General features: G+C 48.1%; 6 protein-coding genes and 1 pseudogene across 8 annotated transcripts; 4 read left to right on the top strand and 3 right to left on the bottom strand.

The window, feature by feature from the left end:
* Positions 1 to 28265: 28265 nt before the first annotated feature.
* On the top strand, positions 28266 to 31393 carry EGR4 (early growth response 4). Its single transcript, XM_049650365.1, has 2 exons — positions 28266 to 28791; positions 29196 to 31393. The coding sequence occupies exons 1-2, from the start codon at positions 28656 to 28658 to the stop codon at positions 30512 to 30514; spliced, it is 1455 nt and encodes a 484-aa protein (XP_049506322.1). The 5' UTR covers positions 28266 to 28655; the 3' UTR covers positions 30515 to 31393.
* Positions 31394 to 51008: 19615 nt separating this feature from the next.
* Positions 51009 to 61183, top strand: FBXO41 (F-box protein 41). Its single transcript, XM_049651701.1, has 12 exons — positions 51009 to 51901; positions 53350 to 53575; positions 54071 to 54144; positions 54415 to 54773; positions 55604 to 55845; positions 56061 to 56176; positions 56299 to 56451; positions 56632 to 56727; positions 58068 to 58186; positions 58365 to 58523; positions 59966 to 60081; positions 60214 to 61183. Exons 1-12 carry the CDS (start codon positions 51009 to 51011, stop codon positions 60274 to 60276), a joined length of 2616 nt encoding a protein of 871 aa, XP_049507658.1. The 3' UTR covers positions 60277 to 61183.
* A 4856-nt stretch (positions 61184 to 66039) lies between these two features.
* On the bottom strand, positions 66040 to 83862 carry CCT7 (chaperonin containing TCP1 subunit 7). 2 transcript variants are annotated; one of them, XM_049651699.1, is made up of 12 exons: positions 83730 to 83862; positions 78435 to 78588; positions 77701 to 77807; positions 75368 to 75493; positions 74037 to 74089; positions 73512 to 73683; positions 70266 to 70430; positions 69233 to 69421; positions 68522 to 68619; positions 68008 to 68140; positions 67345 to 67551; positions 66040 to 66411 (listed from the first exon to the last, which is right to left on the bottom strand). In XM_049651699.1, exons 1-12 carry the CDS (start codon positions 83733 to 83735, stop codon positions 66190 to 66192), a joined length of 1632 nt encoding a protein of 543 aa, XP_049507656.1. In that variant the 5' UTR covers positions 83736 to 83862; the 3' UTR covers positions 66040 to 66189. The 2 variants fall into 2 exon arrangements, with proteins under 2 accessions (XP_049507656.1, XP_049507657.1); XM_049651700.1 differs by lacking the exon at positions 75368 to 75493.
* A 754-nt stretch (positions 83863 to 84616) lies between these two features.
* PRADC1 (protease associated domain containing 1) lies at positions 84617 to 94845 on the top strand. Of its 2 annotated transcripts, none has more exons than XM_049651698.1 (5): positions 84617 to 85040; positions 87206 to 87306; positions 87837 to 87946; positions 88228 to 88395; positions 94289 to 94845. In XM_049651698.1, the coding sequence occupies exons 1-5, from the start codon at positions 84974 to 84976 to the stop codon at positions 94347 to 94349; spliced, it is 507 nt and encodes a 168-aa protein (XP_049507655.1). In that variant the 5' UTR covers positions 84617 to 84973; the 3' UTR covers positions 94350 to 94845. The 2 variants fall into 2 exon arrangements, with proteins under 2 accessions (XP_049507655.1, XP_049507654.1); XM_049651697.1 differs by lacking the exon at positions 94289 to 94845 and adding an exon at positions 88646 to 89193 and having other exon boundaries at positions 84636 to 85040.
* SMYD5 (SMYD family member 5) lies at positions 89659 to 101713 on the bottom strand. Its single transcript, XM_049651696.1, has 13 exons — positions 101426 to 101713; positions 97481 to 97589; positions 96616 to 96755; positions 96026 to 96147; positions 95567 to 95636; positions 94840 to 94944; positions 94021 to 94083; positions 93733 to 93803; positions 93323 to 93429; positions 92874 to 92930; positions 91933 to 92027; positions 91214 to 91284; positions 89659 to 91117 (listed from the first exon to the last, which is right to left on the bottom strand). Exons 1-13 carry the CDS (start codon positions 101519 to 101521, stop codon positions 90973 to 90975), a joined length of 1251 nt encoding a protein of 416 aa, XP_049507653.1. The 5' UTR covers positions 101522 to 101713; the 3' UTR covers positions 89659 to 90972.
* A 1530-nt stretch (positions 101714 to 103243) lies between these two features.
* On the bottom strand, positions 103244 to 108252 carry NOTO (notochord homeobox). Its single transcript, XM_049651695.1, has 3 exons — positions 107901 to 108252; positions 106156 to 106370; positions 103244 to 103756 (listed from the first exon to the last, which is right to left on the bottom strand). Exons 1-3 carry the CDS (start codon positions 108250 to 108252, stop codon positions 103598 to 103600), a joined length of 726 nt encoding a protein of 241 aa, XP_049507652.1. The 3' UTR covers positions 103244 to 103597.
* A 12298-nt stretch (positions 108253 to 120550) lies between these two features.
* On the top strand, positions 120551 to 121919 carry LOC125936030 (peptidyl-prolyl cis-trans isomerase D-like; annotated as a pseudogene).
* Positions 121920 to 140916: the final 18997 nt, after the last annotated feature.

The following is a 140916-nucleotide window of genomic DNA, read 5'->3' as shown; positions in this document are numbered from 1 at the left end:
AGCCTGTTTCCGATTCTGTGTCTCCCTCTCTCTCTGCCCCTCCCCCGTTCATGCTCTGTCTCTCTCTGTCCCAAAAAAAATAAATAAAAACGTTGAAAAAAAAAAAAAAAAAAAAGAAATGATCTAGAAATGATATAACTGACAAAACTTCAGAGGGGAAGGGGGCACAAAGATAGGATAAGGTATAAACACATTGTGGCATAAATGTGTTTCTTCATCTTTAATAGCTTGGACTACATAGCTGCCAAATCAAGTGAAAGAAGTATACTTAATAATACCAAGGTTAGGGGCGCCCTAGTGGCTCAGTCGGTTAAAAGTCTGACTCTTGGTTTCAGCTCAGGCCATGATCTCATGGTTTGTGAGTTTGAGCCCCTTGTCGGGCTCTGCGTTGACACTGAGGAACAGGCTTAGGATTCTCTCTCTCCCTCTCTCTCTGCCCTTCCCTCCCTCTCTCTCTCCTAAAATAAATAAATAAACCGTTTTCAAAAAAAGTACAAAGTTTAACTCTAAGAAAATGAAAGTATCAATTAAAATTAAGTGGGGGTAAAGGAAAGGGGAAAGAAGTAGAAATATTCCAATTTTACCATTGCTCATAGTGGAAAATTAATAGACTCTACCTAAAGAAATACAAGATTAAGATAGTTACATAAATATAAAAAAAGACAAGAAATAACAACTGTTAGCCTGGATATGGAGAAAAGGAAACCCTTTTGTGTTGTCGGTGGCAATGTAAACTGATATAATCATTACGGAAAACAGTATGAGAGACAGAGTGTGAGCAGGGGAGGGCAGAGAGAGAAGGAGACACAGAATCTGAAGCAGGCTCTGAGCTCTCAGTTATCAGCGCAGAGCCCAATGCAGGGCTCAAACTCATAAACCGTGAACTGTGAGATCATGACCTGAGCCCAAGTCGGAGGCTTAACTGACTGAGCTACCCAGGTCCCCCAGTGCAAAAATATTTTAAAGCTAAAAAACAGTAAAAAAAACAAAATATTACAGTGGCGTTCATGAGTTTGAGCCCCACATTGGGCTCTGTGCTAACAACTCAGAGCCTGGAGCTTGCTTGGGATTCTGTGTCTCCCTCTCTCTCTGCCCCTCCTTCCCGCCCCTCTCTTTCAAAAATAAATAAACATTAAAAAATTATTAAAAAACAAAAACAAAATATTATAAAAACAGAGCTAAAGCCTCCTATTAATTAATGTAAATGAGCCAGATTTCAATTTTCAGACAAAAAAACTTTCAGATTGGCTCACAAAACAAAAGCCAACTGTGTTATAGTCTCGAGACAAACCTAAAACAAATTAGCACTGTTATACTTCCTCCAATTTCCTGACTTTTTAGTAGATGCTATTTTATTTTCCATTGTGAAGGTTTATAACATAGACATTTCATTCTATAACCTGAGTTTCTTTAGTGTTTATTCCTAGCTCTATGTTTAAATTGGTATTGCAAAAAACTTCCAAACATCATTTCTAGTTCTTTATTTTGATTCTCTTCTTGATTCTATTTCTATCATTAAAATATTTTTTTCAAGAAAGGCTTATATAACAACAGCAACAACAACAACAAAAATGACAGCAGTACAAAACATTTTAACATTGGTTCAGCCCTCGCTATGTGCTGAGAACTGTGCATTTCAATTTTATCTTCAAGAATGTAGAAGGTTTGGGACACCTGGGGGGCTCAGTCAGTTAAGCGTCTGACTTTGGCTCAGGTCATGATCTCGTGGTTTGTGGAGTCAAGCCCCACATCAGGCTCCATGCTGACAGCTCAGAGCCTGGAGCCTGCTTCGAATTCTGTATCTCTCTCTCTCTCTCTCTCTCTCTCTCTCTCTCTGCTCCTCCCCTGCTCATGCTCGGTCTGTCTTTCTCTCAAAAAATAAATAATAAGACATTTAAAAAATTTAAAAAAAGAATGTAGAAGCCTATTGTATGAAGGGCAATGTCTTCATTTGAACTTAGCCAACAAAAGGTCCCACCATCCTTAGAGGGCAGTGGGAGATTAAAGATAATAGCAATTTTTTTTCATAACAGCAAAATTTTGTTCTAGCACATTTGAGAGTTGCACCAAATAAGCCTTGAAAAATTGACTTTAGAGACCCTCCATTTACTGAAGCATGAAAGAGGGCTGAAAGCAAGGTGTTTTCTTTCATGGGTAGGATATAAGTGTAGCGAAAGGAAGATCATACCAGAACTTTAAAGTACTCAAGTCTGTGTGAGCCATGAACAAGGAATGCTTTATCTGAAGTCACAATTCTGAAGGCAAATGCTGAAAACATATTGCTTTACAAATTATCGGTAATTGGAATCATCCCCCAATCCTGGAGCTTACATACTTCCCGAGTTGTGGTAGTAAAGAAAAAGGCACAAAATTCATTTGTATGGATTACCATATTCTTAACTGTATCTTTCTCTACTGCTCCTGGGGTATATGAAGAGTGAATCATTACTTCTCCTTTTACTTTTCTTTAAAATACTAGTTACGGCAAAGTTCTTCCTCCTACTCATTCCCGCCTCTCACTATTGTAAGTGGGTGTGGAGGTGGTAGTTAAATTTATCATTCACTCCATAGGTCAAAGAATACTGGAATTATGATAGACTAGATGAGGAATGGCCAATCTCCAGGATTAACGATTCTAAAATGAAAACAGCAGAGAATAAGAACAATGGATTTGGGAGCCACAAGCTCGGGTTCAAATGCCGTCTCTGCCATACAACCTATGCGCCCCTGTGAGGATGAAAGTACTTAGAAAAATGCCTGCCACACAGTAGGTGCTAAAGAAAAAACATAATGGTCCCAAGATTTTATCTCAAGGGGCTGAAGATGACTTTATATTGGTTCCTGGGAAGCATTTCGTGTTTTCCAGTTAGTGGCATGGAGCAGACCCTCAAATAGAAGCATTGTAAGACTGCCTCCAACATTCACAGGTGTCCTTGAAACATTGGTTTTCTTCTTAGTGATGAGGCACCAGGTGAAACAACTTGCCTTTCATTCTGGATGGAGTATCCCAACATACCCCAGATCTTTTCATACTCCATCCATCCAAGAATTTCTGTAAAGTGGCAGACTCCTGTATTTCACAGGACAACCTCTTTGCTTTGCTCCCTTCCCATGAAATTTCACAAAGTACCCTATGTACTTGTGGCTTTTAGTTCTCCAGAGCCTTTGGTATGATGCCACCATTCTTGCAAAGTAGCATGCTGTCCTTTGGATGGAGATAGAGTCAGGGACACTGCAGAGTTCCGGAGCCCCATTTGGTGGTGGGGGCTCCCAGGCTCTGTTCCTGATTCATCAGTCACCTGACTTACTAGCCTCTGGTTTAGTTTTTTTCTGTTCGTGAAGTTGCTCAAGTCTGGTTTGTGGAAGGGGCCAGGAAAAAGGTGGGGAAAAGACCCAGAATGGGATATCCAGTGGTGGCAAAGAATGACAAAAGTCTTGGGTGACAGGTGCAGCACAATCAGGGTCCACGCTGTACATAAAACCCGGCGTTCCCGGAAGATTGGATCTGCTTATATTCAGTTTTAAAAAGTGGCAATGGGGGTGGGGGTGGTAAGGAACAAGCAAACAGACGAGAAACAAAACCATCTTATTCCCTTTTTTATGCAGCTTCTGGAACCCACTTAAGTGGTAAGACATCCTATTCCAAGGAAGAGAAATGCTTTTCATTACTTGGCAATAAGCTGGATTGGCGATTTATTAGCATCTATTTCAACATCCCAGGCATCTCATGTAATGAGAGGAGAGGTTGATCAACATTTATGGAAAAACATTTAGGAACTTCCATAAATTTGCGTTTCCTGTACAGAGCACTGACAATCCGGAGATGTAATGACGATTTTGAAATCTGGGTTTAGGAATTCCTTTGAAATCGGTCCAGGCTTGTCAGTGCCTTTGAAAAGCATATGGCTAAAGGCAGCAATGATAATAAAAACCCAAGGAAGCACAGCTCAATCACTCGGTTGCTTTTCCCCCCCAGCTGCCTTTGCAATCCGTCCATTATATGCTCTCCGGGCCATTGGCAGGAAATCTGTAAATGTCAATGTGAGGAGTTTCTGGTGCATTATTATAGCAGGCAACATTATTGTTTTTTTCTCCTTTAAAAAATATTTTGGCAAGATACCTGAGACTCTGGAATGGGCCGCCAAATCACAGTAGGATTCCAGATGGTTGAGATTCCGGCTCCTGATGCCCTGATGTCTCCCCCTCCCTCCCCTCTTAGATATTTTCATTTGTGTTCTCCTCAGAGATAAATATTTTTATGTCAAGCAGCCTCAATAGTGGTCATTATTGAACATTTCTGGGTTAACCTGGAGGTGAATGAGTTCAATCATGTACACTCGTGAGGTTCAGCCTTCATCTCTCCCCTTTCCAGGCTCCTCTTGCCCCTTTCAGCAGCCTCCCCCACTCTCTCTCCCACTGAGGTGTCCTGTGAGGACCTGACCTACTAATGCTCCCTCTTTCTTCCCCCATTTATCTGGCTGGCCCCTAATATGTGCTCAAGCATTGGCAGAGTGGTGTGTGAGCTTCTTTGTGATCCTGCCCTGACCTCTACAGTGTGGGTGACTGCCCTTCTCGAGGCTTGTGTGGCAAACCATGCTGTACTCCATTGCAGGAATAGAATGTAGTGATCACTCATGGAGGCTTCAGTCAGACTTGGTGCAGCTCCGGGCTCTGCCTCTTGCTCTGTGTGACCTTGGGCCAGGCACTTAGCCTCTCTAAGCCTCAGTCCCCTCATCTGAAAACTAATAATACTAAAGTTATCTTAGATTGGCTGTTGGAAGGACTAAAGATAAAACTTGTAACATGGTTGGGATAACACCTGTGCACAGTAATTGTTCTGTGGACATTTAGCCATTGTCATTGCTATTCTGACAGAACTTTATTTCAACCATCGGGTGGATGTCTGACTCCCATTCTGGATGGTAAGCTCCTTGAAAGCAGGGACTACAGCTTTGACATCTCTGACTCCCAGTTCCTAACTCAGTAGGTATTAATACATCCTGCTCAAAGGGTATTTGTATGTTTCAGTGAGGCTGTTGGAAGGACTGTGCCCTAAACAAAAGGTATGACTTAAATCAGGGATACCTCAGTTATATGGAAGGCAGGGATATTTCCACTACTTTGCTCCTATGTCCATTTTTGCCCCCAAGGAAGGAAATACCTCATTATTAGTCCTTTCTGAGAGTGTACGAGTTGCTCAAAGCCTAGGACATTCCTGAGCCATGTTTCACTGGTGGACAAAACTTGCAACAGGTGAGAGTTTGAGTTCCACTCTGTTACTCCCTGCCTCCATGCAGTGAGCAGAGCAGGCTTGGCTGTCCTTCTGGTCAACCCCCCTGTCCTATATTCTCTACCCGGACCTGTGGGAGGGAGGGGTGTGTGTAGACTCTGCAGTGTAGACTCTCAGTTATCCTCACTTCAGAAGAGACAGTATAGGAAGCACCTCCCAGGCTTTCAGAACTAAGCCACACACTCCAGCCCAGAGAAGCCCTGCTTTTGGTAGGTGACTTCTACTTGTGCACTATTAATAATGTGATGCTCTATTAACATAGATGCCCACCTCTATGTATAGCTGAGGGAACCCCAAAATAGATAAGGGACACATGGTATAATCCAGACACCAAAATCCCACCCCAAATTGAAATAGGGGATATGTGGGACAGAACTTGTTATGCTCATGAGAATTTTAAGAGTACATGACCCCTCCCAGGGACTACAGAAAGGATGGCAACACTAATCCAGGCACTTCTGAGACATTCAGAGAAAGTTTTGAGATGGGCCAGAGCAGGGGAGTTTTGCATGTAGCTATCCTTCTGTTCCGATTAAATCATTCATGATGAGCCTATGTGGCTTCGACAGTAAAAAGGAGGTGATTGAAAGAAAGGAGGCATTTTCTGGTTGGGCAGCAGTGAATAGGAGCCAGCACAGGGAAATCACCTCTTCTCTCCTTCTGAGTTGTACTTCAAAAGTCCTTCCTTCCACATTCTGCTTCTTTCTTTGAATCACACTACCTTCTCTCCCAAAACCCTCTCCGTTTGTAAATAAATAGCCCTTGACTGGAAGTCAAGTGCCTGGACTCTTGCCCAGCTCTGCTACTAATTCACCAGCCAGGGGGCCTTGAATCATTAACTTCTTTCAGAGTCAATTTCTCATCTGGAAATCAGATATAAATACTTAGCTCTCCGGGCGCCTGGGTGGCTCAGTCAGTTAAGCATCTGACTTTCGATTTCAGCTCAGGTCATGATCTCATGTTTCTCACATTGGGCTCTGTGCTGACGGCATGGAGCCTGCTCGGGATTCTCTCTCACCCTCTCTCTCTACTGCTCCCCTGCTCACTCGCTCTCTCTCTCTTTTTTTTTTTTAATTTTTTTTAATGTTTATTTATTTTTTGCAAGACAAAGTGTGAGAGGGGAAGGGGCAGAGGGAGAGGGAGACACAGAATCCGAAGCAGGCTCCAGGCTCTGAGCTGTCAGCACAGAGCCCGACGCGGGGCTCGAACCCACAAACTGCGAGATCGTGACCTGGGCCGAAGTTGGACGCTCAACCGACTAAGCCACCCAGGCGCCCCTCGCTCTCTCTCTTAAATTAAATAAACATATATAAAAAAATACTTAGCTCTTAGGAGACTGTCAGGTCATCAGTGTGAGCCTTAATCCAATTTGACTGTTGTCCTTATAAAAAGGGAAAATTTGGACAGACACATGTACAGAGGTAAGACAATATGAAGAGACACAGGGAGAATACAGCCACCTACAAGCCAAGGGATGCCTGAGGCTACCAGAAGCGAGGAGAGACACCTGGACAGATTCTTCCCTACTTCCTTCAGAAGGAGCATGGCCCTGCTGACACCTTGTTTTCAGACTCTGGCTTTTGTTATGGCAGCTCTAGGAAGCTAATATGGCATTAAATGTCCTCAAGATTTGCCACTGTGGCCGGGTGTTCTGTTACTGCCAGACACATTGCTAATTGATACACACGAGATACATATACATTAGTGTAATTTACTGCTGTATAAGAAAAAAAAACTCCCAAAACATGCAACTTAAAACAACAACAAAAAAACATTTATCTCATACAGTTTCTATGGATCAGGAATTCAGGCTCTGGTGAAAATTTCATGAGGTTAAAGTCAAGATGTTGCCCTGAAAGCCTGACTGAGCTTAGAGGATCCACTTCCCTCTAGAACATCATCATTGATTTGACTCCACTCTAGGGACTCCCAGTCCATTGTCTTTTGGTTCCATCTTCTAGATCCTCCTAGAAGACAGGATACAACTGGCCCAACCTGGGCCAGGTCTCCTCCTCTAGACTTAATCAGTCTTAGTTGAAAAGCCCGAAGACCTTCTTCCTCTGGCTCCCTTCTTCTCATCTTTTCTACTCTTCTGCTCACACTTACCCGCCCCCCCCCCATCCATGCCCTCACCCTACCCCAGGCTTCAGACTCTGGGTTCCATTGTGACAGAGGCCCTGGTGGTCATTATCTTAGAGAATATGTTGTCTTGGTGGCCAGTGGAGCCTTCTTATAGCACCTGAAGTGTAAATAACTTTAGGTCTTCCAGATTCTTCAAAGTAAAATACTTACAAGACAAACAGACCTTTGTTCTACCAATTCATATCACCTCCCACAAGTCATTTTGATTCTAAGGACCCACTCCCCAACAAGGGTAAAGATGTACTAAGGGGTTTCCACAGCACATATCACTCTTTTTATCCCCAAGTCTGGGCGAGTGTCTTATGACTCCGACTTGGTATCTATAACTGGGAAACACAGGTATAAACTCTTCTGAGAGGAGGGACTAATGGCAGCATGTGTCACTCCATGAAGCAGTCTCTAAATTGTGAGCCTAGAAGGAGAATGTCACTCAGCAGCCATTCTGCCCCATGGCAAAGGCTGAGGGAAAAACACTAATCAGTATTGGAGAGGAAGTGGGTCGGGAGTGTGGGGTGGGGATCTCTTAGTCAGCTGCCCTGATCCTATCCTAGAAGAAAGAATTTCTGGAATGTGACAAAGGAAGTTATATCCAAATTGGTGGGTGATGGCTTCAAGATGAATAATATCTCAGCTATATTTGAGCTCCTCTCAAACATAGAAAATTATGCTGCAAGAAATAGCATTTAATCTGAGCTTTAGTCCCTGCCAAGTGAGGCCATTTAAGGATTTTTTAAAAAATGTTAAGCCCGCCAGAGCAGATTTGTCCTATCAGTGACAATGAGGGCAGAGGAGAAAGTGAAATAACACGATGGGCTTCTAACGCCAAACCTGATTTGGGTACAGCATGGAAAGTCACCTTGGGTGTGGCAAGATGAGGAGGTGAGGGGGAGGACCACATAATTAGATTTGGGTTATTGCCAAGGGCCTCGTTTTATTTGAGTTCTGAGTTTGTGGGTGTTTATGACACTACTAAAAGCAACTAAATAAAAGTAAGTTATAAATGAGGATGAGGAATGGGACGGAAGAGTCACTAAGCCCTCAGCAACTCCATGTCCCTGTCTTTTAAATGGGATTGTCTTTCATGCCTAGAAAATACTAGACTTACAAAAGAGTAAATATCTCCATAATGCCATCATGTTTTGGGCATGGAGATTATAAATGTCTCCCTGCTATCCCTGCAAATCTGGGAGGTCTCAGTTTGGGACAGGCACTTCCTCAATTATAAAATAGCAATATAACAGGGAAACCTTCAGCTTCCTCAACTCTATTGATCCACTTGGTAAAAATATCCCTTTAAAATCTTTTTTGTTTTTAAGATTTTATTTTTTAAGTAATCCCTGTACCCAACGTGGGGCTCAAACCCTCAACCCTGAGATCAAGAGTTGCACACTCCACTGACTGAGCCAGCCAGGTGCCCTCCCTTTAAAGTCTTCAAAAATGTTTACACATATGTAGTTGCCATGGTATGAGTTTAAGTGATGATCAAAGTGAGGTGAATCTGGAACTCCCATGAGCTTGCAATTTAGGAATGATTGGGAAAGACTGGACCCCAGTTATCAAATAAATACACAAAGAAGTTCACTTTCATTTGGTTCAAGCAAAAAACAAAACAAAACACAAACAGGTAAAGGACATTTAATGGGTGGTGAGTAAACTGTGGAGCCAGACATAATCTGTACCCCACTGGCAGGTCATCTGGACAGACGTGGATTGTGTCTGATGTGCACCGAGCCCCAGACTGGGTGCTGAAATGGCTGCAGAGTGAGTAAGTGTCAGCGCCTGCCCTCAAGGAGATTGAGTCTCATAGGGGAGACAGATGTCTACGCCAATAGCTATTTTATGCAAAAACACAAAATCTGACTTAGACATCAAAAAAGGCAGGGGAAAGGGGTGGGTCAAGAACATAGATTAGAAAGGGAGGATTTGAATAGTTTGAGAATTTGTATCACCTTGTGCTGGGGCCTTGAGGAAGAGCCAGGCAGAGTGTCACTGGAGAAGTCGCTGAGTGACCCGCTTAGAGAAGACACAGGGACCCTGTAGGCTTGAAGACTTAGGAAGGGTGGGTGAGAAGGAGCAAGGACAAGGGGCATGAGGAAGGGCAGACTCTACATCTGAGTCACACTCCTGGGCTTTCCAGAAAGATGAAGCTCACGTGGCCAAAGTGATAGAAAGACCGGGCATGGACTCTCAGTCAGATGCTCCTAAGGAGAAAAGGAAAGGCTGCAGCAGCCCTGGGACCCGCCACCCGGAGAGGCTGTGTCTGGAGAGGCAGGTCTGGTGTAGGCAGGAGATTCTCTGGTTTGAGAACCAAGTCGGGGGCTGGGTCGGGAAACCGTAGGAAGGCGCTGCACGGGATATGAGAAAGTATAGACAGTAGTGTGCGGTGCTTAGGGACAAAGATCTGGAACCCAACTTTTGCATTCACGTCCCAGATTTCCCACTTCCTATCTCTCTGATCTTGGATGAAAATGCAAACTCTGTTCCTCAGATTGCTCATCTTTAAAGTGTGCAGAGTAAAATCACCCACCGCTTAGAACTGTGATGGGCAGGAAATGAGCTGACAAGTATAAAAGAATAGCACACAGCTGGTAGTCATCGGTGTTAGCTAGGATTATTCCCTAGTCATTTGATGTGAGTGCCCAGCCTATCTTCTCTATCCCCACTGATATTTTCAAAAATCCATTCCATTTTTTTAAAGTGTTTTTGTTTGTTTTATTTTGAGAGAGCACGTGAGCAGGGAAGGGGCAGAGAGAGGGGGTGGAGAGAGAATCCCAAGCAGGCTCCACACTGACAGTGTGGAGCCCGATGTGGGGCTAGAACTCACGAAACTGTGAGATCATGACCTGAGCCGGAACCAAGAGTCAGACACTTAACTGATTGAGCCATCTGGGCGCCTCCAAAAATCCATTCCATTTTAATTCAGGGTCAAGTCATTCGATTGGTCAATATGTGGACTCCTGGGATGCCATGGTGGCTCAGTTAAGTGTCTGACTATCGATTTTGGCTCAGGTCATGATCTCACGGTCATGGGATCAAGCTCTGCATTGGGCCCCGTGGTGACAGTGTGAAACTTGCTTGGGATTCTCTCTCTCAACCTCTCTCTCTGCCCCTCCTCCAATTGTGTGTGCATGCTCTCTCTCTCTCTCTCTCTCTCTCTCTCTCTCTCAAAATAAATAAATAAACATTAAAAAAAAAAAAGTGGACTCCTGAGGCCAGTGGACTGGGGCTCAGTCTCTCCATGGATCCATTACTGCTTCTTCGTTCTACATCAAAGATGAAGCACACCACAGGACAGACCCATGGGGGGGGGGGGGGGGTGAGCTTTTGGAAAGGGGGGGCCCCCCTTGGTCACGAGGGGCCCTGTAGGAAAAGCAGGAGCGGGCAGGGACCTTATCGCCCCATTGAACAATCACTTTGGACCCCACCACTCCCACCATTCTTAAGTTCTCTAAAATAGGAAGAGTCATGAAATACGTTCAATCACAGGTTTGAGTCCCTCTTCTTCCCACCCACCTTCCCATCTCCCCCAGCCCCTCCCTCAAAGCTGACACTCCAAAGAAGAGAGTCTTGACACTCCTACTGCTCTGGAGAAAGCTCGGCCTCCGATAACACAAGAGACACGTGGCTCTTTTTGAAGGCAGCAGACCCACCAGACAGCTTGGGAGCTCCGAGGCGAAGGGGCTGGCAGCAGGCAGCGCACAGCCTATATATGGAGCTGCCAGGGAAGTGACTGTTTCCAGGGTGAACTGACACAGCCGTTCAGGAAACGAGCAACTCAGAACTTAGCAACGTAATTGAAGCCTGCCAGGCTCACCTCTCACACCTCCACCCCCAGCTCCTGCTCTGCGTGGGGCTGCTTTGGAGGATTTGCTGCCGGCACCCAATAGCTGGGTGAATTCTGCTCACATGTGTTTCCCAAACAGCCCTGGTGGAAGCCTGGGTCTTGCACAGGGGTGGGACTTGGGGGCTCAACAAGAGGGCTTCCGTGGTGGAAGTAAAAGCCGCCAAGCGAAGACAGGGACATACGAGCAGAAGGAGACAGCACAAAGGCACCGTCCAGGGAAGGGAATCGGCCCAGACTGTCCCATTTAGAAATGGAAAATGTGTGGTTGGGGTGATGACTGGTTCTTCTCTTAATCACTGTCATTAAAACAAAGCAACCATAAGAGAAATGGCAGATTCAACAAGGGAAATGAAGGAAGAGAAATGAACTAACAGCATACATTTATGAAGATACAGTGGACTCCTGGGTCCTCATGAAAACTTGCCCACATCAATTCCCAGAATACTTTCTACCTTAATCCGCCTGATGGCAAAATGGCCCCCACATGAGGTAGCTCAATGGGGCTCTGTTCTCTTCTCTCCAGGATGATGACCCAGTGGCGATGGCCACAAGAACCAGGAAAGATCTGGATATAGGCAGCCAAGTCGAAAAAGATTTGCTTGGACAGAAGTCTAAAATTAGCATGGAGAAGAAATGGTCAAGAGAGGCCTATCAAGAGAGAAAGAGAGAGAGAGGGAGAGAGAGAGAGAGAGAGAGAGAGAGAGAGAGAGAGAGAGAGAGAGATTGGCCAAAGAGATGGGACCTCCAAAGCCAGGATGTATGGCAGAGTTCCCAGCACCAGCCCTGAAAGCCAATCCTGGCCACTCAGGGCCTTTGAAGAGAGACCCCTTCTGTCTAGGGCCAGAAGCCACATTGAACTGACCTCTAGTCCACCCCTTTCTTCTTGTTGTAACAAAGATATATTTGATTTAGTAGACTTTTGTGTCAGTGCTATTTAAACATTTCGTTGTCTTGATGTGGCCTATTTTAATTCTTCTTTTTCTATCCTTATCCTTAGTTTATTGCTTCTTTTTCTAATTTTCAGTCTTCTCATTCTACCTTCTATTATTTTCCCTCAACTTCACACCTTAGGTATTAAATTTTTTTTAACGTTTATTTATTTTTGAGACAGAGAGAGACAGAGCATGAACAGGGGAGGGGCAGAGAGAGAGGGAGACACAGAATCTGAAACATGCTCCAGGCTCTGGGCGGTCAGCACAGAGCCCGACGCGGGGCTCGAACTCACGGACCGTGAGATCATGACCTGAGCCGAAGTCAGACGCTTAACCGACCGAGCCACCCAGGCGCCCCAAGTATTAAACTTTATTCTTTAGAAAACTATTTGCTTCTATATGGTAGCCTTTCTATTTACACTTTTAAATCTTTTAAAAATCTGCTTTTTCTTTAATTTTCCTGTACATTCCTTTAAAAGATTACTTGTTTAGATATTTACAGATTTAATTTCTATTGCATTTAGTTTTAGCTCAATGTTTTATTCTTAAAGGGTTTTTTTTTTTTTTTACAAAAAGTTATTATTAACTGTATCAATTATGTTTCAGAGCAGGAATGTGGCAGATTGTACTTCCTAAAAAAGGCCACAATATTTTCATCCCACATGCTCTTCCAGAACTTTGCTGCTCCTCCATCAAGAGGAGGCATCTAAGTCCCCTTGCCTTGAACCTGGGTGAGTCTTTGTGACTGTCGCAACTACTACAGTATGGTAGAAGTAATGCTATGGCACTCCTGAAGGTAAATGATAAAGATGATCACACACACACACACACACACACACACACACACTCCACCTTGGATCGCAGCCACTATGCAGTGAGGAGAGGCCCACGTGACTAGGAAGCAAGCAACTCAGCTGACAGCCAGCACCACTTTGCCCTCCTGGAAGTAGATGGTCCAGCCTTCAGGAGAGCCCCTTCAATTTACAAGGTATGGAACAGAGCTGAGCTTTCCCCGACAAGCAAGCCCTGCCCAAGTCACAGGTTTGTGAGCAAAAGAAATAATTGTGGTCGTTAAAAAAAATTTTTTTAATGTTTATTTATTTTTGAGAAACAAAGAGAGATAGAGCACGAGTAGGGGAGGGAGACACAAAATCCAAAGCAGGCTCCAGGCTCTGGGATGTCAGCACAGAGCCCAGTGCAGGGCTCAAACTCACAAACCTCGAGATCATGACCTGAGCCAAAGTCTAACGCTTAACCAACTGAGCCACTCAGGGGCCTCACTTGTTGCCGTTTTAAATCACTAAGTGTTGGGTGCTGTATTATGTAGCAATAAAATAACCAAAACAAAGAAATAGAAACTACCTTAGGTATTTTAAAGAGGAAGAGGTTTACTAGAGAAGATTGGGTACTTACAAAATGTTTGGAAGGGCTGGAATGAACCCCAGAATGTAAATCATTGAGCTCAAAAACACTACAGAAGATATAATCTAGGAGTGAACTAGAAAGTTCCTACTGGCCAACACAACCACCTTTCAATGACTAAGAAGCCAGGGATTGGACACTGGACACTGTTGTGGGAAAACCTTGTGTCTCCTTGACGTGACTTGGCAGCAGAAAAACAACCCAAAGAGGCACAAAGATGACTTCGGCCCCACGCCCGCCTTCCAAATCTCACAACACTACTTGGCATTACCTAATTTGCATTCTGAATTCTAGCTGCAAAGGAGTCTGAGACCCATCGATTTCGGCTTCCTGGCCTCTGCAATACAGGGAAGCCCTTAAAGGCAGGGTGAAATAGAGATTGAGCGATCAGCCGAAAGTAGCCACAAACATAAAAACTATGCTTTTATTTCATTTTACATCTCCTTTTCTTCTCTTCTCCATCTCTATTACTTTGCTCTTCATGATTTGTTTTTATACGGGGCAGCAGCATTAATGGATGTAATCACGATCGCGCTGAGGAGAGTGAATCCTCCACACAGGGGCGATCAGAGTCTTCTGCACCCAGGGGCACCTGCAGGACCCATCTGGTCTCTCCTAATTAATAACATCAATATTTTTATACTCACAAAAATTTAATAGGCTGGACATCCATACTGTTCTGCAATTTTGTTATGATGTATCAAAACACCTTTCTAACAGTATATATGAGATACGTATTACATGTAACAGTATATATATGAGATATACTATCTCATTTTTAACAGCTACAAGTTTCTCAATGCCAAGAATTACTGTAATTATGTAATCTTCTGGTTGATATATAGCTTGCTTCAAATGTTTTTCTGCTACAATCAATGCTATCAGGAATCTTCATTCACATCTACATTGCGGGAAGTTTGGTTTGGAATAGATTCTGGAAGTGTAGCTATGTTTTTCTTTATGTTTAAATGCCCTCTTATTGTTTAAAAATTCTAACAAGGAGTTACATAAAGTGAAATACAGAAATCCCTCCATATATACTTCCCCAGAATTATACACTCAACAGTTTAATGTATGTCCTTCAAGATCTTGGTCTGTACATAGACAAACACACACTCCAGAAACATGTAAATATAATTGTTTGTTTTTCAAAAAATGGGATCATTTTATGTTTATTTCTAGGTTGCCTTTAAACCTAACAATATAATAAAATTAAATATATAGTAATAAATATTATCATAAATAACTTTCTGTTTAGATACACCTCACTCTTTTAATGCCAAATGCTGATTATTATTAACCTTTTCAACTCTTGCTTATCTGAAGGGTAAAAATCTTTATCTTGTATATCTTGTTGTTTGATTTGCATTTATTTTATCAGTAATGAGGTTGAACATCATTTTATCTCTTTATTATTTGTATTTTTCCTTCTTTAAGTTGCCTATCATAACTTCTGGCTATCTCTCTATGATTTGCCTTTTTTTTTTTTTTTTAACGTTTATTTATTTTTGAGACAGAGAGAGACAGAGCATGAACAGGGGAGGGGGCAGAGAGAGAGGGAGACACAGAATCTGAAATGGGCTCCAGGCTCTGAGCTGTCAGCACAGAGCCCGATGCGGGGCTCGAACTCACGGACCATGAGATCATGACCTGAGCCGAAGTCGGACGCTTAACTGACCAAGCCACCCAGGCGCCCCTGATTTGCCTTTTTAAGTTATTTGTAAGCACTCTTTCAATATTAAGCCATGTCTACTATATGCAGAGAGATTTTTTTTCCTCCAAAAGTGTACTTTGTTTTAGATTTTATTATGGCTTTTGTCAAAAAACATTAAAAATTTTCACATAGACAAAGTTGCCAGTCTTTCTAATGTGGCTTCTGAGTCTTATGCTTGCTAAGACCTTCCTCATGCCAAGATTATAAAAATATTCTCCTATACATATTATTACATTTTTATTCTTATTTTATTTTTATTTTTTAAAATGTTTATTTTTGTGAGAGAGAAAGCGAGAGAGCGTGTACACACACAAGCTGGAAAGGGGCAGAGAGAGGGACAGAGGATCCGAAGCGGGCTCCGTGCTGACAGCAGAGAGCCCGATGTGGAGCTTGAACTCATGAACCGGGAGATCATGACCTGAACCGAAGTTGGATGCTTAATCAACTGACCCACCCAGGTGCCCTTATTTTTATTTTTTTAATGTTTATTATTTATTTTTGAGATAGAGAGAGGTGGGGAGGGAGGGGCAGAAAGAGAGGGAGACAGAGAATCTGAAGCAGGCTTGGAGCAGTCAGCACAGAGCCCAACACAGGGCATGAACCCACAAACCATGAGATCATGACCTCAGCCAAAGTCAGGCAGTCAACCCACTGAGCCACCCAAGTGCACCTGTTGTTATGTTTTTAATACATCTTGAATTTACTTTTGAATATCTTACAAAATATGTACTCAACTTTTTCTTACAGGTCTACCCATTCTCTCAATGCCACTCATTCAATAATCAAAATTTTGCCATTCATGTGAAATTCTACTTTTATCACACTCTAAATTCCTTATATATGTGGGTTGGTTTCTTGACTATTCCATTAATCCATCTGAGTATCCCTCGCTCTAGCACTACATTATTTTAATAGATTTTTATGTTTAAAAAGCATTAGTCATAATAATAAAAATTATCTTATTATTCTTTCGTGTTCTTCCAAACATACTTCAGAACTAATTTGTCAAATTGCACCCCAATTCCTAAAAAATCCCACACCTTATTGGTTTTTTTCTTACATTCATGGGTACACTTTCAGACTCCCTGTTCTATTTCTCTAATACTTGTGATAATACACTATTTACCCTACATTTATAAGTTGTCTTGATATTTAACAGCATGATTCCCTCCCCAACCTTATTCTTTTCAAAAAGCATATTAACTGCTCTTTGTTCTTTGCACTTTCATAAATATCTCATAATCAACTTGTCAAGAACCACCATTAATTTGTTTACACTATCAATAAATATGCGTGGGTCAGTTCTCACAATTTCTTAATTTTCAGTACATGAAAATGATAGATCTCTCCATTTAATTAAAGCTTCATATAGTATCTTTCAATAAAATGTTATCAATTTATTTTTTAAAAATATTTTTTTTTATTTGAGAGAGAGAGAGAGAGAGAGAGAGAGAGAGAGAGAGTGCTAGTAGAGGAGGGGGCGGAAGGAGAAAGAGAGAAATTCTCAAGCAGACTCCATGCTCAGCACGGAGCCCCATAATGGGGCTTCGATCCCACGACCCAGGGATCATGACCTGAGCCAGAATCAAGAGTTGGATACTCAACCGACTGAGCCACTCAGGCGCCCCAGATATCAATTTCTTTATACAGATATTACATTTTTGTTATGTTATATGTCAGTATTTCATATTTTTGCTGTTCTTATGATAGAATTTTAAAATTCTGCTTCATTTTCTTTTCCTTTTACATTTCAATTTCTGGTTCATTGCTGCTGATATATAGAAAGAATAGATCTAAAAAAAATTTTTTTTAATGTTTATATTTGAAAGAGAGACAGACAGAGCATGAACCGGGGAGGGGCAGAGAGAGAGGGAGACACAGAATCTGAAGCAGGCTCCGGGTTCTGAGCTGTCAGCACAGAGCCTGGCTTGGGGCTCGAACCCACAAACTGTGAGATCATGACCTGAGCCAAAGTCAGATGCTTCACCTACTGAGCCACCCAGATGCCCCAGAAAGAATAGATTTTTGCATGTTGACTTCACACCAAGAGACTTATAAACTCTCATATGATTTCTCATAATTCATCTGTTTGTTCCTTTAGATTGTTTGCTGTATATAATCATATCATATGTGTGTTGTTACTGAAGTTGCAGTAAATGTACAGATTACTCTGGAGAGACCTGACTAGCAGCTGTGGAGTCCCCCTTCAGGAAAGGACATGGGACCCAGCTGCAAGGAGCAGAGGTGTAGCTGAGCTCCCAGCTGTTAGCACCTTTCAGGTTCACCTCAGCTTTCAAGCCAAGGCCATGCTTTTTCCAGGAAGGCCCTCCCCACTGACTGAGTACAGAGGGCAAACTACGGGAACAGGCCGATTCTTGTCAGTGCGAGGTTTTACTAACGGGCAAGTTTTGCTCTGAAATTCATCACTGGGTTTCCTGAGACTTTGTCAGATATGCAATGCAGGCTGAGGCTCTCCTCCCTGTGTATCACTCCCAAATAAGCCCCTTGTACTCCTGACTCCATCTCATTGTCTGCTTCACAGAGAACCCACTGACTTTGACACATTGACATATTTATAATGAGTCTTTCCATCCAAGAAAATATATCTCCCCACTTATTCTATTCTTAAATGCCCTTCAGGAAGATTTTATAGTTTTCTTCTTATTCATCTTGCACATTCTTCAGTTCATTACTAAATTTTTAATTTTTTTTTTTTTGCTTAAGTAAATGCTATCTCTCATTCATACCTTTTATTTACGTATTTTACTTTATTTGAAGTTTATTTATTATGAAAGAGCATGCACACATGTGTGAGTGGGGGGAGGAGCAGAGAGAAAGGGAGAGAGAATCCCAAGCAGGCTAGTGTGGGGCTCAACCCCACAAATCATGAGACTATGACCCAAGCCAAAATCAAGAGTCGATTGCTTAACTGACTGAGCCACCCAGGCATCCCTTATTTATATATTTTAAAACTACATTGTAGGTCATAAGGGTTTAAAACTGTTATATCTTTTCATTATCATTCATTTCTAAATCATTTTTCTTTTGGTTTCTTCAAACAAACAAACAAACAAACAAACAAACAAACATAAAGGCCAAAAACAGCAACAACAAAAACCTGCCTCCATCGGTAGGAGAATGGATAAGCAAACTGTGACATATTCAAACAATAGAATATTAGTCTGTGATTTATTTTTTTTTAACTTTTTTTACCGTTTATTTATTTTTGAGACAGAGAGAGACAGAGCATGAACGGGGGAGGGTCAGAGAGAGGGAGACACTGTGTGTGACACTGAGCGGTCAGCACAGAGCCCGACGCGGGGCTCGAACTCACGGACTGCGATATCATGACCTGAGCCGAAGTCAGCCGCTTAACCGACTGAGCCACCCAGGCGCCCCTAGTCTGTGATTTAAAAACAAAAACAACAAAGCACAAACTACTGATACACGCAAAACATGGAATGGATAAACTTACAGACTTTGTGTTGAGCAAAAGAAGCCAGATGCAAAACAACACAGACTAAATTATTCCATGTATATGAAGTTCAAAAACAGGCAAAACTAATCAATAGGGATAGCATGGAAAAAAGCAGTTACCTCAGAGAGGGATGTCTGTTAACTTGAAAAGGGCACAAGGGAACTTTCTGGGGCAAGTCACTGTTCTGTATCTTGATTTGGGTAAAAGGTCCTCAAACTGTACACTTAAGATTTGCTCCTTTCACTGTATGTAAGTTATAATTCCATAAATAAAACACAGTGCGATTGGTTGGAGGACTCTGCTTTTCCTGTTGGTTCTCCACCTAAATAAATGACTACCCCACTGTCAATTCCAGAACCTGAGACTCCCTCCTCTCCCTTCTGCCCCATGGAGTGGCTAATCACACATGTATGTCCATTATATCCTAGCTCCTAAATGACCATTGACGCTTCTCCTTTCCTGTTACTATCACCATGGCTCAGGTCTCAAGACCTCTGTCACCTGATTTGCTGCAGTGTCCTCTTAAGTGATTTCCCCTCCAGATCACCTTCCATACAGTAGGCAGACTGGTCTTTCTAAAATAAAAACTACATGTCCTACACAGCTTAACCCCCTTCAAAGGCATCTTATTGCCCCAAGGATACAGTCTTGATGCATAAATATGCTTTAAAAGATCCTCCGCGACCCTGAGCTTGCCCCTGTCTCCCACCTGGCCACACTTCTCCTTTCTGGCTTTTTTTACTCCTTGTGGTCCAGCCATTACAGACTTCCTTCAGTTCCCTGAATCCTCTCTCTGTCCTTCAATCCTCTCTCTCTCTCTCTCTCTCTCTCTCACTCACTTTTTGATCTTTTGCTTGGAACATTCTCCCCACTCAACCTGTCCTTTTCCCATGGCTAACTTTTACTCAACCTTCTGGTCTCAAATGAAATGTTGCTTCCTCAAGGGAAGCCTCCCCTGAAAGTCTTAACTAGATTATTATCTCCTGCCTCATGGTATGATCCCAAACCACCCTGTCACATGCATCACACCTTTCTGTAATAATTTGTTAAAGCAGCTGATACAGTAACTCCTCAATAAGTATTTAGATGAATGAATAAGTGAATGAATGAGAGCAAGGATTGGGTTGGGGGGAAGTTAGTCACAAAATCCTGGTCACGGTGACCAATCCCACCCCCATATGAGATGGTACCCAGGAAACCAGAAGCACATTTGGGGTGAGCAGGGTTATCTACTGTTTCTTAACTGGATATATTGCATCTCATCGCCTCTCAATTTTATAGCATGTGCTTGTCCTTCAACTGCCTGATTGGTTGATTCTTAATCGTCAGACTGTAGGTGAGCAAATAACACATATTCCCATTACGCAGGTGAGAAAAATGCAAGCGCAGAAAGCACTGGTAATTTGTTCAAAGCCACAGAACAAGTTAACAGTAGAGCTGGTTTGGAATGAGTTCCCTAGGCTCCAAGGCTGGGGGTCACTACTCCATAATGGGGTTCTCTGTGACCCTGTATGCCATGTGTCCCTAGACTGGCCTTTATGGGAACTGGTGTTTAGAAATCCTATTGAAGCTCCTTTCATTCCCTACGTACCCTGTACCAGAAACCCGCTGTACATCATTGACAAAGCCAGTTCTGTTCTGGGCCCCTGCTTGCTGCTGCCCGGGCAGGGGACCCCGGCAGCCCTGCCCCTCATACCCTGACTGAGTATAAGCCTCTGCTGGAGTCTTCACATGGCACCCCGCATGAATGTGTGGGACCCACTGGTTGCCAAGCTGAATATGGCTCCAGATTATTCTAGGAAATAAATACATTGTTTTGCTCTGGATTGCAGGAATTGCTAATTAGGGATTTTTATTTTGGGCAGTGTTCCTTGGAGCTGGCAGACAGAAGGAGTAGGCGACTTGCTCCAGGGGCACTGTTAAAGCAAAAGGAACTATCCATTTCTGCCCCTGTTATGAGAACATGCCAGAGCCATTGCTGCCTAGCTCCTGCCCGCAGAGCCCAAGGCAGAGGCCTCTTGGAAGTTTTCCTGGCTCCCAGTGGTTTCCTTTTCTTTGGGAAGGCCCTTGAAACACAAGCACAAGCCCCTCGTGGTCTCATCAGCTGTATATTACCCTCCCCCTAGCCAGATAATTGTCCTCAGGAGGATAGCACAGGTCTTTCTTGGTATTTCCTACCTGGAACTGAGAATGAGAATCCATTTATCACAGCAGGCTGATATGGAGAGCATCAGCCAGGTTTTCAGTCATCAGTGAGAGAAAAGAGGAAGAGCTGAGAGCATTTGAAAAACTCTTAGCCCCTGGTTCCACTAGCTCACGACACGCAGCTGTGTCCCTCCCCTCCCCTGTAGGTTGGTTGGTTGGTTGACACGCCTTTGGATTCTGTGAGCTGGTAAATTCCGTTTCGGGTGGCGGGGTGTGGGGGGAGGCGTAATTAATTTGTTTGGCCTAAACTAGTTCAGGCTGCATTTCTGCCACTTTCAACCAGAAGCCTGACCTTCTGATGGTTGTCAGGGTTTGAGGACACACAGAGGACTCAGGCTATGGCTCAGTGGCCCATCTGTGGATAAACTGCCTGGGTATTTTGGAGTTACGCTGTCTGGTTCTAGTACATTGGCCAATCTACTTTAAAGCAGTAGGGCACCTGGACGGCTTGCACTGACTCCTCTGTCTCCCCCTCTCACTGCCCCTCCCCTGCTAGTGCTCTCTCCCTCTCTCAAAAATAAATAAACATTTAAAGCAGTTTAAAGAGAACTATTGTGAGACAGGGCGGGGGAGGAGAGAGGATAGAAGACAGTGAGATGAAGTCAGGTCAGTGGAAGCGGGAGAGGCCAGGGGGGAGAGAAATACACCGGGGAGGAGAGGCGTAGCAGGCTTGTTTCTGATTCTAATTCTGTTCCAAAGCTAAAGCCTCTCAGGCCACTCTGTCAGCCTCTTTTTCACCTTCTCAACTCAAGAACTGAAACGCAATGCTCTGAACACCATTACCTAATCAAATAAAAACATCTGTCAAGGTTCAAGTCCATTATTGCCCACAAAGGAGGAACCAGACTTAGACACAAAGGGGTGGAAGAAGGTTGATTCCAAATCCCAGGGTGGGTAGCAGTGTGGAGAAGTCACTAAGTCCATCCCCCCAACACTGCCTCTGACCCTTCTGGAACCCATCCCAGTCACAGCTCTCCTGTGATCATCTACCTCTCAGTTCTGTCCAGTGTTGACTTTGCCCACGGGAGTAGAATGGAAGACGGGAGAAGGAATAACCTCCCTCTGTCCTGTGAGAGAACAACTAGAAGCTGCCTTGGAAGAGTCTAGGAAGCTTTTCCTAAATGGTTCACAGCCACCTTGTTCTCTTCTCTGCCTCCCCCATTACCCGGAACTAAAAATCACAAAAGGAAGAAGGGTACAGAAGCCCCCCACACCCCACAACCCACTCTAGTCAATGCCAGAACAGCCTGATCTCCAGTGCCCCTTGTGGGAATGTGAAGAGCATTAGGAAGCTTCCCCTGGATCACAGAAAAGGAAATACTAAGGCCCTGTGGAGAGATTCCTATAATGTTTACAATGCAAATTAACTTTACAATGCAAATTAAAATATCACCAGGATACCTCTTGGTGCTTACCAGTTGACTCTCATATGCTGCTGTCTGGCTCCAAAATTGTAACAATTTTCTTAGAGGAACATTTGACATTATATATTGTAATTCTGAATGTTTGCACCTTTGACCTAGGAATTCTACTCCTTGGACTCTAGCCTATAGTTTTACTGTAGGTTCAGATGCTGGCACCATCGTTTACTAACCCCGTAAGCTTGGGCAAGCTTCTTAACCTCCCCATGCCTCGATTTCCCCTTCTATGAAATAGAGATAATAATAGTACTCAACACATTGTGAGAATTAAATGGTGAGTGTATGTAAAACTCTCAATACCTGGTGAATAGTGCCCATAGTAAGTGGTATACAAATGTTAACTAGCATACTTAGTATTATTACCTCCATCAGTGAACCAAGTACACAAAAAAGACTATGCACAGCCAGATTCATTATATAATACTGAAAAACAGAAAACAATTGAGTTAAAAACTTATGTACATCTGCATGACGGAATACGCTGGAGCAGTTGTTAACAGCACTATCGATTAATCTGTATCACGATGGGGAAAAGAAAAACCATTTAAGGTACCATGTCTTGTAGCTGACAAGAGTATGTATAGTGTGACACCATTGGTATAAATAATGATGATGATGGTAGTGTTACAGTTGGATAGAGGAATGTTGAATGAATATGCATGAAGAAAAGGCTATAGGAATCAACTTGAAACTATTTAAATGTATTTATCTGGGTATAGAATTGGGGAAGATATTTTCATTTTAACATGTTTATCTTGGGGTGCCTGGGCGGCTCAGCTGGTTAAGAGTCTGACTCTTGGTTTTGGCTCAGGTCATGATCTCATGGTTTGTGAGCTCGAGTCCCACATCGGCTCCGTGCTGACAATGCAGAGCCTGCTTGGGATTCTCTCTCTCCTTCTCTCTTCCCCTCCCCCACTCACTCCCTCTGTGTCTTTCTTTAAAATAAATAAACTTAAACATAAAAAAATAGGGGCGCCTGGGTGGCGCAGTCGGTTAAGCGTCCGACTTCAGCCAGGTCACGATCTCGCGGTCCGTGAGTTCGAGCCCCGCGTCAGGCATCTGGGCTGATGGCTCGGAGCCTGGAGCCTGTTTCCGATTCTGTGTCTCCCTCTCTCTGCCCCTCCCCCGTTCATGCTCTGTCTCTCTCTGTCCCAAAAATAAATAAAAAAACGTTGAAAAAAAAAATTTAAAAAAAAAAACATAAAAAAATATTTTAAAAAACATGTTTATCATTTTCCAATGAGCATTAAAAATGGTAAAGACAGAAATTATAAACCAATGCCTGGCCATGGCCAGGGGAGGGGACAGAGAAGGACCCTGGCAGTGGGTCCCTTGCCTCGGGACAGATGATCAGACTGCATCCATCACAGTGGTCAGTGCAGCCTAAGGGGCGCTGCAGGGGTCTCCAGGATGGGACTTGTGTTCTGCAGAGGTGGCAGTTGGAGACATACTTCATCCCTGCTGTAGTCTCACTGGCCTTGTTCCTTGTTAGGCTGATGGCTGGATCCTGCCTCTGTCCCTGCTTTTAACTAAATCTTTTAAGAAGGGAAAAGAGAGGAAGTGGAGAGGGAAGGTGAGGAGAGAAGAAAGGAGAGGAAGGAGGGAGAGAGGAGGGGCAGAGAGGAAAGAGAAGGGTGAGAGATGCTATGTCCCTGCATCTCCATGGCCCCAGGAAGTGGGCCGAGAAGCTGCTCCTCAGCTCTGTCAGGAGTCACCATGGAGACTGAGTGCTGGCCTCTTCATGATTAATACTCTGAGGCAGCTGTCTTCTTGGAGTCTTTTTAAATATATACACTATTATTTGAACACAATGATATTTAGAGCAGAAAGATCAAGGTGGGGGGTGGAGGAGGGGGCAGTAGCATTACCAGAATGATGACAGGGGCTGGGCCCTTCTTAGAAGAGAGAAGAGGGAGGCTCACTCCTCCCCATTCTCCTCCTCCTCCCTCCTCCCACCCTGGATCCAGAGCTTCCAGTCTTATCCACCGCAGCATCAGTAACAGTGTCCCAGGAGCCTGCGCAGTGCCTGGCACAAGGCTGTACTCAATGAACATTTGATGAATGAATTTTTTCATTCATTAATTCATTCAGTAATTGTCTGTTCCATGCTTGTCCAGAAGGTAAACTCTGCTTCCCCAACCTTTTCCCATGGAAATCCCATGGAAATTTCCTCTCACCCTCCCCAAGGCCACACACACACACACACACACACACACACACACACACACTACCACCAATGACAACTTCCACACTGGTTCCCAAGGACCTTGCGTTGCTTCTCCTCAGCACATGTCTGATGTGACCCACAGTGCTCCTATCCATCCTATCCATGGCAGTCACTCCATGGAAACTTTGCAGGGATGGACACCAGCCAGATCAAGTTTGTACATCATACCCTACTTGAAAAGCTAGAGGGATGTCATCCATCTAGGCAATCCTAGAGTGAATCCTTTTGTAAAATGAATAATCTTTTCCTAAATTATCTTGTGGAGTAGGCTAGCTTGTCCATCCTATCACTGAATAGAAGTGTGGTCTTGAGCAAGTTATTTAACCTTATCTAGTCTGTTCCTTTTTTTAAAAAAAATGTTTATTTATTTATTTTGAGAGAGAGAGAGAGAAAGAGAAAGCACACCCAGGAGAGAGTGGGGGAGGGGCAGAGAGAAAGAGAGAGAGAGAGAGAGAGAGAGAGAGAGAGAGAGAGAGAATCTCAAGCAGGTTCCGGACTGTCAGTGCAGAGCCCACACAGGGCTCGATCTCATGAACCATGAGATCATGACCTGAGCTGAAATCAAGAGTCAGATGCTTAACCAACTGAGCCACCCAGGCACGCCTAGTCTGTTTCTTCATCTGTGAAATAGGTCTCCAATTCCTTATTCCATAGAGCTTTGGGATGATTAAATGATATAAGATGCTCAAAGTGTGTGATTTCCCTTTTTCCCTTCCAGTTTGTGTTTTTATATTTAAAGTGGTGAATTAAAGTAGAACTCATAGGTCTAAGCTCCTCTTTCTTCTCCTCTCAAAGACCTTTATTCTATCTAGGCCCCGAATCTCTTTTAGAGCTGTTAAAATTTAGAGGTAAGAGGGGCTGAGCTGGGAAGGGCTATAAAATGCCCATTCTCTTTATAGTCCCCCCTTCTTCTCCTCAAGGAACCAAATGCAGATGCAATTACCCTCCAGAGGTAACCATCCCATATGTGAGAGTGTGTGTATGTGTGTCCACTGAAGGTGAGTGGGTCAGAGATGGGTGTGTGGGCCAGCCCACACCCAGAGTGCAAGCTGTGTTCCTCATTTCCTCTCCTATTCAGTCTTCCCTCTGCAGCCCTACTCCCAGGCCTGGCCTGTAACAAGAAGTTGGGGTGACTTGGACCCTTATCAACACAGACCTAGCCCAACAGCCCTTGGCAGAGAGCAGCAAAGGTCTGAAAACTTGCCAAAGGAGTAGGGGAATTATCCATGACTAAGAAGGAGGAGGAATGCTGTGGCAGAGGGAAGAACAACAGAAGGGACGGGGAACCTGGGGCTGGCCAATCTGGCCCGACGGGGCAGCCTGGGGAGCCCTGGACACCGGCCTAGCCAAACCCCTCCATTCCTCCTCCCTCCCAGGCAGTAAGATGCCAGAATGGATTTGAGACATGTGTGCCCTGTGTGTCTGGTGTGGGCTCACCTGGCCTTGGCAATGCATTTGGATTACAATCAATCCCCCGGTCTGAAATAGTGTATAATGGAAGTAGTGATCTGTGTGTTTCATCCTTACAGATATGTGCCGGGTTTCTGCATTTCCGACATGCAAACATGTGTGTAGCTAACACGGAATTATATCTGTGGCATTTGTTAGGACATGCTGCTCATACATGACTCTTGAAAACCTTTGTATGATTTCCAGACATGGGGAGAAGATGAGTGCAAGTGTGTCAGCATAGATTTTGCAAGTGATTACGTGATGACATATTCTGTGACCATACTTGTGGGGTCATAGTAGAGTGGGGTTGGGGCAGTTAGGGATGGAGAAGGGTCTCAGGGTCCTGGTGGACTCAAAACCAAAATCTACCTCTGGCCCTTAGTAAGCACTTAAGGAAGGAATACTGTGTGAATGAACATTGAGAAAAAATGAACGCATGAATGAATGTTTGGATGATGGACATAGGGTGAAAGGCCTGAGAATTTGGTGAGGTTGGGGCATTTTTGGCATTCTCTCAAAAATGAGAATACCAGTGGGCGAGAGAGGCTGGGAGATACACTGCAAATCATTCTGTAGCCCATCACCCCTGAATGGCTTTGTTCCTATTCCTAGGAAAGCAGAGAAAGAAGAGGGAACCCCAGCCCTGCCCTCCCCACTTCCAACTCCTAGAGTCCCAAGAACAGATGCTCTTTGTAAGGAAAAACATGCTATCCTGTGTATTGATTTAATCTCCTAATTTGGTTCCAGAAAGGAGTTAAGTGAACTATACAACAAAATAAAACCACAACTATTTAAAGAAAATAAGACAGAGGGAAAACCACAGCGGAAGACAGAAGAGATCAGGAGAGTAGGCAGGCTTCTTTGCTGGAACTGACTGACCTTCTGCAGCCAAGATTCACAGCTACCTTAAGATGAGGGTTTTTGGTTTTTTTGTTTGTTTGTTTGTTTGTTTGTTTGTTTTTTCCCAGAAGAAAAAAATTCTTCTGGGGAAAAAAAATTTTTCCAATTAGTCCAGGTGCTGATTTCAGGGAAATATATCCTGTGGATTATCGGCGTGTTGCTGGGAACAGCATCCTTAGAGTAAAAGTCAAGGCAGAAAAAAAGTCTACAAAAGCATTTCATACCCCGTAGGTGAAGGAGGAGGGAGCAGGAATAGGCCCTACTTCTTTGGAGGACAATTTGCCAATTGTCTATCAAAATTCCACATACCCTTGACCCAGAATTACATTCATTGGAATTTATCCCACAGATATATTCGCATTTATATAGTCAAGAACGTTGGGTACAACAAGGTTGGTAAAAACCAAAGGTTGTAAGCTTCTACGCGCTCATGGATAGGGGACAAACTGACCTCCCTCATAATGGAGTACTAAGCAGCCCTAAGAATGACGAAGCTCTTTATGTTCAGACATGGAGCAATCTCTCAACTATTATAAATGGAAAAAAATTATATTGCAAGACAGTGAGTATGCCAGTATATGCATATTTTTTTCTGAAAGAATACACAAGACACTTAGATGTTGCTACCTCAGGAGGTATATGGGGAGGGAAGAGACTTTTACTTTTCAATTTAGAATATACCCTTTTGTACTAATTGATTTTTCCTCTCATCGGTAGCAAGCGTTATGGTCCTTTTTAATTGAATTGTTATTTTTCCTAGAACAAACTAAAGGGAAAAAAAACTATTAAGAAAATGAAAAAACACACAGGTGGAAGCAAATAATGAATACTGGCAAGCATCTCTGTAGTTTACTGTGTGCCCATGCGTAGCATTTAATATGCTCTAACCTAATTACTGTTTACAGTAAATTTATGAAGTAGGTACACATAGCTCCATTTCACAGGTGAGGAAACTGACATTCAGGGAGATTAAGTGACACAGGTTGTACGTAGCAGAGAGTGGATTCAAATCCCCAACTGTGGAATCCAAAGCCCACGCAGCTTTTCCTCGCCGACCCCCGGCCCCTGCCTGCAGGCGGGAAGTGCACTAACTGAACGCCGGGCCCCACGTGGCGCAGCGCCCCAGTCAGGCGTACCCGCGGCCCCGGCGCGCACGGGGCTCCACGCTCGGGGAGCGCGCGCGCACGCAGCGGCGCGGGCTCGGCGGCGGCGGCGGCGGCGACGTCACAGCCCGAGCTTTCCTTTTCGGGAGTCCCCGGCACACATCCTGTGTCCATGTTTGGGCATTTACGTCACGGCGGCAGGGCCGGGGCCTCCCGAAATGGCAGTGGCCCGGGGAGTCGGAAGCCCGGAGCCAGCGCGGCCGCTGCTATATAAGTGGGGGGGGCCGCGGATCGGGGGAGCCCGGCTGCGCTTTGGAGAGGCGAGGAGCCGCCGCCCGAGGCGGGTCCCGGCGAGCAAGGGAGCCTCGACCCCGGGACCTCTTTCCCAGAGGTGAGCGCCTGGAGCCAGGAGCCCGGCCGCCTGGGTCTGTGAGGCGCAGGGCACCCCAACTACTGGCCTCCCCGTCACCCGCGCGCCAAGCCCAGCGGGCGAGGCCCCCGGCGCCCCGCAGCCGCTGCCGCGCCATGCTCCACCTTAGCGAGTTTTCCGGCCCCGACGCGCTCCTGGTCAAGTCCACCGAGGGCTGTTGCGCGGAACCCAGTACCGACTTGTCCCGGTTGCCCGGCAGAGACGCGCCGGCGGCAGCCGGCTACCCCGGAGGTAAGGAGAACGGCCGAGGGTGCTCAGACGGCGGCGCAGCGCGGGGGCGCATGGTGCCTGAAAACGGGCAGGGACGGAAACGCTAGAGCTGTGGGGGTAGGGGTGCTAGGAGGCTCGGGGGTCCTGGGGTGCTCAACACCATTCCCTGCCCCACTGTGCCTCCAGCGCCTCCGCAGGAACCTGTGGGTGTATCAAGGCGTCCTTTTGCCCGTGCACGTGTGTTTTGCGTGTGCATGTTTGTGTGTGCGTCTTGGGGCGTATGCGGGCTCAGGCTGGATCACAATGTGGAAAAGGAACCTTTTATGTGTCAGTGCGCCCCAAGGGCCTAGTGGGTGGGGGCTTGCAGACTCCGGAGGCGCACCCTTTGATGTGCCCGGAGCTGATTCCTGCTCCCTCCTCAGCAGGCAGTGACTTCTTGAGCTGGGCTTTGAGCAGCTGCGGCGCCGGGGGGGACTTAGCCGATTCCTGCTTCCTGGAGGGGCCTGCACCCACGCCCCCTCCTGGCCTCAGCTACAGCGGTAGCTTCTTCATCCAAGCAGTACCCGAACACCCGCACGACCCGGAGGCACTCTTCAACCTCATGTCGGGCATCCTAGGTCTGGCACCTTTCCCCGGCCCTGAGGCGGCAGCATCTCGGTCTCCGCTGGACGCCTCTTTTCCCGCAGGCCCCGACGCCTTGCTCCCGGGTCCAGCGGACCTTTACTCCCCGGATCTGGGCGCTGCCACCTTCCCAGAGGCGTTCTGGGAGGTCTCTCCCTCAGCAGGCGCCCCCTCACAGTGCCTGTATGAGCCTCAGCTCTCCCCACCCGACGTCAAGCCAGGCCTTCGGGCGCCTCCGGCCTCTCCAGCGCTGGACACTGCCTCGGCCTTCAAAGGCCCCTATGCTCCCTGGGAGCTACTTTCAGCTGGAGCCCCAGGGAGCTGTGGGTCACAAGGAGGTTACCAGGCGGCCCCCGACGCCCGCTTCCCCTCGATGGGGGCCAAGATTGAAGACCTGCTATCGATCAGCTGCCCGGCGGAGCTGCCAGCTGGCCCCGCCAACAGACTCTACCCCACGGGGGCTTACGACGCTTTCCCGCTGGCCCCGGGTGACTTAGGGGAGGTGGCCGAAGGCCTCCCAGGTCTCCTGACCCCTCCTAGCGGGGAGGGAGGGAGTAGCGGTGACAGTGGAGAGTTTCTGACCGCTACTCAGCCTCAGGTTTCCCCCCTAGGCCTCCGCAGCGCCGCGGCGGACTTCCCGAAACCTCTGGTGGCAGACATCCCCGGGAGCAGTGGGGTGCCTGAGCCTCCTGGGCCACCGCCGTCGGTCCCATTCCCCCCTACCAAGGCGCGGCGTAAGGGGCGCAGGGGCGGCAAGTGCAGCGCGCGCTGCTTCTGCCCGCGGCCGCATGCCAAGGCCTTTGCTTGCCCAGTGGAGAGCTGTGTGCGCAGCTTTGCGCGCTCCGACGAGCTCAACCGCCACCTGCGCATCCACACGGGCCACAAGCCCTTCCAGTGCCGCATCTGCCTACGCAACTTCAGCAGAAGCGACCACCTTACCACACACGTGCGCACTCACACGGGTGAGAAGCCTTTCGCCTGCGACGTGTGCGGCCGCCGCTTCGCGCGCAGTGATGAGAAGAAACGGCACAGCAAGGTGCACCTCAAGCAGAAGGCGCGCGCCGAGGAACGGCTCAAGGGCCTTGGCTTTTACTCTTTGGGCCTCTCTTTCGCCGCCCTGTGAGGGAGAAATGGGTTTGTAGATTGGGGCGCCGCCTCCTGGCACGAAAGAGGCGACCTGGTCTGCCCCCCTCCCCTCTCCTCTTTCCGGCACGTCCCGGGGCCGGCCTCTGGTCCCCCTTCCAGTTCCCTTGAAGCGCCAGTCGTTCACGCCTCGTTCAGCACCAGCTCTGTGGACAGCTCCCGCGGTCCGGGCTCCAACTCCCGCGTTAGCCGCGCTATGAGGGAAGCCCTCTCGTGCACTGAGCGGGCACTTCCTTGGGACTTAAGACCGTGTTTTGTAACTGGCTTGGCGCACGCCCCACGCCCCCTATTAGACACCCCCCCACCAGAGGCAGGCTGGGGCAGCGCCGAGCCGGTCTCGCGCGGGATTTTGTACAGCAATGTCGTTTCCATCAGCCATTGGATGTAACGTTTTGCTTTGGGGTTATTTCCTTTTGTTGTTGTTAATTTTTGTAAAGCAGACGCTACTCTCGAGCAGTTGACAAAACTGTTTATTTTTGCAATTAAAATTATTGTGCTAAAAGCTTACTGAATCTGCCATCCAAGCTTCTGACCCATTCCCCAACCACTCCCCCAGGAGAATATGTGCCAGAAGAGGAGGGAGATATGACGCCAATGGAATCATTATGCAGCTTCTGTCAGGCACTGTGGAACACAGTAGGCATTCAATAAATATGTACTGAATTAACAGATGGATTTAATTACAACTGACCTAAGGGCTCAAGGTGTTTCTGAAACTTGAGAGTGATTGAGAGGCTTAGGTGTTAAACATTGATCATATATTATCCTTAATCCTCACAATCCTGAAATTCCATTTCAAAGATGAGGCAGGAAAGTAGGTAACTTTCTGGGTAACCCAGCTAGGAACAAACAAGGTCAAACTCAGATCTATCTGGCTCCAGAGCCAGTGCTTTTTTACCAACCCCAGAATGGTGGCACCTCAGCTTAAGAGCACTGTTTGGGAAAGGCTTCCTGCCAAGGAGTGAAATAGGTTCCGCAACTAGAGGGAGCCCCAAGCAGTAGCGACAGCAAGAGAAGACTGCAATATGTCAGTGCTGTTTGTGAACACCCAGAGTCTTGGGTATCACAGAGGCTCCAGCCAGTGCCTGTGCCTCTGTATGAGAAGCACATGCTGTCATGGCCAAAAGGGATTCAGCGTTCAGCTAGACCATGGATGGGCAGAGCCAAGCCCAGCAAAGAGAGGGTGCTTTCCAGATTCTCACAGGCTAGTTGCTCACAAAGGATCTTTTCCAGGTGGCAGCAGCCCATTTACCATCCAGCCATGCACCTGCCACAGTCCCTTTTCCCTAGCTCTTCTTCCAGGTGAATCCTTCATGGCTTGAGGAGGGGGTTTGGAGCAAGAAGAGAGGAAAACATGATTTTGTGATGGAGAAGATGGGGAATGGATGCAACTTGCTCCCCCTTTACTCCTTGAGCTTACAACTCAAAAGCTTTTATACTCTTTCTGGCCACCTTGGGCACAACCTGGAACATTAAAAGCCTGCTCTGCCACCCTATCTCTCCTCCCCAGTAACTCCTCTCTGCTAAGGAAAGGATAGGGCCTGTCTTCAGGCTTTATTCTTTTCTCTTTTGCACTGAGCTATTCCTGAGTCAAGAATGCCTTACAGCCCTCTGATGCCAGATCAAGCCGGCTTCTGATCCTTTGGCTTCTTTGTCTCTTCACTGTCAGACGTGCTCACCCTCCACCCCACAGTCAAGTGGACCAGAGACAAAATGATCAAGTCCGAGAATTCCACCCATTTGTTTCCCCAGGTATTAAGTACTTCCACATGGTTGAATATCTTGTATCTAATAGACCAATTTGTGGTAAAGGACTCCACTCCACATTACCTCTTCTAGAAGAGTTAGCATTTTTAAAAGTAGCCTGCAGAGGGCAATGTTTAACCCTGTAGAGAGGCTCAAATGGTGGACCATCAGGTATTGTAATAGGTAAGTGGCAGATTCGCAAAGACGTAAGATGATGATTTTCATTAGCTTACTATTGAAGTGACCATACCTTTCACTTATAGGTATGGACCACCTGACTTCATTTCCCACGCAATGTAAGGAAGAGCACAGAGGCTCAGATTTCAAGTAACTGATTGCAAACCATACAACCTAAGCAAAGAGAGAAGGGCAGACAGACTGTGGGTGGGTAGTGTCTAACCACCCCACCCTTACCCCCTTCGTAGCATTCTGCCAGGTACTGTCAGCTCTATTGTGCCCCTCTCTTGTCCTCACGCACACCTAGGCCTAAATATCACGGATGAGAAAATTGAACCCCCACAGAAGTGACTTGGTAGTGGTGCTGGTATCAGAGCCCTGCCTGACTCTAGAACTCCCAGCTGAAAAGCCCCTCCTGTCACTCCCAAGAGAAATTGTTCCATTTACTGGACCTTCCTCTAGGGATTCTGAGGGAAGAGAATATTAGGCCAGGCCCACACAGAACTAGGGACTAACAGAGAGCTCTTTCCTTACTTGAGCCTCTTTTTCATCTGGCCCTCAAAATATGGGTGTTTTTCCAGACTTGGTTCCTAGCTCTCACCTTCCCTATTTCAACACTGTTTTTGGAAAGCACATTCACTTCAAGGCCTTTAGCTATCACTGCTGCATAAATGACTTCTAAGCCAGCCAGCCTTGGTCTCTACCCCAGCTGTAACCACTTGGTTGGACTAATGAACACCTCCATATGGGTGTCCCACTGCCATTTCAAATACTATCTGTCTAAAACCAAATCATTCTTCCATATACCCAATTTCTGCTAATGGTGACTATCATTTGTTTGGGTCCCTGGTCTCATCCAAATAACTTAACAGTTCTGTGGGATTCACCTTTGATCCCTCCTCCTGTATCCAGGCTGTCACTCGGACCTGTTGGACCTTCCTGGAGTTCTTCAGGGTCTTATCTACTCTCATTTATGGTACATATTTCCTTTTGTCTATTGTAATTTTTAGCTTGTGAGTTCATCTTCAGTGGGGATTTACCTGGGCAAAAATACTCCGTGGCCTGGCTTGAGGGTATGTTTTTCCTGAGCAGTTTTGTGTGTGCTTGTGCCATGCATCCTAAGAGTACCAACTGATGGACATCAGTCTTTATGTTAATTTTCAGCCCACGGTTCCTATATCACACAGGAGTTGTGAGTTCAAAGTCTAACCCATATTGTTATACATTCTCATAGGCAACTCCCCCAGTCAGAGCCCAGGTCAGAGCACATAAGCAATAAGCCTCCCTCCCCATATCTCCTGGGGTTAGTCATAGCACATCCCTTGCTTACATTTCTTGGTCTCATTTCTCTTCCCAGTTTTGGTCCATATAGATTTTCTTTCCTTTACTACAATCTTGGTTAAGCGTTTCAGAGGTCTGTTATGTCTTGTGAATCAGTCCACATATTCTGTAGCAGGAGGGTCTTTGGCTTATCCATTCGACAATATTGATTAACACTGAAGCCAGAACACATTGGTTCCTCTATTAAAATGTTTCCCATGTTTATCTTCTTTTTGCCTGTTGCCAGTACCTCAGTCCATGCCACTCCCTGCACATACACAAACACTGTGGCTATGACAAGCACATAGAAGCACATGATAATAACATGTAGTTGGACGGAACTTAGAAGAACAGAATTTCTGACCTCTCAATGTGTAGAGAAAGAAACTGAGGCCCAAGAGATTTAGCGATTTTCTTCAGGGCACACAGATGGTGGGAGACTGAAATGGGCCTTGAACCTGGGCCATCCAGTTCCAAGACCAGTGTATATCCCTGTATCTACTCGTTCCACAAGTATTATTGAGTGCCTACCATAGGCCAGGCCAGTGGCCCCTAACTTGTTTCCTTTCCAGTATACTTGAAGAACTCAACACAGACATTAGTAACAGTGGTCACTCTAATCCCCATTTTCACCGTGGAGAGACAGGGAAGAGTAATGAGAATCTTGATGAGGTGGGATATGGGGAAAGAGAGTGACAAAGCAACCTAGAATGCCTGCTATTTCTTCCCTCATCCCCCCACCCCCTGTGCCCTGTTTGAGACAAGCCTGCACTGTACCAAACTGCTCCCTGTGGTCTCTCTTCCTCCATTCCACATTGCACATCACTACTGATGTAATTTCCCTAAACCATTGTTCATGGTGTTTTATCCCAACTGACCACAACTTCCCCCTTCCTACAAAAAATACACTGCAGTTAAAGCCTTACATGTCTGATCCAAATTCATCTTCTACCCTCCTCTGTCATCCCTACTTTTGCTCTTTCCTCCCCCCACCCCCCACCGACCATGAATTATCCAAATCCTCCCACCCTGAGCTCCTTCAAGAGCAGAGACCATGTCTGATCCACATGTGTGGGCTCCATATCACCATGCCTACCGCCCAGCACATTCAAGGGCCTAATTATTGTGTGGATTGGTTGGCCAAAAAAAGGCCTAAAGTGCTAAAAGGGGAAAGGAAAAGAGAAGGGGGAAAGAGCAAGGAAGGAAGGTGGTTGGAGAGCATGAAGCTGAGAAAAGATCAGGAGGGAGAGTTGGGCAGAAGCAGGACTGAGGTCCTGATCCAAGTCATGGGGGTCTTATGAGTGGGACCACACTTTTGGCTGCTCTGTGCCTGTCCAGGTCTTGCTAAGCCCATGATTCTCTACCTTAGCTCTGGGCCCCCAGATATGTCTGTCACTCAGCTCTTTCTCTTTTGGTTTTTCTGGCCCACATGGAGTGGGATTCAGTTTAACATTTTTAGAACTGTGGTTCCCATAACAACCAAGCAGGGATTGTTGTCTGTGAAATGTAGCACGAGCACACATGCGCACATGCACACATGCATACACACATATGCGCATGTGCACATACACGTGCACAGCCCCCCCATATATTCAAATGCATGCACACCCACATACATCCACATGAGCATTCACTAATAGATACATTCACAACATGCAATGTACACCCACATGTATGCACATGCACACACCTGTGCACGTACACACATGCACACATGTGCATATGCACAGATATATACCTGCATGCATACATATATGCACAAAAGTGCATGCATACATACACAAGCATGTCCTGTATTATTTTTGCATATTCATAAGAAACATAGAATGAGGACGAACAAACATGAGAACAAAGATAGAACCAGACAATATATGGACATTTTTGGTTCTCTGCAAAAGCAGGTGGATTTAGGGAATCTGTATTTTAGAAGAGGAGGGTTCAGTAAGCCTAATACAGCAAAAGGGTTGCAGGAGGGCACTGTGTTTAAGCACAGACATTGGAGTTTATTGACTTGAGTTCAAATCCTGACTGTGCCATTCGTTGGGCTCTGAATTTTAGCTCCCCTGTCTGTAAAGTAGGAATAATAATATGCATTTGATAGATTTGTTAGGACAATTGAATGATATGCATAAAAATGCTTAGTATGATGCTTGGCACTTGGCCAAGAGGAGCTGTTATCATTTAGGTCTTAGAGGAAGTGATTTCCCACTCACACTAAGAAGACTTTCTGAAGGAGGAAAAAAATTCAGCTAGGGGAAGGAAAAGTGGGGTGGGGTGGGGGGGGGGTGGTAGTTTGACCTGATTGGCCACTATTCAGCCTGTCTTTCTTAAATTTGCCTATCCCCAAAAGCCACCAGACAAGTTTACAAATTATCTTTCCTGATACTAAATGCCCAATGCCTTTGCCAGAGCAGGAGTAGGAGGGGGTCAAGGAAAGTCCCCATCAGCCTCTATTGGAGAATCCTGGGGCTATGCTGGATTCCTGCTGGCTGTTGCAGCCAGACTGCCCCTCTTAGCCCTGGTGCTCAACCCTGCCCAAGCTCGGCTCTGTGCCTTTGCCCAAGTACTGCCCCTAGCCTGAAATTCCATCTGTCCTTCTCCTCTTCTAAAGCCCAGCTCGCCCTGGGCTTGATAGCCCCAACACCATGTCTGATTTCTCAGGCCCCACTGCAGCCCTGTGGACTTCCTCCAAGCCTGGAACAGCCAGATTGTTTCTACTTCGGCTGGATAGGCCTTAAGCCAAGGGCCAGGCCCTCCAGATGCTCCAGGCCTAGGGAGTCGGGCTTCTCTCCTAACCAAGTTCGAAGCGGGGGTGGGAGGTGGGGGGTTAGGGGGATGGGGTGGAGTGGGTGGGAAGGAACCAGGGCTACAGACCACCGCCTCTTTTTTCCTCCTCTAGGTCCGGGATGGGATTTGTGATGGGGACAGGTGCTCCTCGATGGCATCCTCAAGGGCAAAATTGGGTCCTGGGAAAGCAGCCACTCGAAGCTTTCCTGGTTCCCTAGGGATGCCCAGAGGAGATTGGCTCAAGCAATCGCCGCCGAGACCACGCATCTGGCCGGAGGTCGCCGGGTGCACAACCTAGGGCGCGGCCCACGAGGCTGCTTAGTGACCGTGGCGCATATCCTAGGAGCATTGCAGCGTACCCGCCCTCTTCCTGACCCACAGAACCGCCCCCCTACGCCCGGGATCTGCCCCGGGTGGGAGCAGGCCCAAGCCGGAGTGGTAGGGCTAGGGCGGAGCGGTTTGAATTAAAGGTGGGCAGAAGAGGTGCCTGGGGCAGGGAGAGTGCACTGGGCGGTGCCGGGAGCCTGGAAGACCGGGACCAAGGAAGGGCTCGGCCAAGCGATCCCTGCACCCCCAGGGCGGCGCCGCGGACCCCTCCCCCATCGAAGCCACCTTCAGCGGAAAACGTGGGGTCCCGGCGCAGCCGCTTCTGGCGGCATCTGCCGCTCCCCATCTCGCAGGAGAGCCCGCCCCGAAGGAGGGGCCGACTCCGCCCCACCTCCTCGCTGCCTCCCTCCCCCTTCTGTTCCTTTCCTCCGGCCGCGAGCCCCCTCCTCCTCCCACCTCCTCCTCCATCCTTCCCCCACCCGGTTTGTGTGCCCCTCCCGCTGCGACTGGCTGGGAGGCTCGGCCGCCCCCGCCCCGGGAGGGAGGCGGGGGCGCAAGCCGCGGCGGCCACCCGAGGCTGCGGAGGGGAACGAGATCCGAGGCCCCAGGGCGGCCCTGCATCTGGACACGGCACGCGGGGGCTGCCTGTGCACCCCCAGCCGAGGGCCGCGGGGCCTGGCCTCGCCGCGGGGTGGAGGAGGTAAGGGCGAGTCATGGGCGCGCTGCGGGACCGCTCCTGGAGAGAGAAGGCAGGGAGGACCCCAGCCGCTGCCTCCTCCTCCTCTTCCTTCTCCCCCACAGCCCTCGGGAGGCCCCCGAGGCTGCCGGACAGGGAGGGATTCTGGGCAGGCCAGGCCAGAGGCAAGGAAGGGGTTAATTTAAGGAATTAAAATCAGAACGTTTTGAGACCAGGCTTCCCATCCCCCCGGCTTCTCGCCAGTTGCTCCCCGCGCCAGGTTGGGGGGCGGGGGCGGGCTCCAGACCCCTCTGGGACTCTGGACCTTGGAGAGCAGGGCCAGAGGGAGGGAGGAAGGGGAGCGCCCTCAAACCCAGCCCTCTTCACCTGCTTCTGAAAAAGGGTGGGGGAGGGGCTTGGTGTTGAGGCCTGGCTGGGCACCTGTGCGGGTGTCTGAGGGTGGGAGGCTTTGGGTGTCTGTGTGCGTGCCGGCGTGCACGTGTGATAGTCAGGATGATCTGGAGGTGTGCATGTGTGTGCACGCATGTTTCTGTCTCCTCATATCCCAGTGCCTCCGCTGGTGACTACCCACAGTGATCTGGATGTGCGCGCCCCACTGCATTGCTTTGCATGTGAGTGTGTGGCACGGCGCCTGTATGCACTTGCCATGGTGTGCCTGGGAGCGGGAGTGGGGCCTGCTCTCCTTAGGTCGAGTGTGCTGTGAGGGGCCCCGATGGTTTTCCAGGTGTGGGATCCAGGTGCTGGAGCCATGTGTGTGTGACCTTGGGAGGTGTGTGCATGTTTGCAGGAGCACAAGAGGGAAGGGGAGCTTAGAACAGAAAAGGCAGTGTCAGGGCTGCCGGGAAGCAGGGGACTGGATGCATTGACCCCTGTGGGTCTTCACTAGACTATAGTGATTGCCCTGGGAGGTACACAAGTGGGGACCACAGCCCCAGGTGTGGAGAGCCACAACCCCCTCCTTCTTGGGGATTTGGAGGGATTTGGAGGGGGGGGCATTCCTTTATTCTCCATTCACAGGGACACTTCCAGCTGCCTCCCCATCCTTAGAACACCTCCTCCACCTGCTGGCAGATGTCTCCTGAAAGCACTGAACTTAAGGCTTCATTTCTTTGGCCTGTAAAGCCATCTATTAACATCCAAATCCTCTTCCCCTCCTCTGCATGTGGATTTTAGATGGAAAGAGGGAGAAAGAGCTCTTGGGCCTAGAGGGCCAAGTGAGAGGGTAGAGGAGGTGCCAGAGACATGTTGGGGGAGTCGAGGGCAGGGTGGGTGACCATCAAAAATCAAACTCTGCTAACTTCTCAATTTTGCCTGATCTGAATTTAACAGAAAAAGAGACAGAGAGGAAGTTTGGTGATGTCCACACAAATGTTTCTAGATTTAGGGATGCCTAGTATATTTTTGTTTTTGGAATATTTGTAGCTGGCAGGGGGTGGTAGTTGTTGAAAGGTAATTGCCATCCTGCCTTTGAATTCCCTGGACTTTCCTGCCTCTATGGAAGTGCCCCCACTCCCTTCATTCAATCAACAAATATTTACCGTGAATATTGTAGAGTTGGTGCAACATTCCCCTCCCAATTAGAAGTAACATATGTTGCTATACTCTTAGTACGGGTTTTGAAATCAGGTAGTACTTGATCAGGTAGACTTACAAGTCAGATCCTGACTTGTAACTGTTTCAATTATTCAGTGGTGCAACAAACCACCTCAAAATGTAGGGGCTTAAAACAATAATGCTTTATTATTTTTCATGGTCTGTGTGTTGGCCATGACTATGGCCGTGGCTGTGGGTTCACTTGGCACCTCTCAGCAGCATTCAGTTGAGGGACTGGCTGGAAAGGAACATCAAGGTGGTCTTTCATCCTTCAGGGTCTCTCTACATACGATAATCTAATCATTCAGTAATTCAGCCAGAGTTTTTTTTTTTGTTGTTGTTTGTTTGTTTGTTTTTTATGGCAGCTGTATCCCTAGAGGAAATACTGTAAGAGGTTATAAGCTCTAAGGTACAATTGCTTATCAAACCTCTGCTACTACATGGCCAACTTTTGAGTCAGTGTGGGAGGGCACAACATAAGGGCAAGAATCCTGGAAGCATGGTTCCAGGGAGGCCATCAGAGCAAAGTCTATTACAGTCACTTCCCGGCCTTGGGCAAGTGATTTGGCCACTCTGAGCCTCATTTTCCTCCTAAAATAGAGACAATACCACCTATGTGGCAGCACTGTCATGAAGACTAAATGAGAAGCATGGTATCTGATCAGAATAGTTAGTAGGTAAATGTTCACTGTTTAGATTATTAGACTGTAAGCATCTTGAGGGCTTGACTGTCTTATTCATCCCTGTGTCTCCCAGTGGCTGGCATGGCCCTTGTGTTTGATATCTTTTTGTCGGGTGGATAAAACAGAATGAAGCACAGAAGCCCTAAGCCTTGGAGCTCTGTTAGAGTGACAGAGGCAAGAAGACACAGCAAGTTCTTACTTCCCAGTGGGTGGGACGTAAGCCGAACCAGGGAAGCACTTGTAATTCCAGGTGATTCTTAGATGGACTTAATTATAACCAGATTCATCCAGTTCCATGATAATGAGTGATAGAAATCACTTTGGTTACATGAAATCAATCAGTTCATCCATTATTCAGTGTGATTCCTCCAAGAATGATATACTGATGTCTGCTGTGGGTGAGAAAGGTGTGAGAGTGAATCATTTGCATTGTCCTTGCCTTCCACTGTACGAGTAGGGTGGGATCTGATGTGCAAACAAGTCCATGACCATCCAGCATGTGACACCTGTTACCGTATGTGAAGAGCTGTGGTAAGGAGTGATTCACGCTGTGATGTGATTTGAGCTGAAGGAGGGGGTCAAGGAAGGCTTCATGGAAGGGGTAGCATTTGACGTGGCCCTGCAGAATTCACCATTTGGTGCAGGGAGTCCCAGGAAGAGGGACCAGCATGAGCCAAGATTTGAGGGTGTGACAGCACATGGCACTTCTCAGTGAAACTGAGCCCTGCAGGGCTCATTAAGGATGCACATGGGAAGCAGGACACAAAAGCTAGGCTGGCAAGGCTGTCTGGTGGTCTGGTCCTGGCCAGGCTTGAGGGCAGTCAAAGCAGGGTGGACTTTACCTCCCAGAAAATGGCCTGCCCTCAGAGATTTATTTTGGAAGAGTGACACGACTGGATTGGTATTTTCAGAAAAAGCAGGAGGAGTTAGAGACTTCAGTTAGAAACAGTATCAACAGACCAGATAGAAGCGGATAATTATGGTCTGGGGGAGGGACTAGAGGAAATAAGAATCAAATATCTAGAAGGCAGTAGGACAAAAACCGGTGACTGATGAGGTCTGAAGAGGACTTTGAGAATGCAGAGGTGCCTTGGGGGTTGCATCCAGGGTGCTGAGTAGATAATGAAGATGTTGGTCAAGATGGGAAACAGGAGAAAGATGTGGGCTTGAAGGAATCATGTATTGTGAGTACACTATTAGCCACATTAAGCTCTGAGCCACCTACATTAAAATACCACCCTTTCATCGTCTCCCTCTCTACAGGCTGCTTCTAAGGAGCACTTAAAAAAAAAAAAAAGATTGCTATAAATGTCAGGTCTAAGGCATGGGTTATGTATGCCTCATGCTAGTGGAAGTGATAGTAGAGATTAGAATTAGGTTATCTCTAAGAAGCATTTAAATATGTTCTGGTGTCTCTCATCTTAAAAATTTCTTCTGGAATCTCCCATGCTGCTTCTTCCCCTTCATAGTTGAGCTTCCTGTATGTACTCACTGTCTCCACCTCACTCTCCCCTCAGCCCCCATCAGCTGGGCTCATCAAAGAGGTCTTCCCTGAAGTCCCCAGTGGACCCTTGCCACCTCTGCTCTGACTTGTGTCATCAACTCCTGTTGTTTACACTGTCATTTACACTACTGCCCACTTCTTCCCTCCTTGACATCCTCTCTTCCAAAAGGTTTCCTACCAGAATTCCCATTGCTGCTTCTGGTTCTTAGAAACTTCTTGGTTCTTCTCCCTCCCCTGCTTTTCTGAGGGTCCACCTTTATTACCCTGCTCTCCTCTCTCTGCACCCTCTCCCTGGTCCTACACTCATCCACTTTTATGCTTAAGTTGCCAGACCTATATTTTTGGCTCCATATCGCAAACTGTGTATCAATGACTATCTCTATTTCCAAGGCCTTCTGGAACCTCAAACTCATGGAATTTACAACCAGGCTCGTCTCTCCCCCAAACCTGCTTTCCTTCACTTTCCCTCCTACCTTAACCACAGCCCCATTTATCTACATGCTCAAAACCCAAACCTGAGCTTGATCTTTGACTCTTCCCTTTAGTATGAGCCACAATCATTCTGTCACCAAGCCTTCTTGACTCTCCTTCCTGTGTTGCTCCTGTATCCATCCTTGTCCTCATTGCACTCCTGCTACCTTGGCTAACAATTTCTGCCTCCAACAGCCTTCTGCTTGACCTTGGCCCTCAGTAGTCCATTTTCTAAACTGTATATCTGATTAAGTCCTTGCCCTTCCTTCATTCCACAAACACTTACCCAAGCACCTGCCCCATGCCAGGCAGTGTTGGAAGTGCTGGGGAAGTAGCAGTGATTGAGACAGAGCTTAGGGTTTAGTTCCCAGAGAGAGATGTTCTTTTTTGCCTTTGCGCATCCTGTTTCCACTGCTCAGAATGCCTTCCTTCTCCTCCCCCAATCTCATAATTACACTTCCTCACCTGACTCGACTCTTCCAGTCATTTCGATGCTACTGCCTCTGGGGGTTCCCCAATTCCTCAAGCTAAGTTGAGTGTAGAATCCCATGCTAGCCTCTTGCACAGCATTTATTTTATTGCTGTATCATCTAATACCTTACTTAGTCTGTCCCAGGGAACCCCAAGCTGTTTGAAGGCAAGATCTCAAGATGTCCTCAGCATACCTAGCACAGCACCTGATAAAATTCATGGCCCAGAGCAGGTATTCAGTAAACATACACTGAATGAATTCATGTTTTAATAGAGCTCAGGAGAGAATGCCAGGCTAGAAATACAGATCTGCGAGATTATTAGGACTTTTGATTACAAGTGACAGAAATCCCACTCAAATTATTTTTTTGCAAAAAGGGATATGTACCAACTCATGTAACTGGAAAGAAGGGGGATGGGTGTGTTTGGGGTATGACTGTACCTGGGTTCTCAAAAATGTGGTGAGGACTCTTTCTAGCTTTTAGCTCAGCTGCGCTCTGAGTGTGGCCATATTTTTCCCCCGCCATGCATGGGCTTTCTCCATGTAGTAGGTGGGGGTTACACAAGGCCATAGATAGCTTTAGCATCCTAATATGTAATTCCAGAGGAATAAGAGACTCCTCAGTCTTTCATTTATATTCCCAGTGAATGGCTCTGTTGGCTCAGCTTGAGGAATGTGTCCATTCCTGGGTCGTTCATTGTGGCCAAGGAGATGGGGGCACCATGGTTGACATGATTGGCTAGGCCTGGGTCATGCAGCCCTGTCAGAACCACATGGAATGGGGAGGGCCAGCTTACCAAAGAAAGAATGAGATGTATTACCGGAAGGTGAAGAAGACTTGCTGAGCAGATAAAAATACTAATATCCACTGCAAGAATTCTCAATGATTACATGGTAGTGGAAGCCATGAAAATGCAAGATAATCTGTGTTTCTGTCAGAGTCAGTGAGAATGTGACAGTAGACAGGAGCCAGAGAAGACACACATCTTGAAATGGTTGGTCTTGTTTGAGGAGATGAGATTCACACACCTGAAAGCCTTAAAAAAAAAAAAAAGATCCTGTGGTTCATCCTGTAGAATCCTTCTACCTAATGCAAACCTTCAGCTGGATTTGAAAGAAAGTAGACTTGAGATAGGCATTTCAGAAAGATGGCAGGAGCATAACAGGTCCTGGGAATGGGGGCAAGGGGCAGGGCCAGGCTGAAAAAGGAGGCAGGTCTTAGGAACGCAGAGGTTGCTGATTTGAGGAGACTAGAATGCAAAGGAAAATCTCCAACTGTTCTGTCATGATACTCCTAATACAGGACTGTGATACAATTTGAACAGGCAACACTTCTATTTTTCTTTTTCTTCCTCTTCTACCTCCCCCTGCCTCCATCACCTTCTTGCCTGCATCCAGGCAAAGCTTATGCTCATGCTGAGGGAGTACATACATCTAGGCAAAAATATTCCTAAGAATGATTCATAGTCCTTCCTCAGCTCCAGCATATGGAGGGAAACTGTGGGGCAGGCTGGCCTCAGGGGAAGAGCCACCTGGACCCAAGAAGTCCCTTCCTACTTCTACCTTGCACGTCCACACATAGGCCTGCACCCCCAGACTTTCCCCTTTGTCAGAGCCTGGCTAGCAGGGTGCTGTGTAGGAAAAGGATGCTTCAAAAGTATATGGGGAGGGGACGGAACAGGTTGGCCAGTTCTGATCTCTGAAAGTGCCCCCACTGGAGGGCTCAGCACTTAGTTGGGATGGGCAGGTACCCATGGGTGCCCTGATACCAAGCTGACCATACATCACGGAATAACCCTGTTCCTGAACAGTTGTGTGTGTGTGTGTGAACTGAATTCTATTTATAACATCTCTGGTCACTTTGCCAACTTCTTCAATTTTATCTATAGTTATTAATCCATTCAGGTTTTCTACTTCTTCTTGAGTCAATTTTGATAATTTATATTTTCCTAGAAAAATATTCAGTTCATCCAGATTTTCAACAATTTGGGCCAAGAATTGTACCTGGTGGCATTTTAGTAATTGAAAAAAAATCTCTGTGTCAGTGGTTATATCCCTTTTCTCATTCACAGTGTTATGTATTTGTTTTCTTTCTTTCTTTTTTGCACTTTGAATAGATTTGCCACAAGACTATTTATTTTGTTGGTCTGTTCAGAAAACTCTCTTCTGGATTTCCCTCTCAAGGCTACTTTTTTGGTGTTAATATACCTAATGATAACGGTGATGGATGATAATGATTTTGATGTTAATATACCTAAACGATGGTGATGTTAGAACAGTGACTAAGTATTTAAAAAAAAAATTTTTTGTTTATTTATTTTTAAGAGAGAGAGAGAGAGACAGAGACAGAGCGTGAGTGGGGGAGGGGCAGAGAGAGAGAGGGAGACACAGAATCTGAAGCAGGCTCCAGGCTTTGAGCCGTCAGCACAGAGCCTGATGCAGGGCTCGAACCTGTGAACCATAAGATCATGACCTGAGCCGAAGTAGGATGCTTAACTGACTGAGCCACCCAGGCACCTGCTAAGTTTTTTTTTTTTTTTTAATTTAAGTCCTTGGCTTATAGATAACTAAGTTGTTTTTGGGTAAAATAAAATTTGGATTTGCTCAAAATTATCTAGTGGTGGGGGTGGGGGAAGTACAAAGCAGGGGAGCAGGTATACAGATAAAACAGAAGCGTCATGAGTTGGTAACTGTTGAAGTTGGTTGATGGGTATATAACATAGTTTATCTTCATATTGTATTTTTGAATATATGTGAAGATGTCCATAACAAAAAGTTGTGTCTTTTAAAAATTTTTTAATGTTTTATTTATTTTTTGAGAGAAAGACAGAGTACAAGCTGGGGAGGGGCAGAGAGAGAGGGAGTGTTTTGTTTTGTTTTGTTTTAATCCTTGTCTCACCATGCATACCGAAAATTTTTAGATGGATTTAAAACTCCATTGTATAAAAGGAAACCATACAGCCTGAAGTATGTGTATGCTACCAAGTCATTGTCAGTTTATGGATGATTATTTGTTTAAGGCCCTTAATTAAAAACAATTTTTTTTAACATTTTTTATTTATTTTTGAGAGAGACAGAGACAGAGTGTGAGCGGGGGAGGGGCAGAGAGTGAGGGAGTCACAGAATTTGAAGCAGGCTCCAGGTTCCAAGCTGTCAGCACAGAGCCCGATGTGGGGCTCGAACTCACGAGCCGTGAGATCGTGACCTGAGCTGAAGTCGGACGCTTAACCGACAGAGCCACCCAGGCGCCCCTAAGGCCCTTAATTTTAAAAAATTGTTCTAGACTTTTAAGAAAAAGGTAATTACACAAAGTATGAAAGGAAAACATATATAACTGTTTATAAAATCTTCAGTAAGGCTGGACTTCCTAAGCATGATAACAAAATCAGAAATGCTAAGGATTTTTACTGAAGCCAACTATAAGCTTTATTATATCAGTAAAGACTGTAAACGAGCCAATTGACAGACTTGAGTAAAACATTCGTAGTATATAAATGACAAGGGATCAACATTATAAAAAGCCTTTGCAAATCAGTAAGAAAATATGAACGTTCAGTATAAAAATGAGCAAAGAATAGTACATAAGCAAGTCACCAAAGAAATATAAATGACTGCTCAATATGTGGGAAAAAAAATATCCAGCCATAATAATCAGAGAAATGCAAGCAAAACAGCCAGGCCACTTTTCGCTCTCAAATTGGCAAGAGTAAAGTGAGGCCAGGGGGCGCCTGGGTGGCTCAGTAGGTTAAACCTCTGACTCTTGATTTCTGCTCAGGTCACGATCTCGTGGTTCGTGAGTTCGAACCCCATATCGGGCTCCGCAGTGCGGAGCCTGCTTTGGATTCTCTCTCTCCCCCTCTCTCCCTCAAAATGAATAAATAAACTTAAAAAAGAGAGAGTACAGCGAGGCCAAAGGTGAAGCTGAGTTTGGCTGCAGTTGGTAGATGCTGGGAGCCATTGAAGGAGCATGAGTTCTCGGTAGACAGAGGAATCTGGTGCCTAATATGGGACGAGATAGAGCTCTGAGCTGAAGCCTGGGCCAGCAGTCTGGGTGTGAGGAAGAGCACAGGGCAGAAGAGAACTGATGGAGAAAATGAGCAGGTCTTGATGGTTAGCAGAGAGCAAAGTCAAGATGGCCAGTGGTGTGGTATGACTGGGAGGACAGTGGCACTGTTGAAGAGAACAGGGATGGACGCTGGGGAGTGGGTGAGGGGAAGTCCAAGGTTTGCTTTTTACACTGTGGGTCACTGTGTTAATCTAGAGCTTCATTACTAGTGACTGGCCACTGACTCAGATGATTTAGGCTACAAAAAAATTTGTTGCCTCACACAATTGACAAGTCCCGGATTAAAGTTTTAGGCAGATCTGGATCTGGATGCTCAAGGGAGGTCATCAGGAGCCTTGTTGTTCTTCTTGCCCAAGGAGGATAGAAGTGGCCACAAGCAGGGGCACCTGGGTGGTTCAGTCAGTTAAGCATCCAAGTTCGGCTCAGGTCATGATCTCACAGTGTGTGGGTTTGAGCCTCGTGTCAGGCCCTGTGCTGACAGCTCAGCACAGCTTTGAATTCTGTGTGTGTCTCTCTGTCTGCCCCTTCCCCCGCTCACACTCTGTCTCTCTCTAAAAATAAATAAACATTAAAAAATTAAAAAAAAAAAAAAAAAAAAAAAGAAGTGGCCACAAGCAGCTCCAGGCTCACATTCTACCAGCTGAGCACAGGTCCTGGAGTGGCTATATTGGCCTGAAGTTGGGCACTGTGCCCAGGATGAATAATCGCTGTGACTGATGAACAGGCTAAGGTCATATGTGCTCCCCCTGAGCCCCACCCAAAGTGGGGGCAATGGTTCTCAAGGGAAAACTGGGGGTCCATCCACAAAGCAGGGCTGGAGCTGAACCGCAAAAACAATAAATGTCCTCTACATTCCACGTCTGAACAAGATCTACACAGACCCCCCCCTACTTGTACAATTTTTTAAAATGTTTCTGTTTATGATAATGCAACTATCCCTCACAAAACGTCAAACACACTTGTCCCATCTCTAGAAGGAGATGTTCCAAGTTCTCATCCACTTACCACATCTAGACCCAATTCAAGATCTTGGTGATGGGCTGTTTGGCAAGGTACTGAGCTAGCCACTCATGGTCTTTCAATTTATGGCCAGACTATGATGGAGGAAAGATCGGATAGCTGAAAGAACAAAACCCTCCCAGCTCAAGAGGGGAGATGAGGAAAAATGCTCAGTGGTCACAGACCCATAGCATGGTCCACATGCTTGACCAGTTGGCAAGGATGAGGTTCCCTGACTCATCTATTTGGCTGCTATGGTTCTGCCATCTCGAGGAGCCTTCATTGTTCTTCATGCTCTGTGCCACACACAAAAAGGGGCATTGCGGCGGGGGGGGGGGGGGGGGAGTCACCTCCCACTGACGGCAAGTTTAAGGGGTGAGGAACATTAGTAGCTGAGTAATCCCTGGCCTTTGTTTTCCAGGTTTGTGGGTTTTTCTGGCAATACAATCCCCTTAATCATTAGGAAGCTTTCAGTCAGTTTGCATTCAGTTGTCCCCAGAGCCATTAACCAAACTAGAGACCTCATTGGAAGTTGTAATTCTTGAATCAAGTCCCTGGTGATAGTGTTGGGGGAGGAGCAGGAGTTGTCTCTTAGCAACAGTTCTTGGTGCTCTGCCCATCCCAGGAGCCATGGCTCTGTTGCCTCTAGCTAGGCCTCTGCAAAGGGCAATGCAAACCCCTAGTCTAGAGTTCATTTGTCCTCTCTCACTCAAGCTGTATCCCAGTGGAAGGCTCTTTTGATGAAAGCAACGATAACCTCTGTTGAGCTGGGAGGGCACAGCAGGAGGGGTTCTTGGAGAGCCTGAGGAGTCAAGAGCCTGTGAGGGCCCAGGTTTGTCTCTGTCTGTGTGTCCAGCCTCCCTGTCTTTGCTTGAGTTGACTTTAGCTGGAAGCAGAGAACTGGCTCTTAATTATCTGACTCTCAGCCATATTGGATTACTGGCCTCAGGCAGAAAGGGCCTCTCTAGGCAAAGCGGCATTTTCTTCCTGTCTGCTTTCAGATGTGCCCCTTTCAGCCAGAGTGTGTCTCTTCCTTGTCGGACCTTACTGAGGCCATGGGAAAGGCCACACCCCATATGGTGACATTTTTCTACAGGTCCCCTAAAGTTCCAGGTAGGAACATCAGCTGAGCTCGGGAGATAGTGCAAGAGTTTAATTAGCTGCTTTGCTGCTATGTAGCAGGGTTCACCAACTTCTGAGGAGGGATCTGGTACTATCTTACTTCCCCACTTAATTCAGCTAATTCTTCCTTAGGGCCTATTCCTTTAAAACATTCAATTTCTCACTCTAATTTCTGGCTTCGGACTTCTTTCTAGTGCAAGTGCCACAGACCCAACTCCAAATGGTCAAGAAAAAAGGGGAACTGATTGGCTCACCCAACTGAACAGACCAGAATCTCAAACAGTATCTGTGAGAAACCTGTCCATCTCAGCTCTGCTTCTCTGTATTGGCTTCATTCCCAGGAGGTTCCTCCCCAAAGAGGCAAAGATAGCCCTTGCAGCTCTAGCCTTCCCCATCAGCTTAGAAACCTGAATGCAAAGAGGATGCTTTTCCCCAGTAGTTCCAGAAAAGTCCTGGAGGAATGACTCATTGACTCAACTTGGGCGATCTCTGCCCATCCCAGGACTCTGTTTGGCCAGGTCTATATTACTTTCTTACCCCTGGAGTCGGGGGTGGACCATCAACCCCCACTCAGACCACAGGGACTGAGAAAGTGGGGAAGGAAGGATGGTTCCCCAAGGGCAAAGCAGAATGATTTTACCAGGAGGACTGGGTTCTGGGCTGGTAAAGGGAATAGATGTTCACCCATCTATCCATGTGGAAATGCCTGAAGGCAAAGGGAAGTCAAGAGCAAGTCAGGATAGAGAGGCAGAGCTGAGAGTTAGTGGCTTAAAGCTGGGAGTGAATGGGAGCAAACCAGACTGCTGGGGAGAGGGTAGATATGAAGGTGGACCTCCCATCATGAGACAGGAAGATTCAGAAGGCAGTAGGAAGAGGAGGTCAGAGAACCTTCATGGCAGCCTGTAAAGACAGACTGGTCATTAGTATGAGCGGTGGGACTAGTGGGGGAAGATCCTTGATGACAACTGGATTGATAAGCAGTGGTCTGTGACCCGGAGGAGCACAGGGACAGCAGAGGGTGGTTGAAGGCAGTTAGGAAGAGGAGAGCAGTGACAAATAGGGTAGAGATTCCACAAGGCAGGAGTGGTGTGACCAGAAGCCAGAGATGAGGGAGGATGGGCAGCAGGAGTTGAGAGTGAGCAGGGTTAGGATGCCAGGAAGGGTGGTGTCTTGTGCTAGAAGCCTGAAGAGGACAAATACGGTGGCCCTTGGAGTAAAGGGCAGGGCAGGGGCACTTACTGGAGACCAACCTAGCAAAGAAATTTGAAAAAGGAGCTACGTGCCTAGCATGGCAGGAATGGGAGTATGTGGTACAGAAACAGGACAGGAACAAACAGGGACACACACACAGGTATCATCAGGTGAGGTGACAATTTGGTCACTGCAACATGGTACCAATAGTTTGTCTTGATGGGTATTTCCATCAAGGTGGAAATAACACCTTCTTTTGCGGATTTCTTAAAGTATATTTATTTATTTGGAGAGACAGAGAGCGAGAGAGCAGTGTGTGTGCGTGAGCAGGGGAGGAACAGAGAGAGAGAGGGAAGGGAGAGAGAGAATCCCAAGCAGGCTGTGTGCTGTCAGCACTGAGCCCGATGTGGGGTTTGACCTCAAGAACCAGGAGATCATGACCTGAGCCGAAATCAAGAGTTGGGATGCTCAACCAACTGAGCCACCCAGATGCCCCAAAGATTTGTTTTCAGAGGTAACATACATACAGCCAAATACATATAGTACACTAACCTTACGTATACAGCTTGATTGTTTACGTATACACGTACTCACATGTAAAACCACCACTCATATCAAGATCTAGAGCATTTTCAGCATCACATGTGGTTCCCTCCTGCCCCTTCTCAGTTTATCGTCCCCAGGAGTAACTTCTATTCTGACTTCTGTCATGATCAATTTAGTCTGTTCTTGAATTCCATATGTATGGAATCCTCCAGTATGCACGCCCTCTGGCTCCTTTCATGCAACATAATATTGAATGGATTCATCCACGTCGTTGAATGTACCAGTGCTTCCTTTTCTTATTGCTGGATAAAATTCCATTATGCATATATTACAATTTATCCATTCTACCGGTGTTGGGCATTTGGGTTGTTTAAGTTGGAATACAGCTTGGAAGTGTTATACATAATATTAATGCCTTTCTCCCCCCCCCCCCCCCCCTTAAAGAATCCTCATTCTTCTTCACTCTCATACATGTACAGGCCCTCCCACCAGTACCAGAGCAGGCCAGCCTCCTCCGGGAGGTCAAGCCATTGGTATCCCCTCGCCCCTCCATTATGGGCATGGGTTTCCTGGGGAAGTACGTTTCCTTACGGGTGGGGATACCACCCTCCTAAGTCTTACTCCCTCTCTTCTAGCCTCCTCTCCCCTGGCCGTGAGCGCCCTGGGCCTTCCTGACCCCGCAGGGGGGCTTGCCCGCAGCCCCCCATGAGCGCGCCCGGCTGACCGGCGGGCCGGCCGCGGTGGAGCCCAGGCGCCGCGGGGGCGGCGGGGCCATGGCCTCGCTGGACCTGCCGTACCGCTGCCCCCGCTGCGGGGAGCACAAGCGCTTCCGGAGCCTGTCGTCGCTGCGCGCGCACCTGGAGTACAGCCACACGTACGAGACGCTCTACATCCTCTCCAAGACCAACAGCATCTGCGACGGCGCCGCGGCCGCTGCCGCCGCCGCTGCCGCCGCCTCGGGCTTCCCGCTGACGCCCGAGCCCGCCGCCCTGCTGGCGGTGCCCGGCGCCCGACGCGAGGTCTTCGAGAGCACGTCCTTCCAGGGCAAGGAGCAGGCGGCCGGGCCGTCGCCCGCTACGCCGCACCTGCTGCACCACCATCACCACCACGCGCCCCTCGCCCACTTCGCCGGCGACCTGGTTCCCGCCAGCCTGCCCTGCGAGGAGCTGGCTGAGCCCGGCCTCGTGCCCGCAGCCGCCGCGCGGTACGCACTGCGCGAGATCGAAATCCCGCTGGGGGAGCTGTTCGCCCGCAAGTCCGTGGCCTCCTCGGCTTGCTCGACGCCGCCGCCCGGGCCGGGACCCGGGCCCGCCTCCGCCTCCCCCGCGTCCCCCTCCCCCGCTGATGTGGCTTACGAGGAGGGCCTGGCGCGCCTCAAGATCCGTGCGCTGGAGAAGCTGGAGGTCGACCGGCGGCTGGAGCGGCTGAGCGAAGAGGTGGAGCAGAAGATCGCAGGCCAGGTGGGTCGGCTGCAAGCCGAGCTGGAACGCAAGGCGGCAGAGCTGGAGACGGCGCGACAGGAGAGTGCGCGGCTGGGGCGCGAGAAGGAGGAGCTGGAGGAGCGTGCTTCCGAGCTCTCGCGCCAGGTGGACGTGAGTGTGGAGCTGCTCGCCTCACTCAAGCAGGACCTGGTGCACAAGGAACAGGAGCTGAGCCGCAAGCAGCAGTGAGTGGCCCGCGGGGCCCTGTGGGCGGGTGTGCCCGTGTGTGTCACTGCCGCTGCCACCACCGTGACTGGGCCTGAGTGTGTCTGTGTTTGTGTCTGTGTGGCCATGGCTTTGTAATATGGCATCTATGGCCACAAGCCTGTAATGACGGTGTGGGTGGGGCCAAGAGTGTCATGAAGGTATGTGTTTGGGACTGTGAGTACATGCAAGTGTGACCACAGGCCTGCTGTGAAAATTGTTTCTCTCCCTTTCTCTCTCTCTAGCGAAGGCCAGCTCCTACATTGTGGCACCAGACCCTCTTCCTACTTTTGCCTACTCAAAGACATAGCGCAGTTCTGCTCTCCCCCTTTGCCATCACCAGACTTTCCTCGTCAACTGTATCATTCCTAAAAGCATCCAGACATAAGATCATTACTCCCATCTGCCCTAACCCCACTGCCCCCCGTAGGCTACAGCCCCTTTTCTCTCCTTCCAGAACAACTCCTTGAAAGTATTGTTTATATTCCTTGTCTCCAGTTTCCTTCCCCACTTTCCGTCTTCAATGCACTCTGATCAGATGTCCACCTCCACCACTGTCCTCTGTGTCACCAACGACCTTCACGTTGCCAAGGCCACTAGTCATCATCTCAGCGTCTCAGCCGCGTTGACACAGTGATAACCTTGAAACCCCTTTTTCACTTGGCATCCAGGACACTCTCCTGGAATGTCCTTCTTTTTTCCTGTCTGCTCCTCCTCGGTTTTCTTTGCTGGCTTCTCCTTATTTCCCTGGTCTTTAAATGTAGAATTTCGAAGTAGATGGATGTTATTTATCTGTCCCCATTGTGACGTAAGCTCCACAGGGGCAGGGATTTTTCTCAGGCTTGTCCACTGCTGTGTCCCTAATACAGTGCCAGACACCTAGAAGGTGCCCAGTAAATGTTGAGTGGATGCATGACCAACTGTGAATCCTGAAGTCACTCTGAAGCATGCTGTGTGTACATGCACTTCCCGGAGGCTTCTGCATCTGAGAATGGTTCTGAAAATGTGTGTGTGTGTTGGAATGTGTCGTTGGGACTGTGCCTGCCTCAGACTGTGTGTGTGCCTGCAAGTGAACTTGACACGAGCGGATGTACATGAGTGTGTGTGGCTGTGTGCCCGTGAGCATTGCTGGAGGGAGGGGGTGGCTCTGAGTGTCACTGAGTGTGACTGACTGTTTCAGTGGGGAGGAGGGGTGTCTGGCAGGAGTGTTGGGGCTGGGTCAGCGGGGTGTGAGTGTGTGACTCGGGGTGGATGTTCGCATTTCTGTGTGTGCTGTCCTATGGGGCATTGTGCCTGGGCCTGTTCCGCGTGCACCCGCGTGACCACAGGCAGCTGTGCCCGTGTCTCTCCCCACTGCTCAGGGTCCCCTCCGGAGGGTGGGTGGGCGGCCAGGCCGAGGCACGGGGGTAAGAGACTGCTCCGGGCCCAGGGAGGTGGTACAGATCGACCAGTTCCTGAAGGAGACGGCGGCGCGGGAGGCCAGCGCCAAGCTGCGCCTGCAGCAGTTCATCGAGGAGCTGCTCGAGCGGGCTGACCGGGCCGAGCGGCAGCTGCAGGTCATCAGCAGCAGCTGTGGCAGCACGCCCAGCGCCAGCCTGGGCCGCGGAGCGGGGGGAAGCGGTGCCGGGCCCGGGCCCCGGGGTCCAGGCAGAATGGTGAGTGCCTGCCTGCCTTCCCCCCTCCGCTTGCGCCCCTGCCCCGTGCAGCCTCACCTCACACACTGCCTGGCATCACCCCCCCCCCCCGCCCCCGTCATGCCCCATGCTTCCCTTCTTTGGCTCTTCCCCACGAGCAGACTCGAGGCCTGAAGTAGGGGCCCCTCTGATTGGGCAGACGTGCCGGCCCCTGAGGCTGCGATCCAGTGAGGTGTGATCCAGCCGCTCCGGTTCTCAGGGGCCCGTCTCCACTCAAATGAGAGCCCGGGAGCCACAAGTCGGGGTCTGGGGTGCTGGGTGGGTGTGGGGAGGGGGCTGGGGAGCCTGCCTCTCTGGGCTGTCTGTCTGTCTATTTGTCCATCTTTCCCAACTTTTTTCCTTCTCTCTCCTCTCCCTCCTCTCTTCTCTCCATCTTGTGCCCTGTTTCTCCCGTTCCTTCTCACCCTTTTACCTCCTCTGCCCCCTGCCTCTCCCTCCCGCTCTGGGGGCCCACAGCGAGAACACCACGCGGGCCCGGCCATGCCTAGCACATACGCCGTGTCAAGGCATGGCTCCTCTCCCAGCACAGGGTAAGCCTCGGGCCTGGCCCGCCCCACAGCCCACCCTCACCCTGGAAAGATCCACTGGCCCACTGGATGGCTGGCCCATCTGAGGCCTTGGCTCCTTGTCCTTTCCCCATATTCCTTGGGTCACCTATGTCTGCCTTTGCACACTGTTGGAAGGGGGCTCTTGGAAAGTAGGGGGAGTGGGTTGCCCTTGGCCGGTGGTAGGGGTGGCATGGGGAGTTCGGGCAGTCCTGGTGCCCCTCGCTCCTCACCGTCTGGTCCACCCCACCCCAGGGCCTCCAGCCGTGTCCCTGCTGCATCCCAGAGCTCAGGCTGCTATGACAGTGACAGTCTGGAGCTACCCCGGCCAGAAGAGGGGGCCCCCGAGGACAGTGGCCCTGGGGGCTTGAGCACACGGGCCCAGGCTGCCAACGGCGGCTCGGAGCGTACCCAGCCCCCTCGCAGCTCAGGCCTGCGGCGCCAGGCCATCCAGAACTGGCAGCGCAGACCCCGCCGACACAGCACGGAGGGGGAGGAGGGTGATGTCTCGGACGTGGGCTCCCGAACCACGGAGTCAGAGGCTGAGGGCCCCTCAGATGCCCCCCGCTCTGGGCCTGCTATGGCCGGGCCACTGAGCAGCTGCCGGCTCTCAGGTGAGTCCTGGGGAGGGTAGGCCAGAGAGGCCAGTCTTTCCTTGGTGCTGGGCCCTCTCAGGGGACACAGGGCTGAGGCGGTAAATCCCTTGGGCTCCCACACCTGTTTTCCCCCCTGTCCCAGACTCCCCACAGTGAGAATGACAAACTTCCCTACAAGTGCCCTGTGAGCTTGGGCAAGGAACTCACGTGACAGAGCAGGGCTGCAGCACAGGGGCGCTCAGGTTGGGTATTGCACAAGGATGCCACATCTCAGGGGTCCATTCACGTGGTGGGCTTGTTGACATTTACAGGAGAGTAGTTGAGTGTTAACTGCAGGCTGAAGTCCTGGAGCAGCAGGGAGAGCCCCCTTCTGTATACGGACAAGGCCATGTGCATATGTGGGTGGGTCAGGGTCAGGAGGTTAGAGGGCTTAGTGATCAGATGCGTGACTGCTGTGTAGAGGGAGTGCTCTGGGCAGCCTCACCCTGGCCTTCTGTTCACAGAGGCTGGGTTTCTAACCATCTGTACCCTCACCCTCCAAACCCTTCCCCACTCTTGACTCAGTTGATTCATCTAAGGGGTGAGTTTGGACTCTGTGATGATATATGATCTTAAAAAGACAGTTTGCTTGAGGAAGGGTCACCTTTTTCTAATTTGTACAGAGATAGGGTGTGGCAGAGGAGGGGGAAGCAGAGGCCCCTTGTCCTTCCTCCAAGTCACTGGCCCTCCAGCATGAGTCTTTCGTGACTGTTCCTTCGGCAGCTCCTAGCCCCCCCATCTCCCCACCCGCACCTCCACACTGGCCTTTGACCCTCCACACTGACTTTTGACCCTCTGGTACTGTGCAGCCCGCCCCGAGGGAGGCAGTGGGCGGGGTCGGCGAGCTGAGAGGGGCAGCCCCTCACGCTCCAACGAGGTCATCAGCCCAGAGATCCTCAAGATGCGAGCCGCCCTGTTCTGCATCTTCACCTATCTGGACACACGCACGCTGCTGCACGCTGCCGAGGTCTGCCGGGACTGGCGCTTTGTGGCTCGTCACCCCGCGGTCTGGACACGGGTGCTGCTGGAGAATGCCCGCGTCTGTTCCAAGGTGCCTGTCCCTGTCCACTGCCCCTGCCGTGAACCCACCTTTCCCCCAGCAGAATCTGGCCCCTCAAGGTCAGGTCCTTGCAACGCTTACAATACCCCGGCTTCAGCCTGACTCCCCACAATGCTCTCATGGGGCCTCCTGTCTTGGGGCTGGTCTGCCTCTAGGCAGGCAAGCACAGACCCCTTCATCCCCAGGTAACCCTTGTCTCCCTGCAGTTCCTGGCGATGCTGGCTCAGTGGTGCACCCAGGCCCACTCGCTGACGCTGCAGAACCTGAAGCCCCGGCAGCGGGGCAAGAAGGAGAGCAAGGAAGAATACGCCCGGAGCACCCGGTGAGGCCATGGCGGGTGGGCGGGTGGGTGTTGCAGGCTGCAGACCCAGAATTCCATTGGGGGTTGCTTCCCAGAGGGGGAGGTGGCCACAGGCAGTGCCCTGACCTCTTGGCCATCCCCAGAGGCTGCCTGGAAGCAGGGCTGGAGTCCCTGTTGAAGGCCGCTGGGGGGAACCTGTTGATCCTGCGCATCTCCCACTGTCCCAACATCCTCACTGACCGCTCACTCTGGCTGGCCAGCTGCTACTGCCGTGCCCTGCAGGCCGTCACCTACAGGTAGGTGCACACCACTAGACTCAAGGTCCACACCCTCTTGGCCTCGGGCCAAAGGGATCCCTGGGGTCTGCATACTCTTTCCCCAAGGGTCTTAGGCAAAGGGACTCAAGAGTTCTATGGTCCAAGGGAAGGGAGCAAAGGCCACTAGGGTGGGTGGTCTCACCTTTGTCTTTTAAACAGGAGTGCCACAGACCCCGTGGGCCACGAGGTCATTTGGGCTCTGGGTGCAGGCTGCAGAGAGATTGTCTCCCTCCAGGTGGCGCCACTTCACCCTTGGTGAGCCCTGGCAGGGGTCAGGTGGGGACAGGGTGGGGCTGGGGCTGGGGCTGAGGACTGAGCAGATCTGAGCCATTCCAAAAGCTGACTGGGGAGACAGATTCACATTCATTAGTCGGTGTAAGTAAGTGTTGGGAGCAGGGCTTCCAAATCAGACATGGGGTGATGCCCTGGCTTACTGGCAGTGAGACTTTGGGCAATCCAGTCATGTCTTAGTTTCTCAAGTGCAGAGTGAAGACGGTATTAGAGATCTTTCAGTTTTGGGAGGACTGTAGCTGGCTCCAGTGAGATGTCTACATAAGGCCTGCAGGGGCCACAGTAGGTGTTCAGGCAACGCTAGCTAGAAATAGCCACATTTGTTTGAGCTGGTTTTTAGAGAATCCAGATCATTCACCGCTCTACTTGGAGTTCCTCAGACCAGGCGTTTTTGTCCCTGCGCTTTGTCCCCCAAGCCCTCTCTCCACAGAACTCCTCCCAGGGCATCCAGTGTCCTTCGTGAACACCTGGCAGAACTTGGCACTGCTCCCCCGCCTCCAGTCCTACTGCACCCTGTCCCAACCCCTGCTGTCATTTGCTTTGCAATAATTTCTCTATGTTTCAGTCCACGCTGTACTCGCAGTTCTGAGTAGGGGCTATGAATGCCCATTTCCATATCTCTGGTTCCAAGTGCAAGCAGACGCCAGAGAACCTGCTGCCAGGGCGAATATTGAGGGATGAAGTGTTCAGGGAAATAGAGAGTTTGATGTGGGTGGTGGGCAGAGGGGAGCAATGAGTGTGGAAAGGAAGGTTGGGGCAAGGTTAGGCAGGTCTGGCCTAAGGGGTTTAGATTTTTGCATTTCATCTAGAAAGTGCTTGGGAAGCCATTGGGGTATCTTAGATCTTAAAAACAGGATTATATCAGATTGGTTACCTTCTGTGTCCCTCCCTCCCCCAACTCCTTGAGGGAAGGGACCATGTTTATATTGTCACTGATGTATCCCCAGGGGCTAGTTCAGTTGTTGGCTGTAGTGGACACTTGAGGCCCATTTGTTGAATGACTGAGAGAATGTAGGAATGAATGACTCACTGTCAGCAGTGTGTAGGATTCTTCTAGATGAATCCAGATGAATATGGATGGTGGCCTGAATTGAGAGGTCAAAGAGTTATCCAGGAATCAAAATCTGTAGGTCTTGGCAGGAGGTGAGGGAGGAAGAGTCAGGGATGATTCCAGGTTTCTAACTGGAGCAGCTGGGTGGTTGGCGGGGGCCCCAGCCTAAGGCGGGGCATGAAAGAGGAGCCGGCTTGGGGTGTCATGCAACCAGAAACTTCCTTGACAGCCTTCTCTCCGCCCCATTCTCCAGCCAGCAGCCCACGCGCTTCAGTAACCGCTGCCTGCAGATGATCGGCCGCTGTTGGCCCCACCTTCGGGCCCTGGGGGTTGGGGGCGCTGGCTGTGGGGTACAGGGCCTGGCATCACTCGGTGAGTCCTTCCTCGGGACTGGGGTGGAGGGTGGTGGGAAGCAGGTGTGGGTGCAACACTGAAATCCCAGGGGGTTTGGGGCTGCAGCCGGGGTGGTGGCAGGAACACCAAGGCACTGGGCGGGAGGCAGCCTGGGGAGTTTGTCAGCAGGACCTCCCCTCTTCCTCCCCCTTCCTAGCAAGAAACTGCATGCGGCTGCAGGTCCTGGAGCTGGACCACGTGTCAGAGATCACCCAGGAGGTGGCAGCTGAGGTCTGCCGGGAAGGCCTGAAGGGACTGGAGATGTTGGTGCTCACGGCCACCCCCGTCACCCCCAAGGCCCTGCTGCATTTCAACAGTGAGCGATGGGGATGCAGGAGGGGGGCTACCACTGTCACCACTTACTGTGCCACGTCAGCAAGTAGCATAGCCAGCTCCCTGTCTGTCGCTCCTAGTCAGCAAGCCAGCACTGGGGGCAGACCAACCAGGACGCTAATCCTGGCTTTGCCACAAGTGTCTTCTGCGGGCAGTGTGGCGTTCAAGTCTTGCCAGCATCTGGTCCAAATGGTTCGGTTCAACATTTATTACCCTATGCTCTACGTACGTTGGAGACACGAGCTGTACAATGCCATCTGCCCCACATGAGCCTCTGGCCAAGGGCAGAGGCAGAACAGACAGGTTAGGAGCACAGGTTCTGGAGCTGAACTGACCTAGGTCTCAATTTTGGCTCTACTGCTTATTAGCTGTGTGACTGGGCAAGTTACTGTACTTCTCTGGATTCTGTATCCCCTTCTTCTAAGCTGACCCTCTGGAGTGGGTGGGAGGGTGAGGACCATTCTCAGGGTGAAGACTCCTTTCTCCATGGTGTAGACTCCATGCCTCCTCTGAGCCCACCTCCCTCTAGCCACCTACTTCACTCCTGGCCACTCCTCCACCTTCACTGAGGACATGGGTGTCCAGCTCAGGCTGCTCACACTCCTTCAGGGCAATGTCTTGGACAGGAGCTGCCCTCCGACCCCCACTCCCCCCCACAACTGGAGCAGCCTTCTGGGCACAGCCAGCACAATTGAGTCACCACCGGCACCCAGTGTCATCGCCCCGAGGATCTGCAGTAACCACCGAGTGGCTCCTCAGCTCCTCAGGCTGCTGGGGCAGGCCTCCCCTTCCTGAGGCCCTGGTCACACCTACATCGTCAGCACTGAAGGCTCCCTGACTTTCTTATTATTTCTAGGATCCTCTTCTTCCTTCCCCATCAGCCTCATGGCCTGGCCCTGGACTGACCACCAGAACTGCTCAACCTCTAAAATCATGACCTCCAGAACTTTCTCAGCCACCTGATTTTCTTCTTCCTCCTCCACTGACTTCATGGCAACATCTAGTCCCTTAAGCCCTCTGCTCCCAACTTGTTTGCTGCCTGTCTCCTCCTCCATGCTCCAGAGAAGAGCCACCAGCCTCACCTCAGCCACTCTGTCCTTTTAATTCATTTCCAGATGCCCAGGCCATGGCACAGCTGTCCCCTCTGCCAGGGAAGTTCCTAGAGCCCCTGCACAATTGGCTGCTTCCCACTCATCATCCCAGAGTTCACTGCAGCCTCTGCTCTGTGACCTTGCCCTCCTCCTCCCCTGCATTCTGTGTGGTTGATCCCCTGGGTGCCACCAGTGTGCTCTCCTCTAGGTGGTTCCCAATGCCTGGCACGTGACCATCTCCGTAGGGTTCTGATTTCATGAATTAGCGATAGAAGAGCAGCCCCATTGTCCAAGCCAAACATGAGCCAGCACCTTATTACCCACCTTTTCCCAGGCATTTGCCGGAACCTCAAGTCCATCGTGGTCCAGATTGGGATTGCTGATTATTTCAAAGAGCCCAGCAGTCCTGAGGCCCAGAAGCTGTTTGAGGACATGGTGACAAAACTCCAGGTAAGGAGTTGGCTCTTAGGCCAACCAAAACCCCAGGTGGCATCCCTGGGCTGGGGTTGGTGACCTGGGTGTGTGATGGGAGGGCCCCACTTGCCTCAACCTGAGGGGAACTAACCAGGGTTCGGTCTACAGGCCCTACGACGGAGGCCCGGCTTCTCTAAGATCCTGCACATCAAGGTGGACGGCGGCTGCTAACCCGGGGTGGGGGGCGGCAGGGCCCCTGCCGGCCCCACACCAGGGCACTCTCTTTGGACCTCCAGAGGGACCCTGATTTGGACTAGACCTTCGGAGGCCTTGTGTTTTCCCTAGCTTCCAGGGAGGGGTTGACAGTTTCCTGTCCTCCTCTTGGGACAGCGGAGCAACGGGCCTGACGTCAGGCACTGGCTCTTCAGGGCAGGGGCTTGGACAGAAGCTGCCCTCCGACCCCCACTCCACCCCCAACTGGAGCAGCCTTCTGGGCACAGCCAGGAAGGAGCTGAGTCACCACCAGCACCCGGTGTCATCGCCTCGAGGACGTGCCATAATCACTGAGTGGCTCCTCGGCTGCTTGGGTTGCTGGGGCAGGCCTCCCCTTGTCAGGGGCCTCTGCTAGTCCCCAGGCCAGACGGGGCTCCCCAAAGCAGCTCAGACTTGGCAAGAAGGGCTCTTTTCCTCCCCCTGCCCTGTTCCAGCCCTCTGTGGGGCATCCCCATCAGACAGCCTGCCAAGGCTCTGGGTCCACATTCTCCAGGGATAACAGACAGGCCTTGGGCGTCTGGGAATGTGGTCAGCCAAAAGTGGGGGGCAGGGGGCAGTGAGGTAGCGGAATGGGCTTGGAATGGCAAAACATTCATCTAGAACTTTTCCCCAGGATACTGAAACTACCACTCCCAAAGTGGGGAAATTGCCAAGTAGAGAAAACTTAGTTTTTATTGCTGTAGAAACAAGACCCCTCCTCCCAACAACCACATACCCCCATGGCACACCAGAGCTAAATTCAGAGCTAAAAGGTGCATGTTTCTATACCTTCCACCAATCCTGAGCCTCTGGCGAGGCAAGGAACCAGCTCTGGAAATTTTATCAGCAGTGAGAAGCAGTTCCTGTCCTCAAGAAACAACTTCTATTCCAGGTGCTTGGGCAGCAATGTAATGGCCTCTGGGTCTCCAGTGCTGTGGTGGGAGGGAGTCACTGGGCTGCCTTCTGTGCTGGGGTCTGGAGGAGGCCAGGAGGGTGGTTTGGGCTGCTTCCTTGTCTGGCTAGCTTGCTTGAAGATGTAGCCTTGGTAGGGAACCAGATGCATGAGGCCAAGAATGAGGAAGAGCACCCTCATCAGACTTGCCTCCCTCCCCAGTCTCCACTGGCCCTATGGACTGTGGGCTATGCTGGAGTTCTTTAGCCTAGGGGCAGTGCTGGGGCCTGAGCCACAGCCGTTTGGCTTAGAAGTCACAGAACGCAAGTAGGTTTTCACAGACTTGCACGGTTCCAGCAAGACCAGGTTCTGGCACTAAGGCTCCAAAGACTCAGGTCTCCCCAGTTCCTACTCTCAGAACCCTCACGGTGGTGTAGAGGCTATGGGTCCTGCCAACATTCATTTGGAAAGTTCTTTCAAACATTAACCTCAATCCATCTTAGGGTTTCCTTCTCTCCTATACAGGATCAGCTTTGCCCTAACCATTAGGTTGCTGGTCCTGGCTGGGGCTGGACTCCTCTAGTTTCTCAGCCCTTTGCAGTGACCCAACTTTCTGCCACAGCCTGGCTTAGACATCAAGACCCAGCCTGGGTTACCCTGTAATGAGTCCTCCAGAGCAGGGACCCCACAGGCTCAGCGTCCAGCTCCCCTGGCTCCACACCCAGCTCTGTCCCAGCTCTTGTTGATGACTTTTCCTCCCGTGGCTTATTCTGGCCTTGCCCTTTGAAGACCCCAAATACCAAGGGTGTCATGTTGGCAATTCCCTGTCCAGTCGTGCACAAAGCCTTGGCTGTGTGGCATCCCCCACTCCAGAGCGGCTGGCTCCACTGGCTCCCACCTCCCCAGCCTTGTCCCCCGGAGTCACAGGAAGAAGCACAACTTTTCTCTGTCCTCCAGGGACCTGGAAAAGATATGAGGGTATCCTGGGTGCATCTGTCCTGCCTTGCCAACTGCACCCTTTACAGCTCCCGCTTGAGACCTTAGGACCGGAGGTGCTGCCCACCCCTGCCCCCGTCCCCCCACCCCCCCCATCTCCTGGACAAAGCACAAAGGGATGCCCTGCTTGGCCTGAGCCTGCCTTACTGAGGGATTTTTCTGCCCCAGGAAGCTTCCATCTCTGAATAGAAGGCTTTGGGTAATTTCTCCCTGGGTGGGCACCCACTGGGATGTCAGGAAAGGAGGTCAGGGTGCATGGGCAGTGAGCTAGAGTGGGAGAAAGTGCTGAAAGAACTGATCCCTGGAGTAGGTTCATTCACCCACTCCACCCACCCATCCACACATCCTTGCAACAGTCCTGACCACCACCAGCACTGGGGGCAGAAGAGTGAACAGGGCCTCCCCTCTCCTGGCTGGCAGGAAGTTTGGCCAGCAAGTCCCCACCTTGTATTTGCCAGCTTAGTGTGTGTGTAAAGGATGTGTGGGAGTACATATTGCACAGGCCCCTGCCGACGGGAACGATGGGTCACAGCGTGTTCTACCGCACAGCTGCCCCTGGGGCTGACAGACTCCTGCACCCTGGACTTCACGTGTGCTGAGAACTGGAAAGTTGCAGGCCCCCTGTCCCCCAACTCAAAGTTATTCAAAGCACAGCCTGCTGCTGTGCGGGGAGCTCGTCTGCAGGCCTGTTCCATTTGTTCACTTCTTTGGCAACCACACAGCAGGCTGAGGATGGAAAACAGGGACGGAGGGCCTGGCCATCCCTGAGGCACCTTATCCCTCACTCAAAGGAGAATCCTCCTCCTCCATCTCACACCTAATAAGATGCAAGGGAGAGGAGTACCTGAGAGACCCAATCAAGGCAGGCCCTGCTCGGGGGTCCTGGGCACATGCAGAGGTCCCATGGGCCCCAGCACTTGGTGTCCCTACCACCTCTCCCTGTTATATAGCCTGCAATGGTAGGCTGATTCATCAGGCTTTGCTTGGGCTTCCTCCCCATGGCACCAGCAGGGAACAAAGGAGATGCTGTGTATGTCTGACCCCCCCGGGGAGAGGAAATGTGCTGCCCAGAACCATGGCTTTTCACTGGCTGAGAAACCACCTAAGGAGCAAGGCAGTCCAGGATTTCCTGGTCCTGTGAGTGGTTTGAGCTGGCCTCTTATGGGAAGTCCTTCAACAACGAAAAAGCCACCTCCTTCCCAACGCCTGCTGCTCCAAGGTTTGGCTCCATCCTTTCCCTTTGGGTTCTACTTGTTCCCCTGGTCCTTTGGGCCATGGGTGGGAAGCTGCCCAGTCCCTAAGTCCCTCTAAGGCACTAAGCTGAAGACCTCTCCAGAGTGACTATTGGTGCCAAAGACCCAATTCCTGGTGGACTTGGGTTGAAGACGGGAGATGGTGAGCAGGTGCAGGGCCCATGTGCCCAGAGGAGTTAACTCAAACTGATGGGATCTGTCTAGCCCATCAGTCCTTGAGGAGTAGAATTCCCTCCCCCAGGGGCCTGGCGGCACTTCTCCTTAACCCTGGTGGTCATGCTTTCTCACCCAGCCTTGTTCCAGGCCCGCATTTCTGTATATACTGCTGTGTATCATGTGTATGTATTTATTCCTGGACAAGTGTATTCATCTGCAGCCTTTGCCTGAGGATAAGGTTTAGGACTGGGTGAAGACCAGAATACCAGGGCCGACTAAGGCAACCAGCTCCTATTTCTTCCCCAATCCCCCGGGACCCTGGCCAGTCCCAAGACTGCCCTGACAATCAGGCAGGCTTCCCCACCATGAGCCCAAGCCTTGTCTGCCATTGCTGGCATGGCTCTAGGAGGCTTGGCCTCGGGCTTCCTGGCCTCAGTCCTGCCCTAGCAGGGGTCCTGCATTTAGGCGCAGAGGCCTGAGGTGACCTAGGCTTGCCTCATGACTGGCACCGGTAGGCCTGGCTCTAGTGGGCACCGCTAGCGGGGACCTCCACAAGTGGCCCCCGGGCCTGCCTTCCCCGCACAGCCAGGCTGCAATGCGCCTGAGCCGTGAGAGGGTAGCTCCCCCCACCCCCAGCAAATGAGGTGGAGGGGTGGAGAGCATTTTTTGGTTTTGTTTCTGAAGTGGTGCCTGTACCTCCAGCCCCCAGGGGGCCTTCCCTGGCCCCACTTCTCTGCCCCACCCAGGCATCACCATCCCAGCACTTTGCTCCACATTATCCACAGATGCCCTGTGCCGAATGTACCTGAGTGTATGTATTTAAAAGGACTCACATGGGCATCAGAGAATTTATGACTTTGTATCCAATAAAAAGGTGGTGAAACTGGAATATCTGCCAGGGAAGTAAATGGTAGGTGGCCATATTTGTCCATCTGCGTCACCAAGCCTTTCTGCAGCTAAACTGCACTGAGGCAGGAAGTGGTTGGATGACCTGAATGGCATCAACAGAGTGAATAAAGCATTAGGAAGACCTGTCAGGACTGCAGACGTCGCTGAAAGCCATGCAGGTCACTATCCATCCCTGTCCCAGTTCACTCTTTCAGCGTCTGCATGCAGACAAAAAACCTTGGGGTGTCGTTTCTGATTCAGCTGGGAGACGCCATCTTTAAGGACAACCCCTGCACAAGGACGAAAGGAGCAGTGGGCACTGTCCAGTCCCTCAATGGCTTGGCCACCTCTGCTGGAAGTTAGAGCCAGCCAATAAGGCTTTTAGCCTGGGAGAGACCAAACTGTCCGTCACTGGCCTCGACTACCCCAGTTTGCAAAATGAAGTCGCGCCACTGATTATTACTCAGGTCTTGAAAGATTTAAAGCCAGTAAAAAGACCAGGTGCTTAGGCTTAAATTGTGAGTGGCTCTAGCATCAAACAGGTAGATGAGCATAACTCTGAGCCAGCTACTTTTATGTTCATAACAAAGGTAGAGCAGCTGAGGCTCAGAAAAATTAGTTTACCCAGAGACTATCAAGTTAGAAGGGATGGGGGGGGGGGGGTAAAAAAAAAAAAAAAAAAAAAAAAAAAAGAAGGGAGGTCAGACTCCACAGTCGGGACCTGATCACCACCCCATCCCTGCTTTTGAGTCCATCTAACCAAGAGGGGATCAGACTCAAGAGACTTTCTTTCTAATCACCTCCCAGTTGCAGGCAGCAAAAGCTTCCATGGCTCAAAGTGACATAGTTACTCACCTCTACCTTCAACAGTTACTAACTACAGCTAGCTGCAGGCCAGCTCTGAGGACTAGTATAAACGAGAACGCAGTCAAACCCTGCTGGTTTCTAGTTGATCTGTGGTGGCCACTGCAAACCTCCATTGGTCAGAAGAAAGCAAAAGGAACCCCCAAGACCACTGGTGGTCAAACAGAGAAGACCACGTGGGTGCTCCTTCAGCCACCTCTCCTCAATGGACTTTTAAGATAATCACTACAGAATTTAAAGGGAATGTGGCCTCTTTACACATTCCTCCGAGAGATCTTGAGTAAGAGAGACCAGGACACTGAGCCAAAAAGAATATACAAGTGGAAGGAGCAAGCAAGGTAATAGAATGCATTGACTCAAACCCACAGAAGTCCTTGGAGCACTGCCTGGCAAGGCCAGGGCTAAACAAGATGACGTCAGAAGAAAAGGAAGGGACTCCACATCTCCTAACTACTTCTGGGACTAAGAGAGCGCTCCGAGTGAAACTTCTGGACGGAGGCCCCTCAGGTGGAGCTCTCTGCTGGCAGAGTGGACCCTCTGCCTTAAAAACCAGACGCTGTTGAGGACTCAGTCCGATAGGAGAGAAGAAAACTTTTCCGTCTGTCAGGTGAGTACATACGAAAGTAAAATCCTGAGCTGGAGTCAAGACATTTATCAGTAAAAGTCCGGTGCCCAAATAATTTGCAAAGTGAATTCTAAGTCTTAGCTTTATTTAAATAACCTCAGTGAGAACAGAGTGGGCCAATTACGACCCCTTCCTTGTAATACCAACTAACCAAGACGGGGAGAGTAAGCATACCCTGCAGCCAGCCCGCCGGCCACTCATGAGGGACGGGGTGCCTCTCAGTGGGGGCGGCCCCGGCCCCGGCCCCGGCCCGCAGCTGGGGGAGCGTCCACCGTTGAGCGAGGGTTTTTGATGGTTTCATCTACCGACACGATAAGGCAGGCAGCCTCAGAGGCTGCGGTCAGGGCATTGATGCGCACCATAGCTGGCTCCCACACGAAGGCCTCAAAGTTGTCAGCAATGTCCTCGTTGTTGATGTCCACTCCATACCACATGCCCCCCTGAAAGAGCAGGAGAGGAGGGGAGGTTAATAAGGAACTGCTCTCAAGTTTCTTCTTGCAAATCCTCCCAAAGACAAGGTCGTTAGGAAACCTCATACTCTGAACTTGCCAGCATTTCCCTAAGAAAGACGGCATCTGTCTGGCATCACACAAAGAACCTGAAAGTGCAGGTCTTCTCTTCCCACTCGTGCCCCCAACGACCACCCCCTTCAAACCCTAGACATGCTGCTCACACAAGAGCTCTGGGCCCTCCTCTAGGCAACGTGCCGTGTTTTGGGGAGGTCCAGTCCTCAGGTCACCCGAGGACTGTGTATATCACACCACAGTTCTCAAGAGGAACACTTTCCAATCCCTTATCTCGCTGCTTCCACCAGTCCCCACTTCGGATGAGGGAATGGAGATGCAAAGAAGTGAAGGGACTCTCTTAAAATCCTAACAAAGGCAGAAGCAAGGTCACGGAGCGCTGCTGTCACAGTACTGAGCACTTAACAAATATCTCTAAACAAATGTTTGCTAAATAGCAAACGAACACATTTAAGTTCTCACAGAGATCACAACTTAAGAGATGGTAGCACCATGGCTGGACTGCCCAGCAGCAGGGCTCTGGCATGCCTCGCCACCACTGGGAAACCCAGTAACGTGCTCAGCGTGTGCTTCCAGGAAGGAGGCTGCAGGGTGCCCCTGGTTCCTTTGATGGCACCACAAGGAGCTATGATTATACTCTTGGTAGAAGCACTGAAGAAACTCTGGAGGCTCCAGTCCTGGCACTGTGGCTTTCCCTCTGCCCTCAGAGGAGACACAGTCGAGTCGGTACTGGGTTTAGTTCCAGCCCTGTCATGGGCCTGAACACTCTATGGAGCTTGAGTAAGCATAGCACACACTCAAAATTTAGCCCCATGCACCCAATCCCTGGACTCAAGGAGACGGACCCACCTGGGCATGCCGAGCTCGCAGCTTGTTGAGGATGTTTGTGGCATCAAAGCCAGCATTGTCACACAGCTGGCGTGGGATAATTTCCAAGGCCTTGGCATATGCCCCAATTAACAGCTGCTGTTTTCCTGGAACGGTCCTTGAGTAATCCCGCAGGTACTTGGAGAGCTCCATCTCAATGGCCCCGCCACCAGCCACCACTGAATCGTTCTGCAGAGACCAGACCCACCTCTTAATGCTAACAGGCCCCTGGCTCAAGGTCCAGCCACAGCGGAGTTGGACCAGCTAGTCAAAAGGTCCTCCCAGTACAGAAAGGGAGTAGTTCCTCATTCCTCCCTCATCCCAAACCCCAGGAAGCCTAGATGTGGCTCTTATCTAGCACATTCCAACCTCCATCTGGTGGACCTTATGGTTTCTGACCATCTCCAAGGTCACTTTGGACCTCGAGAGCATTGGTGCAATCACTGGGATGGCTAAGGACAGTAGCTCCACTGTTTGTTTACGAGAACAAGTCTTAGCCTTTAAGGCAGCATGACCTATTTTGAGAGACTGAAGCTGTTTGTCTATGATTTGTGAGGCAATCAGGGCTAACAGGCCACCCAGGGAAGGATAAGTTATATATGGTAGAAATCACCACAAAGATCCAGGAAACCCCCAGTCTAGTACCTTGATGGCCCTCCTGACAATCATGATGGCGTCGTGCAGGGACCGCTCTGTCTCCTCCATGAACTGCTCAGCACCACCACGGAGGATGATAGTACAAGTCTTGGCCTTGGGGCAGCCAGTGAAGAAATTATACCTACACCCAGGATCAAATCATACATGTAAACTTCTTTCTGCTGCCAACCTGTTGTGTATGACCTCACCACGTTCGCCCAACACTCAACAGCTGCTCTTTTGTTCCTCACTAGGGTTTCCAATCCTACTCTTGAAGAGTTTTGGGGAAGGTCTGGGGCTGTAACCCTAGGGGAGAAGATACTGTAGAGTCAGACTTTAGACCCAACTTGATCTTCTGCTCTCCTGAAATACTTTATATCTGAGTTCTTTATGTCCCAAAAGGTGAGACCTCAAAAAAGAGCGGCACATGTTGTATACCACACCCAAAAGATGGCAGAAGGCCAGACCCAGGCAGGTCTCATGAGCTCTGCCAGCAGGCAGCCCAGGCCTATGGCTTGCTTACCTCTCGCCCCCAATCTGGGTCTCTTCAAAGACCTGGCAGCGGCCCAGCACATCTGCTGACAGAGCATTCACACTGGTCTGGATGGAGCCTCCACAGGCCTGAGAAGCACAAGAGATCAGATCACCTTCACATGAAGCCAGAAGAGAGCTTCCTGCCACCTAGTCTCAAAAGCCAATTCCCATGCTAGACCCTGCCACAGTGCCCAGGACTCCCTGCACTGGACAACCTCCCACTTACCTCCCTAAAAGAGGAGAAAACAAAACAGAACAAAGACCTACGAAGGACAAGCAGGCCTGGTCAAAAGGAGATGGAGACCTTTTACTTCACCCAACACCCACGCCTCCAAACTAGTGTGCCTTGGGCCCAACAACTAAAGTTAGGATCAGTGCTTTAGACCTAACATATCTTGTGGAGATGCTCAAAAAGAAAAAGGAGAAATGTGGCTGAAAACATCAGTACTTGAACTGATCTAGCTGATCAGAGCATCACTGCTAGGTTCCCTCACCAATCAGATTTCCTGACTTGCTCTGGTTACACCGAGCACATGCACATGGGATTGGAGTGCTTCACGGCAAAAAAAAAAAAAAAAAAAAAAAAAAAACAAGGTTTAGACAGGCCTAGTCACAGGCCAACACTCCAGTATACCCGTAGTAAATTAAAACCCCTCCAGGACCACAAAAGCCAAGAAGCAGTCTGTGAATGTTTAGTTACCATCATTGTCCTCTTCAGATCCTCCTCTGGCACACGGCCAGCACAGAACATGTCCCTGTCGGCAAAGTACTGGGTGGCCACATCCCCGATGGGGAGTTTGGACAAGACGACTTTGGCTCCGGAGTGATGGATCCTCTCTAACTTGTCATAGAGAATGTTCCACTCAGCATCAACAATTGCCTGATAATCCTGAAGAGAGACCCAGAAAAGGATAAGGATGCTTGGGGAGGGGTGGGGCATGAAGGGCAGGGGGGAGATTAGCATATATGGTAGGCTAAAATATACTCCCCAAAATAAAACGTGCTGATGTATTTGGGAATTAAAAAGGGTAAACAAAATAGCCTCTCCTCAGTCCAAGTAACAAGAACCCTACATGAGAAATCAGGAATCACCTAAAACTTTCAGACACCAAAGTAGAAAGAAACCCCAGGACTGGGAGTTACTCCACAGCTGGTATGCCAAGGTGTGAGAAATAGTTTAGCTTCGCAGAGTTGTAGATTCCTCTAAGATGCTGTACCCATGGAGTTCCCAATAACAAGATCCCTTCCCTCCAGAGGCCACTGTGTTTTGGCGACACATTACCCAACAGCACCTACTTATAGCTGGATGACACTGCTACTCGAGATAGCCTTGGTATTATCAGTGATGGGAGCACACCTGTCCCTACAGTGTGGGACCCAGTATAGGAGGTGAGGGGCCCTCAACTGCCCAGGTAAGAGGAATCAAAACACTGGGCTCAGTGTATGGGTGGAGGGCAGCTGCCAGCCCCTTCCCTGGGGCCAGAGAATATTTCAGCAGGTCTCCCCTATCCAAGTCTCCTCAGGTCCCTATCCAAGTCTCTTTACTCACAGAGAGAAGAGTGAGGAAAGAAGTGGGCCTAGTATTTGGACATCAACATATTCAGGGGGACAAGAGGAGAATGGGGCTCATAAGGAGCCTGAGAAACAGCTGGACCCAAGAGAGCCACAAAGACCCAAGACTTTGGCCCAGAACGCTGACAACTCCATGCCTCTAGCCAGCTGGTAGGGCCTACCTCAACTGTGTGGACTCTGATTTCAGCATTATCTTTCTCAGCTTTCAGCTCAAGCTCAACATTTAAAAGGGCAATCATTGGATTATTGTACTTTTTGGGTTGCATTTCAAACCCAGCGTAAGAGAAAGTCTTCTTGAACGCGACGCCGGCTACTAGCTGGGACTCCTGTTTAAAAAAACAAACAGTTAACAGTTCAGTCACTACTGGCATGAAATGAAATCAAGCTAGTGCTGTGCTAGACTAACATGTGTCCATTTCTGCAAACATGAAAGAGTTAACCACGTCTTTATTTCACTGTTACAACAAAGCCTTTCCACTTTCATAAAAGCTAGGAAAAATACAAAACATATTTTGGTTATCCCTTCAGTATAAAGAAAATCAATCATTCAGCTTACAGGGACTAAGCATGGGAAAGGCCTGTTTGGGCTATTTTCTAAGACTGGCCTTCAAAGCAGGAGCCAAGGGCTAACACTGAATGTATTTACCGACAGTGCCAGGCAAGGAACCAGGCATTTATGAATAAGGCACAGGCCTCTTCAATCCCAACTCACCCCCCAGTCTTCTACTGGACACACCTACACACGCTCCTACTGCACGCGCACACACATACTCCTGTGTACAGCATCCTAGGTCCTTCCTCTTCCCAGGAGATGAAGCCAAAAGATCTTAAGAGTCAGAAATTCCCTGTACAGTTCCCAAGCCACCATTGTGGCTTCCCATGGGTTGGATTTAACAGCAGGGCATACATAGTAAGAAAGCATGTTGCACTTGGGACTGACTTTAGGACTATCTAAAGACCTGGGTTCAAATCTCAGATCTCTTTCTTGCTAAATGACCAAGTCATTTCCCACACGATAAAAAAGGGTATTTCCGTTCAATACCTCTATGTTCTCTGGCCTTCTCACTAGATAAATTAGTTTTATTTATTTTATGAGAGAAAGGGAGAGGGAAGGGGGTGGGAGAGACAGCGCACGCGAGCCCATGCGTGAATGAAAGGGGCAGAGTGCAAGAGAATGTTAAAAAGCCTCCATGCTCAGTGCAGAGCCTGACACGGGATTTGATCCGATGACCCTGGGATCATGACCTGACTGAAATCAAGAGTCAGATGTTCTACTGACTGAGCCACCTAGATATCCCAAATTATTGTTATTTAAAAAAAAATTTTTTTTAATTCATTTTTGAGAAACAGAGAGCGCAAGTGGGAGAGGGGCAGAGAGGGGCAGAGAGAGAGAGACAGAGACAGAGACAGAGAGACAGAATCTGAAGCCAGGCTCCAGGCTCTGAGCTGTCAGCACAGAGCCCGATGCAGGGCTTGAACTCATGAACCTCAAGATTATGACCTGAGCCGAAGTCGGATGCTTAACCAACTCAGCCACCCAGGCGCCCCCACCAAATTATTATTTTTGATCCCTAGTTGAGTGAATTGGCCAATCTAATCTCAAGAGTCCAGGGAAATAGGAAGGCCCAGGAGAAGATGGATGACTGCTACCAAAGTAGTGGGTAAAGACAAAGTCAGTAAGCCATGATGGGCCAAGAAAGCACTGGTACCTGGGGCCAAAGACAGGGAAGTAACTCAGATGACCTCCAAATTCCTCACAAGTTTTATTACAGAAAGAGAACCTGAGTCCACTGACATGTGCCATGACAGGAGGAAGGACAACAGAGTGGGAGTGCAACTCAGAAGGGTAAAAGTCAAAGAACAGAAAAGTGAAGGGCCACGCCAGGCTATAATATTTGAAGCAGGTCTCGCCCCATCCAAATCCCTTCAAGCTGGGTCACCAAGATAGAGAAAATTAAGAAGTAGGGCAGGCCAGAGTGGAGAAAGGCCAAAGCAGCATAGAGATACCAACAGGATGCTTCCAGACAGATACTACTGTGTTAAAAAAAGAACAAGTTACAGTTAGGTTGTGCAATGCACTAGCCATGAACCACATGTTGCTATTTAAATTTATTTTTTCAACGTTTTTTTTTTTTTTTTTTTTTTTTGGGACAGAGAGAAACAGAGCATGAACGGGGGAGGGGCAGAGAGAGAGGGAGACACAGAATCGGAAACAGGCTCCAGGCTCCGAGCCATCAGCCCAGAGCCTGACGCGGGGCTCGAACTCACGGACCGTGAGATCGTGACCTGGCTGAAGTCGGACTCTTAACCGACTGCGCCACCCAGGCGCCCCGTTGCTATTTAAATTTAAATAAATAAAAATTAAATTAAAAATTTAGTTCTTCAGTTGTATTAACTGCATTTCAAGTGCTTGGTAGCCACACATGGCCAGTGGCTGCCATAAAATGGACAGCACAGACATGTAACAGTTCTACCGTGACAGGAAGTTCCATTGGACAGCAATGAATTAAAAGCCCCACATGCTGATATGGATCAAATTCTAAAATAAGTTGTTAGTGGCGCCTGGGTGGCTCTGTCAGCTGAGTGTCCAATATTGGCTAAGGTCATGATCTCATGGTTCACGAGTTTGAGCCCCATGTGGGCTCTGTGCTGTCAGCTCAGAGCCTGGAGCCTGTTTCAGATTTTGTGTGTGTCTCTCTCTCTGGCCCTCCACTGCTTATCCTCTGTCTTAAATAAACATTAAAAAAATTAAGTTGTTAAACGGACAAAAGTGAGTTATAGAACACTATGTATTATAAATAAGCACTTGTGTTTAGGAAAGCAGTATTTACATATGTATTTACAGATGCATAAAACAATTCTGGAGGCACCTGCTCTCACACACACACACACACACACACACACACACACACACACACTCACTCACTTATTAGTGGTTGTATCTGGGGCAGGAGTGGTGAATGGGACGTTTACTTTTTTCCTTTAGGATTCTTTTTACGTTTAGAACTATGTATCATCTATCCAAAATAAATGAATAAAAGAAGGGAGAGCTTGGGCATGTCACTTGGAGAATGGACTGAGAAGTACTTCTCAGGCTTATTAACTGAGAGGGTCATAGGTAATTTATTAGATGGAGCTAGTCCCATCCCCTCCCACATTACACTAAGATTCTAACAGTCAACTAGTTAGATCTGCTGTTCTGCTGACAAGTAAATATAGGTCCACAGAAATTACAAAATATATCTACAGTCACAGCCTGCAGTGACAGTATGGGGAATACAACTCCAGTCTGACTTCTAGCTCAACACGCATTCTATTCCTGTAACATGTGTTCATCTCCTGTACCAACCTATGTGAAGGGTCAATATGAAAGCAGAAGCCTCCCAGGGAGGCTGTAGCAGGCTTACCTCTAGGGCACCACCCTGCACCTTTTTGATTCCAATCATTTTAAGCTGCAACAGATCATCGAGCATCATCACCGCATCCACCACCATCTTAGCGAAGAAGGCTTTCTGCTGGGAAATCAGCTTGGAGCTCAGAGCGGTCATGGCACACTTCTCCAGCAGCTTCCTCTGCTCCCTGGGACACAAGGATAGGTGGGGCTTGTGTCAGGTCTGGAAAGCCCCTTGTCTGAGTCTATTGCAATGTGTAGGGGGCTTCTGTTCTAGCCTCTAAACTCAGCCCACATCAACTTCATCTTGTACAATCTTTAGGGCAAATTATCATTGACAGATGGTGACTGCGGTCAAAGACCTCGTATGTGACAGCTTTAAAATTACAGTCTACAGCCTCTTTTGTGCTGTGAGCTGGGGCACAGCCAAGGGTCTAGCAAGAGCCAAATAGCCCCAGGCCCATATAGGGTGGCAACACGCTTCTACATCCAATTTGGCCACAAAAAGTCAAGACTCTGACAAAGCCCACTGCAAACTTACACTTTGTCTTCCTTCTTCACCGTCACAGCAATCTCTTTGATCTTGTTAACTGCCTGCCAAGAACAGAAGCCGAGTGAGTCCCTGGTGCCAAAGGCAAACTGGAGAGGTGGGTCCCAGTCTCTCTTGCCACTCTCCAATCTGTTTACTCCCAAATTGTAAGCATTTCCACTCTGCAGCTGAAACACACTTCTGAGTCTTGGTGCTGCCCGGAAACACACAGCTCTATGGTTTAGAAAACTCCCAGTGACAAATATACAGTAGGTATAGTTCTGAAGAATCATCAGGGTATTTCCAAGACTTAATTCTGAATATGCAAGGAACACTAAAACAGATGAGTGGAAACAAGCTAGGACACTTGATTGGGCCAAACCTTCTGGCTTAAGAAAAACACTCATCGGGGCGCCTGGGTGGCTCGGTCGGTTAAGTATCCGACTTCGGCTCAGGTCATGATCTCGCGGTCCGTGAGTTCGAGCCCCGTGTCGGGCTCTGTGCTGACAGCTCAGAGCCTGGAGCCTGTTTCAGATTCTGTGTCTCCCTCTCTCTGACCCTCCCCCGTTCATGCTCTGTCTCTCTCTGTCTCAAAAATAAAATTAAAAAACGTTAAAAAAAAAAATTAAAAAAAAAAAAAAGAAAAAGAAAAACACTCATGACAACTGCTAGCACTTTATATATTATTAGACACCTTATGTATGGCATACATATCTGTATGTTAAACTTAGTATCTTTTCTTTTTTTTAAGTTTTATTTATTTTTGAGACAGGGAGAGACAGAGCATGAACAGGGGACGGTCAGAGAGAGGGAGACAGAATCTGAAACAGGCTCCAGGCTCTGAGCTGTCAGCACAGAGCCCGACGCGGGGCTCGAACTCACAGACCGCGAGATCATGACCTGAGCCGAAGTCGGCCGCCCAACCGACTGAGCCACCCAGGTGCCCCAAACTTAGTATCTTTTCAAAAGCACTTCTCATATGTGATCTCATGTTACCACCCTGAACCAGAGATATTTAAGGGAGAAAGTAAAGAAAGCCTAGAGGGACCGACTTGCCTAAGATCACACAATGAAGGTCAAAGGTCAATAAAAGCAGGGTCTCAAGATACGTGTCATGAGGAACTTTAGATAAAACAAAAAACCTCTCACTTACTGAGTCAGTCAGGAAACCTGAGGCTTAAAGAGATTAAGGAAATATCTAGTCAAATAGCTACTGGATGGCAGAACAGAGATTCATAGGGAGAATTGAGAAAATGTCCAGGGAACCCTGTTACCTCTCTCTATACTCCGCTAAAGGTATTATCCTGAGAAACACAAGGCTAAGGTAGCCAGTATTCCCATACCAACTGGGTGGCAGTGCGGAAAGCTCGGATGATGATCTGTGGGTGCAAACCTTCCTCCACATAGGGTTTCACCTGCTTCAGAAACTCTGCAGCCAGCAGGGTCACTGAGGTGGTGCCGTCACCGACCTGGAAGAGGATGACAGGAAATTCACATTTCTCACAGTGAGGAATAAGGCCTGAGACTCCATTTTTAGGCAACCTACCCATTTAAACTACGGACTGTTTAAATGGGTGTGAAATGTTTTTTCTGGAAGCGTAGGTGATTGCAATGAGTACAAGGAAGGTGACGATAGTTAGGTATCCATCCCATCAAATGGCTCTGGGCTACAAAATGAATTCCTCAGCCAGGCCCATTCTCCAAAGAGGGCTGATTTTGCAAAGTTCTTCAGGATATGAAATCATATACACAGACTAACCAACAATTTATTTATTACATACAGGCACTATGATGATTAAGACAATCCCAGTCATGCTTATAATACAATACTTATGTGTCTGGTAACAAGAGGCATGAGACAAATATTCTTCAAGGAGCACAAAGTACTATAGGAGTTTACATAAAGATAATTTACAGCCAAATCCTACTAAAACAAACCTTCCAGGACCAGCCAAAGTCCTTTATATTTTAAATACTGTTTGGAATTGACAGATCACTAGTCTGCTAACCTTTCTAATGTAGTAATATTCCACAATGGGATCTAAACCCTTTATTTATTTATTTAAGCATTTTATTTATTTCTGAGAAAGGGAGACAGAATGCGAACTGGGGAGAGGCAGAGAGAGAGAGGCACAGAATCCAAAGGAGGCTTCAGGCTCCGAGCTGTTAGCATAGAGCCGGATGCGGGGCTCGAACTCACAAACCGTGAGATCAGGACCTGAGCCAGAGTCTGACACTTAACCGACTAAACCAATCAGGCGCCCCTCTAAACCCTATTTTTTTTTTTTTTTAAATTTTTTTTTCAACGTTTTTTATTTATTTTTTGGGACAGAGAGAGACAGAGCATGAACGGGGAGGGGCAGAGAGAGAGGGAGACACAGAATCGGAAACAGGCTCCAGGCTCCGAGCCATCAGCCCAGAGCCTGACGCGGGGCTCGAACTCACAGACCGCGAGATCGTGACCTGGCTGAAGTCGGACGCTTAACCGACTGCGCCACCCAGGCGCCCCTCTAAACCCTATTTTTAATCAGGGAGAAGAAGAACTAAAACTAGTTTACCTCTGATTTGGCAGAAATTTATGTTCAGCTCACTTATGTCCATTGTGTAATGTGAGGGACTCTCAAAGGGGGTTAAAAGTGTTACTGCGGTAAAGGGTATAAGCTGCCAAATTCCTGGCCAGAAAGGTTTTAGTCAGTAACAGGTCAAATTCAGACTCTTCCCACTTTAATTTCATATAAGCCATACTGTTTTGTAGGCTACTGGGTCCTAATACACCTTTTTATATAACTTCAGAACCTATCTGTAATACTATAAAATGCAAATCTGTTTCTGTCAACATTTAGTATCAAGACTCCAGTGTTAGAAATGTTTTAAAAGATAGACTGGTCAATGCCACAGTATTGTACACTTAAAAATGGCTAAAGTGAGGGACGCCTGGGTGGCTCAGAAGATTAAGCAGCCGACTCTTGATCTCAGCTCAGGTCTTGGTATCAGGGTTGTGAGTTCAAGCCCTGCATTGGGTTCCATGCTGGATGTGAAGCCTACTAAAAAAAAACAAAACAAAAAAACCTGAAGTGGTAAATTTTGTTATCTATATTTTACCAATATTAAAAAAAAAAAAAAAAGATAAACTGGAAACCTTAAAGTTTCCAGCCCCATCTTAAATGGTGACTAACACATGAGAGCTTAAACTATTTACCAGGTAACTGAAAGGAGCCTGGTTCTAAGATCTCAGCTACATGTAGGTTCTAAGATCTCAGCTACATGTAGTAAAAGAGTATGAATTAAAAAAAAATTTTTTTTAACATTTATTTATTTTTGAGAGACAGAGTATGAGCAGGGGAGGGGCAGAGAGAGAGGGAGACACAGAACTCAAAGCAGGCTGCAGACCCCGAGCTGTCAGCACAGAGCCCAACGTGGGGCCCAAACTCACAAACCGCGAGATCGTGATCTGAGCCAAAGTCGGATGCTTAACCAACTGAGCCACCCAGGCGCCCCAAGAGTATGAATTTAGAAGATTAACTTCATCTAAATACTTTACAATTTATAAGCACGTACTACTTATGACATCATAACTTTAGATATATAATCAAAAAACTTTTAAGACAGAAGAGCAAAGGAGCAAGCAGGCATGTGTTTCAACCTTCACTTAAACACATATGCTTGATCTTCCCACCTCAGCATCTTGGGACTTGGCAATGTCCACTAACGTCTTTGCTGCAGGATGGACAACATCAAGGAGTTTCAGAATTGTGGCCCCATCATTAGAAATCGTTGCTTTGCCTTAAAAGGAACAAACACAAAGTAAAAATTTAAAGACCTTTTCTCCAGTTGGACTTGGAGCCCAAGCACACTTTACTGGGATGGGACAGAGGAGATCATGGCATAAATAAACTGATCTTTTTATAGATTTAGCTCTGTGCACAAAGGGCCACCTAAAATCACAAACTTCTGAAGACCATGAGCTCCCGATTTTCTCTGAACAGCATTTAGCATACATTGGACTGGATGTAGAAAATACTAAATGGGAATGAGAAACCATTTAGATATTCTTAACATAGCTGATGCCTACTATTGTCTCACGTCAGTTAATATACTAAAACACGAGGGGGAATTCTGTCTTGGTAATATGATACAATGGGAATGACCAAAGTTAACTTAGATAGTTCTCTTTCATGTTTCCAGGCTGCATCTCTCTATGAGGCAACATGTTCCTGAGCCCAACTTCTTCCATATATCCCTGTAGGGTTCAGCATTCAGGACAATGTATGAAATGGAACCATCTCCTAGCAAGCAATCCTTCAGAGACCTTAAAAGCAGTAGAATTTCTGATACCAACTTCTGCTAGCCCCAGCACTCCCCAGGAGTCTCCTCTTCTGCACACTGGCCTGAGGAACCCTGCAGACTTACCTCGGCCGTCTACGATCAGCTTGTCCATGCCACGAGGGCCCAGGGTGGTTCTTACAGCTTCTGCAATCACCTGGCAGGCACTGATGTTACTTACAAGCTGGGGGATGCCTTGGGAGCTATCAGTCCCCTCTTTCAACAGGATAACTGGTGTGGGCTACAGAAGAAAGCAATTGACTGCTTTTAATAATCATCTACTACAATGAAATTCAAGGAGGGAGGGGAAAAGAAAAATGTTTTCATCTCTCTCATAACAGAAATACCTGGAGACCTTTTGTTATTTTTTTATTTGACAGAGAAAGCACATGCGCGCACAAGTGCAGGAGCAGGCTCCACGCTCAGCGCAGAGCTTGACTCAGGATTTGATCCCACAGCCTTGGGACCATGACCTGAGCTGAAATCGAGAGTCGGACGCTCAACCAACTGAGCCACCCAGGCACCCCTCTGGAGGCCTTTAAAACCATATTCCCACTGTCCACCACATAGACTTCTTAACCAGCCTCTACATCCAGAGATACTGCCAGGACTACAACATACCCTACAGGCGTGCTAGAAAATGGTCATGGCAAGCACGATTTGGTCTAAAAGAACAAATCAAATACTGTGTTCTCCAGCGCTCGGCTGGACGAGCACAGCCTTTTCAACTTCTGACACTATTCCCTGTGTTGAAGAATTAGGTCAGAGCACAGGAGGAAGAAGCCCAGTGTTCACCCTCTGGCAAAGCAACCACTTATCTGCATTACAGCTTAATCCTAGGGAAGTTGATGGGGCACTGATGCAAAACACGAGGCGCCAGCAGCTTCAGGTGGTGTCCTGGAGATGCCCAGGCAGGCAGCTTTACCACGACGCTCAGCTGGAGAGCAGGGAAGCAGCATGTTGTCCCGCCTCACAAAACAAGTCTAATTCATACAGCAGTGTTTCCATTCTCATGCTGGTACCACAGAGCTTCCTTGTGACCAATCTCCAACCAAATGTCCCACATAAGTTTTTCTCTATTCTGCATGCCAGTCTTTTTTTGTTTTGTTTATTTATTTTTGAGACAGAGAGAGACAGAACATGAACGGGGGGAGGGTCAGAGAGAGGGAGGGAGACACAGAATCTGAAACAGGCTCCAGGCTCTGAGCTGTCAGCACAGAGCCCGATGCGGGGCTTGAACTCACGAACTGCAAGATCATGACCTGCGCCGAAGTCGGACGCCTAACCGACTGAGCCACCCAGGCGCCCCTGCATGCCAGTCTTGAGAACAATCACTATCCCCAAAGGGGCTTAATTGGCAGACCTGCAGAAACTCTGGGAAGACAGGGATACCCGCGTAAAGGCCTGCTTAGCTACCTCTGCTCCAGTGACCATTAGCACTGACAGTAATTCCTCAGCTTAGCAAACTAGAGTCTGTATCAAAACCTGTGCCTTCAGAGATGAGCTCATAAACCAGACTCAGTCTTCCCTGTGTTTGTGACTAATTTTGTATGCGTGAAACAAAACAGTAAAGATAAAAACTGTTTTAAAACTTGTTATGCTATGTGTGTGCTATTAGGCTGCAAGTTAAAATTTACTTCTTACCACAAATTGCCATAACAAGTTTGAAAGCCACTGCCCAGGCCCACCCCTGTGGGTGCTTCAGGTATCTGAGCAGGAAAGGAAAGCACAAGGTTGTGTCAACTCAACAATAAGAAGTCAGGGATTCACACACCAGAAAGTCTAGTGACCCATGAGGCTGACTCCGTATTCACTGGCCAATTCCTGAAAAAGTTCAACTCCTCTGGCTAGTGTAGCAGGAGGGCAGTGGGTAGACAGAAAAGGGCTGAAGAGGCAGGTGAGAACCAGATGGCATACTCAATTGTAGATCATGGTAAGGAGTGTAGATTTTATTCCTACAAAAGGAAGGCCTGGAAAACCTTTTAGCAGAGGAATGGCATGTTCTTTTTTTAATGTTAATTTTGAGACAGAAAAGAAAGCGGAAGCACATGCGCCTGAGTGAGCAGGGTAGGGGCAGAGAAAGAGAGAGAGAGATTCCCAAGCAGGCTCAGCTCTGTTAGCGAAGAGCCCCTGTGCTGATGCGGGCATTCACCTCACATACAGAGAGATCATGACCTGAGCCAAAACCAAGAATAGGACACTTAACCAACCAAGCCACCCAAGGCGCCCCACGAATGGCATGTTCTGATTTACATTTATCTACATAAAACACAAAGAGAGAGAAAGCAGGAGGCAAGATGTAATATGTAAGTGCATAAAAGGGGGCTGGAAAGATGTGCATCGAATGCTAATGAGTAAGAGTGGAGGTAAAGAGGGTTCTGACACTTTGTATTATATGTTTTGTTTTAATTTTTTTCTAATGAACAAACTTTTTTTTTTTTAAGAAACACCTGAGACAGGATGCCTAGGTGGCTTGGTTGGTTAAGTGTCCAACTCTAGATTTTGGCTCACTCAGGTCATGATCTCACAGTTTGTGAGATAAAGCCCCACATCAGGCTCCACTCTGACAGCACAGAGCCTGCCTGCTTGGGATTCTCTCTCTCTGCCCCTCCCCTGCTAACAGGCATGTTCTCTCTCTCAAAATACTAAACTTAAAAAAAAACCAAAACAAAACAAACAAACAAAAAAAAACAATAAACAACTTTAGTAAGAATGCCTGTCAGATAACCCCTAAATCTGGGGTCAGGCATGGGCTGGAGGTAAAATTCCTTCCCTTTCACCAGTGTCCCAGGTCTGGAGGCAAGAAATGGCTTTTTTGGCCAAACTTCTTTCAAGCCTCTTCCACCTTTTGTAAGGAAAAAGGTGTCCCCACCTTCTCCTAGTCCTGCTAAATTATGCCTCATGGCAGCCCCCAAGCTTCCTTGCTTCATCTTTGCCCCAGATAGTCTTACATTTCAAAACAAAAACTAACTTGGATCTCAAGTTCATCTTATTGCCTTCAACAAATTTTCACCTCTCCAACAGGCTAACATCAATGCATGTAAAGATTTTTTTCTCAACACCCCCCCCAAACTGTACCCCTATTTACAAGAGCTACCCTGGTACCTTCTGCCAAAACCACTTTCGTGGGGCACCTGGCTGGCTTGGTTGGTAGAGCATGTGACTCTTGATCTCGAGATCATGAGTTTGAGCCCCATGTTGGCTGTAGAGTTTACTTACTTAAAAAAAAAAAAAAAAAATATATATATATATATATATACACACACACACACACACGTATGTATACACGTATATATACATATGTGTGTACATACATATGCGTGTGTATGTATATGTACACACATATATATATATAAAGACATTAAAAAAAAAAAAGTTTCTCATCAACAGGCAAGTGATTCACCAGAGCCCCAATTCTTCTAACATATTTTCTCAACAGCAGCCAATAGGGGCACCCCGAACAGAGGATCCCATAATTCCCTCTTTGCTTCCTCTTGGCGTAATTTTTATATCACCATCAATCTTAAAGCATGACCTTCCCAAAGGTAAGGACTATAGGAATCTCAATTTGTGGAGCGCCTAGATTTGGCCACATAGAAAGCAATATACAGCAGCTTATGGTGTTAAAAATTCAACTTTACATATACTTGCACATGTTTCATTCAAACTATGAACTAAGATAGCACCAGCTTCTAATTTTTGGAAAAGCACTGGCAGTGTGGTGACACCAAATCCACAGAGAGTTCTTAAATACAAAGCAAGGAGCAGCTGCCCACAGTCCCTTTGTTCCCTATGCTTTGTAGGCCCTACAGAAGTCTCACATTCCAAAAGGAGAAATATAAACAGCTAATACCACAAGGAAAAAGAGCAGGGGTCAGTTCAGGAAAAACCCAAGTGTGGTGGAGCATCCCAGTAAAGGGTTTTATCACCAGACTGAAGAACCTTGGTTCTGATCCTCAGTTCTTTCAATGCCAACCAAAACTCTTATGGTAGCCTTGTCAGCAAGATAGATTACAGGGAGGAAAGGAAGCAAACCACTACCTAGCAGAATAGCTAACATTTGCCAATTGCTTATTGATGCTGGGCACTTCAGTGCGGCTCCAGAGCCCTTACTCTCAAGGGCTCTGCTGACTCTGCACAGAAGATGAACCCGACTTCAAAAAAGGTAATGCTGAAGAGGGACTGAAAAAGGGCAGTACTGGAGGTATAAAGGGGAGAAACTACTGATAAATCCTAGGTTCCTTCTCTCTGTGGGTACAACTGGATTCACAGGGCATTCCCTAACAGAACACTTCATATGTATCAGCTTGACATCTACCAGGACAGGAAAAAGCAGCAGAAGCCCAGAAAAGAACAGAGAACTTCCTCTGACTGATAGAAATGAGTTAATTGCCAAGTGCACTACAGGGAGCAGTAAGTATCCCAGTCATCGTTTTGCCTCAAACACCTTCTTAAACGCTGGCCGTGTTCAACAGCAACTCAAGAGATAGCAGGAGGCTTGGGAATCCATGGAAGTTATCTACAACTGAGATGGCACAAAAAAATGATGCAGAAGTGGGGCGGGGGGGGGGGGGCTGCAGGATTCATCAAGACCCCCAACTCAAGAAAACGAAACCCAGAGTTAGATGGCCAACTAAGAAAAGCCTAGCCCGATGCCAAATCCGGAAGGGCAAGAGAGGGTTGGAGTCAGAGCCCGGGTCCTTCCACCTCTGATGTGCTGTCCCCATCTGCCCTCTCCATTCTCCCGGCTGAGGAGCTGTACCCGCAACAACCAGCTGGGTACGGTATATTCAGCAGGCGCTCAATAGGCGTTTACTTAAGCAATGAACGAGTGTTAAAGTACAAACCAAGTCTGTTTCCATTTATGTGGCAGCAGGCGGGCTGACCGACCGGCAAGCAACCCTAGTTGAGCCCTTCCGCTCAGCCCAACACAAGGTCCCCACGCTGCCTCTGCCCTGTTCTAGGAAGCACACGTTTTTACATCCTACATTTCCCCAGGTACCAGTGCTTCCCAGTCGGCCCGCCGACCGCGTATGCACGCTCAAGTCGGGACTCATTTAACACAGGTTACAATTGCGGGGGGCTCCAAAAACCGGGTCCCCTCAGCCGGCTTGCGGCCCCGAAGCAGCTTGGGACTTGTAGTCCCCAGTCGGCCACACCAGAACCTTCCCTCCAGCCCCACGAAGTCCTCGCCCAGGGCCCATGCTCCGTGCTCCGGCCGAAACAGGCCGCGGAGAGCCGGGGTCGCCCACAGACAAGGGGTGGGGGCAAAGACAGAGTTAGTAGGCAGCGGAGGGCTCTATGGAACTGACCCCGGCCGGGCGGTGCCACCCAGGGGCCAGATGGCAGCGGATGGCGACAGATAGGCGAAACGCCACTCACCATCATTTTGGAAGCTCGTTTAGTGGCCCGCTACCCCTTCTCTCTTCTCCGCGTCGGGGCCGCCCAGCAACCCCACAATCCCCCGCGCCAGAGAAATCCCCAGAAGCTTCTCCGAGCCGTTGGCTCGGGAGAGGAAGGGGACGGGCCACTTCCGCTACTCTATGGTTTGCTACCACAGAGTCAGTACGGCTAGAAAGGCCAGAGGCTGGGCCTCGGGGGGGGAGAGGCGTTGGTTACCGAAGGGTCGCAGGATTGTGGTTATGCATTTCTCTTTGAGTATGTAGACTCCTTGCTCGGCTCGCATTACCCACTAAACCCTCATTCCTTCCCCCACCTCCGAAAGCCAGACCAAGGAACACAGTAAGCACATTTATTGAACGCTATGGGACAGGCTTATGGTAAATAAGCAAATAAGCACCTGGTGAGAGATCTCATAAGCCCTTCCAATCCTGTGATGTTGGTACTGTTATGTCTATTTTTTAGATGAAGGAACTGAAGCTGAGAAGTTATGAAAGGTGTCCACGGTCACAGTTGTACACTAAATGGTAGAGAAGCAGGCGTGGGCACCAGGCACCTGGCCCCAAATCCCGTTTTCTGGCTCTTCACTGACCAGAGCCTCCTCGAGGGTGGGGATCATCAAGCCGCGACCCCAGCGCGTAAGCGCTGGTGGAACTTGTCAGAGGACGAGCGGAGGGGAGGTCGCGGGAGACCACCTGGGCGCTAGACGAATGCCTTCCCAAGGAGGGAGGTGAGGAGGAGGAAAGCACAGCTGGGAGACGCAAATCGTCATCTTGCGAGGCGGCCGCAGGGAGGATCCAGCCAAGACCGCAAAGCTGACGGCCACGACTTTCCTGGGCTGAAGTGAGTCCAGCGGGGCGCCCACCTCCAGTGCTCTTTCCTCCCCGCCCGCCCGCCAGCCCGCGCAATCCTGCAGTCGAATCCAAACTAAGAAACGCTGGGGAGCGGGTTGGGAGGGGTGGCAGTTGCTGTTAAGAGTTTAGACCAATCAGTCCTAGGCCCCACTTCTCTCGACCAATAGGAAGTGGGCTAAGGCGCAGAGGCGGAAAGTGTAGCTACAGGAACAGGCATCAGAGCCAATCAGCCGTCGGCCTCGTTCCTGTCCGCCAACCAGCGGCAAGAGCGGGTCTGGGGGCGGGAGGCCGGAGCAGCTGTCAGGCTGAAGTCCAGCGAGCTAGCACGGTGGGGCGGCTGGAAGAAGCGCGGCGCCGGGCCGGGCCCTGGAGATGGTCCCCGGCGCCGCGGGCTGGTGTTGTCTCGTGCTCTGGCTCCCCGCATACGTCGCGGCCCACGGTGAGCGGCAACGGGCGGGGCTGCGGGGCGGGGCTGGCCGTCTAGCTTGCTCGCGTCTCGGGCCGGGAGTCACGGGTCACCTTGGGACCCCGCGAGTTCGAGGCAGGGCAGGTCTAGGGACGGGCGACTGGAGTGGTGGGTGCTGGCCCCCAGGGACGTGAGCAGGGCGCGGCCTGAGGCTGGGTTCTGAGTCCTCAGCTCCCCACGTCGAAGCAAGACTCCTCTCCACGCCCCCAGTAGTGCCGGCCCAGATGGCTGAAGGGGCGACCAGGAGAAGGAACAAGGGACAGTTAGAGATATTCCAAGCTGGAGATAGTATGTGAGCCCTCACATACATATACAGGAACACACATTCTTACACGTGGGCCCCCACGTACAAGCACACACGTACACACACAACCTGTTTGCACCTAAAGGAGCACATAAGTATATACACTCATACACTACGTGAGCACATACATATACCACACTTGATTTACACAGATCAGCAGATGCAAAGGCCAGGCAAGATGTGTGTGGTAAGGAGGAGGGGTTTAGTGTTAAAGAAGGCTCATTGGAAATATATCTGTATCTCATGGGAAGTCCCCACCCTCAGGATGAAAGGCTGTAAAGCCCAATGCCAAGCCAATGGAACTCTATCTGGTCTCTGTGATTTGGGCAGTAGAGGACAGCTAAAGCCACAATCAGTCCTAACCCCCTGACACACAGTAGTGGGTTCATAGTTTGTTGACTATTTGACCAGCTTCCACACTTCCACATTCCTCTATCTCTCTGGGCTAAGGCAACCAAGGATTCAAGTCCAGGCAACACATCAAACTTTAGTGCTGTAGAGAGGATCCCACACCCCAGAAAAATCTGGTTGTTCTGGAAATTCTCTCCCTCAGTGCGACTGAGCTGAAAATAGTTGTTCACTCCTTCAACAACCTTTATTGAGCACCCACATATCCTAGCCACTGTTACATAATGTGGATACAGCATTGAACTAAGCTACAAAACTGTGGGTTTTGCCTTAGTGGAAGAGACAGACATTAAACAATTCTGAATAGTGTATAATTACAAATTATGTTGAAAGTGTCAATGGAGAAAAAGTACATTTTGAATGGGCATAGGGAAAGGGCAGTGATAGGGCAGAGGGGTTTCTCTAGAAAGTGACATTTAAGCTATGCCCTAACCAAAGAGCAGAAGTGAGCCAGGTGAAGAGGTAGAGCTGGGTTGGGGGCAAGGGTAGGAAGGCTCCAGATAGAGGGAACAGTTGCAAGAAGACACAGAGGTGAAGAAATTGAAAGGAGGCCAGAAAGGAGTAGATAAGGTTGTAGTAGTAGCCAAGGGCAGATGGAACAGGACCCTGCAAAGGGTAGTCGTTGAAGGGTACTGAAGCCATAAGAGTGGTGACTTGATCATATTTGCTATAAGATATTTCAAGAAGACCCCTGGCTGTTGTTTGGGGAATGGATGGTAGAGAGCAAGAATGGAGGCAGATAAACCAATTAAGAAGCTGGACCAGTCAGGACAAGAAATGATAGTGGCTGGACTAAGAGGATGGCAATGGGACCAGAGTCAACTTTTAAGTTTTAGTACAAATTGTTTTATACCTAGGCTACCACATCGCCACCTTGAAACTCTCAGGTCCACTTCAGAACAAAGAGGGATAGGGGCGCCTGGGTGGCTCAGTCGGTTGAGCGTCCGACTTCAGCCCGGGTCACGATCTCGCGGTCCATGAGTTCGAGCCCCGCGTCAGGCTCTGGGCTGATGGCTCAGAGCCTAGAGCCTGCTTCCGATTCTGTGTCTCCCTCTCTCTCTGCCCCTCCCCCATTCATGCTCTATCTCTCTCTGTCTCAAAAATAAATAAACGTTAAAAAAAAATTAAAAAAAAAAAAAAAAGAACAAAGAGGGATAGATCCTCGGAACACAAGAGCTCTCACTCTTCCTGGCTCATCAGTGCAGCAGCAGCAGCTGTTATCTCTGGGGTTACTAACACTATCTGCATCAGTTCTATCCTCCCCAGGACAGAGATCATCTATCTCACCCACCTGGAGGACTCACTTGGCTGAATCTGGGTCCCTGAGCCCAGATTATAGCCAGCGCAGTTGTACACAAGTGTTCCATGACCTGAACCTGAACCAGCTTGTTCCCTGGAAGTTTCTTACCTGTACTCTATCTTTCAGGCTTACGCATCCATGATTATTTGTACTTCCAAGTGCTGAGTCCTGGAGACATTCGATACATCTTCACGGCCACACCTGCCAAGGACTTTGGTGGTATCTTTGTAAGTTCAGGGAGACCCTTTTGTCTCTGCTCCTGTCTCCACCCCACTAAGTCAAGGTGACCGTCTCATCCCTTCAACCAATACCTGACTGCTAGGACAGGGAAGGGTGCACAATCCAGGCCTGCCCTCCAGGGGCTGCTGTGCAGGAGGGAAGGGCTTCCAGCTAGCTATTCCCCGGGGTGTAATACAGACTTGGGCACCAGACAGGGAGAAGCTGTCTTCTCTGGGGACATGAAATAGTGAAAAACCAAGGGCTCTGCTAGCTGTCTCTGCACTATGTGGCTTACGGCAAATTACTTCCCCTTTCTGGATCCTACCAACTCCCCTACATATCTCATGAAAAGGCACCGTGGAGTAGGACAACTAGATAAGCCTTTGTGAGAATTTAGTAAAAATACTCCAGTGCCCAGCACACAGAAACCACTCCATGTTTCCTTCAACTTTGTGAGGAACCGATAGAATGGGATGGTCAGCCTGGTCCTACAACAGGCATGTCTCCTCACGCTCTGACCTGTCTAAATGTCTTTCAGCACACAAGGTATGAGCAGATTCATCTTGTCCCTGCGGAACCTTCAGAGGCCTGTGGAGAACTCAGCAACGGTTTCTTCATCCAGGACCAGATCGCTCTGGTGGAGAGAGGGTAAGGAGCGGACAGACACAGGCACAAGAGGAGGCCAGGTGTAGGTTAGATTCTGAGATCAGTGTTGGGAGTGGTGCTTTGAAATAGCGGTTCTTAAATAATTCATGTTTTTAATGGTCTTTAAGAGATGTCTTAAGATTACCCATGCCTTTTGGCCATTTACGTATGAGCCTTTACAAAAAATTTTCCACAGTCCTTCTCTCATCCTTCTGGTGTGACAGTCTGGAGGAGGGGTAGCTAGGACCCTGCCTTTCCTTTGGTCTCATCACCACCTCTTCCAGGGGCTGCTCCTTCCTCTCCAAGACACGGGTGGTGCAGGAGCACGGCGGGCGGGCAGTGATCATCTCTGACAACGCAGTTGACAATGACAGCTTCTACGTGGAGATGATCCAGGACAGTACCCAGCGCACAGCTGACATCCCTGCCCTCTTCCTGCTCGGCCGAGATGGGTGAGGGCTCCTTGTCTCTGGCTGTGTCAGCACCAGGCTGGGTGCCATGACTTGGGGAGGTCAAGGGCAATCACCAGTCCCTTCCCACAAGCCTCTGTTGGAGGGCCGAGTCCTTGGGCCAAAAATGTTGGAGGGCCCCAGTTGAAGGGCCAAGTCCTTGGGCTCTGGAACTCCCAGAGTGATGGGGACAATGGGGCATGATGGGGTGCTGAGAAAGTGACCATCGCCACCTTTCTTCATGCCCTCCCAGCTACATGATCCGCCGTTCCCTGGAACAGCATGGGCTGCCATGGGCCATCATTTCCATCCCAGTCAATGTCACCAGCATCCCCACCTTTGAGCTGCTGCAACCGCCCTGGACCTTCTGGTAGAAGAGTTGGTCCCACACACCAGCCATAAACAACTCTGGGCTGGGAAGGGGAAATCCAGGAATTCTGCTATTTGGGATTTGGGGATAGCATTTGAGGACAGGTGGAGCCGGGTAGGGGAAAAAGGCTTTGGCCTTGGCTATGCTAAGAAAAGCTGTGTCACTGGCCTTCCCTTCCTCGGGGTCCCCAAATGTCTCATGCTATGGGAATAGACAAGAGCCAGGCCCCAGAGCTTCTGGACTAGAATCTGGAACACAGGGGCTAAAGGTAGGTGGCCTGAGAGCCATCTGTGACCTGTCACATCCCACCTGGCTCTCGCCTCCCCTTCCCAGGGTCTCTTCAGTGTACTTCACAGCAGCTGCTGGAGTGGTGTTTGAGGAATTAATAAACCCTCACTGACTTTTTAGCAATAAAGCCTCTCATCAGGGTTGCAACTGTGTCCTAGAATAAGAGCATACAGGGGTGGGAGGGGCCTTCACTCTCTCATCTGGTCCCATGCCCCTGCTTTGAAGGGAGGAAACTGAGGCTCACAGAGGGTAAATGACTCACTCAAGGTCCTTTAGAACCAGTGCTTAGGCTGCTAATCTTGGATCCCAGCACACTCTACCTCCTGCTCAAGAACTCAGGAAGCTGTAGTTCAGTTCCCTGAGAAGACTCCTCTGATAGCCTGGTCCTGGGGACCCACTCTGGACCTCAGAGGAGGTCCTTGCTCTTGGCGTTTAGAAACCTTTGCACAGCATTGTAGATGTGACCAGGGAGGAGCCTGCTGGGGGGCTGCAGCTCCCATCTCCTGCCATTGCCTGGTCTAAACCTATGTGCCTCTGTGCCACCTATGTGATTACTGCATGCCTCAGACAGCTTGTCAAGTCATTCTACACAAAGCATTCCTGCAGAGGCCTGTCACCACTCACACTTTATTGAGAACAGTGGGCAGGTGGGGGCATGAGGGGTGCTGGCTGCTGTGAAGAACCCAATAGGCCAGACAGGTGAGCTCCACCTGGCTCATGATATAGGATAGAGCCTATGGGGTGGGCACCTGCCCTCTCAGAGATCCCTCAGCAGGTGGTTGTGGCAGCCCCCGCCCAGGGAAAGTAGGCAAAGAAATCGCAAGTGATAGGCTATAGTTCCCACAGCATCCAACCCAAGAGTGAGGGGTAGTACTAATCTGGGGGTGGAGGGGCGGGTGACACAGACAGGGCTTATCTCAGAATATCTAGCCTAGCTCCTGTAGTTTTCTGGAAGACTTCAGTGTTCCTCTGTGGAGACCCTAACGATGGAGATTGAGGCCGGGAGAGCTCCTCACTGACCCATGTTAAACTGATCCCAGGGAAGCCTCTTGAGCATCTGAAATTAAGGAGCACAGGCCTGTCATCACTCAGTCTCAGCCATGCTGCTAGAGTCCTCAGTGGGAAAGGAGTGTGAGGAAGGGGTGATCTCCCCACATACTCCTCTTGAGAGAGGCAGAGGCCTCTTACACACCCCACGTGGCCAGCTACTGTGCCAGGGCCTGAGAGGCAAGGCACAAGGTACAGAGATTCTGGAATCTGGGGAAGGGGTTATACTCTCCACTCTCTTGGATGTCCAAATAGTGGGGGTGGGGAGAGGAAGGTATCCCCCTGGTTCAGTGTTCCCAGCACAGAGCCTTAGGGAAGGTGCTCTGGAGGCCCAGTTGCTCCTTCCTGCCTCTCCTAGCTGTGCCAGCAGGAGGCAGTTGCCTTAGCAGCCAGAAAGGTGGGAGTGGGGAAGAAGGTGAAGGCATCTCACCACTCCCCTTTCTTCTTCAGTGCCGTCAGGCCGATCTCTTGTTACCCCCGTCTGTAGTAGGTAGAAAGCGGTGAAGCCTCAGGTGGACAGGGAAGCATGGCCATGGGGCCAAGTGGAAGAAACACTGTTTCTGACCTCTGTTGGAGTTGCTCGCCGACTGGAGTGGATACCTCAGTGTGTGTGTGTTTTGAGGGGGCAGCACTGAGAGGCTCAGTGACCACGCAGAGCCTGAGCCACTCAGCAGCAGTGTCCAGGGCATGAGGTCTAGTGGGGGGTGGCGTGCCTAAGGTCCAGCTTCTGTACTACTCTCTGGCAGAAACAGAGCTGGAATGGAGGGGGGGAAGCAGGCAACGGGAGTGGGGGAGTTCCTTCCAAGCCTCCTCTCTGGAGGAAGTCCCCCTTTTCCTGCAGGGTCTGGGGCAGGCCCCTTCCAGGCAGGGTGACATCACACATCGGTCATCTCATCCCCCAGCTCTGCATCCTCTGGCTCTCCTTCCTCCTCTTCATCCTCCTCCTCCTCCGAGGTCACGTTGGGTTCATCAGCCTCTGCCAGGCATTTGGGGCAGGAACAGACAAACAGATAGTTCTCCCTGCAGGAGATGGGGGATGGTGGTGAGGGTGAAGTCAGGCAGTAACCAGGATGGAGCCTCCCAGAGCCCAGCCACCCACCACATCCCAGCTGGCACCTGAGGATCTTGTGGCGGCTGTGGCGGCTGCGCTCCCGCTGACAGCAGTCTAAGTAGCTGATACAGATTTCCTGGAGGGCAGAGAAGAGGTGGAGTCTGACAGTCTGTGCTGTCTCTTAGATGGGATCAGGGCCTCCCCAACCACTGTCCCATCTCCCAGGAGCTAGGCCCTCATTCACTTCCCTGTGCTCTCAGAAGGCCACCAAGAAGCTCAAACAACCTGTGTCTGAGACAGAGAGGGGACAGTGGTTAGCCTCAGGCCACGACTATAGGCAGCCAATGGCTAAGGTCTGTGGCCATTGTCAGAGGTTATCTTGACATGGTGCTACTAGCTCTGGAAGAAGATTCAACCAGGCTCTGCGCACTGTGCTAACAGCCAGGACTCCAAACCCCAAACCCACACATGCACCCATAGCCCACGCGACGAAGAGCCATCTCTTGTTTTCTTGGAAGCTGTGGATTTGTTGATCAAAAGGTGGCTGGGGACAAGAATCTGGGCATACACTTGTCTCTGAATCACTGCTCTGAGGTTTTCTGGTTATTTTTTTGAAGAATTGGGGGTACTGTGGGTTTGAGCATAACCATGGGTAAAAAGACTCCTGCCCTGGGTCATGTGGGGATCAGCTGAACAGCCTGAACTTGGGGCTCTAGCCACTGTTGCTTCCAATCCCTGGAGAGAACTTACAAGGCCCACCCCCCACAGCTCCTAGCCCTCTCACCTCTCCTGGCTTGATATCCTCCAAGGCCGTGACATGCAAAAGGAAGTTGTTTTCTGGGAAGGAGGTCTCTGCATTGGGGACACAGCTGTGGTTACCTGGGTCACAAGAGGCAAGAAATAAGGACTGCTGACTAATAAAAATAACAGCCTCAACTTGCAAAGCACTGGGTCCCATCCTTCCTTGTTTTCTGATCCTTGCTAGGGCTACATAGGTCCTGGAACCCAAATTTCCTGACTCCCTCTGTCCAGTGCTCTTTCCTAAAGACCACAGAGCACAGGCACAAATGTACTTCCTCTTGCCACCCCCTCCCACCTGCCATCACTGCCCTTGCTGTCCTCAGCACTGGGCAACTTGTTCTCAATTGTGTTCCTAGTGTCCCACAAAGGGAAGGACAGGGCCGTGAAAGGGACCCCATGCCAGACACTTAACTCAGTCGGCAACTGGATGTCTGGTAACAGCTGAGCCAGTCCCCCTGCGAGCCTAGTTTGGGAGGGGTAGCATGCCCCAGACATTGGGAGGGCTGACAGTGAGGAAACCAGAGTGGGGAGGCTGAGATCTGGAAAAGACAGTTGTGTGATTGGCTCTGCTCCTCCCTGTTAGGTGCTGATGAGACCAGCCTTCTAGCCTAAACTCCCTCTTCCCAGGAGCCTGATGGCAGTGGTTGTGCAAGGCCAATGCTTCTCTTTGCAAGGAACAGAGCTCTGCGTCCTGCCTTAGCACAGGACCTGGCCCACTGGAAGGTTTTATATATAAACATATGTTAAGGCACAAGCAATCCAATGAATGAATGAATGAATGAATGAATGAATGAAAAACTGATGCAACAAAAAGTCCCGGGAGAATCCCCAAGGAAGCCCAGACCTAATCCTGCTCCCAGACTCTTCCCCACGAGCCTAAAAGGGGCTGAGAGAGATGTACCCCTCCTCAATGCCGGGACTCACAGCAGCTCTGAAGCACAAAGAGGCCAGATCCTTCACAGTTAAGAAACTCTCCAGTTGCTGTAAGACAGTAACATTGTAGATGTTATTCTATCCATTTTACAGGTGGAAAAAGAAAACTAGACTTACAAGGATAGGCACTGGTTCCACTGTCTTGCCACCCAGTTGCTACCATTTCATCTAAACTTGCTTCCAGGAGGCATAAACCTTGCTTTTCTATAAATGACATCACCTTACTTGTCCAGCACCCCCCTCCCCCAGCATCCAGACTCTATATGGATCTCAGGGTCATGTCTTATCTTATTTGTCCTGTGGATAGATGTAAAGCTTCCTATAGGCACATAGGGATTACCTTCCCCAACCATTAGCTCAGAACCCCCTCGGGGAAAGACTGTGTGTCTGGCTAGGGGGGCATTCAAGGTTGGGTGAGACTAAGGCTCCATCTCACCAACCTGCCTCGATGTCCTTGTACAGCTGGTCAATGAAGGCGTCCAGCTGCTCTCGGTCCTGAGGCTTCAACTCCAGAGCGTCACAGGCATGGACCCACTGGCTCAGGGAGCTGGGGGTCCCAGGCATCCATGGTTGGAGAGAAGGAGGCCCAGCTCCCAGGGCTCTCCACCTCCAGACAGGTTAAGCCCATTTCTTTCTCCAGGGCAGGGGCCCATCTTCCCCAAAAGACCAAGGCTCCCAGGAGCAAACTACCACCTCAGTCTTTCTGACTCCCACCACTGCATCCAGTCCAGCTCTCCTGCCACAGAATCAAACCCTAATCTTGAAAGGAAGTGTGGCTACCTTCCTCTGTCAATCTCCCGCCCAAGCCCTGACAGACAAGTGCAATAGCTTTGGAACATTCTCTCCTAACCTGGTCCCAATTCCTTGGCCATTGGTCCCAACAAGAGCAAAGAGAGACCGGAATCCATCTGGTGTGAACCACTGTGGGGAGAAAGAAAAATGAGTGCTCAGATTACAGCCACTCGCTTTTCCTCCTGAAACAACTCTCTGTTCAGGAAGTCTTCTGTGAGTCAATCCCATCCCAACTTCACACCAAGTCAGTCTTGGCTTAACTCTCTGAGTAGGAGATGCTGACCCGGTTGCTCCTGGAGAGCTGGAATGACTAGGAGGTCACTGGTCCCACCTTCCCCATGCTCACCTGGCTGAGCGCCTCTTCATAAAGGGCCTCTGTGAAGAGTCTCCGCAGAAGTTCCAGCTGGCCCTGGTTTAGGGGAAGCAGGGAGAGACCTGTATCCTGGGGATTTCCCACTAGCACCCAGGCAGGGCTCAGAAGACCAGGTAAGGAAAAGAAAAGGGGCCAGCTCTGTAGAATGAACTTGCCCTGAAGGCAAAGGAAGGCCACAACCTTGGCAGTCTGTTGGCCTGTTCCAAGCCAGAGTGGGGAACCCCAAATTCCTATTTTCCAGGAGGGCCGAGGCAACCTGGCTTCAGATGACTGTCCTCGCGACCACCTTCCAGGCTCCCTGACCTGGCCTCCAGACAAGCTTGACGACCCCCTCCTCTCCTCAGAATAAATGCAGGAAGGCCCACCCCAGCTGCCCTTGAAACCCTGCCTGCACCTTCGGGCAGCTCCTGCGTGGAAGTCTGCTGTCCTCAGTGAGAATGTGTAATCTTTGGGTGGGAGTGGGCACTCAGCACATTGGCAGCTAAAATGCTATTTCACGCCTGCTCCCTGACCCTCCACTTTCCATTATACTGACTTACTCACCACTATCCTATCATGAGATTCTGCCTTACCATGTCAGGGCACCCGACCCTTCCTTCCTGTTCACCCCACTTCTCAACTTTCGGTCCCTGTTAGGCCACAAAGTTAAATAGTGGCAAGAAGATAGGTTCTCTGAATAGATTTTTGGCTCCAGGCTCTGTGGCTGGCAAAGGACCAAATGTGGAGCTCCCCTCAGGTAGCCACAGAACATCCAAGGCTATTGGGATGAGGGGATCATGGGGGAAGACTAACCTTGAATTTGTCCCCCAGGAGTTTGTGGACAATCTCCTCCTCCTCATTGGCTGTTTTATTACAGAACTGGGAAAAGAGCCTGATCCAACGATCTTTATCCTTAGCCTGCAGGGAACAAATATACTTCAGGGTCACATTCACATATGCCCGGGGGGTGCACGCGTGTGCACGCACGGACTCAGGGACAACCATCTCCTTGCTGTCCCTCATACCCAGGCGGGAGAGTAGACTGTGATTCTAAAGCCTCTGCCATCAGCGAAACACCATCACACATGAGATTCTAGGTAGACCCTTCCTTGGCCTGGGGACTTCCTTCCCATCCTGCCCACACCCAACCATCTCCCCAACTGGGCCAGGCTGGCCAGTTCAACAACACTTGGAAAAAGAGGAGAATGGGGTTGTGGAGCTCCAATACTAACAGAATGGGTTGGAGTGGCTTCTCTCACTTTACATATGAGGCAATCCTGAGAAAGTGGCACCTGTAAATTGAATGCGTGAACTGTTGCTGCACAGGAGGTCCTCTCCTAGATCAGAGGCTGCAGGAAAGATGAGTCTCCTGCCAGATTTATGGTTAGCGGCTCCTGAGTTTACACAGCAAGCAGCTCTCCTTTGGAAAGCGCAGAGGGAACTCTGCATCCAAGCCAGGGACTTGAGGTGAGGAGGAGACTGAGGCCAAGGGGCACATGAGGCCAGAAGGGGCTTCCGTGGGAGGTCTGGGTGGGCTTACCTGCTTCACTGTGGCCACCATCCGGGCCATCAACATGATGCTTGCAGTCTCGGGGGGGTAGTGAACACTCCTGGGGAGAAAGAAAAAGATTTGGCCTGGAAATCCCCTCCCCAGTAGCTGTGTTCAGGGAAGCCCAGTCTGATCACTACAGAGAATCCTTCCTATCAACTCTATTTATAACCAAAGAGAGATGTCATTGGCAAGGATGAGGGCAGGCCTTTACCGCCCCATGGGCTTAATGGGGCTCTTCCTGGGAGTGTGTAAAATGCTGAGGGTAGTGGGACTGGCGGCTCACACTGAAGGCAGGGGGTTGGGTGATGTGACTTCTGTTTAACCCTAAGACTGGAGGAAAGATCTGGGGGAGGGCAGTTTAAGAAAGATGACTGCATCTGCTGATCTCAGGCGGGCAGGCAGGTCGAGAGGGAGGATAAAGGGAAGAAGAGATGAAATGCTACCCACCTCCAGGCCTCCTGTAGCTTATTGAGAGGATGCAGGGGGTCGTCCTGGGAAGGCCCTGGGCACAGGACCTGATGGTACTGCTCGGCGGCCGCCAGCCGACACTCCGCACTGCAGTACATCACCTGGTGGAGTGGGTGGAGGTCAACACCCTAGGATCTGGCCATGGGGTGAGGCACAGACCTTCCTTAGTGGTACTCACCTCCTCTGACTGCACTCCTTCTACGAACAGCCCCTGAGCAGTAGCTCAGTGACATCGTCAGATGAGAAAGCACACACCGCCCGGGGGCATGTGAGAGGGGCACCCAGGCTTGTCGAACTATGGGAAGGAGAGAGCTTTCAAGTAGAGGGAAGAGCCCCTGCCAGGCTCCTGGGAAGAGGGCAAGTTCCCACTGAACCAGTTTTCTAGATAGCGGGACCGGGACAGGGAGAACACAACTGGAATAGTTACAGTCTTTTGAATGTCTTACCCTACGTTATGGCTCTCAGGGCCCACGAGCAGGTCTGTTGTCATTCCTGTCTCCCCAAAGAGGACTTCGGCTAAGGCTTCTCCCACCAGCTCCCTTTCAGGTGCACTCCCCAGGGATGCTCACCTGGCAGTGGGGACAGTGCTGGTGGAGGTCCTTGCGAACGGCACACAGCTCAGGGTGAGGCAGAACCTGGCCCGGTTTCCCAGTCAGCCTCTGGGCATTCTCCTCTGCCTTCTCCAGTGCCCGAAGGCAGTGGTCACAGGCTGAGGGAGAGAGCCCCATGTGACAATGTAAGTGTCTTTAGAGCAGGGGCCACATTTTGTCTTTTTCACAGAAGCATCCCTAGGGCTAAAGATAGTGCCTGACACTTGATAGGTGCTCAACAAATGTTTGGGAAGTAAGTGAATGAACAACTGTGTTAAAGAACAGAATGGGTGCATGATTTCACATGCATTCAAAAGCAGATTGGGATTTAGTCTATAGGGCTCCCCTCCTAACCCCCAGACTGAGCTTTCCCCACATTCTGGAGCCAACTGACCCTCCTTTCATGTTTGTCTCTAGCCTAAGAAAAGTGTGAAAAAAGCATGTGTCTGGAAAAGCTAAGGGCATCCTACTTGCTTCTGACCCCTAACTCAGCCTGTTTTGACCAAGGGGCGAGTGGCCTCCTCTTGGTGGAGAGCTGCCCTTTGGCACGGAGCCCTTCCACATGATATCCAGTCCCTGATACTGCAGGTCACACTGAGTTCTGCCTGCCTGACAGTCCTCTCCCAGGAAGCAGGCTGGAAGAGCCCGTCCCTCGCTCACTCCCAGCCCCAAATGGCCTAAGACTAGAGACAAGCATGATTCTCAGGCACGGTTCTCCAGGATGAGCTTTTCTCCCAACACCTGAATTCCCAGAGACATCAGCTAGTGGGAATGTATGTAGCTCTCTTCCATGCGTACAGGCAGCTGGCCCAGCAGCCATGAGGAGTGGACGAGATGTGCTCACCTCGGTAGCGATAAAGTGCATTCCAGAGAAACTGTGCAGCTACCAGGGGCTGTTCTACAAAGATGGTCTCCCCTTTCCGGATCAGCTGTGTGGCAAATAGGCCCTTTCCCTAACAGGGAGAGAAGGAATAGGATGGCCATAAGGAGAGAAAGAGGGCATAGCTCCCAGAGGGCTTCCCAGCATCACCCCCCGCCACGCCTCCCTCTCAGGAGAGGCCTCTGCCTTGGGAGGGTTCATGGAGCATGGTCACCCCCCCCACCCCCAACTGCCAACCAACTGCCTCCTCTGGAAATGTAGCTCTGACCTACTTTCAGTCACACCTCTTTCAGCCTGCTCAGAGCAGAGGGCCTGGGATGGGGAGGGAGCCACACTGTCAGCCAGAGGAGAATTTTTGGAATGGCCAGAGCAGGGCCAACTCTCATGGCAGGCTGGAGACTCCTGTACTAGCAGCCGGTAACGACAGGGCAGTTTTCTTCGAGTTACCCATGTGTCCCTCCAGGATCCTGGCGGTGACACCGCTGCTCAGGGTTACAAAGGATTCCTATGCCACAGGAGAGAGGGAGGCCTCGCCTGGGGGAGAATGTGCCCTATTTCCCTGGTCGGTGGGGAACTCACCAAGTTCTCAGCGTTAATGCTGAAAGGAAGGGTGAATCCTAGCACCAACCCTAACACTACTTGCTGTGAACCTTGGAGCCAACTGCTTCACTTCTTTTTCTTTCTTTTTTTTTTTTTAAGTTCATTTATTGAAGTAACCTCTACACCCAATGTGGAGCTCAAACCCATGACCCCGAGACCATGAGCCACACACTCCACCGACTGAGCCAGCCAGGCACCCCAGGTGCTTCACTTCTTGGCAACGGTTTCACATATGAAAAGCATCACAATGATACCTCCCAGGTAGTTTCCAGGATGCCATGATATAGCACAAGTGAATGTACCTTATGAGCTTTAGCTCCTTACTACTCTAAGTGAGATGATAAGTGGGCAGCATGGGCATCATTTGGACACCTGTTAGAAATCCAGAATCTCAGGCCATGCCCTAGACCTGCTGCATGAGAATGTGCATTTTAACAAGATGCCCAGGTGATTCAAATGCACGTTAAAGTCTGAGGAACTCTGGTCTAAAGCACCATAAACATCATGTAAGGCATGAAGGATGAGAAAACAACTGCTGAATTGCTATTTCTCAGATGTGCAAAGGGACTCAGGAGACAGCTTCAGAACCCTGGCAGTTGCTGGCTCTGCCGGGCACTTGTTCCCACTGTTCACTTAGAGAAGAGGGGTGGTGCCCCTGCCAGCACTGAACTGTCACAAGAAGAGAAAGAAATTAAAAAAAAGATTTGACATAGCAGTAAAACGTCCTGTCATGTGGCCTCTCAGGTAGCTCCCTGTTTCCTTCTAGCATTGGCACTGTGGCTAGATAGCAGCACCTCCCAAAGTTAGAGAGGCAGGGATGTGTAGACCAGGAGAGCCCTGAGCAGAGGGGGACAGCTGGAACAAAACCTCTGGCTAAAGCTGTTGATGCACCCTTGGTTGTCTTCTTAGAATCCCACCTCCATGCCTTTTAGCCCTGGACCCAATCTGGCAAAATGAAAACATGGCCTTATTTTATGGGACAAAGGAGTATGAACATGGACCCACATTATCGCTGACAATCTCAAATCTCAACATTGGGCAAATACCAATGTCTTTCTCTCTCTTTCTGGAGGATCAAATGCAGAAAATATTTGGTAATCAAAATAAAGGGAACAGAATCAGAGCTGTTCCTTTATGAAACCACTCATCCCCCAAACATAAGACAGGGTTCCAAGAAAGCCACTCTCATTAAATATTAATTACCAAGAGGCTTGGAGAAAGCTTATGCCTTGAGTGGAAAGGGCATAAACTTGCAAAGATATTTCCAATTTGAAAAATAAATTTTAGAAAAAAGATTGTGCAAAACTCTAAGACCATGTAGTAAACTTTAAGAGTTTTACTAAATGGATACTTTTCTAGAAAAACACAAATTACCAGAACTGAATTCAAAAGGAAGGAAAGCTAGAGAAAGAAGCAGTGCTGGTATCTGGCTGACCCACACCAGTATGGCATTCTGGTTGGCATCCACTGTCTTTGGTCAGACACTATCATGTTCTGATTGGTTCTGTCCCTGGCAGAGTAGTTGGTAAATCTTTGAAAGGTCATTCCTGCCAATATCGATAGAAGCAATACAGAAAATAGTCAAAAACAACCCCCATGTGAAGCCCCTAGTCCATATGGTTCATGAGCCAGCTCCCTCAAACCAAAGAATAAGTAACTCTCATGCTATTTAAAAACTATTTAGTAACAGAGAAAAAATGGAAAGCTTCTCCATTTTACCAAAAAACAAGCATAACTGTGATGCAGTAACCTGAGGAAGATAGCACAAAGAAAAAAACGTCACAAACCAATCTGGCTTGATGAACATAGATGCAAAAAGCCTGGAGTAAACCATCTTGTCAGCATGTCTGGGGTGTGTATGTGATTTTCTCCAGCAGAAGATCGTGTGTGGGAATAGAGAGCAGCCAGCTCATTCTTCCAGAGGTGGGGTTTGACAGAAGGCTGGGACAGGACAGCTGGGCAAGCAAAGTGGCTGAAGTGATGAGGTCAGAGGAAGAAATAAAGAAGAGAGGGGCTGAGAGATAGGGGACTTAGTGAAGGGAAAGGTCAGTATCTCTGCCTGCAAGGAGTGATGGAACTGGGATACCATCAAACTGAGCCAATCAAGAACAGAGGTGGAGACAGAGATGTGAGCAGCTGAAGAGGCCAAGGATATTGGGGAGCTGCTTTACCACAGAAGGAAAGGAATGCTCCAGATGCACCGGAGAGGAAAGAAGGCAATGGAAGGTTGGGGTGGGGAGAGCAGGAAGCAGATGACTAGAAGGCTGACATCTTGGGCAAGGACCAGGTATATGCACTGCTGGTATACATGATAAATTATTCAACCTCATCAGTAAACACAGACTTGTAAATTAAAACAAAGTGATACCATTTTGCACGTATCAACTGGCAAAGTTAACTAGTAAAGAAAATACTCTGATGAAGAGAACAAAAGGATGTGTGCACAGAAACTGAGCTCCAGGACCTTTGCCCTCAGGGATGAAAAAATACAACGCAAAAGTGCATAAATAAGTAGGTGGCTGAATGAACTGTGGCAATCCCTTGAAACAGACTATTACTCAGCTCTTAAAAATATGTAGAAATAGGTTTATTGATGTTGATTTACTGCTGCATCAAACAGAGGTTCCTAAAATTGTGACTTTGGTATCCGTATATTTGCACAAGTATAGGATTACGAGTGATTTTTATCTTCTCTTTCCTTACATGCATTTAGAGTATTTTTCTACAATTAACTTTTAAGACACGATAATATAACCACAAAACCATATTGCTTTCCTGTTTCAATGCTTCAAATGCTCCCACGGGCTTCGAGCTCTAGTCCAAATTCCTTAGCATCCCAACGCCTTTGTGAAGGGTCCTGGCCCCTCTCCCCACCCCATTCCCAAATCTCACTCAGAAAGTTCCCCGAGGGCCCACTCTTTTTCATACCTCAGTACCCTCTGCTCAGCCAGTCCCCGCCCACCACCCCCACGGCCCAGCAGCAGAGTACTCCAGCCTGGACCAAAAGGCCCGGCGCCCACCCGGCCCCGCCTGGAGCAGCAGGAGCAGGGCAGCCGGAGGGCGCACCGGGTCCCGAAGGGAGGGGGCGCGCACGGAGACTACGGAGACTTCGGGGCCCCCGATTCACCGCGTGACCGCCCCGGAAGCCTGCGCGCGGGGACAGACGGGGAGCCCCCGGGCCGCGAGGAGGGGCTGAGCCGCAGAGTCGGAACGGCTCAGGAGCTTCTAGGCTCCGGGCCTAGGGTCCCGCGGGGCTCTCTCCAAGGCCGGACACGGTAGGTGCCCGTGGCGGGTCTGTCTCGGCCTCACCTTAGCGCTGCTTACGAATCGGACTTCCACGGCGACCGGAGCCCGACCCGACACGCCCACGCAGAAGGAGAACACGTCGCACATGGAGGCCGCCATCTTGGGCGCGCCTCCGCCTTCTGACCCTTGACCTCGCCTCGACCCGGGGGGGCCCCGCCCCTCTCTGGCCCCGCCCCCGACGAGTGAGTCTCCAGGCTGCTAGGGTTTGCGCGCTAGCAAGTCCGAATTGGGAAATTGGGATCCCTTTAATCTGTGTGTTTAGGTCGATTGGTTCGATGGCTGGATGTCGCTGGGTCCGCGTTTTTTACATCTGTGCAGTTTTGCGTCTGTGTCTTCGTACGTACCTATGTATCATAGCCGGTGGGTGTGTGTATAGTTTTGATGTATCTGTGTCCAGTTCGTGTTTTGGGGTCTGTTGTCTCTGTCCACCCAGTGCCCCGTCGAGAGTCAGGCACTCTGGATCCAGCCATGGGGTGGGACAGCGGCCGGCCAACTTATACCCTCTCTGACCTTCTACCTGAAAGGAAGGACTACCTTGGGGAGCTTGTAGATGGGGAGCTTGCCCTACCTCCCCATCTACAAAGTCGGGCGCAAGAATTCCCTTCTCCTTGGGCCTTCTGGCAGCGGGCAGACAGCCCTTCGACAGATCAAGCTGGACTTGTGCTTCTCTCAGACCCTTCAGGGGCTTAAGGGACTTTGCAGCCTAGGGGTGGTAGAAGGGGGTAGATGGTGGAGCTCAGGTCTGAGGACCCCTGAAATTGTGTGAAGTGAGTGTACATATACATATTGTCCTGGGAACAGCAGAAGGCCCTGTTCTCATTCAGGACCCCAAAAAGCTGGAACCACTGACTTACAGCATCTGTCCCCACAGCCAAGTCTGACAACGATGCGTCGTTTCCTTGTCCTCCAATTGATTCTGTGCTCCTTGAAAAAGGATGTGTCTGCTTCTGTTATGGTCTCATGGTCATATTGGGGGATTGGGTAGGCCCTAGTAACTGTTGAATAGGTTAACTGTTGATTTTTTTTTTTAATTATTTTTAAAAGGTGAGTCAATTGAGGAGGCAGGTGGTGGAAGTGGTAGATGCAGGTAGATTCCTTTGATTAACAGAGTGGACTTTGGGTCCAGCATTAGGAAGGATTTCCCTGAAGACAGGGGGAGAGAAGAGTTCTTGAAGCTGGACCCTGGCCTCAAGCCTGTGGCCTAGTGTCTAGGAGAAGATGGTCTACCACCACTTGGAGGGATGTGGTTTTTCACCTCTGCTCCCTGCCCTTCCTGTCTCCCTCAGAACGCTGCAGACAGCAGTGGGGACCGTGCCTTCTGTCACCGGCAGGTGGCAGGGCAGGCCTCCTTTCACCAGCTCCCCTCTACCCAGAAGCCATTGGAGATTCTAAATCAATACTCTGAACAGAGGCCTGCCCAGGAATGTAGAGCACTAGAGAAATGAGCTCTGGAATTGCTGGTGGCTGGCCTCACAGGGGTAGGCTATCAGCAGGCTTCTTAGAAACGGAGCAGATTCCTGGGAAGGAAAGGGAACCATGAGTTAGGGGCTTGAAGGGGAAAAATTATAACTGTCTCATGGAAATACAGCAGAGTTTGTGAAAAAATGCCTGCTTTGGTAAAGGCAGAGCCAAATTTCTCTGTACAATGATGGAGAGGGGTCAAAGTGGGTAGCTAGAGGGAAAAAGATGGGGTCAGGGAAGCATGTCTGTGCCTAAGCAGACAGTTGGGGCTGAGCTCCTAAAAGTGGTAGCAGTTCAGACAAAACAAGAAAACTTTGGGAAACTCTGAAGTAGGCTAAATGGTTTACCTTTCCCTCCTCTTTACTCTCATATCCATCATCTCTGGTGGGGAAGAGGCTTCTAGGCCCAAATACTGATTCAAGGAAGCCCCTTCTCCACAGGCAAGCCAGGAAAAGATTAATCCCTGGAGGGGCCAGTTCTGGTGCAAGCACCACACCCCCAGGTGGAGGGAACTTATAAACCTTAACACTTGCTGAACACTTAGCACTGGGCCTGGCACCCCATAACAGCTTTACAGACATCCTGTCAGCTCTGGGAAGAGTAAATTGTCAATGCACCCATTATACAGATGAAGAAGAAAGGCTCAGAAGTTCCCGTGGGTATCCCCAGGAAGAACTAGCCCAGACAGCCTGGGTTGAGCCTTTGTCCCAGTCCTCAGCTGTCCACTCCTGACTCAGTGTCTTCTCTCTGGATGCTGGTGTCAGAGCTGCTGGAGGGCTCATCCTGGGAGGCAGCCATGGCAGACACAGCTGGTAGCTTCAGCCTTTGCTGCTTCTGATACTTGACCCTGCGGTTTTGGAACCAGACCCTCACCTATAATTGGAGGCAATGGTCAGAAATTAGAATGTGACCAGCAGTTCCCACTGCTTCCCCCATTCCCACAGTGGCCCCTGATCTCTGGTCCACATTTGATCTTCCTTCTAAAGGAAGCATCTCCTTCAAAACACCCTTCCCTATAATTTTAGACACATTCATTCATCCAACAAGTATTTATGGAGCTCCTACTATGTACTAGGCACCATCCTAGGTGATGGTGATACAGTGGTGAGCAAGAGAGGTATGGTCCCTGACCTCATGGAACTCACAGTCCAGAGAGAGAGAGAGAGAGAGAGAGAGAGAGAGAAATAAATATGGAAACAAATCCATAAACACAAATGCGAGTATGAACAGGGGTCTGGCCCTCCCTGAGGAAGCAGCACTTAAGCTAAGGTTCACCAGATCAGAGGCCAGTTTAATGGGAACAGAGAAAAGCAGGCTGGGGCAGGGGACAACCTGCAGGAAGGCTCCGTGGTAGAACCAAGCTTGGTGTGTTGGAGGACCAAAAAGAAAGAGTGTGGCTGAAATAGCTGAGAGTGAGATGGGGAAGTGAAGGAAGGGAAAATGGAGAGGTCAGCAGAGCCCAGATCACCTAGGACTATGGAGGCTATGGATAAGGAGTGTCAGCTTTCAGGCTACTAAATGGGATGTGATATAGTCCTGTTTGCATCTCAAGTGAATTGCACATCTGGCTGCTCTGTGAAGAAAGGATGAAAGGAGATGCAGGGAGACAGCTGGGGGCTATTGCAATGATCCAGAAAGAGCTGGGACTGGTGTGAACTACGGGCAATGGAAAAAAAATGAAGCGATTCCAGCTGTACTTTGGGGGTAGAGGTGACAAGGCTTGCCGATGCAATGGAAGTGGGAGAGAAGGAAGAATGTAGGATGACTTGGTATTTTGAGCAACTGGATGGATGGTGGGGCCATGAGTAGGGAAAGGAACAGATCTGGAGAGAAAAAGGTCACAAATTGAAGTTTAGACTTAAGTTGAAATGCATACCCAGGAAACATCCAAGTGGAGACCTCAAGAGGGTAGATAGAGGGATGCCTGGGTGGCTCAGTTGGTTAAGCGTCTGACTCTTGATCTCACCTCGGGTCATGATCTCACGGTTGGTGGGATCAAACCTGCGTATGCTGTATACTGACAGGGTGGAGCCTGCTTGGGAGTCTCTGTCTCCGCCCCTCCCCCACAAACGTGTATGTGTGCTCTCTCAAAATTAACAAACTTAAAAAAAAAAAAGAAGGTAGGGGTGCCTGACTGACTCAGTCAGAAGAGCATGCAACTCATGATCTTGGGGTTGTGAGTTTGAGCCCCATGTTGGGTGTAGAGATTACTTAAATAAAACAAATAAAATTAAAAAAAAGAAGGTAGATAAATGTACAAGTTAGGAAAAAAAGGAGTGAGCTAAGATACAAATCTGGGAGTTGTTGGCTTATAGATGGTATTTAAAAGCATGGGAATAAATGATGGGGCACCTGGGTGGCTCAGTTGGTTGAGCATCCAACTTCAGCTCAGGTCATGATCTCACCGTTGGTGAGTTCGAACCCCGTGTCCGGCTCAGCCTGGAGTCTACTTTGGATTCTGTGTCTCCCTCTCTCTGCCCCTCCCCTGCTCATGCTCAGTTTCTCTCTCTCTCTCTCAAAAATGAATAAACATTAAAAAAATAATAAAATAAAATAAAATAAAATCATGGGAATAAATGAGATCAGCTACAGAGACAATTTGAGGTCACAAAGAGTACCCTACAAAGTTGACACAGAGGAAGTGGCCAGAGAGCTGGAAAACCAAGAATGTGGTGTCCAAAAGCCAAGAGAAGAATGTGTTCACATAAGAGGAGAGGTCAACTGTACTGAGTGGGGAGTAAGACGAGGAAAGCATCTGTTGACTTTGGCAACATGGAGGTCATTAAGAGACCTGGAGGAGAAGTTTTGATGGAATGGTAGGGAAAGAATTCATATCAGAATGAGTTAAGTAGATGGGAAGTGAGGACATGGAGTGACTATAACAAATTCATGGGAAGTTTCCCTATGAAAAGAGCAGAAAAGTGGTGTAGTAGCTCAAGTGAAGTATAGGGTTCTAGTGAATATTTATTATTATTTTTAATATTTAGTCCCTTGAACACACTTAACTTCATGGTCAGCTCCCTTTTTAACATAGAAACATAAGTTCTAGGTTAATATCTAGATTAACATAGTTGTTCCCATTATGTGATTTCAAACGGGACTACTTCCTCATTCATGTAGGAAGTGTGCCAGTGATTAGGGCCTGTCTCCCTCAGTGACCTGGCACAGAGGAAGAAGGCCCATGTCTTCCCCTCTACCTCACCCAGGGCCTTCTGGAGAGCAGTGTCTGCCCCCAGGCACAGCCCTGACCCCACAGGGGTCCCTGCTCCCACCTGGTTCTCCGTAAGGTTGAGCTGGGCTGCCAGCTGGGCTCTCTTCTTCCCCACTAGATTGTGCTGTTTTGTAAACACTTTCTCCAACTCTTCCAGCTGCTTCAAGTTAAACATGGTCCGAACCCTCTTTTGAGGTCTCTCAGTGTCCTGAAGTTCCTCGGCTGGAGCCCAGTCTGGAGTGCCCCAGAGGCCTGAGCAGTGAGCCAGCTCTAAGCCTAAAAAGCAAACACACACACACACACACACACACGTGTATTTAGGTATTTAGGTATTAAATATGCATAAAATACCCCTGGAAGAATAAAGAGACTGGTGTCATTGGCTGCTTGTGGGGTGGAGTTAACCAGCTGACTGGGGGACAGGAATATAAGGGGAAACTCTTCTCCATCTGTCTTAGGAAACATTGTGGAGTTTGAACTGTAGGAATGGATTACCTATGCAAAAACTAACTTGAAAATGAGGGGCACCTGGGTGGCTCAGTCAGTTGAGCATCCAACTCTTGGTTTTGGCTCAGGTCACGATCTCACAGTTTGTGGGATTTGTGCTGAGTCAGGCTCTGTGCTGACAGCCTGGAACCTGCTTGGGATTTGGGATTCTCTCCTCTCTCTCTCTCTCTCTCTCTCTCTCTCTCTCTGCCCCATACCTGCTCAAGCACACACTCTCAAACAAACATACATTAAAAAAAAAAAAAAACTAATTTGAAAATGAGATTAACTAATACAAAGCAGTAAGCTGCAATTCAGACCTCAGCTGTGTGAGGCAGTTAGGGAAAGTTGTTTTGGAAACTTGGGCATGTCGCTCAGATGCAGTGGCACGAATCTGGATGGGGTTGAGAGCCTAGGCTTTCTCTGAAGGGAAGGGTGGAGAAATGCCCAGCTGAAAGGGGTGGAAATGCAGAATGGAGAGAACCCAGGGAATAGGCACCAGGTAAGATTGTGTTACATGGATCTTGGTATGGGTTGACAAGGCTTGCGTTAATCTTGTTCCTGTTTTCCTCAAGGGGAGGTGGGGAACCGTGAATCAGATTGCCAAAAATGGCAAAAGCTCCTGTGGGTGGATGTAAATGCTAGAGGAGAACGTTAGGTACACAGTTAAATTCTCGTTGGGGTTTAAGTGCCTGAGCCCCAGAGCCCGAGGTTCCTCTTTTAAGAGCGCGATACACAAGCAGGCTCAGAGAGCAGTTAAGTGTGGGGCTTTATGCTCACCCGGACTGGGCGTGAGCGGTGGAGGCGGTACTGGGGTCCCGGCATTTGCCAGCTAACAGCTCCTCCATGAACCTCACCACCGCAGCAGCCGCTTCTCCCTGCTAACTGGGCCGCGCGTTCCAGAAGAGAGCTACTTTGGGGAAGAGTCTAAGCTAACAGTCGTTATTCAAAGGGGCTGTGGAAGGAGCGAGAGACTAATTCTCCAGAAGGGACGCTCTGCAGCCCCAGGGCTGGCCTTGTCCCAGTCTTCCGAGGCCCCCTCTGACCTTCCCCGCACCTTCTGCTCTGCACCCGCGCGCTCACACACACCTCCTCCCACCTCAGCAGCGTGCGTGCGGGGGAAGCCTCGTGCAGTGGTCTGTTCTCGGCCAGTCCCTCTCTTGGGCTTCGGGTTCAAGGCAAGGTGAAGGGTCATTGGGCCCCTTCCCACCGACCGTGCGTGGTTCTCAAAACTCAGGGACGTCTCTATCCTGTGCCCGCTGTCGCGGCTGCCACGCTTCGGCCGCCCGCCCGGTTCCCAGGCGCCCGAGCAGCTCGTACCTGTGACGCCGAGGCCCTGGAGGCCGTAGAGGTGAGCCACGCGGAGGCCCGTCCGGGGCAGCTGGGGGCACGGCTGGTAGAGACTCACGCTCAGGTAGGCCGGCAGCCACGTCGCGGGAAACCGGGAGGGAGCCGAGCCGAGGTCCGCGGCGACGCCGGACATTGGGGCGTTGGCGGGGGGCGCGCGGCGGGCAGGCCTGGCCAGGATGGCCTCGACGGAGAAGGAAGACTCGAGGCGCCCGGGAGCGCGGGGCCTGCCTGGACCCGCGGGGCGGCGCTGGAGCTCCGAGGTCTCGTCTCCTGCGCCCGGGGGAGCGGGCGGCCGGCTGCCTCGCGGCACTGGGCTGGGCATGGCGCGGCCCCTGCCCTGTCGGGCACAGGGAGTGAAGCCACGGCCTGTGGGCAGCCGTGCAGGGAGCGCGAGGGACGAGGGGGAGCACCACGCAAAAGGGAGAGAGACTTATTGGCCAGGAGCATTCCCGGCGGTGGACGAGGGCTCTTAAATTTGGCGAGGCGGGGCGGGGCCCGGGGTCGGCCTTTTCTTCCAGCCGCCTAGGCGGGGCCACCAGCGCGCTGCGAAGCCCCCACCCTCCAAAGCCGGTCAAGCCGCCAAGTCAAGGTGGGCACTCCCTCCCTTACTCCGTATTTAAAAATGCCCTCCTTGGTGCGGTCGGAAAAGGGCCCTAGCTCGCTGCAGCTTCACCTGGGGCTAAGCAGACTTTAAATACATACATACATACATACATACATACATACATACATAAAATTTAATTTAAATATATTGATAAATACAGTGAAAAGTAAATTTCCCATCCTGTCCCCCAGCCACTCAGTTTCCTTGAGTGGAGACACCTCCATGGTTACCAGTTTCTTTTGGATTTTTCCAGGAACTTTCCTCTGTCTAAAAAGGTGGAAGGGGAAAAAACTGTAACAGTTCCAGGTTAAGAAATACTCTTTATTACCAATACATAGGAGTTACTACAAAACTCCTTGAGTTCTGTAGGTGTAGGGCCGGCATTTGTATCCCTGGTTTACAGATGAATAATGAGTACTTCTAGCTGTTGTCCTTGGGCAAATTACAAGTTACTGTTTGTGTTTCCTTACCTGTAACGTGGATGGTAATAGTAGCTATCTCGCGGAGTTGCTGTGCGGATTACCTAAGCTAATGCATGTAAAGCATTTAGAACTGGCCTGGTGCTTGGTGATCGTTGTGCTGGGATTGTGGAGCTCCGAGGACTTCTTGCTTCCCGGGCTCCTACTGCATTCTGCCTCCTCAAATCAATGCCTAACATTGAAACTACTCAATCGAAGGCAGTTCCATGTCATTGTCAACAGGCATCAGCTATTTAGGACACAAATATGCCTCTGTCTGCTCTGCCAGGTGGGGGACCAGGGGAACGTTGCTGGAGTGAGCAGCTACCTGTCCTCTGTCGTTTCCACTCAGCGAATACTGGCCCCACCTTCTGGACAGTACCCCAAGCAGCCTGGAAGCTGAGACTGTGGGTGAAATCATCAGTGGGTGGTCCAGATAGTCCCAGTGTAGCCTTACTGTGGTGGGTGGGTGGGGGGGCTAAGTCAGAGATGAGGGAACACAGTGACAGCTCTGGGGAAGGATGGGTGAGATGCAAACTCAGAAGACAGTGTCTAACTTACCTGAGGTCAGACTTACTGGGGCAATCAAGTGAAAGTTCTGGAGGACCCCTTCCCCCCATAACTCCCAAATCCTACACACACCACTCCATTTCTCAACATATTTGTTTTTAAGGAGATTTTTCTCTAAGAGGGAGGGGCTATGTCACCCCCCCAGGACTCCCCCCCCCCCCCCACGCCAATAGCAGTATCAAGGTACCAACAACATGCCTATGAGGAGGGACATGGGCACCCACTTCTTCAGACCCATAAAGACAATAACAGCTCATGCTGTTAGGGGTCAGTGGAGCACAGGGATAGAAAATGTGGATTTGGGGGGGGCACCTGGGGGGCTCAGTTGGTTGGGCATCTGACTCTTGATTTTGGCTCAGGTCATGATCTCATGGTCTGTAGGATCAAGTTCCATGTCGGGCTCTGTGCTGACAATGGAGCCTGCTTGGGATTTGGGGCTTCTTTCTCTCCTGTGTGTGCACACACTCTCTCTCTCTCTCTTAAATAGATAAACTTTAAAAAAAATGTGGATTTTGGAGTTGGATAAACCTATATTTACATCTCCATCATTTCTATTATTGGCATAGTGGAGACTGGTTTCTAGCAAATCTTTGTTTTGATCCATACTCTCAAGTCACCTCCTAAATTTCCTCACCTGGGAGACTAGAGTGATGATTTAGGGCAGTGCTTCTCATGCATCAGGATCACCTCCAACATTCATAACACAGATTACTGGGCACCATGCTGAGAGTTTCTGATTCAGTAACGTAGGTGCTGCTTAAAAATATTAATTTTAAACAGTTTCTTAGGTGATGCTGATGCTGTTGATCTCGGAACTGTACATTGAGAACCAATGACCAAGGTGATGGTATTTATGAAGTCTTATCTTGGTATCTTTGGTAGCTGGCATAGTGACTGAAAAATAATAAGTGAAAAATTGCATTTTTTTTTAAATATTAAAAAAATCTATCTAATGTTCAGTAAATCTTAGCTTTTCTCTAGGTCTAGATTACAATTATAAATTTCATTCTTCATCCTAATTAAAAATTTACTGTTGTCTACATCCCCTGATTGCGTATATACTAAAAAAATAATGTAACATTAATTTTTTAAAAATCTGTCATTTCTGTGACTTTGGATAAGTGGATTATTCACTCCAAGCCTCTAATTTCTTGTAAAATGGGACCGATTTATTAAGTGAGAAAATAATACTCACCTGATGGGATTGGTACACGAATTAAATGAGATGGTGTTTTTAGTTAAATGGTAACTATTATGGGGAGGAGAGAGGCTATTTACATTGGTAGATGTGTTGGGCTAAACTTCTTAAAAGTGTTCAGTGAGAGATAGGATGAGGACAGATTTATAGGGCCAAGGGTCTGGTTTGTGTCACTTTATGCACTGAGACTCTCAATGGGCTAATCTGCGGCAGCAGGCATCCTGGAATTAGGGGGAGTTGACAAAGAACAAGAAAAAACTTGTTGGAAAAAGATGGAAGGCTTAAGAACATTTTAAGTCTATTTGTGCTGATTTTTTGGTAAAGAATGTACTCACTGTGTCTCTAGCTCTGGAGTTAGTACACAATTCACTGTTCAGTACATAGTTATCTGTTTTCTGTTATTTCACTTAGGCTATAAATTCCTCTAAGGACAGGTATTAATATTCTCAATTTAAATATTAGTAAAAAGAGCAAGAGAGGCTAACAGACTGTCTACATTTAAATCTCTTAGCTATGTGTCATTTAGCAAAATGTGGTTTTAATTTGCAATTATTTCCCTGAAGATGTTTATGTTCAGCATCTTTTCATAAGTTTATCAACCACTTGGATATCCTTTTTTGTGTGAAGTGCCTGTTAAGTGCTTTGCTTATTTTTACATTGGGTTACTATCTTTTCTTTATTAATTTGTAAGATGGTTTACATATAGATAGATATTTTGGGATCAAGTTCTTTGTTGCACTGTAAAGAGAAGAAAATATCTTCTCCCATTCTGGGGTCTGCCTTTTCATTCTTTTATTGTTGGTCTTTTTATGAACAAAAATTACCAATTTTAATAAAGTTTAATTATCTGCTTTTGTGTCCTTTAAAAGAAACCTTTCCCTGCCCCTAGTCATGAAGATACTCTCCTGTTATTTTTTTTTTTCCTTGTTATTTTAGCTTTTACATTTAGGTCTGAATTTTTTTTTTTTTAACGTTTTATTTATTTTTGAGACAGGGAGAGACAGAGCATGAACAGGGGAGGGTCAGAGAGAGGGAGACACAGAATCTGAAACAGACTCCAGGCTCTGAGCTGTCAGCACAGAGCCCGACTCGGGGCTCGAACTCACAGACCGCGAGATCATGACCTGAGCCGAAGTCGGCCGCTTAACCGACTGAGCCACCCAGGCGCCCCAAGATTCACAAATTCCCTTTATATAATGGTCTATCAATGTGCTGTACTTCGTGTATGAACATAAAAATATCAAAGGTGAACTTTGGAATTAATCTAGTTATGTCCTCCAAAGAGAACAGAAATAGGTTAAAGAGAGATAATTACGTAGAAGTGGTTTAATAAACAGTTTAGTATCATACCTGATTCACTCTTACTCAGGTCATGGAAGTGACTTTCTGAAGATGGGGCTGAATGAAATATGGCCAATCAATTTATTCACAAAGATCAGACCTTGACCTTGGTTTAGTTGAAGTCATATGCATATGTCCATCCATATTGTATACCAATGGAGTTGAATCTTAGTTTTAACATGACTTAAATGTAAGCCTTGAAACAGTGCAGCCTTGGAAAGGGCAGTATATCAACCAATAGTCAAGACACCTGGGTTCCAGTACCAGCTCTGCCAACAGGTTTTGTGACTTTGGGTAAGATCATAATAATTATTGAGCAGTTGTTAGGCTTTGAGAAACTGAACTAGGTATTTTATCATATTAAATCTTAATAGCCACTTTGTAAATAAAATAATACCTTTACTTTGTACAGGTGAGGAAATTAAAACTCTGAGAAGCTGATTAACAATAGCCAAGATCACTCAGCTGGTAAATGACAAAACTAGGGTTTGACACAAGCTTTTCTCTACACTAAAGTATTTCCATCATTTAATCTTTTGAGTCTTAGTTTATTTCTTTGTAGATGTGAAGCTCTGTATCCTTTGTAAATTTGATGTTTTTTGATTTCAGTGTAAATATTTAAATGTAATATTCTGTTCTTTTTTTATTAGTAGTATCCATTTTATGACTGTTGGTAGATCTTTTTCTTAGTTTGTATTATCTCTATTGAAAATTTACTTCAGTCAGATTTATCAAATTATGAAATCCTTATTTGGGTTGGCTTAACATTCCGTAGCATCATGGTTTAATTTTACATTTGTTATATTTGTAAAAGAAAGTTAAATATTACAGAATTTGACTCCTGCAGTCAAAAACTACAAGTACCTTTTGCTGAAAGTAGAGATGAAAGCAACTTCTATCCCCTCCAGCGGGAGATACCTAGTTATGTCCTCCAGAGAGGATGTTCCTCAGAAGGATGTTCCTCATATTTGTTCGCCCAAAGGGTAGGGGAATAGAAGCACCTACAATCATTTGCCAAACTCCTCCTCACTTTCGCTATCACTTTGGTCTGGTGCCTAAAGATAAAATTGTTATTGTGTATATGGGGACAAAAAGGGCATATTTATAGATAGATAAAAACAAATGCTCCAAATCTATTATATCAACACTATATCTCACTGGAGATCCAAAGACACAAGGAAATTGAAAGTGGGACAATAGAATATGATATTATATGCAAATAGTAACCAAAAAAGAGCAGGTGTGGATATACTAATATCAGGCAAAATAGATTATAAACCAAAAAATGTTATAGGAGACAAATAAGGACATTATATATTACATAAAGTTCAACATAGCAAGAAGTTTAATGCAAATAGTTACGTACTTTGTGACGGACCAAAATATATGAAGCAAAAACTGATAGAATTGAAGGGACAAATGCATAGTTTTACAGTAAAAGCCGGAGGGTTCTATAACCTACTCACAATAACGTATAGAACAACCAGACAGAAGATAAGTAGGGAAATAGAAGACTTAACACAATAAAACTATTAAATCTAACAGACATATATAGACCACTCTACCTAACAACAGAATTCACATTTTTTTTCTCAAGTGCACATGGAACATTTTCTAGGATAGACTATATATTAGGTCACAAATTAAGTCTCAATAGATTTTAAAATATAGATTTTAAAAGTATCTCCTCCAACAGCAATGAGATGAAGTTAGACGTGAATAAAAAAAGGAAAGCTGGAAAATTCACAAAAAAACTAAGCCACACACTTTTAAACAAACAATAAATAAAAACAAAAATCATGAGGGATATGAGAAAATCTTAGAGATGAACAAAAATGAAACATAACATACCAAAACTCATAGGATTCAATGAAAGTGCTACCAAGGGGGGAATTTATAATTATAAATGCTTACATTCAAAAGAGAGATCTCAGATCAACAACATAATTTTCAACTTAAGGAAATAGAAAAAGAAGAATAAACTAAAACCAAAGATAACAGAAGGAAGGAAATAATAAAGATTAAAACAGAGATAAATGAAATAGAGGATAGAAAAGCAATAGAGAAGATTAATGAAACCAAAAGTTGATTCTTCAAAAGATCAACAAAATTGCCAAACCTTTAGCTAGATGGACTAAGAAGAAAAGTCAAGACTCAAATTACTAAATGAGAAATGAAGATGGGACATTATTATCAATTTTATAGAAATAAAAGGATTATGAGACAATACTCTGAACAATTGTATGCCAAAGTTGGATAACCTATATGAAATGGACAAGTTCCTAGAAACACACAATCTACCAAGACTAAATCACAAAGAAATAGAAAATTGGAATAGACCTATAACTAGTAAGAAGATTGAATCAGTATTCAGAGATCTTCAAACAAAGAAAACCTGTGGACCCGATGGCTTCACAGGGGAATTCTACCAAGAAGTACTAATACAATCCTTCTCAAACTTTTCTAAAAAACTGAAGAGGAGGGAACACTTCCTCATTTTTGTGATGTCAGCATTACCTGATACAGGATAGCCAAACAAAGACACTACAAGAAAACTACAGTCTAATATCCCTGATGAACATAGGTGCAAAAACCTCAACAAAATATTAGCAAACAGAATTCTGTAGCATATTAAAAGGTTATACACCATGACTAAGTGGGATTTATTACTGGAATGCAAGGATGGTTCAACATATGAAAATTGATGAATATAATTCACCACATCAACATGCAGGGGGTAAAACACATTATCATCTCAACTGATGCAGAAAAAGTATTTGATAAAATTTAGCACATTTCACACTTTCATGATAAACACTCAACAAACTAGGGATAGAAGGAAACTATCTCAACCTAGTAAGAATCATAGAATAAAAATGCATAGTAAACATTATATTCAATGATGAAAGACTTTTCCTCTAAAATCAGGATCAAGGCTTTCACCACTTGTATTCAGAACACGACTGGAAGGGGCGCCTGGGTGGCTCTGTCAGTTAAGTGTTGGACTTGGGTTCAGGTTATGATCTCATGGTATATGGGTTCGAGCCCTGTGTCCAGCTCTGTGCTGACAACATGGAGGCCGCTTGGGATTCTCTCTCTCTGCTTCTCTCTCTCTGCCATTCCCCTATTCACGCTGTCTCTGTCTCTCTCAAAATAAATAAATAAACTTAAAAAATTTAAAAACAAAAACAGAATACAACTGTTGGGGCACCTGGCTGGTTCAGTTGGAAGAACATGTAGCTCTTGATCTCAGAGTCATGAGTTTGAGCCCCCATTGATGTAGAGATTACTAAAAAATTTCCAACAAGAAATAAGGGGTGCCTGGGTGGCTCAGTTGGTTAAGCATCCAACTCTTAGTTTTGGCTGGGGTCATGATCTCATGGTTCATGTGATCAAGCCCCACATCAGGCTGCTGCATGCTGACAGCACAGAACCTGCTTGGGATTCTCTCCCTCTCTCTTTGCCCTTCCCCTGCTTGTGTTATCTCTCTCTCTCAAAAATAAATAAACTTAAAAAAAAAAGAAATAAAAGGCATCCAAAGTGAAAAAGAAGTAAAATATCTCTGTTTGCAGATAATATGACTTTATATGTAGAAAACTCTAAAGATTCCACACAAAAAAACCTGTTAGAATAAATCATGAATTCAACAAAGTAGCAGAATCAAAGTCAACACATGAAAATAATTTGCATTTCTATACACAAACAATGAACAATCTGAAAACAAATTATAAAAACAATTCCATTTACAGTAGCATCAAAATGAATAAAATACTTAGGAATTAACCAAGGAGGTGAAAGACTTGTACAATGAAAACTAGAAAGCATTGCTGAAAGAATTGGAGAAGACACAAATGGAAATAGATTCTATGTTCATGGATTGGAAGGCAATATTGTTAAAATGTCAGTGCTACCCAAAGTGATCTGTAGATTCAATGCCTATTAAAATCCCAATGATGTTTTTCACAGAAATAGGAAAACCCATCTTAAAATTTGTATGGAATTTCAAGTGACCCTGTATAGCCAAATCGATACTGAAAAAGAAGAAAAACACTGGAGGACTTCTACTTCCTGATTTCAAAACTTAGTTCAAAGATACAGTAATAAAAACAGAATGGTATTGGCATAAAGCAGACATATAGACCCATAGAATAGAATAGAGAGCCCAGAATTAAACCCTTATGTATATGGCCAAATGATTCTTGACAAGGACTCCAAGACCATTAAGTGGGTAAAAAACAGTCTTTTCAACAAATGGTACTGGGAAAACTGTATATCCACATGCAAAATAATGAAGGTGGACCCTTACCCAACACCACATACAAAAATTAACTAAAAATTGCTCAAAGACCTAAATGTAAGACCTAAAACAATAAAACTCTTAGAAGAAAACATAAGACAAAAGCTTCACAACATTGTATTTGGCAATGATTTCCTGACTATAACACAAAAGGAAAAATAGACAAATTGGACTTCGTGAAAATTTTTAGTAATTTGTGCATCAAAAGACAACTATCAACATGCCCTTGTTGTGATGAGTACTGGGTGTTGGACGAAAGTGTTGAATCACTATATTGTACACCTGAAACTAATATTACACTGTATGTTAACTGGAATTTAAATAAAAACTTAAAAAAAAGACACTATCAACACAGTAAAAAGACAACCCACAGAATGGGAGAAAATATTGGTAAATCATATATCTGATAAGACAATTGTAGCTAAGATATATAAAGAACTATTACAATTCAATAATAAAAAAGCAACCCAATTAAAAAATAGGCAAAGGATCTGAGTAGATGTTTCACCAACGATGTGCAAATGGCCAATGACCATGTGAAAAGATGTTCAACATCGCTAAACATTAGGGAAATGCAAATCAAAACTGCAGTGAGATACCACCTCATACCCAGTAGGATGGCCACTACCCAAAAGACGGGAAACAATAAGTGCTGGTGAGGATGTAGAGACATTGGAAACCTCGTGCACTGTTGATGGGAATGTAAAAGGTAAAGCTGCCATGGAAAACAGTATGACAGTTCCTCAAAAAATTAAAAATAGAATTACCATATGGCCCAGCAATTCCACTTCTTGGTTTTTACCCAAAAGAGGTGAAAGCAGGGTCTGGAAGAGATATTTGTACACCCATGTTCACAGAAGCATTATTCACAATAGCTAAAACATGGAAGCAACCTGTGTTCATCAGTGGTTGAATGGATTAGCAAAATGTGGTATACACACACAATGGAATATTATTCAGCCTTAAAAAGGAAAGAAATTCTGCCATACACTATAACATGGATGAAACTTGAGGACAATATACTCAGTAAAGTAAGCACAGAATGACAAATACTATATGATTCCGTTTATATGAAGTACATGTTCAAAATCATAAAGACAATGTATAATGGTGGTTTCCAGGAGACGGTGAAGGGGAGTACAGGGAGTTACCATCTAATGGGTAAAGAGTTTCAGTTATACAAGATGAAGAGTCACGGGGATTGATAGGGATGATGGTTCTACAACCATGTGAATGAATTTAATACCTCTGGACTTCACACTTAAACTTAAAGATGGTAATACAACAACAGAAAAAAGTGGGAAAAAAGACAATGGAGACGTCTCTTCAATGTACCGAGAGAGATTATCCACCTAGAAGTTTATATCCTATAATTTGGATAACTATAATTATATATCATAATACTAAACATAAACATAAAGTGACAATTTTATGTCATTTAACATATTAAACTCTTATTCAAGAGAGAGGTAAAAATGAAGCATTTTCAGACATACAAAGACCAAAAGAGTTTGCTACCCAAAGACCCTTCTTTATAAGAGACATGTTAAAGAGTAGATTAGCAAGAAAAAACAAAACTCAAAAGGCACACACAAAAAAGCATAGAGGTTTTTTAATCTGTCAATAAATTTTCATGAACTATTAATTATTAAGAATAATGTTTTTAAATTACAAAATTAAAATTTCAACAGCAATAATAAAATTGGGCATATTAAACAATGGGCCTGTTAAAAGGTTATTGTCATGAACAGGAGAAGAATTAAAAATATTGACTAATTTTATTTGTTAGTAGCAAAAATAATAGTTAAGATTGTATATTAAAAATTCATGGACAAAGACTAAAAGAACAGAAATACAATACATGCTTTGAAAACCAGCAAAGGGTTTATTTTATTTTTCAAAGACTAGAAATTGATTTTTATTTTTTTAAAGTTCATTTATTTATTTTGAGAGAGAGAGAGAGAAGGGGAGGGACAGAGAGAGAGGAAGAGAGAATCCCAAGCACTGTCAGTGCAGAGCCCCAAGCAGGACTCGAACTCACAAACTGTGAGATCATGACCTGAGCGGAGATCAAGAGTCAGATGTTTAACTGACTGAGCCACCCAGGTGTCCCCAAAACAGCAAAGGGTCTTAAAAGGGGAGCAGTGTGGATATGGAAATTTTTATCATTTTTCTAGAAGGTAATAAAGGAGACAAATTTTTTTAAAAAAGAACCGTAAACAGAAAATACAAAGAAATTGGAGAAAAAAAGTCCAAATCAAATAGCATTCACACAACATGAAAGAGAACCTTACCCTATGTTTAACTGAGATGAGTGTTTCTAAACCAGAAAGAGATGGTTGGTCAAGATAGCTTTCCTAACTCATGGTTCTTGAATTTGCTCTTTAAGATGTTTTAGTGAAGAACTATATATATATATATATATATATATATATATATATATATATATATATATGAAAATACTGTTCTCACGATCTCTGCCTGAAGAATCTACTGGAAAAAAAAACTTCAGACAACCAAAAATGACAGGACAGAAAACAGCATAAAGGATAGTGGCAATGATCATCAGTGGTCCTTATTATCACAAACCTGAATCTGATCAAGTCTTTAGATCTAACTACCAAGTCACAGGAAATACAGTGACCAGAGCAACATGTTTAAACACCACAGGGATGCAATCACAAAATCCAGAGTACAGAGAGAGAGAGGGAAAGGGAGGGGGCATAGAGAGAGGGAGAGAGAGAATCCCACACCTAACAGTGCAGAGCCCGACGTGTGGCTCAATCCCTCAAACCATGAGATCATGACCTGAGCTGACCCAAGAGTCAGATGCTTAACCAACTGAGCCACCTAGGCGCCCCACTATCTATCTTCATCAATAAATAAATCGTAAGAAAAAAAAAAGATGAAGAGAGAACCTATAAGTTAACAGTCATAAGAGACATATTAACCAATTGCAATTATTAGACCTTATTAGGAGTCAAAGAAACTGTATAAATATTTATGAGGTAATTGAGGAAATTTGAATGCTGGAAATTGAATGACATGAAAGATTATTGTTTTATTTTTTTAGGGATTGTAATGGTATATTAAAATTTTTTTTTTAATGGTTATTTAAAGAGACAGAAAGAGACAAAGCATGAGCATGGGAGGGGCAGAGAGAGGGGGAGACACAGAATCTGAAGCAGCTCCAGGCTCTGAGCTGTCAGCACAGAGCTGGACGTGGGGCTGGAACTCATAAACCGCGAGATCATGACCGGAGCCAAAGTTGGACACTTAACCCACTGAGCCACCCAGGCGCCCCTGTGATGGTATATTTTTAAGGTATGTTAGTGATAATTGTTTAGGTTGTATATAATAAGTCCTTATGTTTTAGAAAAACCTGCTGCACTATTTACACATGAAAATATATGGCATCAGAATTTGCTTCAAAGCAATCTGGGATGGGTGATTGGCCAACACATGGTTGGCAATGAGTTGAAAATTGTTGAAACTGGCTGATGAGTGTATGGAGTTTCATTATAGTAGTTTTTTTGCTTTTGTTTATATTTTAAAATTTCTGTAACAAAAAGCTACAATAAAAATAAAGACTAGCAATAAATGAATTGTGTTCAACATAAGTATGTAGGAAAAAACCAATAGGGGAAAAAGCTAAAGAAAATAGAGGGAAAATTCAGATAAGAACAAAAAGTAATGAAATAGAAAAAAAAAGATACAGTTAATAGAAAAAGATGGTACAGTTGAGAAGATCAACAAAATCCAAAATGGTTCTTTGGAAGAGATAATAAAATAAACAAACCACTATGAAGATTTATCAAGAGTAAAAAGAGAAAAGGTATGATAAAAATTATTTGGAATGATGACAGAGTAGGCTGGAAATAAAATAGAGATTATTCCATTCAAGACAAAAATCATAAACCAATTATCCTATGATGCTAAAGTGCTAAGATGTTAAGTCAAATCTTAGCAATTTGAATTTGGTCGTTTATATAAAAATAATCATAATCAAGTAGGGTTTGTCCTGAAAAGGTAAGGAATTTCAACATCATAAAATCTCTTAAGGAATATACCATATTAACAGGCTTTCGGGTCGCGCTGCCAGGTGTCCAAGAGGTTCTCTGAGTTCCCACTCAAGTACATCTGCAATTCAAAATGCCGCACCCATCCCCCCAAACTCAGCCCTCCAACCCTAGTAACTCCCAAGTCTTTTCTGAGGTGGACGTTGGAGGGGAACAAGTTGGTTGAATTGTCTTAGAATTGCTTGCAGATATTGTACCCAAAACTGCAGAAAAATTTTGTGCATGTGTACAGGAGACAAAGGTATTGGACCCACCACTGGGAAACCTCTCCATTTTGAAGGATGCCCTTTCCATCAGATTATTAAGAAATTTATGATTCAGGGTGGAGACTTCTCAAATCAAAATGTGACAGGTCGAGAAAGTATTTACGGTGAAAAATTTGAGGATGAAAATTTTTATTATAAGCATGATCAGGAAGATTTATCGAGCATGGAAAATGCAGGTTGCAAATACAAATGGTTCTCAGTTCTTTATCACAACAGTTTCCCTCTCCTCATTTGGATGGGAAACATGTGATACTTGGCCAAGTAATTAAAGGAATGGGTGTGGCAAGGATACTGGAAAATGTAGAAGTGAAAGGTGTAAAACCTGCCAAATTGTGTGTTATTGCAGAATGCAAAGAATTGAAGGAAGGGGATGATTGGAGCATATCTCCAAAAGATGGTTCTAATGACAGTCATCCAGGTTTCCCTGAGGATGCAGATATAGATTTAAAAGATGTAGATAAAATGTTACTAATAACAGAAGACTTAAAAATATTGGAAATACTTTTCTTCAAATTCCAGAACTGGGAGATGGCCATTAAAAAAATATATGAAAGTTTTAAGATATGTGGAAGGTTCAAAGACTTATTGAGAAAGCAGATAGATTGAAGCTGCACCGACAGCTTTAAGCTGCGAGCTGAATATTGGTGCTTGTAAACTGAAGATGTCAAGTTGGCAGGGAACAATTGGCAGTTGTTTGGAGGCTCTTGAAATAGACCCATCAAATACCAAATCATGGTACTATAGAGCTCAGGGATGGCAAGGATTAAAAGAATAGATCAAGCATTGGCTGATCTTTTTGTTTTTGTTTTTAGCATTTATTTATTTTTGAGAGAGGGAGAGAGACAGACCAGGAGCAAGGTAGGGGCAGAGAGAGAGGGAGATACAGAACCCATCTGAAGCAGGCTCCAGGCTCTGAGCTATCAGCACAGTGCCTGATGTGGGGCTTGAACTCATGGACCATGAGATTTTACCTGAGCTGAAGTTGGATGCTTAATCGACTGAGCCACCCAGGTGCCCCAAGCATTGACTGATCTTAAGAAAGCTCAGGAGATAGCACTGGAAAATAAAGCTATCCAGGCAGAACTGTTGAAAGCCAAAGAAAAGATAAAGGCACATAAAGATAGGGAGAAGGCAGCATATGCAAAAATGCCTAATAAGGAATTCAGCTTTACTTAAATATTATGCATTGATTGTATAAAGACAATAAGAAATTTTAAGATTTTTCTCTGTTACAGATGATCCTTGATGTGTTTCCTTTGATACTTCAGTTTCCCAATGTTTACAGCTTAGGAATACTGAAAAGGGTTCAATCTTATTAAAACAGAGTTTCACACACACATACACACAAATGGAATACACCATATTAACAGATAAAAGAAAAATATATAACATTCTTAATAGATGCAGAAGGAGCATTTGATCAATTTTCTACAATCATTTAAAAATGTAAAGTTTTAGTAAACTTAAGGGTAAAAGGTTGTCATCAAAGTGGTATTGCATATAAACAGGTTGAAGAAAAAAACTATAATGATCTTATAGGTCTAGAAAAATTTTTTTATAAAATTCAACATAAATTCATTTAAAAATTATACCTTTTACCAAACTAAAGGGTAAAAACCTACTGCAAAGATCATATTTAGAAATGAGACTGCAGAAGCAGTGCCAATTAAAGTCAGGAATAAGACATATATATCCACTACCATAGAGTCTATTTATCATTGTACTGACAATCTTAGCCAATGCAATAAGACGCAAAAAGAAAGATATAAGAATTAGAAAGGGAGAGACCAAATTACTCTTATTTGTAGACAATATGATTGTCTACAGAGAAAGTTGATGCAAATCCACAGAGAAAGTTTTCTGGAAACATGATCAGTATATAAGAATTGGTAAAGGTAAATATTATTAGCAAATGTAGTTGAAAATATATCTCACTTGTAACTGCCTCATAAACTATAAGATACATAGGAATAAACTTAAGAGATGTGCAAAATGTTTAAAGAGAAAGTTAGTATTGAAGGACATGAAATAAGACTTGAATATATGGATAGGAAGACTCAATGTCAAAAGATGACAATTCTTCTCCAAATTATCTTAAAATGAAATGAAATGAGAATTTTTAAAATTTATGGAATGGTACAACTTGACAAATTGATTCAAAAAACAGTATAAGGAAGCACCAAGAATATCTAAGACAGTATGAATAAAATGAACAAGATGAAAGAACTCGCCTTACCCAATAGCAACACTTCTTACAAAGCTGGAGTGATAAACACGGTGTGATATTGGTATAGGGATAGATGAATGGGCCAGTGGAACAGAATGGAGAGCCCTGACCCTATAACAACCTTCCAAGTATAAACATGGCTGCTTCACTTCTACTTTTCATATCTCATGCAAATTTCTCCTATGGCCAACTCCAGCCCAGTACCCTACAGGAAAGGGAATTCTAGGAAGTAGGATTCCAACATAGCTAAGTTGGCACAGTACAAAGCCACCACAGCCCACCCTTTGTCAACTTGGCATCCATAAATACCCCTTTTCACTACACTTAACTTTGAAATGAAGTTTAAAAGCCAATGATAGCCAATTGTGCCTCTACTTAACATGATGCATCTATCCCTTGCACAATGAAAGCCTATCAGATAATTGGTTAACCATATGGAGAAATAAAAAGTGCATTCTTAATTCTCCCTGCCAAAAGAGGATATAAAGTCTCTTTATTCATAGTTCAGTGTTGTTCATTTCTCTTATCGCTGAGTCACATTTCTCCTGTGATATCCTGTAAATTAATTACTGACAAATAATGTTAAAAACTTATTCAGACAGTAGAGGAATGGGGAGGGGAAAGAAATTTTTTTATTAAAACGCAAAAATATTTACATTGAAATAAGAAGAAAAGTTTCATACTCATTTCTGCAGCTGATTGTGTTGATTTAGCTGGTATTTATAAATCCTCTCCCACTTCCCATTTCATATTCTCTTCTTGGTGAGGTGACGTTTATTTCTGGTCTGGACTATTAACACTTCTTCCTGTATTGGGTTGTAGCAGTTTTTCCATTGACATTAATCACAGGAAATGGGAATGCCAAGAGGCTCCCCATTCTCCCCTTTGGAAGTCAAGACTAGTCACCCCAGACAATACAGTAAACTTCTTTTTTGCCTGTTGATTCACTGGCAAGAGAAGTTCAAAGTAGCCGGGACCAGACTCAACATCCAGTTGAGTGCAACCACTGCTGTGTTCTCTGTGGGAATATTTCTCTTTTGGGAACTAATACTTTTATTTTTTTTTTTAATGTTTATTTTTGAGACAGAGAGAGACAGAGTATGAATGGGGGAGGGCCAGAGAGGGAGACACGGAATCTGAAGCAGGCTCCAGGCTCCGAGTTGTCAGCACAAAGCCCAACGCGGGGCTCGAACTCACAGACCGTGAGATCATGACCTGAGGCGGAGTCGGAAGCTCAACGGACTGAGCCACTCAGGGGCCCCGGGAACTAATACTTTTAGATCAGCAGAACTCAATGTTTCAGAGACAGAAAGCAACATTTTTGCTAGAGAAGCACTGTGTGTTTTATTGAGGGAAGCTGTTCTCATTTCTAACCTCTGCTTCTTGATCCACGAACCACTGCTTTGGGAGAAACAGCAGTATACATCAGTTGCTGATTTAGAGAACATCTTGCATCCTGAAGGACATTACCTAAGCCCTGCAAGGTGTTGCCATGCAGGTAGTTCCGTAACTGAGTCTTGAAAAGGTCATTCTATTGTTCTCTCAGGCCAGCTGCTTCAGGATACATGGTAAGACCAGTAGATTCCATAAGCTTGAGCCTGTTGCCACTCTTCTTGAATGTAAAAGAAATTCTTCCGTCAGCTGTAGAAAATTTCAGGTCCCTTACATTGACCTTGAGATGGGAATTTAGAGCCCCAACTCATCATATTCTTTCCCCAAGTTCTTCAGGGCATTTTAACAATCCACCAATCTTATTCTAATTATATTCAAGCAACTACTTGGTCAATCAAAGCACTGACTTCTATAGGCACCAAATTACAATTGTCTACAGGTGATCATTTTTCTCCCATTCTGTGACATGGAGTACTAGTGATCCCTATACCCCTGGTAGCCCTTGGTAATCCTTGGCAAGGGTCATTTATGCCTTTAAATCTAATTCGATCACAGAATCAATGGATAATCTGGCAGGCAGTGGGGAAGGAAAGATGGATGTGAAATGGGGGAGCAAGGACAAATTGGAACCCAGGAAGAAGAGCAAGAATGAGCTAGAAACTGTTTCAGTCTCACACCGCCTCTAAGCCTCTAACTTTGTTAATTCAGGTGACCTGCAGAAGAATCTGGTCCTTTGTTTTAGAACTAACTCCACAACTAGCCCAGGAGTTGGGGGAAACTGTAGAGGCTCTGATGGGAAATAAAGGAGCTTTGTGCCCATCTGCTTTCTCCCATTTCCCCCACCAGCAAGGTGAGCCAGCAAATCTGTCATAATGCATGAGCCACCACAGGGCCTGCCTTCCACAGTGTAAACATGACAGCTGCTACTTCACTTCTGTTGCCAATCTGTAGCATGCAGATTTCTCCTGTGGCCAGCCCTAGCCCAGAACCATGCAGGGAAGGAAATTCTGGGAAACGTAGTCCTAGCTTAGCCAAGTTGACACAATATAAAGCCACTACACTATTTATAAAATGGTTTGAAACATGTATAACTTAAGCCATAAATATGTGGTATGAGTATAAAGACATTCTTGAGCATGAAAAATATAACTAAGGGTGAGCTCTGGGGAGGAGGAAGGGAACAGGAGTAGGGAGGGCACACAGGCCATCAATTTTGTGTAATCTTTTATCTCTTAAAACGAAACAACTGTAGTAAAAATATTTGATACAGTACGTGGTGGTGGACATAATGATATTCTTTTTTTAAATCTATACTTGCCTATAGGTGTGAAACGTAGAGAGGAGGAAAAGGAGGGGGGGAAATGGTAATAATAATAATTGCTGATATTTACTGATCACTTAGGCTTTGCACTTGGGTTATGCCACTTAGGTAGAGAATGGGTTTCTTTCTCTGGATTGAGGGAAGAAGCACAGCTGTAGACACCAACATTTTGACCCCTTGTCAGGATCCCAGAGCTCCTGGGGATCTGGAAAGATGGAGATGTGTTATGGGGGAGCCCCTCTGCTGCCCTTACTCCCAACATCCTTGAGAATTCTTGTCCCTTTTCTCCTTTTGCCCTCTCTTGTGCAGGGTCTCTCCATCTCTCCTGCTCTCTCGACTTTCCAAAGTTTTTGCGTCCAGAAGAAAGGTGCTAAGTGGGGGCAAGTGCAGGTCTTGGGAGCTACAATGCAGGGCACACACACATCAGGCCTTAAGTCAAGCCCAGCCCACAGGATGAGAGGGCCCGAGGCTACTGTGGGGAAGCCACACACCTCCTCCCCCCTGCCCGGCTGTCTCAGCTCCAACCCACACCTGTTCCTCCCCTCATCTACTCCTCCCGCCTCCCCTTGCACCTGACAGGCCAAGAGCAAACAAGGTTGTTGTTTGTTCCTCTCTTCGTGCAATGCACAGTCACACAGGGAGGCACCATATATGCTGGCAACACACATTGCACTTTGCAGTTACCTACTGTTTCCTAACTTTTTTGTTTGTACGCTGCTTTTAAGACTTTCTCTGAAATCCTATGCTCTTCAATTAGACTGAAGTCAACAAACATCTGTTTGTTTGAGGCCTATTTTATGTGCGGGGTTAATGAGGGGTACAAAGGAATGAAGAACACAGTTTCTTCCCATTGGGAACTCACAATCTCATGACGGGGAAGATTCTATGGGAGTATGAAGTGCAGAGAGTATAACTTCAGAGAATCAGGAAGGCTCCTTAGAGGAAGCTCTCCTCTGCAGACAACCTTCAAAGAGAGGAAAGCCTATGAAGGGAAGGAGTGGGTGAGATTAGGCAGAAAGAAAACGCTGTGAGAGAAGAGAGAGGGGCCAGTTAGTATGGGCCCCTTGGGGGACTGTCAGCTGTAAGGATGGGTAAGGATAGAGGGAAGAAGGGGGAATGATCAGAGAAGAACAACCCTCATGCAATGACGGTAGTTTGTGTTCTACCCACTTAGAGTACTTTAGAGCTGATCGGGCCGTTGGCAAACTAGCCAAAGCCCTTTCTTGTACTAAAAAGGAAGGACATTGAGGCCCAACTAAGTGGGGAGTGATTTGCACAAAAGGCAAAACTGGGTCCAGGATTCAGCTTCCAGATCACTCTATCAGCTTCCAGATAAAATCAGCACTTTGTCTTTTTATCCATCAGCCATGCCTGCCACAGTGCCTAGCACGTTGTAGGCACAAACCTATTTGCTGAAGTGAATTCTGTTTCTCTAGTTTCAGAATTCTGTTTCTCCAGAAACTTATTCCTCCAGTTTCTGAAGAAATGGACAAGAAAGAGGGATGGTCCTCTCCCCAACCCTGTTATAGCACAGGCACCGTGCAGGGTGCATATTGATGCTATCTTCTTGATCCCCACAGTCTTGCTGTTATTCCCACTTCACAGACAAGGAAACTGCATCTGGAGAGCTAGGTGGTTTGTTTACAGCTAGTGAAGTGTCTGAATTCAAATCCAGGTCCATCTGACTCTAAATTCCATGACGAGGGTGTCAGAGGAAATGGTTGGAATTGAGTTTCATTGAATTGATTTCTACTCCATGCCCACAGCTCTTGGGGCAGGATTTTTTTTCCTTTGGGGTAAATGGGGGAATAGCATTGTAGTAGAAGAGTATGTGTGAGAGACGGTGAATCCTTTTAGGGACTACCTTGCTTTAACTGCTCATAACTGACAACACCAAACAAAGGTGTTGGTTCTTTTTTTAAGGTCGCTGCCCTTCAGTCTTTAGTTCCTCTCTGCATCAGGGGCATTCAAACCCCATCTGAGGATCCAGAAACTCAGAGATATTGACAAAATGGAAAGACATAAAAATAATTGGATTATGGCATATGTGACCTCTCCAAGTGTCTTATAATCAGATGGAGTTGGAGAGGGGAGAGGATGGGAGAACCATCTAGAAACATCTAGAAAGATGTTTCTGTGTTTAGAAGAAAGGAAAATAGAGATAGTGGTGGTGATGGTGTGTGTGTGTGTCTTGCAGGTAAGTGTTGGGTGGTGTTGGGCAGGGGGAGAACAGATCTGTCACAGGCTCTGCGTCCCAGCCCAGACCTCCCCTCATCCCCCAGGCAGGTTTCTGGGGTTCTCACCAAGCCTTTGCCACTCCCTACTAAAGCTAGGGATGTTGAGTCAAGGGTTGGGGAAAGGTTGGAAGAGAACTGAGTGGGAAGGAGCACTGAAAGTCCCAGGGAAGCTCATTTTCCAGGCCAGGTGCAGAGGCTGGGCCTTGCTGCCAGCTGGAGGTCTAGGAGTGGGGCGGGGGCTCTGGCTGCCTGTTTGTTCAGCACTGAACTGAGATTCCTGTTAGGAAATGCCCTTGTTTGTGCCCAGACTGATTTGTTTGCTGTTCACACTTACATGGAGAGCTGCTCCTTGGAGTCCTGGCTTCAAACATAGAGGTAGGCGTGGGAAGGGGGAACATGGTTGGAACCCAGAGCCTACAGGGTCCAGAGAATAACCTGGGAAAACGAATGTCTATAGCTTCTGGTGAGGAGAGGGAGGGGTGGACCTCACTGGAAGCTCAGCCCTGACTTCCTTTCCAGAGAAGAGCCATGTGGGCCTTGCCCAAAGAGGAGTCCCGACTCAGGAATCATTTGGAGTTTGGCTTCCTCACTCCCTGTGGGAACTGTCTGGTGGGAAGCAAAACATCTTAATGCAAGTTCCACCTTGGGATGCTGATTTAGTTGGTCTGGGGTGTGGCCAGGGCATCAGGACTTATAAAACCTTCCCAGGTGATTCCAACTGTGCAGCCAAGGTGAGAACCACTGTTCCAGAGTCTACAAGCTTCTCAAACCTTCACATGCATGTGAATCACCGTGGGATCTTGTTAAATTATAGATCTGCATCAGTAGGCCTGGGCTGGCTCCTTAGCATCTGCGTTTCTAACAGACTCCAGGGTGATGCTAGTGCTGCTGGCCTAGGGACCATACTTTGAATGGCAAGGCTCTCTACCCGCTTTGGACTTCTCATTCCAATTGCCCCCATTGCTCAGAAGGAAGGAGGTAGAACCATGAACCCCAAAGCTTCCTGCACCTGTTCACCTGGCCCGCTCTTTTCCCACTACCTTACTTGGTAAGTAAGCAACAGACCTCACAGACACTGGCCAAGGCCAGTCATTCTCAGAGTCTCCGTGGACCAAACAGATCCCTGACCCTACCTGAGACAAACCAATTCAACTAGCTCCAGTTGGGAGTATAGCAGAGGGCAGGAGGAAAAGCAACAGGCACAGCCTTCTCTGTCCTCTTGGCAAAGTAGGCCTGATGGGCATACAGGACACAAACATTCTATGGTAGGGTATGGTTCTAAGGATGGCTGTAATAATATTTTCCTCCCATATAATCTGTTACAAAGAGGCCTTGTCACTTCCCCAGCCACTCTTCTCGGATCTAGGCTAGACCTATGACTTGTTTTAGTCTGTAGAATGTAGAGAAAGTGACACTGTGTAACTTCTAAGGCTGGGCCTAATGATCTGAAGTTTTCCCTTTGCCATTCAGGATGCTCACTCTCAGGAAACAGTTTCCATTTAAGAAGCCCAAGCTAGTCACGTGGAGAGTTTGAGAGAGGTCCCAGCCTTCCAGCCAACCCTTCACCAGAAGATGCTGACCTGGGGGAAGGCAGAGGAGGCAAGGATAGGACCCTGTTTGCTTTCCCTTTTCCCTGGGAAGGCAGTGTGGTGGAGCAAAAGAAGAATGGTCTTAGAAGTCAGACAGACCTAGGCTTACATTAGGCGTGTGCACAGTCACATAGTGAGAGTTTGGGGAGACTCACACCTCCTCGTCTGTCCCCATCTTGCTCCCCTTGCAGCTTTTCCCATCCCAGAAAATGGCAACTTCATCCCTTTAGCTGTTCAGGCCAAAAAACTCAGGCTTCCTTGGATCCAGCCTTTCTCTCATCCTCATATCCAGTCCATCAGCATAATTCTTATAAAGCCCTACCTTCCAAATATAGCCGGAATCAGACTTCATCCAGCCACTTCCACTGCTACCACAGGGGGGCTGAGCCTCTTGTCTTTTGTTGGGATCACTACAAGAGCTACCTATCTGTGTCTTTGCTCCCATCCTTGCCCCTTTCCAGTCTCCAGCCCAGCAGCCAGGGTAGTTTTGGTAAATGGGCTTAGAGCAGGTCACTTCTTTGCTAAATATCCTCCAATGACTTCCCAAGTCATCCCAGGTAGAGGCTGACAAGGCCCTCGAGAGCTCTTCTCTCTCTAATCTCATCCACTACTATTCAGCACCCCTCACCCCATATGTACGCACACACTCTGCTCTAGCCACACTGGCCTTCTGGCTTTCCCTTGACCAAATCAATACTTCTTTACAAATAAGGAACACAAGACTCAGAAAGGAGGGTAAGCCACCTATCAGGTGGAGGGTGCCTAGAACGGGCAGATTGAAGGGCAGGGCCTACGGCAAGTGTCTCTCGCGGCAGGCAGCAGGGGGCGCGCGCAGACCGTGTGATGCGGAAGGCGGCAAGGCCCCTCACGTAGGAGCCTAAGAGGATCAGTTTGGCCTGTAGACCCCTCAGAAGCTTCAGGACGTGAAGCCTGAGTCGAGGAGGAGGGGCGCAGCGCTGTGTCCGGAGGGCAGTAGAGCACAGGCGGGAGAAAGGATGCGGTGAGGGCGCCGACCACCGCTGCTCTCACTGCTCTCGGGCTGGTTGTGGTCAACACTTTCTCACTGCGGGGGGAGAAACAAGCACCCCTCCCCCCCCACCTCCCAGGCGAGAGAGTGTAACTGCAGGAGATACCCAAATGTCAAAACGAAAAATATCTCATTTTTCATCTAATTCCTCTCCCGACCCTGGAGGGGTGAGGGGCAAGGGAAGCGACCCTCCCTCCTACGCAGTCCCAGCTGGGAGGTGGCAGCGTGTAGTACATAGGGGACCCATTTTCCTGCTCCCACACCACAATCCTGGCCAGCCTCAAATGTCCAAGGCCCTTCTGTCCTGGCAGTATAGGTTCTTTTCTGATTCCAAAACTAATATATACATGTTGCATAAAAATAAAGCGATACTGAAATTACCATTAAAATGAAAGCCTTCCCATAATCCCCTAGCAAAATAACCACCGTGAGCGTCATTTTTCAGGTTTATTTCTATTCGGTACATACACTAACATAAATATTTATTACAATGATTTTTACAAAAATCATTGACTCAAACTGTAACTCAAACTGTTCTTTAACTTGCTTCATTTTCCACTTAGCGTTGGACACCATGTCGGTATATATATATAGTTGCGCCTCACTTTTAATAAGTGGTTGTGCAGCATGCTTGATATACCTGAGGCAGCCAGCCGCTGATAGGCCTTACGTTGGTTTTCCATGTCCCCTCAGGACAAGCATCCCTACTGGCACTGTGTTCCCTGCAAGTTACTATTTAGGAGAGATTCTTTTTTTTTTTTTTTAATTAAAAATTTTTTTTAAGTTTACTTATTTTGAGAGAGACACAGAGCGAGCAGGGAAGGAGCAGAGAGAGAGAGGAAGAGAGAGAATCTCAAGTGGGTTCCACACTGTCAGTGCGGAGCCCGATGTGGGGCTTGAACTCACCAACCGTGAGATCATGACCTGAGCCGAAACCACAAGTTGGAGGCTTAACCGACTGAGCCACCTGGGCACCCCCTATTTAGGAGAAATTCTTGAAAGTTCACTTTCTGGGATAAGAGATCGGCTCATTTGAATATTGGCTGATGTTGCTATGCTGCACTCCACAAGCTGAATGCCTGGCCAGTATGTTCACCCACAGCAAGGGCGAGTTCCTGGTGGGTTTAGCCACAACCTCTCTGTAGGTGAGGCTGGAACCCCTCCACTCGTGGAACTGGTAGTTGCTTGACCTGGTCACTTCTGGAGGTTCCAGCAGCTCACTAAGGAACTTAGGGGAGGGTGAAAAGGAAGGGGGCACACAGGTCAGGGAACTGGATTTGTTTGTTCAATTCAGAAATGTCAATGGTATGGGAAAGGACTTCATTACCTATAAAAAGAGCAGTGATAAAGCACTGGTTTTATCTCCCAAGGTGGAGGCTGGGGGGGTGGGGGTGGGGCGGGGCAGAGGAGCCAGTCCTATGTGTGAGGCACCAGTGAGGGTCCCTGGGAGGGAAACTGTATCACTCTTGAGGGAAAGGCACAGGTGCTTTAGGGACCAGCCCACTACTTTTTCAAGCTCCAGCATCTGTCTGGAGGTGGAGGGAAAGTCTATCCCTGGCCAAACCTCCCAGCTCCAACAGAACATCTAGCCTGTCTTTAAAGAAGAAGACAGATGGCTAAAGTCCCTCCCAGAGGGATCCCAAGACCAAATCAGGTGCTAAACTGGTTCAAAAAGCCTCTGAGCTGCAGAAATCCTGGAGGGCTTTCTGGAGGAAAAGGTTGGCAGCTATTTGTGCCTTCGTGAACGGGCAAGATTTGGAACCGCTGAGAATCCTGAGCAAAGGCGTTTGTAGAAGCGATCAGTCTGTTCAGGGAACAGGAAGGAGCAGGGATTGAGGGTGAGTTGGGTGGGCAGGGCAGAGGAGCTCTAGGTAGGGATGTGGGAGAGGCTGGGGTGGGGCTATCCAACAGAAGCAAGAAGAGGATTTGCTCAGGAGTTTTAGATTGTCCTTCCCACCTCTGGGGCCCTGGAAGATCTGGCTTAAGACTCTGTACATGTCCCCTGGGGCTGCTGCAAGCCTGTCAAAGGCTTGCTTCCCTGAGCAGCCCAGGACTCAGAGCTTTGGCGGCGGTCAACGCCAAGCAGCGCAGTCCCCTGGACACCAGGAGGCGCCATGCCCCGCTGGGCTGGCTCGGGGCTGCTCCGCCCCGGGGACCGCTGGTGCGGCCGAAAATCTGCGGCCTACCACTCTCGTCTTCATATCTCCACTCTTGGCTCTTTTTCCTTCCCCAAACCCAACTAGGGGTTCCTCGCGCCAGCCGGCAGACGGTGAACTAGGGGTACGGGGAGAGGGGAGGGTTAGAACCAGCCCTGGAAGGCGAGTCAACGAGGGTCCGAGGGACTAGAGGAGACCATGCCTGGGTTTCCCCCACTCGCCTTCCCTCTTCCCGTTCCTCCCCCCTTTCCCTGCCTCGTAACCCCTCTCCAGCCCTGCTCTCTCTCCCGCCCCCCTCTCTCTCTCCTTCTCGCACCTTGACCTTTTGTACCAAGCCAATTTTTATGGGAGTTCGTCCTCCACGTGTAAGCTTATTAAGGAAAGGGTGCAAAATTCTTAACATTGGAAGGGAGAAAAAATTGCTTTGCTCCTCCGCCTGGTGCCTGTCTCCTTGGAGCGGCCCCCACCTGCTGGCGGGCCCGGGCGGCCAAGCCTCCCCAGGGGCGCGCGCAGAGCCCCACCACCCCGGCGGGGGAGGGGGCCCCGGCCTCCCCCGCCACCCAGCCTCTCGCAGCAGAGTCGCGGCCTGGCCGGCGCTGCCGCGGGCAGAATCGAGGACGGGGGATTGAGGCGGCCGCTGCGTGTTTGCCCAGTGTCCGCCCCCGCCGCCGCCGGCCCTAATCTCCGATACACTTGCGAGTTGGTTTCCTGCCCCGGGGCCCCGGCTTCCCGAACAAACAGGCCGAGCGCGGCGCTGCATCCGAAATGTGGCATTTGAGCCGCACCGCGGGAGGAAAGCCGGAGCGCGGCCTGTGGGGGTAATTGCCCTTCTCCGCCCCTAATCCTCCCGCCCTGCCCCTCCCGCCGGCTGCGGCCCATTGATTAGCGCGGAAGGCTAGGGCTCAGCCCAGCCCCGGGAGGGGAGACCCGCTCCACACCCTGCGCCTAGAATGCAGTCACGACCCTCTCCCCGTCCCTCACTCCTCTGATCCCCCGGCCCCTCTCCAGCCGGACTTGGAGGCGGAGAATGTCCCTGGAAAGGGCATTGAGGTTGCCTGGGGAAAGATGGGTGAAGGGAGGAGGGGAACACTTGTCCAGGCACACCCCAGGCCGAGGGAAGTGAGACCTTCAGACCACGCTGTACTAAGCAAAGTCAGGGAGGGGTTGCAGAGGATCCACAGGGGCCCAGCTGGACTTGACATCCTGAGAGCCCCGGTATGGAGCTGGGGGTTGGGAGGTCCCTGTGTACTCAAACCACCAGTGCTTCTGCAGTGGCCAGGGCCTGCTTCCTATGGTCTGCCCAGAGGGCCCTAGGCCTCATGGAGGCCTCATTCACTGACTGAGGTGGAGTGCAGAGCCCCAAGTGCTTCCAGTGGGAAATAGACATGGCCCCTTCTACAAGTCCTTAATGAGAGAGGTCAGTGCCGGGGAAGAGAGAAATAGAGTAATATGAGAGCCTTTGTGGGCAGAGGAACTGAGCGATGGCCTCACAGGGACAAGACTTACCAGCTGGGGTGAGTTTTCTTCCCTCTCACTTCCAGACCTCCAGCATGCACCCTTTCCTCTCCCAGAACAGCCACCCTAGGCCAAGAAAAATGAGGCTTGACCTTCTGAGCGACCTCCCTGGGCCTAAGCTGACAGTTCAAAGCTTGGCTTCTCTGTGTAGGGGCAAGTCTTGTTGCTGCAGTCCTTAAGGGTGCCGGGAGCAGGACCTTGGAGCAGAGGCCTCCTCCAACACCCTGAGGCCCAGGGAAGGAAAGCTAGGGCTGGGAGCAGAGGCTGGGGTAGGGTAAGCATAGGGCTGCAGAAATGGAACGTACAAGCAGAGATGTAGGAGAGAAAACAGGCTAAAAGGACTGGACAGAGACCTAGAACCTCATGCCTAGGTGCCTCCCCTCCCCACACCCTTGCACAGGGCCAGGACTAGGGTGAGGTAAGAAGGGCACAAATTTAAGGAGGCACTCCCTCTCAAGGTCATGCCAATGCAGGGTCAGCGCCTGAGAGAGTACCTCGTTGCCTCACCTTGGTCTCATGCCTGCCCTCATTGTCCTAAGTGAGCCCTCCCCTGGCCAAAGGGAGCTCCAGTTACTGCCCATGACCTGCTGATTTGCCTCATAGCCTGAGGCACATCAGGCACATCACCCTGACGTTATCTTCACTATTCACTTGGTTGGTACTGACTGTCTCCCAGCTGGGATGGTGCTGCCCAAGGCAGTGACCACATCCCTCGAAGTCCGTGCCTACGTAGACAGTGAGTGCTAAATGTAGCTGGTGAATGAATAAATGCCCTCAGAATCTTCCACCCTCCTCACCCCAAGTGTGAATTTTTCCCTCTAGACATGGCCAGCTGCAGCGGCCACCCTGGGGTTGCTTGCTTTACCTTGAACTCCATTTAATCCTCAGGCCTTCTGCCTGAGCGTGAATTTGCACATCTGGTATGTGTTTGTTCTCACATCCTCTGATATTAAGCGCTGCTTCTCTCTCCAGTCAGACACTGACTCCCCAAGGACAGAGCCCAAGTCTGGCCTGGAATTCCTTATCTGGCCTGCAGCACTCAGCCCAGGGTGACACTCAGTATGTGCTATATGCTGAACCCCGTGGCATCTGAAGCCTGGACAAGTCCTAACCCCTTATTTGCGGTTGAGGAGAGGGTGATCCGGGTCACATGTCTCTACAGTGACAGAGCTGACCTAAAGCTAGAGTCCCGCGTCTCAGAAGTAGTGGAATCTCCTCCTCACGTTTAGTAATTGCATCAGGCAAATTATGAGGGCACAACACTGCCTTATGCATGTGGGCGTGGGCTGGTGGGGGCTTCTCAGCTTTCTCATATCATACCAGGTGCATGGCCACCAGCTCCAGTGAATGTGACAGAGCACGTGCGAATGGGTGGGCGTGTATGCGATGTCTGCTGGGGGTGTGTGTGTGTGTCTGGTGTCTGCTGTGAATGGATGTGTGTGTGCCTGGGGAGGTGTGTGTATGTGGTGTCAGTGGAGGGTGTGTGTGGATTCCGTTGGGCATGAGTGTAGGTTGGTGGGGGGGGGGGGTGTTGGCTGTGTGTGTCTGCTGAGTGTGGGCGTGTAATGTAGTATCTCTTGGGTTCTGTCTGTGTGTTTGTAGTGTTTGCTGAGGGTGAGGGTGAGTGGTATCTGTGGGGTGTGTCTGCAGAGTGTGTGCAGTGCTGGCTGGGATGTATGTGTGTAATGTCTGCTCTGTGTGCATGTAGGTGGCTGTCGTGCCTGCAGGCTGTATTATGATGCTGCCTTCCGGAAACTTCTGTGTAAAATGCCTAATGACATCCCCAGATCAGTTACCCTATGCCTGGGCTGGCTAGGGAGACATGCACAGAGGGTCTGGGAGTCCAGTGTCTTGGGAGGTCAGGAAGCTGAAAGACAGCAGTAACTATTGTGACCAGGGTGCATGGAAACCCAGACGGGGACAGGTGCTGGCTGCAGTAAGTGGACAGAGGCAGTGCCAGGAGGCCTCAAATCCGATTGAATACAGATGGCAAGGCCCCCCGCGCAGCACACAGATCCCAGGGCAGGGAAGGGGACTGGACATGTCAAGTCTGGATCTGAATCCAGGCAACACTTTCAGTCTCAGGATGATTTAGAAGGAGAGGAGTGCTAGGGGAAGGCTGAGCTGAGATGGTTGGGCAGGTGGGTTAGAAAAGTAAGCCAGCTCTGGATGGCTAGCCCCATTGGCATCTTTCTGGGCAGAGGCAGCTCCATATTCTACAGGGCACAGGACTCAGTGAAGAAAGAAAGAGTTGGATTTCAGCCCAACTGCCCACCTGGCCCTTGTGCAGTGTACGACCTGCCAGACTGTACACAGTGGCCCTGGGTCTTGTCCTGCGAACCTGCAAGTTCTGCTTCTTCTGAAGCAGAAAAGAGGATGTCCTCCTCAGGCTTTGGAGGAGAGGAAGGCCTGACTGACTGGGGTGGGGATAGCTTTGGAGCAGGATAGCTGGAGGCCTATTGGCTGGGCATCCTCTCTCCCGGGCTGGCCTTCACAGTGAAGGCAGGGCAGAAGGGACTAGCAGTCTAGAAGCTTATTGTTCCACAGAGTGCCAGAATAACCACTTATTGCCCACAGAAGAGCTATGACAGGGAAGAGACTACAAAAAAAATAGAAAGAGGGCGGACCGAAAAGAGCAAGGAGTCTGATAGGGGAGAGGAGAGAAGCCTCCAAACAGTAACCTGAGTCACCAAGATGACCCAGAACTAGATTTGTAACCTCCTTTCTGGTCTCAGTTTTGTCATCTGATTCTGGGAGTTGGAATAAAATGATTTTAAGGTTCTTTCTCCCATGACTCTAACCACAGACAGAACTGGCCCGGCCTGGGGCTGCCCCAGATGAAGGTCACGCTAGTTCCCGTCCCCATTCGCAGGGACATGGCTTGGGGGTGGGGTGGCGGTGGGAGTGGGGAGTAAGGATGCTCAGTGCAGTCCATCCCCAGGCTGAAAACCCAGCCCAGAGTCCCATCTTGCTGTCTGAAACACCATGTTCATGTGTGAGCAAAGACTTGAAAGGACCGTTACAGACTTTTAGCTCCAAGGAAGGCCGTGTCTTTCTAACTCAATCCTAGAATTAAATTTGGAGGTCACATCTGTAGACTTTCAAGGCTGGGATTCTGGGAAATTCCAGCCAGACTCCAGAGCTGATGTGAGTGGCTTATGACCATTTTTTTGGTTCCTGGGGCCTAGAGGACAGAGAAGGACAAGAGGCAGAGAATTCGGGCCTTTGGAGGTCATGAGAAGGTGGAGGTGGAGGTGGAGGACCATCCGGCTGCTTCAGTGCTGAGGAGGGAGGAGGGGGTGATGAGCAAGATTTTTCACCCCTTCAGTAAAACAAACAAAAAAATTATTTCTCCTATTTCCTTCTCTGAGATTAATGATAAACTGTCTGTTCCCTAAAAGAAAATGATAAAGACTCTAATTTTACTTGGAGGCTTAGAAATGCCATTTCTACGCAAAACAGGGAGCCCATAATCAGACTTGAGCGGGGCAGAGCTTTGATAGAAAATGTTTTCCTCTCTCCCTCTATTCCTTCCCCTCCTTTCCCTCGCAAAGCAAGATGCCCGACAGCTAAGAACAATGCTCAATAAAGTGAAATAATATTTTAGTCAAAATAGGCCGAGACTGCTCCCAGCCAACTGTAAATTAGCATTTTGAGGGCAAATATGCAGACAATTTGAGATAATGAAGCCTGATTATTCAATCCAATGAATGTTAACTAGGGAGCAGAGGCTCCAGTGCCTTATCTCACTCCCTTCGATTTATTTTTTTTAATCGTTTCACATTTGAACTCTTTATTTGTTTCTGTTTTATGCGCCCCCTCCTTCACACACACACACACACATGCGCGTGCACACACACACTCCCTCCCTTCTTCCTCTCCTGCGCTTCTGCCTAGGCTGCTGAAGAGGACCATGGGAAATGGTCAGTCTGTCCACCTAGGTTCCCCGCCTGGCCTTCTGATCAGCTCAGCAAGCCCCACGGAGCACCCATTATATGCATGACCATTTGTGGAGTCAGAGGGGGTGGAGGGAGAGTCAGAGGGGGTGGAGAGGAGTCAGAGGGAGTCAGATGTGCACTAAACAGATGGATGACACAGGCCCTGCTTCTCAGAGCTTTACAGCAGGGCTGGGTACAGAATGTGGGGAAGTCACAGAGGTTTATAAAGGAATATTCCTGGTGTGTGTGAGGTGTGGGAATCGAGGAGGCAGGGGGTAGACATGAAATCGGAAACAACAGGAGGAATCCCTTTTAAGGCCTTCAACCCACCTTCCCTGAAAGGTCCCAAGGGAGCTTCGTACACTCCCCCCCTCCCCCCTCCCCAGGAGTTATGTGTGGAAATCTTTCTTAAATTATTCTTCATTCCAGGCAGGACTAAATTCATAGTTTGCAGGGACCAGTGCAAAATGAAAATGCAGGGCCCCTGGTTAAAAAATTATTGAGGGGCACCTGGGTGGCTCAGTCAGTTAAGCATCTGACCAGCTCAGGTCATGGTCTCATGATTCATGAGATTGAGTCCTGCATCAGATCCTCTGATGTCTTTGGATCCTCTGTCTCCCTCTCTCTTTTCCCCTCCCCTGTGCTCTCTCTCTCTCTCCCTCTCTCTCAGAAATAAATCAACATTAAAAAAAAATTATTGAGAATTCTCAGACGGTGATGGCAGAGCACTAAACCATGCATGGGGGGCTTCTTCTGACCATGGGGCCTGGGCAACCATGCAGGACAGATACCATGCTGCTGGCCCTGGCTCTAGGAGCAATGGGTGGATGTAATCTAAGAAGGCTTTCTGGAGGAGGAATAAGGCAGGACCCCCCCGCCAGCTGTCAGCACAGCTATGTTTCCGCCTGGCAGTGGCTGTTCTCCAGCCCAGAAGTGATGTTTACTTGGTGGTGGAGAGAACAGCTTCCAACTGGGTGAGGGACCCCCCATGCTCTGGTGCTCACCTGAGCCTCAGCTTCCTCTTTTGGCCTTGGCCCTGCTCTTTGCCTCATCAGTGCCTGCCTCCCATTCCTGCCCCTTTTCCCATGGGCTCTTGCCCCCGTGCCGGGCCTGTAGCCCCCCTTCCCTCTGTGCCCATTGAGTACGTATGGTGTATGCAGCAGGAAAGCTCCTTCCAATCATGGCTTCACCCCTTCTCTGCCCTCCTTCTCAGCATGCCCACTCCCCACCACACCCCCAGCTCGCAGCAGGCCATATTCACCATGCCCAAACCCCTCAGTGTGTCTGCTCGTGCCAGGATCCTCACCTGGAAGCTCTTCCTTCAGCCCCCTCCCACCCACGCCCATCTACTCTGTTCCCATGCCTCTCTTCACACCCAGCCAAAAGGGCTTTGATGTCAAGCAGCCTGCTTCTGTGCCCCGCTCTGCCCTTTACCTGCATGTGCTCATGGGCGCATTATTTCTGAGCCTTGGTTCCCTGTGAGTAAGTGGGGATGTACTAAATAAACCCTGTCTCCTGAGGTAGGTGGAACAATGGAATGAGCCGGTACAGGGCGCAGCCCTCTTAAACGTACACATGTTAGCTTACCACTCTGGGAAGCCAGAGGGGGAGCTGCCCTCTCAGAACTGCTGTGCCGTTTGGCGTCCCCAACATGTATTGAGTCCCATGGTCTTGCACCGTTTCTTCCACCTGGTGGAGCTTTCCCCAAATGGGGTGGTGGACACTGAGGGCGGGGTCCTTCAACCTCCCTGCCATCTCCTTTTTGCCTGGAGGTGTTGGAAAATGAAAAACTACATTTCCCAGAACCCCTTGCAGCTACGGTTCTGGAAGTGAATAGGATTCCACCAGTGGGTTATACCTTGAAATCTGGAAGGTAGACATGAGCCCGAGGCTGTTTCCTGCCTCTGGTTGTTTCTGGCCCTTTGTTTGTTTTCTGCAGCAGCTTCCCGTGATTCATTCTCTAGCTTCTCCTTGTCATGAGGCAATGACAGTGGTGACAATGTCCGTAGTCACTCAATTCTGATTTTGTGATCTCTGTATTGCAGATACAATGGTTTTAAACCCATAGTTCAAGGGATGGTTTCAGAGGTGGTGGTGCCGCTGAGGTCAGTTCAGAATTCTTCTGGAAATTATTCCTGGATGTTCAGGTTAGAAACCTCTATACTGGCCCCTCCAACAATTTTGAAAGTACTTGATTCTCTGTATTAAATATCTCCTTGGTTAACATGCCCAGAGGGGTTTTCTCTGCAGAGCCTTGCACAGGTGCAAGCAAACCAGGCCTTCTCTTTCTCCTAGACACCTGCAGCACAGCACCTAACATAGGTCTCCTTCTCCTAACGAAAGCTTCTTCATACCAGCAGACCTGGCACCGCGATCGGCCTCTGAGCTGCCCAGCTCATGTGCTGGTCACTGCCTGTTTACACTGGCATTCATTTCCTGCCCTTCCCCTGCACTGTTCTGCATGCAGGGAGCCACTCCTGCAAATTACATTTCTCGGGCCACTCTGTCCACTGGTTTCCTGTTGCATTCAACTAATGTAAGGCACTGGAAGGCAGAAAGAGGGAACAGGCCAGATTATTTCTTGTCTTCTCTCTCTCTCTGCTAACAGTGGCATCTATTCTGTGCTTCCAACTTCCGTCGGACACTCCCGGCAAAGGCCTCCGGCTCCCAGCTGTTGGCCCCTCCAGAGTTGTAGCTCTGACCTGGCAGTCCAAGCTCTGGGCTCCGGGGGACGCTCTCTCCTCCACTGTCCAGCTTCAGGGGCAGTAGCA

Source organism: Panthera uncia, assembly GCF_023721935.1.
Source record: "Panthera uncia isolate 11264 chromosome A3 unlocalized genomic scaffold, Puncia_PCG_1.0 HiC_scaffold_11, whole genome shotgun sequence".
Taxonomy (NCBI): Eukaryota; Metazoa; Chordata; class Mammalia; order Carnivora; family Felidae; genus Panthera; species Panthera uncia.
This window is presented reverse-complemented; position numbering and strand designations above follow the sequence as displayed.

Coding starts and splice junctions, on each gene's coding strand:
- EGR4 (XM_049650365.1), top strand. CDS start 28,656: ATGCTCCACCTTAGCGAGTTTTCCGGCCCCGACGCGCTCCTGGTCAAG. Junction 28,792..29,195: donor GGCAGCCGGCTACCCCGGAG/GTAAGGAGAACG, acceptor CCTCCTCAGCAG/GCAGTGACTTCTTGAGCTGG.
- CCT7 (XM_049651699.1), bottom strand. Junction 69,422..70,265: donor TCAGAGTCCACACAGTTGAG/GTAGGCCCTACC, acceptor GTCTCTCTTCAG/GATTATCAGGCAATTGTTGA. Junction 66,412..67,344: donor TGCGAGCTCGGCATGCCCAG/GTGGGTCCGTCT, acceptor CTGCTCTTTCAG/GGGGGCATGTGGTATGGAGT.
- NOTO (XM_049651695.1), bottom strand. CDS start 108,252: ATGCCCAGCCCAGTGCCGCGAGGCAGCCGGCCGCCCGCTCCCCCGGGC. Junction 106,371..107,900: donor CCAGGGCCTCGGCGTCACAG/GTACGAGCTGCT, acceptor TTTGCTTTTTAG/GCTTAGAGCTGGCTCACTGC. Junction 103,757..106,155: donor TCAACCTTACGGAGAACCAG/GTGGGAGCAGGG, acceptor CTCCAATTATAG/GTGAGGGTCTGGTTCCAAAA.
- FBXO41 (XM_049651701.1), top strand. CDS start 51,009: ATGGCCTCGCTGGACCTGCCGTACCGCTGCCCCCGCTGCGGGGAGCAC. Junction 56,452..56,631: donor CTGCAGGCCGTCACCTACAG/GTAGGTGCACAC, acceptor TCTTTTAAACAG/GAGTGCCACAGACCCCGTGG. Junction 58,187..58,364: donor ACAGGGCCTGGCATCACTCG/GTGAGTCCTTCC, acceptor CCCCCTTCCTAG/CAAGAAACTGCATGCGGCTG.
- SMYD5 (XM_049651696.1), bottom strand. CDS start 101,521: ATGGCGGCCTCCATGTGCGACGTGTTCTCCTTCTGCGTGGGCGTGTCG. Junction 97,590..101,425: donor GATTCGTAAGCAGCGCTAAG/GTGAGGCCGAGA, acceptor TCTCCCTGTTAG/GGAAAGGGCCTATTTGCCAC. Junction 96,148..96,615: donor AGCACTGTCCCCACTGCCAG/GTGAGCATCCCT, acceptor CCACTCCACCAG/GTGATGTACTGCAGTGCGGA.
- PRADC1 (XM_049651697.1), top strand. CDS start 84,974: ATGGTCCCCGGCGCCGCGGGCTGGTGTTGTCTCGTGCTCTGGCTCCCC. Junction 85,041..87,205: donor CGCATACGTCGCGGCCCACG/GTGAGCGGCAAC, acceptor TCTATCTTTCAG/GCTTACGCATCCATGATTAT. Junction 87,947..88,227: donor ATCGCTCTGGTGGAGAGAGG/GTAAGGAGCGGA, acceptor CACCTCTTCCAG/GGGCTGCTCCTTCCTCTCCA.